Source organism: Hibiscus syriacus, unplaced genomic scaffold, assembly GCF_006381635.1.
Source record: "Hibiscus syriacus cultivar Baekdansim isolate YM2019G1 unplaced genomic scaffold, ASM638163v2 tig00111582_pilon, whole genome shotgun sequence".
NCBI classification, from domain to species: domain Eukaryota; kingdom Viridiplantae; phylum Streptophyta; class Magnoliopsida; order Malvales; family Malvaceae; genus Hibiscus; species Hibiscus syriacus.
In genome coordinates, this window is record NW_024063126.1 from 12,621,497 (window position 1) to 12,759,150 (window position 137,654).

Here is a 137,654-nt window from a genome sequence, read left to right on the forward strand (position 1 = left end):
TAGAAAACTTGCATTTGGACTGCCAAAGATGATGGAATCTACTTGAAGAACAAACCGGAAAACTACGATGAGTTTCAGCACAAATGGGAAGGTGGGAGAGGGCTCCTTGCGAGTTCCACCATTGCTTGAATGTTTCTGGTCATATTTTGGTTTTGGTCCCTCTACTATGTTCAAAACTTGAGATTGAAGTATAATGACTAAATCTTAAATTAAGTATAGAAGAGGGAGCAAAATCAAAATTTGACCAAATGTTTGGGATATGAGCTTTACGTTACCAGAATATATGCATGCTATGTTGTAATAAAATAACATGTAACACCCCAATTTAGGGGCTAAATTTTAGAATTATAAAGGGGTGGATTTAATTGGTATTTTAGGAAGAAAATTGAGGATTAAATTAAAAGTTTTCAAAACTTGTAGCATGTTTTAGAAGTGAAGGAAATTTAGGGATCAAACCTTAAATTTTGCCAAATAGTGTCGGCAGAAACGCATTATATGCGTGAAATTCATTTATGAAATCAGAAATGAAACTCAAAATTCCTCTTCCACAACTTCCAAACTTGATTCCGACGTCGTCCGACATCCGATCGTTGATTTGAAAACACCATCGTGTTCGTCATCAACCGATGAACAAACCCATTAAATCAATTGAAGTGAAATGCGGTCAAACGCCGTGAATTTCGAGACAAAGTTTCAACGTTGTTTTAGCACCACATCCGAGAAAATCTTAAATTCATCGCCTATCGTTGCTCCATTTTTGACACCTCCCGCACCATTGTGTTCCTTGTGTCGTTTTGAGTTCGTCGGTGTCCTCCTTGTCTCCAGCGGCGGAAGCGCGTGAGGAGGTGAAGCGGTCATAGTTTCGGATTTGTTGAAATCGAGCTCTCCACCGTTCAAAATTTTGAAACGAGCTTGGTAAATGTCTTAAAATGCCATAAAATAATTTTTAGAAATTTTTCCGGGATTTTTAGGGGCTCCGAGGATATCGCACGCGCCTCATGCGCCGCCCCTGCGCGTGGAAATTATTCTACACCGGTTAAAAGAAAAAAAAACTCAGGTGCTAGTTTTGTAAATATGTTTAAAAGGGTGCCTAATATGTAATTACTTTCTGTTAAGGTGATATTTGTGTAAAATCGTTAACCGTTGACTTTGATCGAAAAAGTTAAAATTTTGAAAAGTCATCTTTTCTATTTTTCAACGTCCCGAATCCGTTTTTGGAGTCCGTTTTGTCAAATTCGAACTCGGTAAGCTGGTTTTCATTGATTTATCACTCGATTCGATCCGTTTTTCGGAATTAAGCTCTGTTTTTATATAATTTATGTTATTATGTATCTGAGGAATTATTGGGAGATGATTTCAAGATCGAGGGCATTCGAATGGAATTTATGGTCGATCAGTATGGCATGAAAATCGGTAATACATTACTACCTCTTTATGCTTTATAGAACATGTTGAAAATGGAAAACTGCATAGATGTATATGATTAGACTATTATGCATGTTTGTTTATGGATGGAATCGAATCGAATACGGTTTAAGTGATAAATTATGAAAATACTTCGATTAGGTAAAATTACGAAAATACCCTTATATTGTAATAAGGATAAGAATTGACCCTGTAAGTTGGATAAGAAGTTTGTAAAGACATAATGATTTGATGAAACTACTGATGTGTGTATGGAAAATACTAGTTTTGCTTATGAAATCTGGATAACTGATTTCTAAACCCAAGATGGCTTGTACAAGATACTAGAAGTTGACAAGGAATAATTTAAAGTTTAGAGATTATCCCGGAAAGCGATTAACTATAGAATCTCTAAATTATCTTTGTTAAGAGTATAACACCGAAATTATCTCGTTATGAAATTATGAAAATGCCCTTGAGAGGTAAAAATAGTCTAAGTTGACTCTGAATAAGAAAGTAACATGAGAATTAGAACTTAAACCGATAAATTACTGATTTGATTATTGAGATCCTATTATGTATGGAAAATTCCTGATATTCCGTTAGTAACATCTGAGAAAGCATTTAACCTAGAAATATCTGAGTTGAGTAAGTTCATGAAGAATAATTTATCGATGGAGCTCTTTTATCAGAATTGTCGAAAGGCCTGAAGTAGATGATAAGTTTGAATTAAATAATAAGACCGGAGAAGGAAATGATTGAAATACCTAGATCTGTAAAATGACCAAAATACCCCTAATGGAAATGATTAAAGAATATCACCAAGCCTAGGAATGAATGGATATCCTCAAGCTTTGAAATGAATGGAAGAACATTGAGCACAAAATGACCAAAATACCCTTATGTCCTAGACTAAGTAAATGTCTTGAATTATTTAAGAAATTCAAATAAACATGGATGTTGTACTGCTCTTAAAGGTTATGGAACACAACTTAAGCCGGTCATCTAATGCTAGTGCTATAACAGTACTTGAATGGCATAAGAACCACTTGAATGCTTGTTCGTCTCCTCAAGTTTGAATTGATGATAATTCTGTAAGTACTCAGCTCAGCTCAACGCTAGAGCACATTAAATAGTAAGAAATGGATATACGTAAGATAAATCAACCATGAATACCAGAATGACTCTAGGATATGATTAAATTGAACTGAAAGGAAATGCAATATGTATTTGAAATTCAGAAACGTCTGAATTAATCTAGAAAACTCTGAAGTAACCGGGATAAACTTGATTGTTAAACGAACTAAGTAACCTTAATGACTGAGGATTAAATAGGTGATTGGATGAGTATGGAAACATTGTTGAACTTATGATGAATTGTTCTTATGGGTCATGAACCATGAATCAAGTACGTCTATATGTTTTGATATAGTTAAAACATGGAAATGAAATGAAGACCCATTCAACGATGATTCTAAAGGTGATCAATGGACAAGAATTGTTAGTATTAAAGAGTGAATACCCTGGAAGGGTATTGAATGGACTCATCGACATGCATTAGTTCTGAGATTTGTTCAATTCGAATAGTTCGATAAACTGATCGAGCAACATGGATTGTGAATGTCTTGAATCTTCGTTTCTCCTTTATTAGCACAAATCACTCCGGACATTCCTGAACGTTTTTCTAATGCACATGAGAAAGTAACGGAATTCTAAAATATCAACCTTAAATGTCTTATTAGATCGGTTAGTAATCAATTCTCTTCAATTGACCTCGTTCCTAGAATCGGATCAAATTGCATAAGTTCCTGTTATCCATATTGATGACTACAAAATGACTCTGAGAAATACTTGGATCCTCTAGTGTGTTCCATATATATACATGATGGTTTTATATGTTTTGAAATGAGTTTTAACGCAAGTACTGATTTACTGGTTTATGAACCATGGCAACATGGTATATGATTATGATTATGATTATGGTTTTATCGAGAGAAATGAATTGTTTCTGATTTATGGAATCACGGAAACTATTGGTTTATGAATTATGGTTTTATGTGTCACTGGTTATACTCGAACTGTTTTACTGGGATATTATATGGGTAGACTGGAGGTACATCTCTAATCAAGCTGGAAATTTCTTACGGACCTAAGGTGATCCTTGGGTAGACTCTCAAGCCCCAAGGCACTCCCTTGGGTTAATCATTTGACTACTTATGATGTACAGGTGGAAATTGGTTATACGGATTATTTTATTATCTCGGTTATAATATATTACTGGATCAAGATCCATGTATTACGATTTACGGATAATATTGATTTCTACTGGATTTTTATATGGATAGAAACATGGAGTATGGAGCACAACCCTGATCCGACTGTAAGTCCTTACGGACCTAAGGATATCTTGGGTAGGCCCAAGGCATATCCTTAGGTTGGTTCCCTTTGCTGTGTGCATAAGGTAACCCTAAGATCTAAGGATGCCCTTGGGTAGGCCCAAGGTATATCCTTAGGTTGGTTCCTTTTTGTTGTGTGCTTAAGGTAACCCTACGAATCTAAGGATGTCCTTGGGTAGACCCAAGGTATATCCTTAGGTTGGTTCCCTTTTGCTGTGTGCTTAAGGTAACCCTACGGATCTAAGGATATCCTTGGGTAGGCCCATAGACCTAAGATATATCCTTAGGTTGGCTCCCCTTTTGCTGTGTGCTGAGGGCAAGCCCTATGGATGCAGTTCTGTGGAACTGCATAATGGAGTTTGGTTGGGGGTTCAAACTATGGTTTTAAAAGATTTATATCTTTCACTGGTTTTGATTGGAACACACTAGACATCCTATTCGATCTCCTGAAAATGACATACTTTGAATGCTTCCTATGAACTGTGATCTTCATGGCTTCAACTAAATGAACTACTAACCCCAAATTATTCCGCAACTGGTATATGGTTGATTCAATAAGGAAATTATATGGTTTCCATTATCTGCATGTCATATAGCATCATTTGGTAGTTTTGTGTTACTGAGCTTTCCGAAGCTCACTCTATTAATCACCATTGCAGGTTAAAAGAATTGTACCAGTGCAGCTATCGATTTCAGTAAGGGAGTTCTTCCGGCGTTGTTTGCAGAGTATGATACATGTGATTAGGGGGCATGTAATTGTATTTTGTTTTATATATGAGTTTGAAAATCTGTTTTATTTCTGATACTGATAAATTTCATTTTGTATTCATAAATCATTTTACGAGTTTACATGATTAAATAAAAGTTTTAAATTTTCCGCTATTTTTACGGTGGGTCGCTTCGGTGGCTCTAATGTGACAACTCGGATCGGGCTATCCGCATCGGTCTGAGGGGGTTACATTACCAACTTTTATTGTGCATTATATTTTTTTCGTTAGAGAAAGAATTAAGAAATTTGACTGTAAGGAAAGCATTTAACTAAGTTTAGAAAAATCAAAATTGATTTAATCGACTTCTCCAAGATATTAAGAGAAGAATAACCAACTTTTAATAGTATATATTTTTTAGTTCACATATGAGAGTTGACTCGAGATAGGTTGAGTTGACTTAAGATCATATTAGGCTCTTGAGATATGTTGGGTCTCATTGAGAGATAATTAAAAATATGGAGGGATCGATGGTGTAATTATCCACTATTAAATTTGTGGTTGAATTTAACTTGATTTTTCTATGTCAACCACGGGATATTAGGGGATGGAGAAGGTTTTTTCACCCACCCCATTTTCTCTTTATTTTTCATTGTCTTCTTTACTTGTTCTCTCTATAATTTTTTTTGGTATTTTGTTGGAAGTATCATAGTTAAACCAAAATAAGAAACATTTCCATTAAATCATGGGCTTCAAAATGAGATGAATGTCACTTATTCTAAATATAAGCTTAGAAAGGATTTAGAGCTCGAGGTCAGTTCATTCTTGATATTTTTTCACCGGCATAAATGATTAGAACCTCTCTTACTTATGATTCAATTAGCGAGAAATAGAGGAGAGCGTTCTAGTGCTAGAGACAAGGAGAAAGTTGGAGGAAGTTGAACTTGAAGTCTCTATTTGATGATTTTGAGTTTAGTGTATTTCTAATATTATGGTATACCATAGCACTCATAAATGCGATACGTAATGAGTGGTGTATTATTGTTTGGACGTGTCGAGTGATTTCATGTTTGATGATCAAATTGTTGTTAAAACATAATTATAATTGTGTTAAATGAACATATAGTACTCTTTTAGACTTTACAAATAGAGTATGACCTTAAATGTAGTGTATAGATGGGATTAAGAGTAATTTCTGAGCTTAAAATGACATTATATGAGTTTTAGAATTAATATCGTTCTTCATATATCTATGCACATGGTGTAGAAATCTAAACAATTTACTTTCGGAATATTGATACCCTTGCTTGAGGTATCAATGATGTTCATTCATTATCAAATATTGAGCATCGATAGTGACTAGTGACTACAAAATTGGGATTTCAATGTGCTAATTTAGTATCGAAATTATCCAAGAGTATCAATATCATAGTATCAATACTAATAGTTGAGAAAAGGTTGTTTTGCCCCTGGAAACACACGAATATTGTTGAGTTAATCGATTGACGAAATCGACCAAGAGGGGGGTGAATTGGCAATTAAAATTTTTAAAATTTTGGTGGAAGCTTTTACAGAAAATTGAAAGTAATTGCACAACGATTTAGAGTGGTTTGACTTTCTCAACCAAAGTCTACGTCCACTGCCTTAGCTATCCACACTAAGGATTTCCACAAATTCACTAATTTGTTTCTTTTGAGGGCAGAGAGTAACCTTACAAACCCTCAAGAATTATACCCCAAATTCTTGAGAACACTCTCTCCCAAAGAGAACAATACAAATTTGCAAACTTACAAGGAAATCCTCACAAGGTAGATTGTTTGCACAATTCTAGAACAAAGAAAAGAACACTAAAAAATGAATACAATTGAGCACAATAAGTGTTCTTGAAAGCAAACTGAATATTGAATGAAAAATAGGCTTGAAATGCTCAAACTTGAGGTTTGATGCTTTTCTCTTTGATTCTCTCTTGATTCTAGTTGCTTGATGTTTCTTGTTATTGATCAATGGCTTCTAAGCTTGCTTAAATACACCTTGAATCACTTCTGAACGTTGGGGATGATTAGTGAAGATAATATAGCCGTTTTAGTGTGAAATCAATTAATAAAACAGCTTGGAACGTGGGGGGAATCGGTACCCCTTAAGGGGAATCGGTTCCCTAAGTGTAAAATTCAAATATTTCGACCGTTGAACAGGGGGGAATCGATACCCCTGGGGGGGAATCGGTTCCCTCCAAGAATACTGGAATTCTCGGAGCCAAACCATTAAGGGGGAATCGGTACCCCTTGGGGGGGGGAATCGGTTCCCTCTGGACAAACTGTAATTTTTGGCTTTAAAACGGTTCGAAATACTTTGTAAAATTATTTTGAAATTGTTTTAAGATTAAAACTTAATTTTACACTTGAGTAAGGATTAAAAATGACTTTTGAAAGATTTGGAGTAATATTTTGATATTCGAATAATTATATCGAATATACTTAGAAAATCATTTGGAAAATTTTAAAATTCATTTAACTTAATTTGTTATATTGAAATATCAAAATGTTTTCAACAATCTCCCCCTTTTATATAACAAAATTTTAATAATTTTAAGATTTTGAAGTCAAGTTTTGAAATTACTCCCCCTTTAACACTTCTCCCCTTTAAAACATTTAACACTTTAAAACATTTAACACTTCTCCCTTTTTTTTGTTAAATCAAAAAGACTCGTAAAAAATTTTAAACAAGGTTTTGAAATCATTTAGCCAATTGAATATAGTTTAAGCTGCTAAGATCACAATCAAGAGAAACGTTAGCTATTAGTTTCATAATCAATATTCAAAATTAATGTGACATGGAAAAATTGATCATATTGCTAAAATGATGTAAATGATGCAATAAATTAAACTAAACCAAATATATAAATTCAAACAACCAAACAAATTCAAAGTCTAGCAATCCACAAAATCAAACATTCCAAAATATTCAAAATGTTGAAACAATAAGCTTTAAGTTCAAAGTACTAAAGCAAAACGCATAATCAATCTTCCGTAGGAGGATCGGGAGGAGGAAAACGAGCTCGCATAGCGGCCATCTCATGTGAGAGTGCATCAATACGTTCATTCATCGAAGCGTTGTTTGTGTGCATCTGTCGGAGAATTTCCAATTGTTGAGCTCCCATTGTGGATAAATGGGACTCTATAGAAGTAAAGCGTGAATCTATGGTAGCATAACGGAAATCGAATGTCTCCATAAAAGATTGAAAATATAGAGGCATTTAATTCGTTTATTGTGCTTGCTCCTCGTGCTGCTCAGGCTCATCTTCGGCTTCATCGATGTCTCGCATTAATTATTCAAGCTCGGGATCGTCGTCAGCTTTTGGTGGAGCTCGTGAAGAACTAGCTCCCGGAGTATTTTCAGAAGAACGAACCCATTCACCTGTTTCCTTATCCTTTATCCATCCCACTCTCGTTAAGGAAAAAAGATTAATTTGTTTCTTTAGAGGAAATACGACATCTAAACCTACTCTAAGCCCGGCTTTAGAAAAGAGATTACTTAGAATGCAACCATAAACTAAAGAGGAACAAAGTTTTTTATTTGGCACTAAGTTTACGGTTTCAACGATTTCAGTAAAAATAATCTGAGGTAGGTTTATTTTAATATTGTTTTGGAAACAATGTAACCACCATATATCTAAAGCACGAAGAGTAGAGTAACGACCTCCGGATGGTCGAAACCACCAAGAAATCATTAGATGAAGAAAACGATCATGAAGGTCTAAGACACTCGCACTATCCCTTCTTTTATAACGAGAACCTAAAACCTGTTTTTCATTTGATATACCATAATTATCTAATCCTAATGCATTGGCTATGTAAGCCGAGTCAATATGTAAGAATTGTCCTAAGAGGTAGGAACGAACTCCTATGGTTTCGGTTTGAGCTCGGTTTTTGACACAAACGGCATTAGAATAAAAGATGCGAACAAGTTGATGGTAAACTAAAGGTTCAAGGTCACAAAGTTTATCAAATTTCCACTCTTGTAAAAGAGGAAGATATTTAAAATTGATATCTATCATAGCTTGACGAGAAGGGATACGTACTTCTCTAATTTTGTAAGAGTCAAAATATTGATAATACCAAAAACGATGATTTCTAGGACCAGGATGATTGAAGCACGAGTTTTGGATAGTCATATTAGGATCAATGGGATTATGATTAGGAATTGGAATTTTAGGAATAGGAGGAGGATTTGGTTGACGGTTTGAGCGACTAGATGATGACCTAGCACGTTTTGGATTGGACATGGTTTAGGAAATCGGAATAGAATGGATAACCTGCAATTTAGAAAACACGTGTATGCAATTCAATTAATCCCAAAATTCAATTGAGTTCTCAATATTTCAAGGTTCTCTAAACCAATCCTAATGGGCAAAGTTTTCAAAAAACTTATTGAAAAATAAGGTTTTGAAAATCAATATTTGTATAGTTTTTATAACAACAACGTAATTCAATCAAAACACAATAATTAATTTTTTTATTATTTTGAAAATTTCAAAAATTTGGAAAAAACTTGTGTTTTTGATGAAATTAGTTGTTAAAATTTAGTTTCTAAACACTAATAAGCAATGCCCGATCACTATTTCTATTTAGAACTAATTAAAACTAGTCCTATGTTCAAAACCAATGAAATAGAGAGTTTAGAAAAATTTACCTTGAAAGATGAGATTGAGTGGATTTTGATGTTGTTTGCACGATTTTAATGATGCTAGCAGGTTTAGAAGATGATATTTGAAGTGAATTCCGATTAAAAACGTTGATTTGAGGCAAAAATGGAGATAGGGAGAGTAGAGAGGTGAAACGGCGGCAAAGAAGAGAAGAAAAGAGGGTTTGAGCCAAAAAACAAGGTTCTGCCCGATAAAACCAGAACCCCAGGGGGGTATCGATTCCCCTAGGGGGGAATCAGTTCCCCTAGGGGGGAATCAGTTCCCCTTCAAAGGGGGAATCGGTTCCCTCATGAGGGTATCGATTCCCTCTGCACTAAAAATGCTAAAATCCGATTTTAAACACACAAAATGCTAAATTAATTTTCTCTAGTGGTATTGGCAACTCATATTGAAAATTAATCATGTTCAAACAATCAAATTAATCTTTAAACTATATTTGAACATAAAGTTAATTTTCATCAAGAATCATAAACTCCCCCTAACTAATAACAATGAATGCAATCAAAAATTACTATTCTAAGCATTTTTCATTTAGTCTTAAAAGTGCTAAACTTATTTTAAACACTAAGTGAAGATAGTTTGGTCAAACCTAATTCTCTTATAAGTGTCCAAAATTTTTCCTTGTCTAAAGGTTTTGTAAAGATATCCGCTAATTGGTGCAAAGTATCAACAAATTCTAGAACTATATCTTCCTTAGTGACATGGTCTCTAATGAAGTGATGTCTTATTTCAATGTTCTTAGTTCTAGAGTGTTGGATGGGATTTTTAGTGAGACAAATAGCACTAGTATTGTCACACTTGATAGGAATAATACCTAATTCAATTCCATAATCAAAAAAGTTGTTGTTTCATCCATAAAACTTGTGCACAACAACTACCGGCTAAAATGTATTCCGCTTCAGTGGTAGATAATGCAACACAATTTTGTTTCTTTGAAACCAAGAAATCAACATATTTGCAAGGAATTGGCAAGTACCGGAGGTGTTTTTCCTATCTAATTTGCATCCTCCATAATCCGCATCAGAAAAGGCATGCAAGCTAAAGCTAGAGTCTCTAGGATACCAAAGTCCTAAACTAGGAGTGTCCTTAAGGTATCTAAAGATTCCCTTAACAGCTAGTAAATGTGATTCCTTAGGACATGATTGAAATCATGCACATAAACAAACACTAAACATAATGTCTGGTCTACTTGCAATTAGATAGAGCAAAGAACCAATCATTGACCTATATAACTTAACATCTACACATTTACCTCATTCATCTAAGTCAAGCTTTGTTGACGAGCTGGAGTGTCATGAGGCTTGCCATTTTCCAGTCCAAATTTCTTGAGCATATCTTTGACGTACTTAGCTTGATTGATGAAGATGCCATCTTTTCTTTGCTTGATTTGGAGTCCCAAGAAAAATGAGAGCTCCCCCATCATGCTCATTTCGAATTCACTTTGCATTAGCTTAGAAAATTTTTGGCAAAGAACTTTATTAGTAGAACCAAAATTATATCATCAACATAAATTTGAACTACTAATAATCTTTACCTTTATGTTTTAAAACAATGTAGTGTCAACCTTCCCTTTTGAAAAACCCTTTTTAATTAAAAATTTGACAATCTTTCATACCAAGCTCTAGGAGAGCTTATTTTAAACCATAAAGAGCTTTTGTCAATTTAAGAACATGATCCGAAAATTTTGAATCTTCAAAACCTGGAGGTTGTTCCACATACACTTCTTCCTTTATAAAACCATTTAAAAATGCACTTTTAACATCCATTTGATATAATTTAAATTCATGAAAACATGCAAATGCTAATAACATTATAATTGCTTCCATCCTAGCTACGGGAGCATATGTTTCATCATAGTCTATGCCTTCTTCTTGAGTATACCCTTGAGCAACAAGTCTAGCCTTGTTTCTCACTATATTACCACTCTCATCAAGTTTATTCCTAAATACCCATCTAGTACCTACAGTAGATTTATTACTAGGCCTTTCAACTAATGTCCATACTTTACTTCTCTCAAATTGATTTAACTCTTCTTGCATAGCCATAATCCAATGTTCATCATTTAATGTTTCTTCAATATTCTTAGGCTCTATACATGAGATAAATGCAACATAATTACAAATATTTCTAAGAGAAGATCGAGTTGTTACCTCTTTGGAACCTATAATCTCACCATCCTTGACATAGTTGTATTCTCTTGGATAAGATACTTCCCTTTCTTCAATGGTTGGATTCTCAAGAGGATCATGAGTTTCCTTATTTTTCGTCTTCCTTTGATGATGGTTCTCCAAGGTCATGTCTAACGTCATTTGTATTTATAACACCTACATCATCATTCACACAAGAATCCTTCCTCAGAAGGGGATAATCATCGAAAACAACATGTATAGACTCTTCTACAACTAAAGTTCTTTTATTAAATACTCGATAAGCTTTAGAATTTAAGGAATAACCCAAAAAAATTCCTTCATCACTTTTAGCATCAAATTTGCCAATGTTTTCTTTACCGTTGTTTAAAATAAAATATTTACATCCAAAAGGATGAAAATAACTAATGTTAGGCTTTTTATTTTTGAAAATTTCATATGGAGTTTTCTTTAAAATTGGCATAATCATTACTCGATTTACAACATAACAAGCGGTATTTGTGGCTTCCGCCCAAAAATATTTTGGCAAATTATTTTCACAAAGCATGGTTCTAGCCATTTCTTCTAAAGTTCGATTTTTCCTCTCAGCAACTCCATTTTGTTGAGGGGTTCTAGGTGCTGAAAAATTATGGCTAATACCATTAGAATTACAAAACTCAGTAAATCCAAGATTTTTAAATTCAATGCCATGATCACTCCTAACACTAGTTATAGAGTAACCTTTATCGTTTTGGATTATTTTTGAAAATGTGATGAAATATTCTAATGCTTCATCTTTAGTACTTAAAAATAGAACCCAAGTATATCTAGAATAGTCATCTATCAAGACAAATGCATATTATTTTCCACCCAAGCTAGTAGTCCTAGTTGGCCCAAAAAGATCTATATGGATCAATTGTAATACTCTACTAGTTGATATATCATTAATGGATTTAAAAGAAACTCGCTTTTGTTTTCCTTTAGCACAAGCATCACAGATTTTATCATTATCAAATTTAAGCTTAGGCAACCCTCGAACTAAATCACCTTGAATTAGCCATTGCAAAACACTCAATACTAGCATGTCCTAGTCTCCTATGCCATAACCAACTATCATGTTCATCCTTAGCAACTAGGCACAAATTATATCAATTAAATCTAAATGCACCATGTATATTTTCCTATTCTATGACCAACAAGCATAATCCGATTAGATGCAATGTCAATGACTTTACAACCATTAATATCAAACATGACATTGAATCCCTTATCACAAAATTGACTAATACTCAATAGATTATGCTTTAATCCATTCACATATAAATATTCTTAATTTGTATGGAAGAGGTATTACCAATAGTACCATACCTTCAATGTGACCTTTTGAATCATCACCAAAAGTCACTTCTCCTCCATTTTTGGCGTTAAGCTCAATGAACCGGCTTTTGTCTCCGGTCATGTGTCTTGAGCATCCACTATCAAGGTACCATGAGTTTGAATTTGTTTCCCGTGCCTTGTAGCAATGCTCATTTTCCTACAAACATAGATTAATTTCTAATTTTTGGTACCCAAATTCTTTTGGGTCCATATTCATTAGTTTCCAAAATCCTAGTCCCTTAGGTATCCATTTGTGTAGGATATATTATCTTTAGTAGTAATGAGCTCTTTAGGAACCCATATACTTCTAACGATTTTTCCATTAGAGGTTCTTTGGGGACCTCTATGATTGTAGTTTTTAAAACTTTTTCTAACAAAGTTGGATTTTGAATTTTCTCCACTTTCAAAATGTTTTGTTCCAACTTTATCAAAAGAAGCTTTAAGATCATCAATTTTCTTTTGATGATCATCATTGACCTTTGAAAGTAAATTTTACAAATCCAAAATTTTCTTTTCAAACTCTTCTAATTTGGTTTGCAAATCTTTGATTTTACTTTCAGATCGTTGTTGGTTTTGGATATGAGTTTATTTTCATTTTTCAATTTTGAAACATCATTTTTATATTTTAAAAACTATTTCTCATAATCCGAAGCCAACCCATTATATTCCTCTAATAACTCATCATAGGATAAATCATCAAAATCAGATGAGTTAGAGGTTACCTTAGAATCTTCCCCGAATGCCATTAAGCACAAGTTTGCTACTTCTTGTTCTTCTTTATCGGAACCTTCTTCATCGCTCCATGTAGCCACATGAGCCTTGTGTTTATTCTCTTCAATTGTGGGCAATCATATTTGACATGCCCCGACTTTTTGCATTCATAGCAAATGATCGGGTCCTTATCTTTTGGTTCATTTTTGAGGCCTTCATTTCGTTTGAATTTTCTTCCTCGGCAAGGTCTCATCATTTTTCTGAACCGTTTGGCAAACAATGCCATTTCCTCGTCATCGTCATCTTCATGAATCACTCTCATCTTTTGTGGATTTGAGAGCAACTCCAATTTTTTCTTCTTCTCCTTCTCCTTTGGTGTCTCTTCAATCTTATCAAGGTCCACCTCATCTTCAAGCATCATTTCATGAGTGAGGAATGAACCGATTAGCTCTTCAAGAGTTAAGGACGTTAGTCCTAGACTCGATGATTGCCGTCTTCTTTGATTGCCACGATTTTGGGAGGGAGTAGACTAACTTCTCACAATCTTTTCATTTGAAATGATCTCTCCATATGATTTGAGACCATTGACAATCGTTGAAAATCTATCCGTCATAGCTTTGATATCTTCATTTGGTTTCATCCTGAAATTTTCATAGCTATGCGTTAGAATACTAATTTTAGATTTCTTTACCTCATCGGTACCTTCATGAGTGACTTGAAGTTTGTCTCATATTTCTTTAGCGGTTGTACAAGATGAAACTCTTCCGTATTCATCTGGTCCAAGAGCACAAAATATGATATGAATGGCTTTGGAGTTGAGCTGGAACATTTTTATCTCTCATTCACCCACAATCTTGGATGAGTGAGAGGCTTGATGTATCCTTCTACTACGACATTCCATGCTCCCATGTCACTTGCTTGAATGAAGTACATCATCATATTCTTCCCATAGGCATAGTTAGCTCCATTGAAGAAATGAGGCTTGTTGACGGCCATCGAATCGAGGCCGGAGTCGAAATTTGAAGTGGAGGCCATTGATGACTTGATAATCGATGTAACTCTTCCCAAATCGACTCAATAGGCGATTAAACCTTCAAATGAGTTAGGCTCTGATGTCAATTATTGAGTTAATCGATTGACGGAATCGGCCAAGAGGGGGTGAATTGGCATTAAATTTTGGTGGAAGCTTTTACAGAAAATTGAAAGTAATTGCACAGCGATTTAGAGTGGTTCGACTTTCTCAACCAAAGTCTTCGTCCACTACCTTAGCTATCCACACTAAGGATTTTCCACAAATTCACTAATTTGTCTTTCTTTTGAGGACAAAGAGTAACCTTACAAACCCTCAAGAATTATACCCCAAATTCTTGAGAACACTATCTCCCAAAGAGACAATACAATTTGCAAACTTACATGGAAATCCTCACAAGGTAATTGTTTGAAAGTCTTCGTCCACTACCTTAGCTATCACCTAAGGATTTTCCACAAATTCACTAATTTGTCTTTCTTTTGAGGACAAAGAGTAACCTTACAAACCTCAAGAATTATACCCCAAATTCTTGAGAACACTATCTCCCAAAGAGAACAATACAAATTTGCAAACTTACATGGAAATCCTCACAAGGTAGATTGTTTGCACAATTCTAGAACAAAGAAAAGAACACTAAAAAATGAATACAATTGAGCACAATAAGTGTTCTTGAAAGCAAACTGAATATTGAATGAAAAATAGGCTTGAAATGCTCAAACTTGAGGTTTGATGCTTTTCTCTTTGATTCTCTCTTGATTCTAGTTGCTTGATGTTTCTTGTTATTGATCAATGGCTTCTAAGCTTGCTTAAATACACCTTGAATCACTTCTGAATGTTGGGGATGATTAGTGAAGATAATATAGCCGTTTTAGTGTGAAATCAATTAATAAAACAGCTTGGAGCGTGGGGGGAATCGGTACCCCTTAAGGGGAATCGGTTCCCTAAGTGTAAAATTCAAATATTTCGACCGTTGAACAGGGGGGAATCGATACCCCTGGGGGGAATTGGTTCCCTCCAAGAATACTGGAATTCTCGGAGCCAAACCATTAAGGGGGGAATCGGTACCCCTTGGGGGGAAATCGGTTCCCTCTGGACAAACTGTAATTTTTGGCTTTGAAACGGTTCGAAATACTTTGTAAAATTATTTTGAAATTGTTTTAAGATTAAAACTTAATTTTACACTTGAGTAAGGATTAAAAATGACTTTTGAAAGATTTGGAGTAATATTTTGATATTCGAATAATTATATCGAATATACTTAGAAAATCATTTGGAAAATCTTAAAATTCATTTAACTTAATTTGTTATATCGAAATATCAAAATGTTTTTAACAAATATGATGAGAAATGCCTTAATAAGGTTAAATGAGATTAACAAGATGTATTAGTTCATTAAATGATTAAAGTGTCTTGAGGGGTACAAATTAATAAAATACCTTTATAAGTGTAAAATTACTAAAATTCTCTTATGAAACTAATCGACTAAAAATGATGGCTTAAATGCATAAAAAGAGCAACTGTCATAGTGTTCTAATGTTTGGCTTTAGTGGCGTAAGGGTATTTACTTGTTGACCTTAGTGGTGTAAGTGTCTATATTTGTGTGGTTTTATTGGCGAATATATATATATATCTACGCGATCTTAGTGATAAATAAAAAAAATATCTATATAATCCTAGCGACGAATGAATATCTATCTAAACGACTTTAGTGGTGAATAAAATGTAAATATCTAAATGACCGTAGTGGCAAATGCATATCTATCTAAACAACTTTAGTGGTGAATGAAATGTAAATATCTATGACCCTAGTGCCGAATGAGTATATATCTAAGTAACCTTAGTGGTGAGATGATGAATACATACATGTATACTTATATGGCTTTAGCGATGAGATCTATATGAATATTCGCGATTATGTTCCCGGTGCCAGATAAGATCGAGATATATTATTATATTATCATGATGATGTGATTGTATATACACTTGTTGATTATTAATGATGAAAGTTCATGGCCAGACCCTAATATCGAGGACCAGGGAAAACATGAGGTTAATATTGTTAACAATTCAATTTGATTGATCGTAACTTAATGTGTGCCTTGAATTAGAGAATCATGTTATATGCAATGTTCATTGATTATACTACTAGCAGGCTGGTGTTTATGAATTTCATGATGTATATTAGACTAATAATATACTATTGAGCTTGTAACATTCAACGCTCGAATATTTTCGATCGCATGTTAGTAGACTGATTTCATGTTGGAGTATCGTCACTTTAATATTTTCGATATATGTTTTCAGGGTATAGTATCCGAGTACTATTGCAAACGTGTATATCCATATGATCCTTTAAGTGTATTTGGTCTGTAATCTCATTTTTATTTTAGATCCACTTTGATTAATATTTATAAGTAGGGATTTGAGTTTGTAAAAATGTTTTAATGTCGTTATGAAGCTTTATGGTTTGCTTGGTTTGCTTTTATAAATTATTTCATATTATGATTAAGGAAAGAAAAAAAAACTAAAGTAGTGGTTGCTTTGATGCCTCAATATGATACGTTAGACCTATTACGTAACTAGATTTGTAATCACTTAATTATAAGAGAATTTTAATCTGACTATTGATCTTTCAACTTTATCAATCATACCATTTAACTATTTAAATAATACCAATCAAGTCACCTGTTACTAATATTTGATAGAGGAGCTAAAATGCCCGTTAATAAAATTGGAATAATTACATATTTGATCTTCATTACTTACACATTCTATTAATTTAATCTTAATTTTAATTTAATTTCATAAATTTAATCATCTAATCAGATGATAACAATTTTAAAGATAAATAACGATGTTAGTGATCATAAGTTAACTTTTCAAACTTCAATGATAAAAAAGAAACACAAACATTAGTGACCATATGCGTTATTTACCTCTTGGTTTAATACTTTGAAAACTTCATATCATTATGGTACTAAAATGTCATAAATTTTGACTTATTTGTAATAATTGCATTAAAAAAACAATTCACATTAAGTAGTAATAATTATACTCAGCATGTACGAATTGTAACTGTTAAGTCATTTTGGTCATTTCCTTTCCTTATTTACGTTACAAAATCCTGGGGTTTTAATGCTTTTTGGTTATATATAAGTGAAGAGCCCCCTTGAATACAAGATAAAAAAAATACAAAGTAAAAATTAATGGATATATTTTTTTATGTAAATAGAAGCAGTTAATTTTATTAAAAAAATTAAAATTACAATGGCAGTTTACAAACAAAAGTGTAAGTTAAAACACATAATTAGAACATTTCCTATAATTATTAACACAAAACTAGTTACTCAGGATCATATAATAACCATGTAAGGAAAAGGTTAAGAACACATCCTAAAAATCAAAATTCAAACAAAATAAATATGTGAATAGATTTGACTGCATCGGTGAACAAATCACGACAGGAGATCAAGCAACTGAAAGACAACTGAAAATTGTGAATCAGGGTCAAGCGTCGTGAAAAAACTATCTACGAACACAGACCGCATACTCAAATTCATCCAAGGATCCAAAGCAAGACAAATCAACATGATAATAAATACGTGACATGTTGATCAGTCGAGGCGATGTCAAACCCAACCTTAAAAAAAGTAAATAAAAAGAACGGTTAAACGATTGATAGAAAAGATCGAAAACATGCCAAAAAACAGATAAAATCGTGTCATAAAAACAGAAAATCATGTCATGAAGGCATAGTTATTAGAATTTAAAAAAAAGAAAAATAAATATATGACATAAGAAAATATATGAAAAATAAGGAATATCGACAGTCACAACTAACACTAATATCAATGTTGCTGCCAACAAAAGAAAAAAAAGTCAAACGACACTTAAAAGAAAAATTGAAACCCTAGAGAGTATGAAAATTAGTCTTCAAATTCCAAAATTAATGGATATTTGATATTACAATTAAGCAAATTTTAGTATATTTAAAGTAGTTATAATTATACTCAACATATTTCACTATATATGAAACTAAGGACCTTACAATTAAGCAAGTCTTTATTATACGTATATTTTTCAATCATAACTTTCACATAATATATTTTTTTTCGTTTTTCTTCTGTTGTTTATGATTGATTTTTTATCATTATCTTTAATAATTTGTAACAAATATGAATCTTGCTTAAAATGCTACGAAGATCTTGCTGATTCTCACACTCTACGCGACTTTTACTATTAGTAAGATCATGATTTCTACTCATAAGTCGATAGGCTGGATGAATATAATTTTCTAATAATATATTTAATTCTAACAATAATTATATCAAGGTCTTGCCAAAGAAGGATGATTAATCGTAGTACATGATTTCAGAATCGTACAACATGAGATTTCAAAATCTGTAATCAGTAGAGGACACCCTTCGGAGAACTTCTCTTACTACGAAGAATTCAATTTTCGATGAAATTATTAGTAAAAGAGATCTAGCTATAACATAAATATAGATGAGACCCTTGACATAGTAAAAATATAGAGAAGACAAATTAAAATTATTGTTATATTTGAATTTTATTCGAATTAAAAAATAATAATAATCTAATCAAATTTTAAACTAAATTAAATTAAACATTTTAGTTTTAGTTTTTACAAGTTTTTCTTATATTAATAATTTAATTTTTATAAGATTTAAAATTCGAATTTGAGAAAAATGTATCTTAAAGAGATAATATCGATTTAAAGCACAATACCAATAACAAAAAAGTAATAAGATATTATTACTTTTTTTATGTCACAACTTATATTTACTTTCAGACCATATCATTAATGCACAATCCCAAACTTTTTCATTAGTATTAAATGAACCAATGATTAAAGTAATTCAAACATATATAGTATTAAATGGACCATATCATATTTTTCTGATTTAATTAGTTGTATTATCGATTTAATAATAATTAATTAATATTTATAATCTATTTAATTATTATTATTATTATTATTATTATTATTATTATTATTATTATTATTATCTGTTTTCAATGTTATTTTATTTACGGTTATAAATCATGAGTCGAGAAACGAACAATTGATTCTCGATTCAATTAAAATTCGATTTGATTTGGATATAATTCATTTAATTCGATCATTAGACATAAAATAAAGATAAATTATGCATTTAGTACTTAAGCTATCAATTTTGGTTCGCATTAGTACATAAACTTTTATTTATTTAAAATTATATATAACGTTTAGTTTTTGTTTCATTTTAGTACTACACCATTAAAAACTTAACGAACGAGCCCGTCAGCTGTTGCGTCTACAGTCATCGGCCATTGCATCTGTTGATCGATGAAGCCCAAACTTTCCAACCCCCTGAACATAATTCTGGTCTTTGTTTTACCAGGAAATGCCTCAATCTCCTAAAATGAACAATGGACTTTTCGATTTCTTCATCCTCCAATCTACATCGTCTACCGTCTGATGGACTTGAAATTGGACTATGTTGGTCGAATCGCCATTATCTCGTGGTCCATTATTCGGATTGGTCATCTGTCCACCAAAACTATGCCACATCATCTATCCGTTAAGTTTTTAACTGCAGGTACTAAAATGATACAAAAACTAAACATTAGATATGATTTTAAAAAAAATTAAAGTTTAGGTACTAAAACGGATAGTTTAGGTACTAAATGCGTATTTTACCCTAAAATAAATACAAAGCCCAATGAAACTCAACCCAATAGGCCGAATGAGGCCAGTTCAAAGCCCAACATATCTCAACTGTCGGTAACAGTAAACATTCGGTTCAAATTCGAAGTTCAATTATCCTCAAAAGGTCAAGGAGCGCAGTTTTGATCTCCCAGAAGAAATCATCCAAACGAGAATTGAATTCGAAATCAATAGGGAATGCAGACGAATTGCTGCCATGTTTCCCTCGCTTTTTTTCTCAAGTTGTTGAATTCTCTCCAAGCTTTTGTTGGAGTATCGATCGTTCTCTATTCGATATGGATGTTGGATCAGTGGAAGCATCACGTCCCGATTTCTCCGCCTCCTTTAGCGCCTCCACCGGAATCTTCGGTTTCAATACTCTTCAAATCAGGACCGGAGATTGGAGCTCAAGCAGATAGGGTTTTCGATGGTTTAGCTGTCGGATTGGTCTCCGGGCTGGATAATGATGTTGGGTTGAACTTGAGCTCCGTTGAACTACCTGCTCCCTGGTACTTGCTCTATTTAGTCCTTTATCTCTTTTTTATTTAATGATTGATTGTTTTATAAGCGATTGAACTGAACACTGCATTAAATGCTATAAAATTTCTTGAAAGCTATAAAGGACGAAATTTAAATGCTTGTGAAGGGGTTTTGACAGGACAGGATAATAATCTCACTTTAATACTTATACCTTAAAATATTTGATCATGCAATTTAATGCTTTGTACTTGGGTGAAGTTCCTTAAGCTTTCCGATAAACTACGCCATGCATCAAAATTGCTAGCTTTCGTAAATTTGTATCTATTTTTTTCGTTTGTTTTACCTCTTAATACTTGGTTAGTAATTTTAAAACATCAAATTTATTGAATATGTTGTCCCAACTTTCATTTTTCTTGAAACATCGTGTTCAAACAATTGTGGCCAAGACATTTCTAGACATGAGTATGTCCCTTCAAAGATCCTTCAAATACATGAAAAAACTTATAAAAAGATTGAACATACCTGTGTCAGATATATATATATATATCTCTTTGTCTAATCGTCATACCGAAGTCCGAGTAATGTATGATTCGAAAAACTAACTTCAAAGTCTTACCTTTAGGATCAAATATCCTTAATGTATATTGCGGATACTTCTTTTTACTTTTTCTTTTTTGGGGGTAGGGGATTAGGGTTAGGGAAAGGGGTTGTCTAGGTTTGAACCTGGGATCTAGTGTCATCAAAGACTTGAGCAACGAAGTCATTTAAAAGTACATCAATGGCCAGTTGATGCAGAGACTTGAAAAATGGTTTAAAGAATTTGTTACTACTGCATTAGATGTTCTATTCTAGAACCTGGTTGTCTCTTGTTGCTATTTGGAGTGTCTCTTTCAATTCATTATTCCACAGCTATACATCGTTTGCTTCTTGTGGTGCTTTTGGTTGGACGTATTGGATTGCAAACTTTGATGATTTTCTTCTTTGTTTCAGGTTCATATACTCTTTTATGGGAATAGGAATTCTGTTATGTTCCATTACTCTCATTGGTTGCATAGCTGCTGAATCTGTTAATGGCTGCTGCCTTTGTTTTGTATCCTACCAGATCAGTCTTTATATTTCTTTTAAAGTGAAATTGACTTAAAGATTAGTTAAAACTGAAGTGATTGTGAATATCTCTGCAGAAGAGATTAGCGATTTTAAAGAAAATAGAAAATTTCAGACAATATTTTTCTATTTATTGAAGCACAAAATTCAATATTTCATCTTCTATATTTTCACTGTTAAGTGTCTCTAAAACTAAATACCTGTTAAATTTTTTTGCCAAAAAACACTTGGTTATTTTAAGCTCTATATCTGCTGCCAAATATCCTATGGACTGCATTCTAGTATATGTTCTTTAACTTCATCAAACTGCCAGTATACACTTCTCAAAATTGTTCTGATTCTAATAGAAGCTGCTTTGGTCGCATTTATTGCAATTGACCATAGGTGGGAGAAGGTATATTTTTCTTCTTGGTGCATTGGATTTAGCATGAGATGATATGGTTTAAATCATGTGCAGATTATCATTTACAACTAAATACTATATTCTATGACAGGATCTTCCATTTGACCCAACAGGAGAACTTGATAGCTTCCGATCCTTTGTCGAAGAGAACATTGATATATGTAAATGGGTTGGCCTCGGTGTGGTCATTATTCAAGTATATTTTTCTAGCCCTTGTTTTCATTAAGTTTATAACATTAAACATTCTAAATTAATTGATTGCAATTGTTATTCCCTTCAAAAGAAAATACTGCAATTAATACATACTTTTTTATCCGTTGCACTTCATCAGATGTAGGTTCTACTGAAGTTCATTTTATGATGCATGATTCTTCTGACCATGTTTCGCTGTTTTTGTACTGTATTTTATAGTTAATTTATATTATATCTGTGGTAACTAAATTCGAAAGCTAGATGTAAAGAATCTTGTTTTTTATTAGGAAATAAAATATAAGATTCCCCCGCCCCCCTAAATGTCCAGTAAGTCTTCTGGTATCTTGACTCTAATCGATATTCCTCCAATGTTTCAGGCATTAGCTTTGCTAGTGGCAATGATTTTGCGGTCAATGGTTTCTGCTAGAAGAAGAGATATTGAAGAGGAAGATGATTATGAAAGTGTCAAAGGTAGAACTTGGGAGCCACTCCTAAACCCTCAGTCTAGCCACTCATCTACGTCAGCCAAAGGCGATGGCAGGGGAACACAATCTAACATGTGGGGTTCACGGATAAGAGAAAAGGTATCCTGACTTTCATTGCTGGCATGCTAGTTATATGGGATGGTTCACTCTTTGGTTTTTTAGTTTCTTCTATATGTTGTGAATTCCATTATGATACATCTAATTCTAGATTGAATGACAATCACTGCGGTTGAAATGGTTCCTTCAAGTTGTCCTTATATCATAGTAGATCTCATCACTGGCATGCTACGCCCGTGTTCTTAGTAATCTATTGAAGTATTTAGTGATAATGTGGCAAATTATCGTTCCGAATCTCAGCCATTTAACACTTAATGACAGTCTGGAATCTTAGTAGCAAATGATTAATGGTTGAATACGTATGCAGTTCGCAATTATACATGTGATTCCTTGTATCTTTCATGTGATATTGTGGTTGTTTCCTAAATCATACCATTGAATTTGTATTGCAGTTCGGATCGCAGAGTGGCGATAAATATAATTCACTAAAATAGAACCCATCTGCAAGTATGAAGTTGAAATAGAACGACGATCAAGGAGACCACTCCTCTCGCAGACAGCAGTATACGTACCGTTCCACTCCTTTAAACTTTTTGCTTTTCCGGACTAAGTTTGATGTTGAGTATAGGTCTTTGGACTCTGTATATTACTTTGTAATCATGTTTATGAAACGATTCTTGTAATTGAATCTGGTGATACATGTAGTCTGTTTAACTGAGAAGTTTGTTGTTTGGTCGAGTACTGTGTTCTCATTGTCATTTGAAATGATTTGTTTGAGGTAATGTTGTTGTATAAACGCAATTGATTTCATTGTCCTGTTGAAGAATTTTAAAATATTAATATTAAAATGAATTTCAAATGTATTAATATCAATATTTAAATTGAAATAAATATTTTTTTTTATTTTCAGCTCAAATTGAAAAAAGAACATTTATCTAATTCATCAGTTTATTAATTTGTATCAGATGGTGTAGAGATTCACTATGTTAGGAAGTACAATTATTTATTTTAATTCTTAAAATCATCTTTAAAATGTGCAAACGCTATTAAATTCTTTTTTAGTGAAAACCAACAGGTGGTAATCAGTTTGATATCGCTTAAGTAGATCTTAAGTTTGAGGTCTTGTGTATGCAAAAATTTTCCGTTTGAGATTCATTTACCAAAGTCAGATGTGCAACACGAGTCAGTCTGGATTAATTTGGGCGAAACTAAGGAACTTGGGAAAAAATCTTTTAGTGAAAGGATGCGGTAATAATCACCTCTTCATAATTACATGTGGGAAATTCTCATTGATTAGTTTAGGGATAGATTGATAATTTACATGGATTAATTCAATGATAAAAGGTAAAATTTTGGACCAATAGATTATTTTAAAAAATTATGAAAACAACAATTTCAAATATATAAAAATAATTAAAATAAACTACATTTATATGACAGTTAAACTAGTATAACAATATTTATCGTTTTGTTATTTTATATAATCTTTAAATAAAATAATTAAAAACCACTACTTAATATTTAAACAAAAATAGAATGGAAAAATCTAATATTTTTAAAATAAACTACGCCATTGGTCGTCATACTATTATATCTCTCATATTTGGGTCATCATATTATTTTTTTCTGCATAATTGGTCACTAACATTACATATTTTCCCAATTTTGATCAATGGGTCGTTAAATATTTAACGGAGAATGTGACGTGGATGGATATAATAATAGTTTTAATATCAAAATTTATATATTCTATCAGTTTAATCCTAATTCAAAATAAATTTATTGAATTGTTTCGAATCAATATCAAATTTATCCTACTATTTATTATGTTTTAATAAATATAACATGGTCAAAAATGAGAAGGAGTCTTACTGGTACAATAGCTATGGATCAGTTGTTACCGTTGATCAGGTGATTATAGATATTAAGGTTATAATTATAATTTTATTAAATAAATATATATATATATATTCTTTTTTAAAAATTAATAATTATAATTTATGTGTGTTAAAATTCAGGACCCGAAGACCCGTTATCCGGTGGTGGTTCGGTTCAACAAAGTTAATTACGCCAACGTGTCAACCAACAACTATGCATTGGATGAGATTGAAGTCAAATGAATCAATCATATTTGTAATTTAAATCAATTCCATATCTATTTAATTTCATAACTATTAGTCTTTCCATATTACTGTTAAAAACCAATAATGATAAATATATTAATAAATAATTAAAATAAAAATAAGTTTAATAAGTAACTATTACCAATAGTTAAAAAACTTAAAATTTAAAAGATGATCCCCATCTTATACCATCATTTGCTCTTTATAAATGTAAAGCTCACAAAACTCTGTTATGGCAATGTCCAATACTCTGGATTGTCGGGAAAAGTTTCCATATACTTCACCTCTAACGAAGTTGACATTTCGGAACTTGTTACAAGAAGGTCGCCAACCTTGGATCGGTTCGGTGTGGAAGACCGGTTCGGGCTCCTAAAGCCCTACAGCCAGATGCAGCCTGCAATTAAGCCTCAAAAAGTTGGTAGATAAAACATCTCCTTATCTGATACTCCTAGCAATCAGAAAAAGAAAATTTGCACCTAATTAACAAAGGTAGAACTGTTTACCACTTGAGCGGCGAATGGTAACATCTTCTCCGGTGGCATGCCTGCAGAGAGAGCTAAAAGAACAAAAAATGGATCATCGTCAACCTCGTAAATGGCTTAATCAATAGATAGAAAATGAAAGGATCAGTGCACGACACCGCAGAATTTAATAGAAATAAATGTAAGATCATAGTTCAGCTGTGAGGCGGCAAACTTTCCGATAAGGATATATCGTTGTTCAACCATCAGGAGATGAAACCTAACTGATGAAACTGTTGATGGTTCATCTTATATTTGAATACAATGGATCGTTGATCTGATCTGAAGAATCCGATGTTTCTTCCGGGTTTATAGGTAGTTAAAAGTTGGGCATTTACGTAATGGATGGTTGATAATGAGACATATGAGAACCTTAATACACAAATTATTTGCTACCTATTTGTAAACAACTTTCAGGAATATTAATATATATATATATATATATGTTTACCAATGAACAAAGAATCTATCAGAAAACGGAAGTTGCAGAGAAATGAGGTTTCAATGGATAAATGTACCATAAATTACTGCTCCTATAAATGCATCTCCGGCGTCAGTTGTATCGACAAGTTCTGATGATTGAACCTTTTCAGCTGTTCCGATAAATAACCGACCGATCACTGATCCTATCCCATTTGCACTCAATTTGGCAACCTCCTACAAAGTGAGATAGCTAAGAAAAAAAAAATCTGAAGATGTAAGAGAAGTTCACAATTTCAGGTTATAAGAGAATAGGATTTTAAAAGCCGGGGAAGTAGCTCCCTATAACTCATGCAAACAAGCTGCCGAAAGAGAGAACTTTTAACATGGATTCGAGCAAAATTAGATCAAGTCAGAGATTATACTGTTCCACTTGAAACTTTAACTCCTAAAATACCAGAAATATGAACTACCTTTAACAATGATCCAATAAGATGAGCCATGTATGGTAATATGTACTATAATAGAGAACAGATAAAAGCTATGTTACTTAGACTCTGGAGTGATAGTTCGATGAGTATATTCTTGGTATGAATACGTTCAATTTTTTCTAATATTCTAATGTATTTGAAGGACCCTTGATGTGTCATATCCCCATGCTGACGTCTAGATATGTATCAGACTCGAGAGTCAAACACAAGTACTTCAGGAAAAATAAAATTTCACAGTAACATGGTGCAAAATAGAAAGAGGCCAATCAAAGACATGGTCCTAAACTAAGAACACAAATCTAGAGAAAGATTCAAGAAAGTGAAGTTCACATTGTGCAACTGTATTCCCACCTACAGCAGATCACATGTCATAGCTGACCTATACAGATTAAACATAAGCCCTAGAGATATTATATGTATACGGATCGTAGAGGGTAGGATATCTGCAATTTCTGAATTATCTGAATTCAAATCTGTTTTTCATCAGCAAATGATTTGAGCATTACTATCCGCCAGATATTTGAATCAGCAAAAAATACAAATTCAAAATTTTAAATCATATTTTGAATATCTGAATCTGCTAAAAGTTGGATGACCAAGGTTTGAATCCCCTTAGGAGCAAACATATTCTCCATTTTGTAATTTGGGGTCAAAGTCGGATATCTGAATCCACAATCAGCATAAGTAATGTGGATTCAGATAATTGATATTCGAGTGTGTCTATCCGCTCCTTATCCGCAGCGAATGGAAGTTTGAACATCTGAGTCCACAATATCTAAATCCACAAAAAATGAATCGGATATTTGCAAATATCTGATTCCACAATCTGAATTGCCATACCAAAATATGCAAGTCAATATAAAGTCCTTAGCTTTGTATATTACCGATGAGATACATGTTGGGATGGTCTTGCTTTCATCTTTTCTCTGCTTCAATGATTCCAATGAACTGTGAATATCAATTTCTTCAGCATTGGAACCACCTGCAAAAATAGTAGAGAAGACCTGTAAAAAATGTAAAAAAATATCAATTTTGGGTTCCATTTCATATGATATTTACCATTTACACTTCTTTCGAGTATTATGCATCCATCTTCACCCAATGTCACGATCACAAATTTTAACTTTGGCAATTTCAGAAGCATGGAAAGAAGAGCACTTGGAAGTTGGAACAGATGGAGCCTCTGTCCATGCCTTTCTCATCGGAAGTTCATAACATGTGCCAAAAAAAATCAACTCAATTAACAAATATAAGCAGCAATGCACATGTATTATATCTTTTTAACTAAAGATTAAAGAACGAGGCCAAAACTAAATATCCAGAACACCAAAGAAGGATAACTAAAATAGATTTAACTGATATTGACAAAATAAGTTCCCAAAGATATGGGTAGATGACATCACTTATAAAAGATACTGGAAGAATGATCCTCTGGAGGTTGAATAAGAGTTGTAGGGAACTTTCTTTGTTTTTGTCAAATGCTTACAAACTAAGTTACCTGTGGAAAAACTTCAATGTGAAAGAAACATCAAAAGATCAACTTACCTGCGGAAATTTTGCCGAGCATATAGCATAACTAGCAAAATCCAGAAGATCATCTAAACCTTCCCTTTTCCTTTCTTCATCGACTAATATTGGAATATTACTGCGAGCTGCCTGTACTGGAAACATACAAAAAAATGCTATTGACTTGCTATCAGTTGATAGTAATGATGAAGAACGTAGGGGAAAGACTTTACTTGAATACAAATTGGTCACAATCCTGTGAGCCACTTAATAGTTAAGAAAGTTTTCACTTTTTGTAGTTTTTCAGCCAAGGAACCAAGTTGATGAATATTACTAATGAGAGATTAAAAATTTTGGATATTAAAGATACATTATTAAATCAATTCATACTCCTAACAATGTTACTCATACTCCGGTGTGAGTGTTAAATACGGTTATGCATCTAATACAGGTCTGTTCAAATTTTTTTCTAAGTTTTTTCCATGTATTTAGAGAGGGTCCTATCCCCCATACCTCGTTTCTGAATAAGTTCCGAACACAAAAAATTCAAGCAAAATGAAGAGTTGGAGCAATACAGCTTCTAACAATATGATAGCTTTTAATTTCATCAGCCTTGACACCATAAGCAGAACAAGAAAAGAAAAGGTAACTCTTCTGCAACAATTAAAGCTGTTTCATAGTCTTCCATAAAAAAAACCATATTCACTCCATCCAATGCAGATAATAATTGCGATTGAGAGTTCCTCCGGTATCAAGGGTGGATAACCAGGGGTGTGAATACAGGTGCGGGTTTTCCTGAAAATTTAGTGTCAACCAATTGAATGTGAATATTTTGAATGAAATAATCTTCTATTATATTTTTCTGTTAATAGCATACATATATATACATGTATAGGAGTACCTAAACTTAAACAATAATATACCCATAACGGCCCATAATATTCTGTCAATAGCCCATAACTAACCCATAATATCATGTAGGAAATAGGTATTGTATTATTAGACAACATCCTGATTTCTATCTTCATTTTTTTAACATAAGCAATACTTATTTTTGTTCTTGTTATGAGTTTAAGAATGTGGCTTGCTTCAACACCCAAAAGAAAATGTAAATGAATCTCGTTGTACAGAAAGGATTGCAAGAGCCGGCCGAAGGTGACCTTAAGCCATCTAAGCCAACTCAAAGGGAAGACACTTCTCACTCAAAGGATAACTTATTATATGATGCACGGGATAAGGCTTAAGTTCTCACGTTTCACTGTCAACGATGATATAAGTAAATGGTGAATCTCCCTCCTCAGAAACCTGAAATCCAAACATTTAAGTGAGAGTCCAGGTTGTAACGAAACATTTAGAGGCAATAAGATAAAATATGTATTATATAATAGAAGGTTGCCTAGTGCATTAAGCTCATTGATGGTAACATCTGGAAAAAAATGTATCCTTTAATATTTAAGGGGCCAAAAACAAGGGCATATGAATGAGCAAATAACACAGATTTGTTTGGTTCACCAAGAAATAGTACAATAGATAAAGTAATGTATAATAAAGTACATTCCTTTGCAGGTTGGTCTCTGCTATATGGCGACCCAAGTTAGGTTATTTTCTTGTCTTCTAACTTGTGGAGTTCAGGAAAGTCGTGATCAATTCAAACATTTGATAAAATCAATGATAATAGTAGGCTACGGATGTTTCCCAGAAGTATGATCTATAAAACATCTCAAAAAGGCTTACAATAAAGAATGAAGTGTCGACTCCATCAGATTCAAGCTCCTCCAGTATACTCTTTCCTTGAGCGTCATTGGCAACCTTAGAAATTAGTCGCGGACTTAATCCTAAACGAGCAGCACAAGTTAAGGCATTTCCAGCATTCCCACCTCCTTGAACCTGTGAAAACAGATGCTAAATTGATCAATTTAACCTACAGGTTATATAGCTCAAGCTCTTGAATTTTCTTTTAGTACCATTGTCCAACAACAAAGGTGTCTGATGCACATCCGAATATGGATATGAGGATATGGCTGTTCAAGGATTCTCCAAGTACAAGGAGAAACTTAGAGAAAAAAATGAAAATACACATGTCGAGAACATATCCATAGCCAACACTTCAAATACGAGTAAAATAACCTAATAGGAGATTCTACAAAGAAATTGAAGACAAAATCCAAATTGAAGCGTTGATCAAATATGAACTACATTACTCACTTAAAATCCATCCAAAAAAAGGTCCAAGTAACATAACTGTGTTGGACATAAATATTAGTGTTACCAACACTCACAAGTCACAAGTTCGAGTAACATAGCCTACGAAGGAGACAAAAGGGAAAACTGAATAATTGATCAAATGTGAACGACATTACTCACTTAAAATCCAAGTAACCATAATGTAGTCAAACATAAATACTCATGTTAACACACACCCACACTTGAACTAACGAATTCAAGTAACATAAACTATTAGGCGGTTCTACAAAGGAATTGAAGACAAAAGGGAAAACTGAAACATTGATCAAATATGAGATACATTACTCACTGAAAATACATTTTAGAAAAAGATCGACTATGATAACCATATTGGATGGGAATACCAATGTCACAATGTACCCATGCTCATACTCGACACTCAAAAGTCCGAGTAACATGACCTACTCCGGAGGGGGGGGGGGTTCTCTAAAGAAATTGAGAATAGAAGGGAAACTTGAAACATTGATCAAACATTAACCTTAAAATCCATCAGAGAATGATAACCATGCCGGACCGGATTACGCATTTCAAATACATTACCAAAACCCAACACTATTGAATCCAAGTAACATAGCCTACTAGAAAGTTCTCCGAAAAATTGAGGAAAGAAGGTCAAATTGAAACATTGATCAAATATGAGCTGACATCAGTAAATTAAGTAAATTAAAAGCAGGAAGCTTGAAATCTAGAAATTAGAACCTTTAAGCTAGTGCTTCGAGTTTTGTCGTCAGGTTTAGGATAAGAAGCCACGGAGGCCAAGAAATCCACCGAGACCGCTCCAGACCCTAGCTGTTGATGGAAAAAAAACTTCATCAATTGCATGATAATGCCAAACAAAAGAAACGGTGATATGAAAATGGAAGACAACGATGCAAATTAAATAATAAAAAAGTACGACGATGCGTTGTTCAGGAAGCGATTCGGAAAACAATTGGGCCTTAAAATTTGAGGAAGGAGAGGAGGAAGAAACTAGCGAGATGGCATTGGAGAAAGGTGAAAGAAGCGATAACACCGCGCCATTGTTTTTTGTTCTTCTCCCTCAGCAATGCTTTAAGCTAGGTATGCAAGTTTCAGTATCCAAAACCGTTGAAACATGGATAGAGAGGTAACACCTTTGGAGCCAACCAATTCTGAGCTGTGCAAATTCAGTCACTTTTCGGCATTTTTCTATTTTTTTAATTTATTAATGCCTATTAAAAGTCTTTTTATTGCATTTAAAAAATTATTTTATTTTATTATTATCAAATTATATTATAAATTATCATAATTTTATAAATGTAATTGAGTAATGTTTTGTATAATTAAATAATATTTTATGTAATTAGATAACTATATAAAATAGGGTAAATTACAGGTTTCGTACCCTAATTATTAGTTTTATTCTATTTAATCAGTCAATCAATTTTTTTTAAATCATACTTAATATTATATTTTAATTTAATCTTATTTTAATTTCAATTTGATCATCAATATTAATTTTTTAACGATAATACTAACATATTACTATAAAATAATATCAATCATCTTTGAAAAAAAAATACACATTAACAATTATGCTAATTTTCTAACTATAGTTGATTTAAATGAAATCAAAACGAAACATTAGACATAAATTCTTGTACATCATCCGGCCTCCTCAAGCTCTAAAAACAAAGGAAACCATAACTAGGGAATTTAAAGATAGTTGCCAATTTCAAGATTTCAACTCCAGACTATTGGGAGTCATACTTCTAAAGATGATTATATGAACTAAATAAACTCAATTCGATCCGAGGTCCGAGTTCCCCTCAGCAGAATAGCAACCTGTGGATTACTTCTCTTTCAAGGTCTACTGTAGAGCAATGAACAGATTACTTCTTTAGAACATGCACATGCAAATGCTAATCCGCTATGCACGAGTTAGACGATCCCAAGAGCTTTCGATATCAAAGAAAAGCATACCAGTATCGAGAGATATATGATCGGGAGGAGACGGTGCATTAAGTCCTGCAGTAAGATACCCTTCTGAAGGACAATGGCCATCCAAAAGGAAGCTCTCGAGCTCATTGTAGTACGACTTATCTCCCTCTTTTACGTTGAATGGTCCTTCCCCACTTGTGGACCCTGAAGTTTGAAATTGTACATAATCAGCAGAAGGTGGTTGATTGCTTTGACCGATGTCATCCACCTAACTAATGTCAAAATCTGAAAATCCATTATGTGTTGCAGGACGATTTTGATTCTGAACATGATTGATATCTTCGTATACATTTGACTGAGGAACACATCGACTGTTTGCTGAGGATAGGGAGGGTGCTGAGTTCGTAAAAACAGAGTCCATACTCGGCTGTGAGGAGATCTGATGTGTATATGTTACTAAACTTGCGTCGAAACAATCTTTTTGCCGGTTAATGGGATTTGAGTTTCTTCGTTTGATGTTGTAACTGAAGCAGGACTTTGTCGAACCTGTGAGGCATGAGCAGAAATAATGTTTTCAGACGGAACATATGAGGTGCGATTCATTGTTGAGGTAACTTCAGTGTCAACTCTTTCGGACATTATGTTGGAAGGGACAAATTGGGAACCCCAGTTCCTAATCTTAACATACCGATCCCTTCGAATTACAGTATTATGCACACCTAGAACCTCCCGTGAACCCAAACGTGGCTGAATAGTGCTTTTATTTAGAACATGTCGGCTACCCACACTCGGGTTATATGAAATCCCATGTCTGGTAGATGATGAAGAACCACGAATTATGGATGGCATCAAGTCATGATCTTGTGGTATGCAGTTCCCAGAAGCTTGAACTGGAGTTGGTCTAGAAACATGATTTTTTGTATTCAATTGAATATTGTCCCGATGTGGCACTTGATTCCGTTGGGGCACTACTGTACAATGAGAAGTGACAGTAGGAGTTGGTCTAGAAACGTGATTTTGTGTTGTCAACCGAATAATATCACGTCGAGGAGCTTGTTGGGGCACTACTGTAGAACGAGAAGTGACAGGAGGTGCAGAAACATTTCTCCCAAGCCTGATATTCTTCCGCAGAGTCTTCCAAATCTCCTCTTTATCAGTGGCATGACAATGATCGGTGCTAGAGATACCCGAGCCCCAATAACAACATGGTGCTTGCATGTCGCAAACAAAGCAATGACACTGCGGTTTAAAAAAGAACATTCATAGCTTACATCTGAACGGATGCTAAATTCAAGGGCACCAAACTCTGAAAGAGAGCAACAATCAAGAATCTCAAAATTAAAAAGTTTCAAAAATATTACCAGTTCACAGTGCTGTTCATGTGAGGTTGATCTGAAAGGAAATTTAGCACAATCATGCCGTGGATGGGGGAAATCTCTGCATGCAACCTGCAGACAGATGATATGGAAAAATGAGAAAGCCATTCGAAAATCCGTGCCCACAAGAAAACATTTTGGAAAGCGTAAAGCAAAAAAGAAAAAAAAAGAATAGGTTCAACATTAAATGTAAACAAGTAAGAAGGCAACCAGAAATGCCCCTGATACCACACCAGCTCCTAGATATCCCAAATAGAAAACTCTTAACGGTTTCATTTATAGTTTCAAGCCTTACAGATTTCAGTACCAAGCTTGAACCATTTGGTCTACTTCAATGCCAACGGAACATATATATATTATGCCCATGAGATCATCTAAGCACAAAGGTAAATTTTGGTTCTTCGACAAAGTAGCTTAATTCGAAGCAAGTTCAGACCTCAAATATTCTAATGGAAAACTCGTGATCTTTCCTTTCTCCAGAAATTAGTGAACTAGCTCTGACAAGTGGAAAGGACTATGACACATTTTCTCGCTGCAACAGAATAACTTTTCAATGACTCAATTCTTACCTTTTTGCCATCCAAGTTGACACTTACGGCTCAACATACTGACGATCCCATAACAATGGTGCTGCAGCTGGTTGAAAGCAAATATCTAAATGCCGTGAACATTCAAAATCGCACGACCTAGAAGACATGTTACAAAAAAGAAAAGATCTAGAACCACAACAAAACACACAAAAAACAAATATTCAAGAAATGCCAAAAAAATAGCAAAAATAAATTTTAACATCCACGTTTACAAACCCAGATATCTCAATAACCATTCCCTAAAATTCAACACCGAGCAAGGACAACTGTCCCTCTCATTGCAAGGACATATAGATATGACAAAATGATATCAACAAATAATAATAAGAATCAAGTCAATCAACTAATTTCTATTTCTCCATATTCCCTTCTTCAGCATATACTGATCACACATTTCACTAGGAACTACTGGAAACCACATAGAAATGGATTTGTTCTAATTTTCTAAGAAAACAAACATAGAAAAACAAACTCCACCGATGTACTTAGCCACAAAAACCAATCAAAACAAAAGGTTTAAACAAGAAAACAGTGATTAAAATTTTTGATATCTACCTGCCCTTTTTGGCCGACAATAAACAACTCATCGGAATCTTCATGGTTATCGTTAACGTCGGTCACCACCTTTTCTAGGTCACCTTCCAAAACGATACAATCATCGTCTTCTACATTAACATTCTTCCTGACCGACGAGTTCCGTGATTTTGACTTCTTATTAGGGTTGACTTCACAGACGACCACCACCTCATCGGAATCGTCGAATCCCTTGTTAACGGCTTTCAGAACTTCTGAAAACCAGTCGTAGTCGTCCCCTTTAGCTTATATCTGTATGGGAAATGTGAAGATTCTGTAATCTGCAAGTAAAACAAAATAAGTAAACATCAGAATGGAAGCCATGAAGAATTTATTATGATTTGTGAATTTTGTCTTTTGGGTAAAAGAAATGAAGAATTTTAGGGTTTAGGATGGCTTTTTTCAGATTTATATGAAAATTAGGGTTTTTGAGGTTGTTGATCAGATTGGGGATCCCCCCCTTTTTTCTTTCCTTTTTTGACTGAGAAATTTGAGGTGAAAATGGAACCACTGAAATGAACTTGAGAGCCAAAAATAAGGGCCATCTACAACGGACGGAAAATGAGATAAAAGAAGGGTATAATCGGAGTTTTAAAAGAAATTCTACTAACACCCCGTGGTTTATATGTACTTTTTCAGATTTAATCTTTATTTCTCAATTTGATCATTTTTAATCTATACTTTTCGAATTTTAAAATTACAATCCTAATCTAAACGTAATTTTGTAAAACCCTCAATCCAGTTTGGTCAAAAATCAAATCGATAATGCTACATAGACTGATCAAAAATAGAATCTATAACATTTAACTAAATTCAAATGTCTGATATTTAATTAATCAATTATGATTTCGGATACAAAATGATCATTACAATCTTATTCATGAACATCATGGATCAATTAAGCAATTCAACTTACTATAGGAGTCATTATAATCATCATCAACATCTAAGGACTAAATCTAATAATTTTAAACATTCATAATTAATGGTATTGATATAGTTTATACGATATCGATACTATATTAGAATAGTACCAATACTAAATTATTTTTCACATGTTCCATTTGGTACCTATACCTTGATTCAGTATCGATACTATATGTATACAATGTCAATATTGATCCATAGTACTGATAATTTTTTGTATTATGGAATTTAGATCCCTCTAAATGAGTAGGACACTCCATCAATCGGCATCGATACCACATGTATAGTATTAATACTGTGAATCAATATCAATATCAAATAATCGTTTAAAATTTCTCATTAAACATATGACATCGATACCTCTTGTTTTAGTGTCAATACATTTACACCAAATAATCAAAATCATATTTTTAAACATGCTCAAATGATTGTCAAATATGTCCTAAGCTATATACAACGTGTATGACATATAATAGCAAACCAATACATAACACCAATTTCACACATGTTTCATCAAATACATACACTTAGTTTTACCATTTATATTCATTTCTTATCATTTGTATTTCATTTAAGCACATTCATCATCATAATCATACTTACAAACATGTCATCGTATTCAGTGGCAGGACACAAGAGGGACTAGTGGATGCATGCCCCCTAATATTTTAAAAAATTATAATTTAGACCCATATTTTTAAAAAAATTAATTTGGTCCCCTCAAAATTTTTAGAAATTCGTATTAAACTTTAAATTTTATGAGTGTTCTTAATTAAACAACCTCCCGTAATTTTAAAAAATTCTCATTAAGCCTCTCAAAATTTTCAAAAATTTTAGTTTTACCATAATTTTTTGGGGAAAAAATTTAAACTAAACCCTTCAAAAATTTTAATTTAAACTTCTAATTTTTTTTAAAGTTTTTAAGATAGCACCCCACACTCTATCACCAAATTCCACCACATATCATATTTATCAAATTTTCTTACCATTTGCATAATCATATAAATTATTTATCTTATAATCATTGACATAATGTTATATTATTTTGTCATATTCATAACAAACATGAACTTCAGATTTCATGACATTCAAAGTCATACTTATCGTGAACCAAACAACATCGTTATCACACAATACTAATCACATATTATGATAAATGATGTCCTGAAAAAACATTAAACAGATAATGTAAACTATATAGCTTAGTGAGGTAGTAAAACATAAATTATTATTGAATGACATCTCTAAAGATATGATTCATCAATAAGAAATAACAATGGCAATAACTTCAATGATAACATAATGATGTTATAACAACAACAATGAAAATAACAATAATGATAGCAATAACATTATAAAAACAATAACAATGTTCATAAATGTGACAATAGTTTCAATAATGGCCTAATGATACTCTTTTGATATATGAATGCATGAATCCTTGTATCACAGTTAATAATGCAAAAGCACACAATATGATCAATTTTTCCGTCACTGTGTGGACATAAATTCGATCGATCACCAACATCCTTCCGTCACTAATGAGATCAAAACCTAATCAGTACTCATATAAACATTGTGAACTCTATCACATATCAACTGTATCCAACTCGATGAGATAACCATGGTCATTGAATATTTATTACAATTCTATTATGGCTAATCATGTGCTCAAGGTTGCATGGCAGTGGGTAGGGGTGTGCAAATTTGGATATTAGATCCGATCCGATAAATCGTATATCTGAAATTTCGGATAATTAAAATAGTGATTCGTATCTAATCCAAAAAAAAATTCGGATATACGAACTTTCGGATCGGATATATGAATATCCGGATCTAAATGTAAAATTTAATTTGACAAAAAAATTAGTTTTAAATTTTATATTTTTTGAGTTTATACAACTTATTCGATACTTATATTATATTTTATATATATTTAATTATTTCGCACACAATAAATAATTAAATATCCTATTTTTTATTGGATTAAAATTTTAATGGGTTAGTGAATTACTCATTTATTAGGTTAAATGCTATATAAAATTTAAAGGCCCATTTTTCCCGATTTTCGGATAATTCAAAGTTAGAATTTATCCGTTCTGATTATCCAATTTTTTTCCCGGATATCATATCCGAATTACTCGAAAATAAAAAATAGATTGGATATCCAGATTTTTAGATCAGATCAACGATTCAGATTAATCTGATTACATCTTTTGTACACCCGTAGTAGTAGGATTGAAGTCTTAGCACGTGATTAAAACAGCTAGCGGCAATACTGAACATCGCCACCAGCATGATGGCTAAACCTTAAGCAGGAAGAGATGATACGTTTGAATTTCAAGTAAGAAATAGGATTGTTTACCTAACATTATTGCTTTAATTATGACTCAATAACTAGCTGTCCTGTAAGAAAATTTACGAGAGATGATCAAGCGTATGTGCATTGTAAGAAAATTCATTGAAAGCAAAATATTAATGTATATATATTAATATATTTCTTGCCTTTTTATCATTTTTCACGTGCTTTTTTTTTTTTGCATTTTCACTGTCGTTCTTTATGTTTTTCTTTTAGAAGACAACATCTGTCTATGCTTTTGATATTGTAGGACTGAAAGAGAAGGAACCATGAACTCATGACTATATATATTTATAGTACATGATCAAATTATGCAGCGTACATTTTTTTTTAGTTTTACACAAATTTTGAACATTTAGATTAGTGAAAATAGAAGGTTGAGATTAACTCCTTATTTTTTTTTCTAATAAACATATTTTAATTTCCTACTATTAATCTCAGTTGTCTATTTTGACTCATTTAACAGCCATAAATATGTATAAAACTAAAAAATCAATCTATACATATGATGTATTTCTAAATTGTCTCATTTTTATTTTCTTAATTTAAAATTTTATATCGTATTAATATTATTGTTGTAATAAATTAAAAGTCTTCAATTTAAATTCGTTAATACTCATAATTTTCATTTTTCATAATTTATATCTTGTAAACCCTTATATTAAAAGATATTATCGTATTAAATTATTGTTGTAATAAATTAAAAGTCTTCAATATAAATACGTTAATACTCATAATTTTCATTTTTATTATTTAAGTCTTGTAAACTCTTAAATTAAAAGGTATTATAAAAATAGCATAAAAAGATAATTACACACTTAGATTCCTTCAAACTCATAATTTTTGAATTACATTGCTCGTAAATATATAAAAAAACCCATAAATGTTTGAACTTGAAATCTATAAAACTAAATTAATATTTCGATTCACTATTTGGATCGCTTTGATAAAATTTTAAAAAATCCATATAATATTTTATAAGAATCCATACCTCATGTATAAAATCTTTCCCCTCCCTCTCAATATATCCATGTTGGTGTGAGGCAATGAGAGATGAAAGGACGTCGCTGCCTTGAAGCCAAAGCAACCCACGACTTCCCAACTCACAGTTTGGTACAGACAAAACATCCAATTTCATTATTCATATTATATTCACCTTCCGCCATGGCCTCCACCACCACCCCGCCTGGCTTCGGTTCACTTGCCGTCGACGAGGTACAACTACTCTTCTTCTCCTCCTTTAAAAAAAATGTTATCGAAATCTATTTCTTGTTTATGATCTTCTGGTGTGCAGAATCGGGCAGCAACCCAGCAATCTTCGACGAGGACGTGCAAAGTGTCTGGGGATTAGATCGGGCAAAAGGAGAACGGATAAGTGCTCGTGGCTTGTCATGTGTGTGGCTTCCCGGTTTGCCGGGCTTGTTATGAATATGAAAGGAGTGATAGGAACCAGTTCTGCCCTCAGTGCTACACTTGCTATAAGAGTCTCAAAGGTTCAATATTACTACTATTTTGTTTCATATATAAGCACACACACACACACGCTATGTATATAATATTAATTTGTCCTTTGTTGTTCCGCAGGGAGTCCGAGAATTCCAGGAGATGAAGAGGATAACTCAGACCAAGAAGACTTCGATCATGAATTCCAGATAAAGAACCGTAAGGATGACTCGGATAATCAACAATGGCATCGTAACGGTCAAGCTTTCTTGGTTGCCGGAAGCAGTAAGCAAACCGGATGATAAAGATTAGATTTGTTTATTTGGATTGGAGTTTAACTTGATAAAAATTGATTCGGGTTCGAATAATTTATATTAAAGTACGTAACGTATGAATGGTGTGCAGCTGGCGGGAAGATTTAGAAGGCGATAAAGAGACATACGGCAGCGCTGAATGGGAAGAAAGAGTTGAGAAATGGAAAGTGAGGCAAGAAAACGAGGTTTGATTAGCAACGATAATGGTGAGAATGATCTCCCCGAAGAAGATGATTACCTTTAAGTTTTCATCTATCTTATAAAATTTGATACTATATTTTCTCAAATTTTCATATCATTAAAATAAATATTTTACACGAACAATCGACCTCGTTAGTTAAGTAATTATTGTTATTTTTTAAGTTCTGAGTTTGAGCCCTACCGTATGCAAGATATATGAACATTCAATATCAAATTATTAAGATTTTTTTCTTTTTATTTATTCCAAACTAATAGAAAAATAAATAAAATCAAATATTTTATCTTCAAATTAATGAGAATTTTTTTAAAATATTATATGAAAATAATTTTAAATTTTTAATGAGTTGAATTGATTTAAATCTTTATTTTTTATCAATCTAACTAATAATTAAATCATTAAATATTAATTTAAACATGTAAAGAAATATGTTTAAAACTTATAAATTAAATTATAAATAAAAATAAATAACTTAAATCTGTCATTTTTAAAAGATTTTTTCCCTAAACTTTATTTTTACTATATATTTAATAATTAAATATATACATATCCATAATTTGATATATGTATTTTTAAGGATAGAATGTATTAAAGATGATTAGATTATATTTAAATGATTGTTTTATTCGTTGAATTTTTAAAATTATAAAATAATTTTTAAAATTATCAAATTATTATAAAACAATCATTTAACATTATAATACTTAAAATTTTAATAAATTTAATGACTCTTTTATAACATTTTGATAAATTTAAGTATTATATTTTAATATATTGATAAAGTTAGATAAACATTTTATAGCTGTTCGGTAAATTTAATTTTCATTTTCTAATTTTTAGAAATTTTAATGACCAAAACAATTATTTTAATATAGTTTAATGAGTCATTTTAATATAATTTAATGACTCATAATGTACATTATCCTATTGCAAGTATGTATTTTTTGACAAAGTTTAAATCTAATCTTAATCCTACCTAAAGGGAAAGGGTTAGGAGAAAGAAGAGTAGTGCTCGTCGTAGGCTTAGAACACATGACTTAAAAGAATATAAAGGAACAAAGATGAATAACTTGATCAATTGATCAAATATACTCGTTACTCTTATAAATATGTTCAATGTTAAATATGAATCAATATTTAATATCTAAATTAACATAAAGACCTTTTCAATACTGTCGTAACCGTCTTTCCGTTGGGCCCCGAAATTGGGCTTCGACTTAGGAAAATGTGGATTGGAGTCGCCACCGATCATTTATTTAAAAATAAATGGGTTGATCGGATACCCTATTTCTTACCTGATCTGCGTCTTACCAGAGATGTGTCGGATTCGGGAGTCGGTTACAGTCAAGGAAGGGCTAGCACCCTTGAACTGCCCTTTCGGTACTGTGTAATTTCCAGTTGTCTTTAATTAAGAAAATTGAAAGTTAAATTAAAAGGTAACATATAATCCAAAATTATTTACCTTAGATTGATTTGAAAATATCCTTAAAAAGTCAAGAATCATGTTAAAAAGGTATTGAAAATAATGAAAAATGAAATAAAGGAAATAAAAAATGAGATAAGGTAAGGATAAAATAAGAAAATGGAATACCTACAATGGAATAGATGGAAACAAAATAAAACAATGACAAACATAAAGGAAATGAACAACATAAAGAAAATAATAATGATGATGTACGTATAGTAAACAAATAGATGAATACAAGAATGAATTAAAAAAAAGAAATAAAGAAAATAGAAATAAATGTAAAAGAAAATAATAGTACATATATCTATAATAATAATACAATAGTTTTTAATGCAAAACAACATAAAAATGATAGGATACGTACACATATAACGTTAAAGAAAACACTAGAAAATATATGTACATATATATAATTAAAATATTTATAGAAAAAACTAATAAAACTAAGGGATGAAACGTTTATATATATAAATACATATGATAATTTGTAAACAAAAATAAAAAGTCATGAAATAAGGGGAAAAAAATACATGTATATATAAAGTAATAATAATAAAAAATGGCTATATTAAAATTAACAAAAAGGCAAAATAATAATAACGGGACTAAATCGAAAGAAAACCACGATTGAAGGTCGAATTTAAAAAAAAATTGAGTTTAAAAACTGGATTTGGGGGTTAAAATTGAAATTTTCAAAACAGGAGGGTCAAAAACGCGATTTACCCTTTAAAACAACAGAAACACGCGGATCCCCTCATGATGGGTCGGGTTGCACGCGGATCTCCTGATGGGTTCAATATTTAAGCCAACAAAACATTTTAAAATTCATTCTAGCCTCATTTGAAACCAAAGGCTCTCTCCCATTTCCTTCTTCCTCTGCCTTGTTCTTCAGACATGAAGAACAAGGGCCATGCGCCGCCGCCTGAGAATGGTGACCACCGCCTCGCCGCCACTCATCAGCGATGATCCACCACGAAACCCAAATTTTTAAAGAGCATCCTTCTCTCATAGTTCAAAATCCAAGCGGTTTTTCAAAAATCAACTTTAAAAAAAACACAGATCTAGGAAATAGATTTTCGAGAAAAAATGCCTCACTTCGCTCATCGGCCAAAATGCAACTTATGGGTTCAGTTCGCACCAAACAACACAGGAGATACAACATGCAAAGTGAGAAACCGAACAGACAAGGTAAAAGAAAAAAAACTACCTCTTTTTTATTAATTTTTTCGAAAGTCTTTACAAGGGCTTGGACCTTCTTGGCTATCGTGTGTGGGTGGATGTTACACAGTGATTTTGTATGTGAATCCAGCGTCAAAAAATCTCCTCCTCATTGTGTTAATTACAAGCCTATTTATACTAAAATAAAAACCTAATTTTAGACTACATGCTTAAGTCCTAATGGAACTCTAATGCTTTGTTGTTTTCCACATGCACGTTGTTGGTTTGTTGCCGAGAAGCATGGAGACGTGAAGGATAAGAGGCCTTCGGTGTGGAGGAGTCCTTGAGCGAAGCATGCGGCGCTGGATGGGGGAAACTGCTAGGGTTGCGCGTGTTGGGTCTGAGTTGGACCAATGTGTATTCTGCTGGGCCAAATGTAATTTTGGGCCTGACACAGAAATAAAAAAAAATGTGTTAGTTTACAATATATATAATTATATATATAATACATATAAATATATTTTGGTCGTATAAAGTGTGTCTACAGCTGCCCCTCTTTGCCCATAATCGTGCAACGGGGATAGGGCAAAGATTTAAAGACACACTATCCATCTATGTCGAAGGTCCTCTGTTGTAGAGTTGAAATTCGATGCTGGAATTGGTCGCAATGACTCTCTCGTCATGAGGTTGAGTCAAAGCTGGAAAGTTTTGAGCACGAAATCCTTCGTCTTGAAGTTGAAAACAAGCTCAAAGTGGTCTTTGAATTGACTCTGGGCTCAAGGTACTTCGTCATGAGTCAATCTTTTTGTGAAGTTGGAATTTGTATATGGCTCTTTCGTCGCGAAGTTGAGCCTGAGAATTGGATATCCCCCGTCGTGAGGTTGAAATCCACTGCCAGTTGCATTGTCTAGAGTCCAATATTCTTCGTTGTGAAGTTGAAATTGGCTCTGAATTTGAGAAATGTTTGTTGACAACCAGCGGTCCCTTCGTTGTGAAGTTGAACTTGCGTTGTCTGGAGTCCAATGTCCTTCGTTGTGAAGTTGAAATTGGCTCTGAATTTGAGAAATGTTTGTTGACAACCAGCGGTCCCTTCGTTGTGAAGTTGAACTTGCGTTGTCTGGAGTCCAATATCCTTCGTTGTGAAGTTGAAATTGGCTCTAAATTTGAGAAATGTTTGTTGACAACCAGCAGTCCCTTCGTCGTGAAGTTGAACTTGCGTTGTCTGGAGTCCAATATCCTTCGTTGTGAAGTTGAAATTGGCTCTGAATTCGAGAAATGTTTGTTGACAACCAGCGGTCCCTTCGTCGTGAAGTTGAACTTGCGTTGTCTAGAGTCCAATATCCTTCGTTGTGAAGTTGAAATTGGCTCTGAATTTGAGAAATGTTCGTTGACAACCAGCGGTCCCTTCGTCGTGAAGTTGAACTTGTGTTGTCTAGAGTCCAATATCCTTCGCTGTGAAGTTGAAATTGGCTCTGGGTAAAACCTGCAAAGATATGCATATATGCGATGGTATGGATGTCATGCTCTTAGGTATGCCTAAAATGTATGGGCAACATATGTTATTCTGGGCTCTGGAGAGAAATCTTGATTTCCGGTGGCCTGTCGTTGTTGACTCTTTGAGCTTGAAGTTCTGATCTCTGATATTGAATTCTTCAAATGTTTGAATCTGATGTGCACATTCTGTTTTTTTTTTTGGAGATGCTCCTCAACCATCTCAAGCATGTGCATGAGCCTTGGTCGGCTTCTGGGTACCTGTACTTTTCAATGAATCTTTGTACAGTAATATGCGATTATCTTTCATAAAAAATAAATAAACCATTGGGTTTAAGTCTAATTCAAGATGCTCGAAAGGAATTGGAGGAAAAATGGTCTTTATTCATAAGGGAGGAGAAGAACAAATAATACATGGCAAACATTCTAGAAGACGAATACACAATGATGTGTAAATGAATGTCTTAGATCTCGATAACGTGGGCACTTCTGAGCTGAAAAGCCGTTTGGTGACTTTGAATGCAGCCTTTGCCAAAGGATCTTTGAAAACGCGACAACGTTTGGGAGGGTGCAACATTTCTCCGATTTGTTGAGTTCGTAGAAGATTCATGTGTCGGGATATTTCCACTGTTAATATCCAAATCGCCTTTTCCGAGTTTTCAACTTGGACCCATCCTTGGTTGCAAGACGCCCTTTTGCGGGTTTTCATCTTGAACTCACCTTATTTTCTTTTCTTTTTTCCTCTTTTTTCTTTTTTCAATTTAGGGTGCCCTTTCGGGTTTTCACCCTAAACGTTTTTTCTCTTTCTTTTTTCTTTTTTTTTTCAACTTAGGACGCCCTCTCAGGTTTTCATCCTAAGCGAAGTATTTCTTGACTGCGTCCGAGTTAATGGGATGTGGCAGCTCAGGTCCGTCCATTTCAGCCAGGGTAAGGGCTCCTCCGGAGAAAGCCTTTTTCACGACATAAGGTCCTTCCCAATTTGGCGTCCACTTTCCTCGGAAATCTTTCTGGACTGGCCAAATTCTTTTTAGTACTAGATCCCCTTCACGGAATATTCTCGGGCGCACCTTTTTGTCGTGTGCTCGGATCATTCGTTTCTGATAGATTTGACCATGATGAATGGCTTTCAGTCTTTTTTCATCTATCAGATTAAGCTGATCATATCTGGATTGTGCCCACTCTGCATCATCTAGTTTGACTTCTGACAAGACCCTGAGAGACGGAATCTCGACTTCAATGGGTATCACTGCTTCCATTCCATAGGCTAGTGAAAATGGAGTTGCCCCAGTCGATGTACGTACCGAGGTTCGATAAGCGAACAAAGCAAAAGGCAACTTCTCATGCCAGTCTTTGTAGGTTTCAGTTGTTTTCTCCACTATCTTCTTAATATTTTTGTTTGCTGCTTCTACTGCTCCGTTCATCTTTGGTCTGTAAGCAGTGGAATTGTGATGTTTTATGTTGAACTGTTTGCAAGCAGCACTCATCATCTTGTTGTTCAAGTTTGTTGCGTTATCGGTGATAATCCTTTCGGGTAGACCATACCGACATATAATTTCTTTCTTTAGAAACTTGCAAATAGTGGATTGAGTGACACTGGCGTATGACGTAGCCTCTACCCATTTCGTGAAATAGTCAATTGCTACGAGAATGAAACGGTGACCATTCGAAGCCTTCGGATGAATTTGCCCGATAACGTCCATGCCCCACACAGAAAAAGGCCATGGTGACGTTATTACATGAAGCGGATGGGTTGGAACATTTATCTTGTCTCCATAAATCTGACATTTATGACATCTCCTAGCATAGTTGATGCAATCGCTTTCTAGTGTGGACCAAAAATATCCGCATCTCATTATTTGTCTTGACATCATATGCCCATTTGCATGTGCTCCACAAACTCCATCATGTACTTCTTCCACTATCATTTTTGCCTCTTCAGCATCGACGCACCTTAGCAGAACTTGGTTATGGCTTTTCTTGTATAAAACCTCTCTGTCAAGGACGTATCCAGCTGCCAACCTTCTAAGGGTTCTCTTCTCGATTTCAGTGGTTTTTTCTGGATAACTCCGATGCTTGATATACTGCAGAATATCGTAGTACCAAGGCTTAGTGTCTTTCACTCCTTCAATTTGGTAACAATGAGCTGGGTACTCATACGACTGCATGTTAATTGGCATCATTTCAGACTCCCCGCCAGCCTTGAATGTGGCTGCCAAGGTAGCTAAAGCGTCAGCCATTTGATTCTCTTCTCTAGGCACGTAGTGGAAGGTGACTTCGTCGAACTCTTCGAGTAGATCCAGCACTAGTCTCCGGTACTCTAACAGCTTTATATCCTTGGTTTCCCACTCTCCTCGGAGCTGATAGATTACTAAGGCTGAGTCTCCATACACCCGTAAAGTCTTTATATTTTGCCCCAGTGCAGCCCGAATTCCCAAGACACAGGCTTCATATTCTGCCATGTTATTGGTACAATCAAAGTTCAGTCTGCTGGTAAATGGGTAGTGACTCCCTTCTGGGGAGACTAGAATTGCCCCGATGCCATGTCCTAGTGCATTTGATGCCCCATCGAAGTGCATTCTCCAGGAACCGTCCGTTGAAATGCTTGCTTCCTCTAAAGATATGGCCATTAAGTCCTCGTCTGGGAAATCAAAGTCCAGCGGCTCATAGCTCTCATCAGTTCTGCTTGCCAAAAAATCGGATATGGCGCTGCCTTTTACCGCTTTTTGGCTCACGTATTCGATGTCAAATTCAGACAAAAGCATCTGCCATCGGGCTAACCTTCCGGATAGAGCAGGTACACCCATCATGTATTTTAGTGGGTCTAACTTGGAAATCAGCCAAGTGGTGTGATACAACATGTATTGTCGAAGTCTTTTTGTAGCCCAGACCAGGGCACAACAAACCTTCTCAATAGGAGGATATCGGACCTCGCAATCGGTGAACTTCTTGCTTATGTAGTAGATGACTCTTTCCTTCTTTCCAGACTCATCGTGTTGACCCAGGACACACCCCATGGAGTTCTCGAATATGGAGAGATACAGGAACAGAGGTTTGCCTGGGATAGGGGACATCAGGATAGGAGTGCGAGATAAGTACTCTTTTACCTTCTCGAATGCAATCTGACAGTTTTCATCCCATGCCCCAGGGCTATTTTTTCGAAGAAGGTGAAAGATTGGATCACACTTGTCGGTTAACTGAGATATAAACCAAGCTATGTAATTCAATCTTCCTAAAAAACCTCAGACCTCCTTTTGTGTTTGTGGTGGAGGTAGACTCTGGATAGCCTTGACTTTATCAGGATCAACCTCAATGCCTCTCCTGCTGACTATAAAGCCTAGTAGTTTTCCAGATGTTACCCCGAAGGTACACTTGCTAGGGTTTAGTCTCAGCTGGAACTTTCTCAATCTCTGGAAGAGCTTTCTTAGATTCTTGACATGTTCACTCTCGGTCTGTGCCTTGACAATCATGTCGTCGACATAAACCTCGATTTCTTTGTGCATCATGTCGTGGAACAGGGTCACCATAGCTCTCTGATATGTTGCCCCAGCATTCTTTAATCCGAAAGGCATCACTTTGTAACAGAAAGTTCCCCACATTGTGACGAAAGTGGTCTTCTCCATGTCTTCGGGATGCATCTTGATCTGATTGTACCCCGAAAATCCATCCATGAATGAAAAGTAGGCGTTCCCAGCCGTATTGTCCACCAGAGTGTCTATGTGTGGCAGAGGAAAGTTGTCCTTGGGACTGGCTTTATTGAGGTCCCGGTAATCGACACACATGCGTACTTTCCCGTCCTTCTTCGGCACAGGCACTATGTTGGCCACCCACTCAGGGTATTTGGCCACTTGGAGAAAACCGGCATCAAACTGCTTCTTGACTTCTTCATTGATCTTAAGGAGCATTTCTGGTCGCATTCTTCTCAGTTTTTGCTGCACTGGTTTGAATTCTGGTTTGATTGGCAGTTTGTGAACTACCATATCTGTGTCTAGTCCCGGCATGTCTTGATACGACCAAGCAAACACATCTTCGTACTCATGAAGTAAGGCTATCAGGTTTTTTCTTGCTTCAGTCGAAAGAGTTGTGCCGATTTTAACCTCCTTTCGATCTTCCTCAGTGCCCAAATTTAAGATTTCGATCGCCTCCTCATGTGGCAGTATTTGCTTTTCTTCTCTTTCTATCATTCTCAACAATTCGGTAGACAAGTTGTACTCTTCTTCATTATCGCATTCTTCAAATTCCCCAAGACAAATGGTTGATTCAAAATCCACCTCCGGATCAGGATCATTAGTGCCCACATTATTGTTATCTGGGAACCTGAAAGGAGGAAGATGTGTATGTGTGAGAGGATAATATCCCACATGGAATGGTCAAGAACTAACTTTGAGAGTAACTGGAAATGAAGTACTGGAATGAAGGAGATAGATAATGAATAAAAGAAAAATTTGTTTGCCATGAAAAAAGAAAAATGCATCCTTTATTAAACTTAAACAAAATATTTATTCACCCTTACAAAAGATCACCTATTGCCCCGGGTATAGGCAAATAGGGATAGTTCGAATATTACTCTGAAAGATTCTTGTAAACCACAGGTAGTTCTTCCACCGACCAACTACTAGGCACGAACCCATGTGGCAGAAGGCATATCCCGGATCTATCTCTGTTGTCAACATCTTCTGTGGTCACGGCATTAACGTTCAGATCTTCCAGAGCCGTTTCTAACTCGGATGTGGTGGTCTCAAACACATAACCACCTGACTTGAATGTTCTGAAGAGCGGCGGGAATGTCATAGGCTTCCATTGGAGTTCGTTTCCAGCCAATCTGGCCAACCTTCTTTCCCGGTTCTTTTGGATCTCCTTTCTCTTTTCATGATAACTGGGCTGAAAACCGAGCCCAAATTGGTCTAATTTCGAGATAGGAATGACAGGATTGATCATCCCTTGCAAATATTTCCCAAAACCTCTCCCGGTTCTGGCGCCTCGACCTAGGGTTTGTTTGATCTCCATCCTTGTGCATTTGGAGAGTCGAGGTCTTGGGATTCTCTTTCCTTCTGCCACAAATGTGGCATTCACAAACTCCAAGGAGCGGAACGAACAATCTACCGCTTCCTCGTCTACTTCGATGTATGGAGCCTCCGTGGTCACGCTTGCCACGATATCTTCCTCAGCGTTGATAATTACCAAGGCCCCGTCAATGACAAATTTAACTTTCTGGTGCAACGTGGAGGGTACTGCACCTGCTTGATGAATCCACGGCCTTCCCAAAAGACAGCTATAGGACGGCATGATATCCATCACAAGGAACTCGACATTATAGGTGGCTGGTCCGATGGTCAATGGTACCTCAATCTTTCCGATTACCTCTCTTTTGGTCCCATCAAATGCTCGGACCACATTCTGACAAGCTCTCATATGAGAGGTATCTATTGGTAGCCTCTTCAATGTAATCAAAGGCATCACGTTCAAGGATAAACCATTATCGATTAAGACACTTGGTAAAGCGTGCCCCTTACAGTAGGTAGTAATGTGTAACGCCTTCGTTCGGCCTCTTCCTCCTGATGGAATCTCATCATCTGAAAACGAGATGAGATTATCAGCTTGAATATTGTTCACCAGTCGATCCATCTTGCTGACTGGTATGTCTTGTGGCACGAACGTTTGATTAAGGACATTCAACAACGCTTCTCGGTGTGCTTCCGAGCTTAAAAATAGTGCTAGCATTGAAGTACGTGTAGGTAAGTTGTGGAGCTGTTCTACAATGTTGTACTCGCTGTGCTTCAAGATCTTGAGGAACTCTTTAGCTTCTTCCTCCTTTATAGGTTCATTGACGACTAGCACATCTTCTTTGAATGGCTCCAGTGGTCTTTGCCCCACTTTACTATTACCTCCTCCGGAAGTGCTCACCTGACACTCGTACTTCCATGGCACTTGCCGATTGTCCTTATATTGAAAAGGCCGCGGTGCGGAGATTACCACCTTGGCTGGTGTTGTCACTGTCATGCTTGCCTTAGGGGTAATTATCAAAGGACTACCCCTACCAAATTTTCTATCTGATGATTCTCCGGTGGCACAAACATCTACTTCCCAAGAATCTTGAATTTCTTCGTAAAATTCCAACTCCTTTCGATCCATCATGAGCTGGACTAACAATCTGAACTCTGGGCAATCTTGCACTTTATGCCCTTCTTTGTTGTGGTAACAACAATGGTTACCATCTTCATTTTCTATCGTATCTGAATATGGTGCAAGAAATCCTGCCTTTACCATTTGGCTCCATACCCAAGCCAAAGGAGATTTAATTTCTGAAACCCTTGATTTAATTCTCCTTCCCCCTTCAGTAGTAATGGCATTAATTCCTGTCTCCTGATGATTGGGCAAGGGATTCTGGGCGACATTTGGTGCTCCGGAGTTGAAAGTGATCCAATTCTTGTTTCTCATCCGTTGCACAAGTCTCTTGAATGCGAGACAACTTTCAATCGAATGCCCATGCACACCGCCATGATATTCGCAGTGAGCGCTCTCGTCATACCATTTCGGGTAAGGGGGATTTATTGGATTCATAGGATAAGGCGACACTGTATGAGTGTCGAAGAGCTGTTGGTATAGTTCTTTATACGTCATGGGGATGGGATCAAACTGCTCCCTTTCCCTTTCTCTTCTTGGTTCCCTCTGGTTCTGTCTAGAAGTACCGGATGGTACAGCTGCTGTGGAATTTGAGCTTGAGATCGTAACCCCCTTGTTGACGTTGTAGGTGTTCACATTGTTGATCTCTCGCTCCTTGTTTTTCATGGGAGGCTTTTTACTGGAGTCTCCTCCCTCAATCTTTCCTTGTTTAATGGCCAACTCGATCATTTCGCCAGCCATGACTAAATCTGAAAAACTCCCCGACGTGATTGCTACCAAATGCCCGAAGTAAGGTGCCCTCAGGGTCTGTACAAACAGCTTTCTAGTTTCCTTTTCATCCAAAGGTGGATGAACTTGCACAGATAAATCCCTCCATCTCTGTGCGTACTGTCGGAAACTCTCATTGTGTTTCTTCTCTAGGCTTTGTAACATGACCCGGTCTGGTCTCATATCGTTGATATGCTTATACTGCTCCAAGAAAGACTTGGCTAAGTCTTTCCACGTCTTGATATGAGTTCGGCTAAGCTGGTTGTTCCACCGAATAGCTGAACCAGACAGGCTCTCTTGAAAACAATGGATCAGGAGTTGGTCATTCCCGCCATATCCTGTCATCTTTCGACAGAACATGGTAATATGGGCTGAAGGGCAACTGTTCCCATCGAACTTCTCAAACTCAGGAACTTTAAACTTTGGTGGAAGCACCAAGTCTGGAACTAGGCTCAGCTCCATTGCGTCCACTCCATAATAATCATGGTCTCCCTGGACCATCTTTATTTGATCTTCTAATATCTTTATCTTTTCTTCCATCTTTTTAGCTTTATCTTCCTCGTCAAAGTCTGGGACATGATAATCATCCGGATGATCATCAGGGATGATTGTAGAAGTTTGTATTTTCACAGCAGGTGCAACTTTCGCTTTGGTAACGAATGAGTCCCCGGGTAGTGCTGCTTTCCCTTTAGTAGCAGATGCGTCCCCGGGTAATATTCCGGGTGAGAGAACCACTTGCGGGGTTAGTGGTATGGCCACCCCCTCGGAAGAGATGCCCCCTGATGCACTAGCTTGCTGTAGACCCGACAACTTGGCTACGATTTGGTCGACTAAGGACTCCTGATTTTTCTTGATGGACTCAAGAGTACTTTCACTGTTCTGAGCCATCTTATCTTCTAGTTCCTTTTGAAGTCTTGCCATGTGCTCTTCGATTTTCTCTATTCTGGCTTCCATTTGCCTCTTTTTTGCTCGAGTATTGTGCGGGTGATGTGTATCTGATGCTTGCGGTGGTAAGCTCGGTGTCTGAGACATGTTCTGTTAGTTAATATGAATGTAAAAACATGGAAAAAACATGAAATATAAAATGCAAGAGATGCAATGCATGATGTATGCAATTGGAGGCATTGATCCAGAAAAGTGTTCATTATTATAAATAACCCTTGTTCAGACAAAAATGTCTTATCTTTTAAGAGACATAAAAAAAAACAGATTAAAGGTACATTTGGACTAAATCCTCTAGACCCCGAACAGCTTCCAGTAGGTTGACAAGTCTTCTGCCTTCATCTGTCACTGGTTGAATGCCTTGTCGAACCACACCAGCTTCCCTTGCTAGGCCGTGGAGATGACGGGCTGCTTTTTGTACTTGATTCAGGAAATCTCGGATGGTTGCGTCTCGGGCCCTCACCCTTCGCTGTGCTTGTTCCCAACGGAAACGCCATTGTAATCCTCCGTCGAAGGGCACCATCTGAAGCTCGTTTGCTTGCCTGTTGAACCCATCTACAATAGCTTCTAACTCAGCTATCGTCTTGCCATCTTTCTCATGCTGTTTCTCTAAGTCAGCTACCCGAACTCTCAAGCGCTGGTTCTGATATTGACTATCTGCCAAGCGTCTTTGGGCAGTCTTCGTTTGTTCTTTCCAAGCTCTCTCATCAGGCCCCTCGAACTTCCTCTTTAGGTTATGAGCTTCGTCTTTCCAGTATTCAGAGGTTACCTTCAACTTGGAGTTATCTTTGACCTTATCTTGATACCCCTTTCTCAAGTCTTCGAGCTCAAAACGGACTCTTTTTTGTTCTTTTTCCAGTTTTTTCTGCCCGATCTTTCTGAGAGTCAGCATCAAGCTTCCACTGATAAATGTTCAGCTTCAAGTTCCTTTATTCTTTGCTTCAGTTCATTATTCACGGCTTCAAACTCGGTTTTGGCTATCTCGAGTTCAGAAGGGACATGCCTGAGATGTTCTTCCATGGTCCGGGTGTCATCACAGTCTGGCACAAAGATATTGTCATTCTTTCTCAATCTTCGCCACTCCACATAATCCGGAGTGAGCATGCTTCTGGCCGCTACAACATCCATCCGGAATACTTTCCTCCACGAATCGGCTACTTCTTTGATCATCTTTTTATAGCTGTCGCCGTGATACTCAAACTCTGACCTAGCTAACCCTCATGTTGCTGGAACAAACTGGCGTGCTCCATACTATCTAAGTGCTAATAGCGGAGCATACCCGACTGCTCCCCAAAGTCCAAGTAAGGTCACAGTGTCGGAGTCACCACATTGAAAAAGAACATCACTGAGGAATAACCAAGGGGCTCTCCAGACGATATCTCGGTCTTGAAGATGCGTAAAGACCTTCATCCATTTTTCTTTCGAGGCGCCTTCATGCCATTTTAAGGTTATAAATTCACCTAGAGGTGAATAGGTGGTGCTGAAACGGCGGTAGGCAACCCCGTCAGTCTTCCAGAAGTGGCTGTGAATCCAGACTTGAAGGAGCTGAATGCACCCGGTGAATCTTCCTCCGCCAGTTCTTCGGCAATGATTGAGAGATCGAAAGGTCTCAGCCAAGATGGCTGGTGCTGGATTGACTCTTCTCGAGAGTTGTTCGAATAGCTCCACTACGGTGGCATCGATGTATCCCAAGGTCTTTGGGAATAAAATTAGACCATACAGACCTAATGCAAACAGGTCTATTGTCTTCCACTCATCGGGATGGTGCTTCATTAGTTGTTTGATATGAAGCCAAGCGATTCCTTCTCCACTACCCTTACATCGAGCTCGGTCAGTTACCCATTTTTCATCAACTCCGGCAACCTTAGCTAGTGCATTTTTGAAAGGTTGACTTTTAATGTGCTTAAGGTAGGCCCGCTCGAGTTTGATGTTTTCACAATACAGCAGTGTAGTGTATTCTTCTATGGTGGGCACCATGTCTTCCCGGTTAAAGGTGAAGCAACTGTATCCCGGGTTCCAGAATTGAACCAAGGCTCTAATTAAGGGCTCATCAATCTTAACATGAAGCAGAAGTGCAACATCACCGTACCGTTGGCTGAACTTCTGTTTCACCTCATTCTTCCAACTGTCCCAGATGTCCCGGAGCTCTTGTATGTCATTCTGCTTTAGGTTGATTGAGGCGTAGCTAACCAGCTCTGACACATAGCTGTCTTGAAGACTGTCTCCCTTTTCCTTCTGAGTCTTCTCGGACCATAGTCGTACCTCAGGGTTTTTAATCTCTTGTATTACAACACCTTTATCCATTAACTCAGATTATTTTGTGCGTAATGAACGTCTTTTTAGGGATCAATGGCCTCTTGTTATGATGCAAATGCTAAAAACAAACACAAAGGCAAACAGTTAGTAAAATAAAAATAAATGGAAATAAATAAAAACAACAAGAAATAAATGGCAATAAAAACATAAGGAAAAACAAATGGTTAGGAAAGAATTGCCCTAGGTTTTGGAATGTGGTTTTGGGGTAGGCTCTATTTCTTCGAAGTCTCCTGGTTTAGGTTCTAAAAATGGTACCCGAGTTCTCCTTGCTGGTGCCCCCTTGGGCTTACCAGACCCTTAGTCCTAAACCCATCACAGGCTTGTGTGGACTAAGTTAAACTCGAGGGGACACATTCCCTTATGTCTATGCGGAGAATAAATTCACACGAAGACATAAGGTATATGAATCCCGAAGGCTACTTGCTAGGCATATGCGGTGAATAAATTCACACGAATGCGTCGCTTTCACCCTCACTTAAAGGGTTCGGAGCTCGGGTATAGAGCCTTTGAATGAAAAAGTTTGGAAGACTGAAATCATTAGAAAACGGTCAGTCCAACTATTTACTCGAAAAAATATAACCAAAAGTAAGTAATAAGGATCAAAATATTACCTTAAAGTTCAAACTTACCCTTTTCATTAAAAAGACAACTGGAAATTACCTTAGCCTGACTCACTTACCTGTGTCCCCAGCGGAGTCGCCAAGCTGTCGTAACCGTCTTTCCGTTGGGCCCCGGAATTGGGCTTCGACTTAGGAAAATGTGGATTGGAGTCGCCACCGATCATTTATTTAAAAATAAATGGGTTGATCGGATACCCTATTTCTTACCTGATCTGCGTCTTACCAGAGATGTGTCGGATTCGGGAGTCGGTTACAGTCAAGGAAGGGCTAGCACCCTTGAACTGCCCTTTCGGTACTGTGTAATTTCCAGTTGTCTTTAATTAAGAAAATTGAAAGTTAAATTAAAAGGTAACATATAATCCAAAATTATTTACCTTAGATTGATTTGAAAATATCCTTAAAAAGTCAAGAATCATGTTAAAAAGGTATTGAAAATAATGAAAAATGAAATAAAGGAAATAAAAAATGAGATAAGGTAAGGATAAAATAAGAAAATGGAATACCTACAATGGAATAGATGGAAACAAAATAAAACAATGACAAACATAAAGGAAATGAACAACATAAAGAAAATAATAATGATGATGTCGTATAGTAAACAAATAGATGAATACAAGAATGAATTAAAAAAAGAAATAAAGAAAATAGAAATAAATGTAAAAGAAAATAATAGTACATATATCTATAATAATACAATAGTTTTTAATGCAAAACAACATAAAAATGATAGGATACGTACACATATAACGTTAAAGAAAACACTAGAAAATATATGTACATATATATAATTAAAATATTTATAGAAAAAACTAATAAAACTAAGGGATGAAACGTTTATATATATAAATACATATGATAATTTGTAAACAAAAATAAAAAGTCATGAAATAAGGGGAAAAAAATACATGTATATATAAAGTAATAATAATAAAAAATGGCTATATTAAAATTAACAAAAAGGCAAAATAATAGTAACGGGACTAAATCGAAAGAAAACCACGATTGAAGGTCGAATTTAAAAAAAATTGAGTTTAAAAACTGGATTTGGGGGTTAAAATTGAAATTTTCAAAACAGGAGGGTCAAAAACGCGATTTACCCTTTAAAACAACAGAAACACGCGGATCCCTCATGATGGGTCGGGTTGCACGCGGATCTCCTGATGGGTTCAATATTTAAGCCAACAAAACATTTTAAAATTCATTCTAGCCTCATTTGAAACCAAAGGCTCTCTCCCATTTCCTTCTTCCTCTGCCTTGTTCTTCAGACATGAAGAACAAGGGCCATGCGCCGCCGCCTGAGAATGGTGACCACCGCCTCGCCGCCGCTCATCAGCGATGATCCACCACGAAACCCAAATTTTTAAAGAGCATCCTTCTCTCATGGTTCAAAATCCAAGCGGTTTTTCAAAAATCAACTTTAAAAAAAAACACAGATCTAGGAAATAGATTTTCGAGAAAAAATGCCTCACTTCGCTCGTCGGCCAAAATGCAACTTATGGGTTCAGTTCGCACCAAACAACACAGGAGATACAACATGCAAAGTGAGAAACCGAACAGACAAGGTAAAAGAAAAAAAACTACCTCTTTTTTATTAATTTTTTCGAAAGTCTTTACAAGGGCTTGGACCTTCTTGACTATCGTGTGTGGGTGGATGTTACACAGTGATTTTGTATGTGAATCCAGCGTCAAAAAATCTCCTCCTCATTGTGTTAATTACAAGCCTATTTATACTAAAATAAAAACCTAATTTTAGACTACATGCTTAAGTCCTAATGGAACTCTAATGCTTTGTTGTTTTCCACATGCACGTTGTTGGTTTGTTGCCGAGAAGCATGGAGACGTGAAGGATAAGAGGCTTTCGGTGTGGAGGAGTCCTTGAGCGAAGCATGCGGCACTGGATGGGGGAAACTGCTAGGGTTGCGCGTGTTGGGTCTGAGTTGGACCAATGTGTATTCTGCTGGGCCAAATGTAATTTTGGGCCTGACACAGAAATAAAAAAAAATAAAAATAAAATGTGTTAGTTTACAATATATATAATTATATATATAATACATATAAATATATTTTGGTCGTATAAAGTGTGTCTACAAATACAATATTAATATTTTGAGAATTCAATAAAACGAAATGTAATTTAGGGATTAATGTAGAATCTAAGATAGTATGGGGAATCTTAGAGAATTAACCCATTTTGTTTCTCAAAAATTGAATGTGGCGGTTATGATTCATTTGCAGCTTGGCTGAAGCTCGACTACCTCTATGGCGAAAAGTCCCAATTTCATCAAGCTTGACAAGCCCTTACCGGATTGTCATCGTCCTCCGCTTCATCGTCCTCGTGTTTTTCCTCCGTTTCCGTATTCTAACGCCGGCCGAAGACGCTTTCCCCTTATGGCTAATCTCCGTTGTCTGCGAAGTCTGGTTCGCTTTCTCTTGGATCCTCGATCAGTTCCCTAAATGGTTCCCCATTAGGCGCGAAACTTACCTCGATCGCCTCTCATTGTGGTTCGAACGCGAAGGAGAGCCAAATCAACTGGGCGCCGTCGATGTGTTCGTCAGTACGTCGATCCTCTCAAGGAACCGCCGATCATAACGGCCAACACGGTTCTATCGATCTTGGCCGCCGATTATCCGGTCGATAAAGTGTGTTGTTACTTGTCCGATGATGGCGCTTCAATGCTCACGTTCGATTCGTTGTCTGAAACGGCTGAGTTCGCGAGGAGATGGGTTCCGTTTTGTAAGAAACATAACGTTGAGCCGAGGGCATAGGAGTTCTATTTCAATGAGAAGATCGATTATTTGAAAGACAAGGTTCATCCTAGCTTTTAAAGAACGGAGAGCCATGAAAGTAAGTTTCGAATCAACATTCAATTTGAGCTCGATGCTTGTTTGATTAGGCTCATTTGTTAAAGCTTTAGTTCTTGATAAAGATCGAACTGTTAAAATTCCTTGATTAGACTCGTTTTCCTAGTGAGATTTGAGATTGTTTCTCATGCACAACTTTAAGATCAAATATTCTGTGTTTGAGCTTGAGCTTATTTCTAATATTGATTAAAAACTTGCAAGCTACCAGATTCAAGCATTAGAATATTAAATTTTGGCTTACTCGACATGCTCAAGCAAAAGCTAGAATGTTCGACCGGTTAATAACCGAGTTGAATTCGAATGATTTGGAGTAACTTGCGAATGCAGATGTCTCGTTCACAAGTTAACAAGGGTAATGTATATTTCTTATGTTATTTCCAGAGGAAATACTAAGAATTTAAAGTAAGGATCAATGCGTTGGTAGCAAATACTCAGAAGAAACCAGAAGAAGGATGGGTGATGCAAGATGGCACCCCGAGGCCTGGAAATAACACACGTGATCATCCTGGAATGATTCAGGTAATTTAAAGATTGCGATATGCCGATACAGATACTTTAATGATATACTAATGAATTAGAGATTATGATACCATCTTTTTGCTTAATTCTTTTCTAAATCGTGAGAGTATTCTATGTGACTTATTTTTTTATCTTTTCCTGAAGATGTCTAAACCATGTGTATTTCTTTGTTTTTGCAGGTCTACCTGGGAAGTGCCGGTGCACTCGATGTTGATGGAAAAGAGATACCTCGGCTTGTCTATGTTTCTCGTGAGAAATGGCCTGGTTATCAGCATCACAAGAAAGCTGGTGCTGAGAATGCTCTGGTGATTACTCATCTTATAGTCTAATTTTCTTGTTATGTTGATTCAGTTATTTGTGTCATTCATTTTGATTTTCGTTCAGTTTTTGAAGAAGCAAACTACTGCATATGAATTGTATTTTATTTTCAATTCGAATCGACCATTATTGTTTTATCATGTTCATTGATGATCTTTGTTTGGGTTATGGATGCAATTACCAGGATCGAGTTTCTGCTGTTCTAACTAATGCACCCTTCATATTGAATCTGGATTGTGATCATTACATCAACAACAGCAAGGCCATAAGGGAAGCTATGTGTTTTTAATGGATCCTCAGTTTGGAAAGAAGCTTTGCTACTTTCAATTTCCACAAAGATTTGATGGTATTGATCTCCACGATCGATATGCTAATCGGAATGTTGTCTTCTTTGATGTAAGCCTTACATTCCATTAGCAATTCTTTTATTTTGATTTTGAAAATTCCATCTCTAAAACTCCATTTTCGGTTTATAGATCAACATGTTGGGATTAGATGGACTTCAAGGCCCGGTATATGTAGGCACAGGGTGTGTTTTCAACGGGCAGGCATTGTACGGCTACGATCCTTCAGTCTCCGAGAAGCCCAAAGAAGACCTGCGACTGCTGGCCCTCATGGTTTGCTGTTTTTGCGAGGTTCGAGGAAGAAATCAAAGAAGAAAGGAGAGAAAAAGGGCTTACTCGGAGGTCTTTTATTCTCCAAGAAGAAGAAGAAAATGATGGGGAAAAACTACGTGAAAAAAGGGTCTGCGCCGGTCTTTGATCTCGAAGAAATTGAAGAAGGACTTGAATGATACGTAGAATTGGAGAAATCGTCATTAATGTCGCAGAAGAATTTCGAGAAATGGTTTGGGCAGTCACCGGTTTTCATTGCTTCAACTTTGATGGAAAATGGTGGCCTTCCTGAAGGAACTAGTAGCACATCACTTATTAAATAAGCCATTCATGTAATTAGCTGTGGTTATGAAGAAAAAACTGAATGGGGCAAAGAGGTGAGTAATATTACACATTTTAAAGATTCAGTATCGAAAAGGTTGAATTTATATTATGCTTTTTACTAGCTTGGGAGTCAAGTTACGTATTAACGAGCCCGTATTGTTGGCGTTGCAGATCGGATGGATTTATGGGTCAGTGACAGAAGATATTTTGACCGGTTTCAAGATGCACTGTAGAGGGTGGAAATCGGTTTACTGTGTACCGAAAAGACCGGCATTCAAAGGATCGGCTCCAATCAATCTCTCAGACCGGTTGCACCAAGTTCTGAGGTGGGCACTTGGTTCGGTAGAAATTTTCCTCAGTTGTCATTGCCCGCTTTGGTATGGTTACGGTGGAAAACTGAAATGGCTTGAGAGGCTTGCTTATATCAACACCATTGTTTACCCTTTCACTTCGATCCCTTTACTCGCCTATTGTACCATCCCAGCTGTTTGTCTCCTCACTGGCAAATTCATCATCTCAACTGTAAGTATTTATGCTCGTTATTTTACGATGGCAATGGGACAGGATGGGTTTTCGCTCATCCCGATTGATCCGTTTTTTATGTTTATATAATCGAACATGTATTGCCTGAGTTTTGTTTTTGATTCTGACTGAATGTATTTACCTGATCCTGTCCTGAAAATTTACATAATATTCCCTTTTCCGAAAACTATATTCTATAAGGTTGACAATTTTGTTTTCTTGGCAGCTAAGCAACCTTACAGGTATATGGTTCTTGGCACTTTTCCTTTCCATCATAGTGACTGGAGTGCTTGAACTTCGATGGAGCGGAGTTAGCATAGAGGACTGGTGGCGAAAAAAACAATTCTGGGTCATCGGCGGCATCTCCGCCCATCTTTTCGCCGTGTTCCAAGGACTCCTCAAAGTCCTTGCTGGTGTCGACACTAACTTCACTGTAACAGCCAAGGCAGCAGAGGATACAGAATTAGGTGAGCTTTATCTCTTCAAATGGACCACTCTGTTAATCCCTCCCTCAACTCTGATAGTAGTGAACATGATAGGCGTAGTTGCCGGGGTCTCGGATGCAATCAACAACGGCTACGGTTCATGGGGTCCGTTGTTCAGCAAACTGTTCTTCGCTTTCTGGGTCATTCTCCATCTCTACCCTTTCCTCAGAGGTTTGATTGGGAGACAAAACAGGACGCCCACCATTGTTGTGCTTTGGTCTGTACTGTTGGTATCCATTTTCTCACTGGTTTGGGTACGGATTGATCCGTTCTTGCCTAAACAAACCGGTCCGATCGTCAAACAATGTGGCGTGGAGTGCTTAAGGGTGTTTATATCTATATATTTTTTCTTATTATTAGTTTTTTCTATTTTGCCTGTATGCCACATATGATGTGATGTGATTCTGCAAATCTTCAAAGATGTTTTCTGAAGGGATTTATCTTGTTTATGTAAGTTTATTATGCATGATTTTGTGGGTAATACAATAAAATGTTGTCTTTAAAAATACACACACAGTTTATCAAAATCTAGAGATCAAACTCAGATGAAGAGAGAAAGTCTAACGAGAGACAGTACTCTCTTGACAATTTATTGATTAAAATCAGCCGTAATATCTCCGAAAGGAGACCAGCACTTATACACACGAGAACTTGACTCAATGGTTAGGAAACGGTCTAACAACCTTAACCAGTTCCGATACCAGCTTCAGTTAAGAAATCCCAAGTGGCACAGCACATAAACCCCTACCTGCACTCACTTGACTATTCTATACAAGATTATGACACCTACTGCTAATACAACTGTGTTTAAACTCAGAATTAAAGAAAATAACTCTCTTTTTAATCACCGAGCCCATTTACATAATGCTTACTTTTTTTAATTTGTGGTGAATCAAGATTTTCATATAATTCTATTAACATTATAGGTTGACCATTATAAGATTTTCATACTTTTGGTTATCTATTAATATATTTGTGCCATGCGACACTAAGAAGGAACTCTCTTTTTTGAGAGGGGGCAACTAGTCTATGGGTCTTTTTCTACATATTTTCTCCCCTTTCTTGTGAGAGAAGAAAAACGTTTATTCTCTATTATCATTATTATCTATTAATTTTTTCGTTCAAATTAAAAAGGATAAATCGTCACTTATTGATATTCTTAAAATGGTCTTTAATTATCTTTTTGTTCAAACTAAAAAGGATGAACTGCAGTCGAATACTAACTTTCATCGCATTAATTGACAATCAACCATAAACTCGGTTTCGAAGCTGTCTCTATACCTGCAACCGGCAAGGGCCAATTGTTTACAATGAACCACCTTGCAGCGTGGTTTGGCCGGTGTAGATATGAAAAGAGTGCTTTTTTTAGAATTATTTTGATGTTGAGTCTGAGAATGAGTTTTTAGACGAATTATTAGAGATTCGAATCATATCATATTTTTGTTGTTTGAAGTTAATGTCGTTTTGAGTTTCGATTATTGATTTTTTTATGGTTAAATTCATATCAAATTGTGAAGAAAAAAATTAATAATGAGGCAAAAAGAAAGCTTAAGAGACCATAACATAATATGCGAAGAAAAATTTGCAGGCTGCAACATCCGCCTGTTATGAAAAAAAATATTTTCCAACTTTATGTTAATGCTAAATTTGTGAAATGATTTAGTTTATGCCATTAGCTAGTATAAAAAGTAGAAATTTTAGACAATTCTCAATTTGTTCAGTTCTTTCATCATCATATAAAATATTTATCGTCACATCTGTTCATTAAGATACCAGATGATAATAGTTGTTGCTTTACGATCCTTAGTATTATACATGTCAATTTGAGCTTAGATTCTAGATCAAAGAAAGGTGTCGGTGACCTTTGGCCATCATTGTTCCTGAATTGTAGGGGTTTCTTCCATCACCATCTCCATCTCCCTAGCCACTTGTTAATGGTTAAGACCTCATTTAGGGCCTCAATCTTCGTTTATCATACTAATATTGGTAAATAATATATGAAGTAGAGAGACATTTACATGTTCTATGCTCAAGAGACTTCTAAGGATAAAAACCATCCATTAAAAGAAATATTATTGGAAATATAAACATTTTATTTAATTAACTTCGATATATGTTTAAAATATACTTTTTTATGAAAAAAATTCAAAAAACATTAAATAAATATTTGAATCTAAGATTCTTCTTAAAATCTAAATAATTGTATTTCAAAGCATGCATTTGTCTAAAATACTATAGGAAAGACCGGATGCTAATTAGCATTTTATAAAATATTATATCTAATATATCTTTTAAGTAATTTTTTTTTAAATTCATTGATTATATTTGTCTATAAACATCATTTTAATAGGTGTTTTTGACATCCAACTGAAAGATTATATAGTCAGTAGGGACAATATTATCATAAAATAGTATACTAACATGAACATTAAATATATTAATTTACGAGCAAAGCGTTCGTGTGGCCTAATGGATAAGGCGCTCGCCTCCGGAGCGGGAGATTGTGGGTTTGAGTCCCACCGTGAACGGTCATTGATTGTTATTTTGATTGATTTTGAAAAAAATATTGTGGAAAAGGAAGTGTTATGTTCTATAATCTTTTTAGAATTTGAATTAAATTGTTATTATAGTATGAAATGTGATTAATTTTAAAAATAAAGATAAAATTAGAAATTGTAATTTGAGTTAAATTGTTATAATATAATAGTATGAAATATTGTTGTTAATTTCTAAAATTAAAATAAAATTAATAAAAAGTGTAAGTATTAAATTTATTATTACGTGTACCAACAACCAGTTGGTCTAATATGATAAGGTCTTATATTCCCTAAACAATGTTAGGAATTCAAATATTGACATTTGTAAACAAAGCAAAATGAGTTGGAAAGGTCGTCCTTGCCTTCGTAATACTTTATCTGGAGATTAGTCGGTTAAAAGATCATATATCATTAATTAATTCAAAAATTATTATTATATCAATTTTAAAAATTATTATTATATCAATTTTAAAAATTATTATATCATCTATTTATTAGCCATTAAGGCGGGGTGACTAAAATGTAAGTAACCAATAAATTAATTAACTAATAAAACCATACATTTTTATAATTGAGCGATTAGATTTAAATATACTAATAATAAATTTACCACAATTATAAAAATTGAAAATAGTTATTTATGTAGTATACAAAATAAAAAAAATGTAAGCAAGGTACATGGAAATCAATATTTGGACAAAATAAACTTATTCTCATCAATAAAAATAATAATGAGTATCAACATTTCTTCCAACTTAATTAAATATACTCAAATCAAATTTCATTTGGTTATAAATTAAAGGGTAAATTATATCATATACCACCAAACTTTAGGTATTGTATCGTTTATACCACTAAACTTTCAATTTTGTCAATTATAGTATTGAATTTTAATTTTCGTTTCAATTATACCACTAGATCGTTAAATCGATAATGACACAATGATGTAGCTGACGGTCGTCGATGTAGACAACTTACTAAAATGATATCTTTTTGGTTCAGTTGTTAATGATCCAGTTGTATAATTGAAATCAAAATCACAATTTAATACTGTAATGAACAAAATTAAATTCGATGATATAAACGATATAACGCCTAAAATCTTGTGGTATCTCGTGTAGTTTAACCTAAATTAAATTCAAATAAGTGTACGAGTAAGTAAGATGTAGTACGACATGTACATGTGGGTAAAGCTAAGAACAGATGGCAAGGCGAGTAACATGCTGCGGCCCACTTGTCGCAAATCTAAGCCATCAGCTTCCACAACACAACAACGACATCGACAACAAAGCATTTCACTGTGTTGGTTCTTCGCGTCCACAACACTTTTTTTTTTATCTCTCAATTTTAAGGTTTCGTCTTAATTAGTTCGGATTGATTTTTAGCATACATATGACTTTAATAGGTGAGCCTCTTAATAATTTTTTTTACATACACAAAAACTCAAATTTAAAATATTCTTTAAATGATATCAATCTATTTATAATTTGAACCAATCTATAAACACTTTCACGTGACCATCACCTGAACTTTCAGATCCCTTTGGATTTTACAAACTGTACTTATATATGCCAATATAATCTATATGTAATATATAATCTTATGTCAATTCAACGTAAATAAGTTTTTATAGATAATATTAAAATATTCTAAGTATTCTATTATTTACTTTTTAAATTTAATTAAGAAAATAGATAATAATTTGTACTTACCTCATATTAATAAAAAAAATTATTAAAAGAATAAATGATATAATCCTATTTTTCCAGTGTTGGTGAAATACTATTTCTTTTCACATTAACATATATATCTAAACATTCCTATCAGATTTATAAATATAGGGTTGTAAATGAATTAAATTTGAATAAATAAGGTTGTATACGTATTTGTTTGTTTATTTTTAAAGGTATTTATACTCGTATATTTATTTCTGAATACGTTCGTGTTTGTTCATTTTTAAAGATATTCATATTCATATATTTATTTCTGAATACGTTCGTGTCTGTTCATTTAATGTTAGCGAATATGTTTGTTTAACGTTTGTGAATATGTTCGTTCGTATATTCAGAAATTAAACAAAACCAACTAAATAAATCTTATATAACATCCACAACAACAACAAAAATACAATCTTTAAACTTCAAATTCCACCATGTGTTCAATATAGTCCTTACATTCAACAATGTTTAAAATTAAAAAAAAGGAGCTTATAAACAAGTTTGTTCATGAACATAAATAAACAAGTCGATAAAATAGCTTATAAACGAACCGAACACACCTTTGTTTTTATTCGTTTGTTTGTCAAATAAACATAAAAATTTTGTTCATACTCGTTTATTGAGCTTAACAAATGAACATAAACGAACATTATACTAATAGTTCACAAATTATTCATCGAACACTTTATTCATTTTCACCCCTATTCATATAGCAATTTATATATATTGTGTCGACATTGTAATTATTTTTATTAATTTGATTTGATTAATATTTTTATTAGTAGAAAATTTATGATTGAATGTATTTGAATATTTAATATTTTTCAATTTTTGGATAGAGAAGAATTATAAGTTTAAATTACATATTCAAAACATACTCATACGGTTGTTTTGGATGGTTGCTCTTTCAGGTATATGGTTTTGTAGGTTTTGAGAGATACTTTGAGCCACCTGCCCTACCTGATGTAGTGATGTGTAAGCCATTAGCATCAATTAGCCATGCAAATTGAAGAATGTCGAAACAACCCTGACCTCTTTCTTCTATAAATACCCCATCTCCATCTACTCTTCTCATCACAAAATACTTACAAATCAATAGATATGGCGAATAATCCTTCTTTGCTCTCTCTTTCACTTTCTCTCCTTCTGCTCTTCAATGGCTGCCTGGCTCACCCCTCGTCGGAGCAGCAGTTCCAGTCCCAAAATGAGTGCCAAATCAATAGGCTCAACTCCATCGAACCGACGTCTCGAATTCGATCCGAAGCTGGCACCACCGAGTGGTGGAACCCCAACAGCCAACAGCTCAGTTGTGCTGGTGTCTCTGTACTAAGGCAAAATGTTGAACCTAATGGCCTCATCTTGCCTTCCTTCACCAATGCTCCTCAGCTTGTTTACATTGTCCAAGGTACTGTATTACATTCAAATTGAAACCCTAAAAACCGTCGCTAAAATTAAAACAATCCGTCACTAATCTTATTATCGTCGGTATAAATAATGTTTTTACAGGAAGGGGTATTCAAGGCACTGTAATTCCTGGATGTGCTGAAACATTCCAGGAATCACAGCAAGGACAAGGGCAGAAAAGTCCTAGAAGGCTTCAGGACCAGCACCAGAAGATCCGGCGGTTCCGCCGGGGCGACGTCATCGCATTACCGGCCGGCGTCGTGCATTGGTTCTACAATGATGGCAATGAGCGCCTTGTTACTGTCAACCTCCTTCACACTGCCAACAGCGCTAATCAGCTCGACGACAATCCTAGAGTATATATATATATATTCATATTCTCTCTTTCATTCATTCATGGTAGCAAAAACGAAAATTTTTCAAGTTTCTGACGTTTTTGATGATCGATTTGTATAATGTTGCAGAGATTCCATCTTGCTGGTAACCCAGAAGAGGAACAGAGGAGACTAAGGAGATTTGCACAGCAGAAGATGCAGGGAAGTAGAAGTGAGAGGGAGGAGATGGAAGAGGATGAGGATGAAGAACAAGACAACCCCAGCCGAAGCCGGAGGGAGAGTCCCCACAGCCGCGAGCAGCAAAGCTCGTCATGCAACAACCTTCTGTGCGCCTTCGACAGCGAGTTCTTGGCTCAAGCTTTCAACGTCGACACCAGCCTCATTAGGAGACTCCAAGAGGTCCGAGGAAACAAAGGCAGCATCATTAGAGTCAAGGACAGACTCGACGTGGTTTCACCACCGAGAATGGAGGAGGAAGAGCGTGAAGAGCGCCAGGAAGAGGAAAGACGCCGTGAACGCCAACGCGGCGGAAGAGACAACGGCCTTGAGGAAACATTCTGCGCCATGAGAATGAAGGAGAACATTGCCGACCCTGAACGTGCCGACATTTTCAACCCTCAAGCCGGTCGTATTTCAACTCTCAACGGATATAACCTCCCCATCCTCCAAGCACTCGGCCTCAGCGCCGAAAGGGGCGTTCTCTACAATGTAAGCTCCAATAAAAATTTTCACATTCAATCAAATATCGAATCACATAAACATTTAACATTGTATTTACTGTAATCAGAGAGCTGGTACCGTTCCACAATGGTGCATCAACGCCCACAAGATACTCTACATGTTGAGAGGCCGCGCCAGAATCCAAGTGGTTAACCAAAACGGCGACACCGTCTTCGACGATAACGTGGAGCAAGGGCAGCTACTAACGGTGCCGCAAAACTTCGCCTTCATGAAACGAGCAGGCAGCGAAGGAGCCGAATGGGTTTCCTTCTTCACCAACTCCCAGGCCACCAACACCCCGATGGCTGGACGAGTCTCCGCCATTCGAGCACTCCCGGAGGAAGTCGTTGCGGCGTCATATCAGATCTCGAAAGAAGATGCAAGGAAGGTCAAGTTTAACAACCAAGACACCTATTTCTTCACTTCTTCAAGGTCCGAGAGAAGGGACGAAGCTTAAAACCAAAGCCAATGTAATGCATGCCACAATCTTGTAGGTAACCTAAGTAGTAAGTAATAAAAGAGTGGTAGAGCTTTGTCCGCCATGGGTTTTGTCGTGGATCCTTGAGCTTGGTACTGAGAAATTAGGTTTAGGGGATGAATAAAAGGGAAGGGTCTTGTAAGATTGCCTTCCGTTTCATGTTACCTTGCATAACAAGTTACTACTTCAATATATGTAACTTTCCATGACCACTAATTCCTCTCTTTTTTTCACAAAAAAAAAAATTAATATAACTATTAGATGAGTAAGATTAATTCAGATTAATTTAAATAAAGATTATAAATAATTATTCCCAATATTTTTTAATATCATCCTACTAAACTAACTAATAATTAATTTAAATTGTAGTATTTTAATCCAGTCTTTATTTTTATTCGGTCATTCGCATTAAAATAAATTAAAGCAATTTTTTAAATTAATTACTGTAAAAAATCATTATGGAAATATTTAATCTTAAGCGGCGACAGATCGAGTTGTTTTTTTTAGTTGCCCTACGTGTGCATTGAAATAAAAAATGATTTTGAATTTTTTATATTGCAAGGACCAACATATCACCCTTAGAATCCGAATTAATTTTGAATTTTACTGTTGGTGTACCTAAAATTTTATTATTTTATTTTATTTGTATTTATTCTCTACGAAAAATTTCTGTTATATATGTGTCATCCTAAAAAAATATTTTTAGATCCATAGTATTTATCCAATACGAAAAATTTATGTTATATATATGTCCTCTTAAAAAATATTTATGGATCCACACTGTTCAAAAGCGGTACAAACAAGAACAGAGATCACCTTCGTGGAAACCGATATCATCATCATCGAAGCTTCTTGTAAGAAATGCCATGGAGAACTTCAAGCATCACCACTTGATAAAGCATCAATGAACCAATTGAAACCCCCTGAGCCGGCTACCATCTTCGCACACTCAGTTCTCTAACTTATGCATCCCACAACCGACATTGATCGGATTCATTATTCGGGACATAAACATTAACCATCACCGTGCACCCATCCACGCTCGTCAGCTTACCCCGAATCGTCACAATATCAGGGAGAACTTGATAAGAGGAAACTTGGAAGGTATTCTTATTCCGTACAATGAGCACCCCTCCCGAACGCCCTACTGATATCGAGAACCTAAACTCTAAATTGCTCGCAGAGAAAAAAAACTAAACGCTCGACAAAATTTACTTGATAACTTTGGAACTAACCCTCCATGATTGATCGTGGATCTAGTTTCAAGATCAGCCATGCTCACCTATAGTTATCTTCTAAGTTACTTAAACTCGAGTGTCAATGTTCTAAGCTTTTTCATACGTATTTAGAGAGTCATGTCCATGTCTGAATATAATCAAACATGAATATGATGAATACAACAAAGAAAATTAAGAATCAAAAGAAAAATAAGACTAAAAATAATAAACTATGTATATTTAGATGTTCTGAATTTTCAATTGAAGTAGGATTGGCTTTACTATGAAGTGTGAACAAACCTAAAAAACAAAACAAAAATAATTAATTAATTAATTAATTTAAAAAAAGGCTAAAAAAATCACCCACTTTAAAACCTAGTCACACAATGCTTAGAAAAATACCACAAATGCAACCCTTTGCCAAAGCAATAAAAAGAATATATTACTTTTACAGTTTTACTCCCACCTGGCAATATTAATTGGACTGAGAGTAGCTGACAAATACAAGTGTATTCTTTTTTCCCCACACCCATACTCGAATATGTGTGTCACACGTGTATCGAATATGGATACTTTAAAAGAAATAAAGAGAAGGGATAAACATAGGTGGCTAGGGCGTAAAACCTGATCCGGGTAAATTCACGATTCCGTGGTAAGCTGAGATCCTGCAAGGCTGCAACTTTTTGAATCAAACTTCATGCTGGCCACTTTACCCTCAATCGGATGCATCTGAAATGTAAAGGTCACATACAGTCAATCATGAGTCTAGGACAAGAGCTTTAGGATTTCATAGAAAGAAAATTTGATAAACTAAATAGAGCAAGGCATCAAGTCTGTGTTACTCAGATTTGAGTGTGTCGGTGTTATGATTTAGGATGAGAAATAGAAGAAATTTAGGGATTTCAGAAATAGAGAGACTTAGATACAGAAAATGTGCTTTCATTCATAAGATAATCCTTTAAAAGATCGGTACAAATTATATATATATAGTACTAGCTGTCAAAACAACATCTCTAACAAAATAACCGCCCCAAAGCTGACTCACCATTCCCACTTCTCTCCTAATATTGTTCTAACAGACTCAAGCCCAACTTATAAGCCCAACAATAATTAAAAATGGGTTATCACAATAAACCCACTAACACCCCTCGCATATACCTTCAGCCGCATCCCTAATCTTCACTTCGATTCCCAATTCTTTAGATAAACATCAATCCCTAGCCCCCTGTGCAATCCCTAAATTCATTCAATTCTTCCCCCAATTTCTGTTGTTGCCTCCCAATCTTCTCTTCGAAATTTCCCCCAAATCACCATGATCAAACCCTAACTTCCCTGCCATCATAACAATACCCCCTCCTCCAGAAGATTCTTGTCCCCAAGGATCGAATTGAGGAAATTATTGTCGCAATACTGTATAATACTCCCAAGTTGCTTCTGTTGGTCCCATATTCGTCCACTGAATGAGTAATTGAATGATTGCTCGATTCTGTCTTGTAATCACTCGTTGATCCAAAACAAGGGCTGGGTAAATCTTCATTTGTCCATCCGACGCTACCTCTGGAGGATCGATCGAGATAAGTCCATTTTTCCCTACTTTCGTCTTAAGTAAACTCACGTGGAAGACTGGATGTATTTTCGAATTTGCAGGCAGTTCTGATTTATAAGCAAACTGACCAATTCTGTTTTGAATTTTGTAGGGTCTAAAATATCGGGCAACAAACTTTAAATTTCTTCTCATTGCCAGTGATGTTTGTCTGTATGGTTGGAGCTTCAAGTAAACTTCATCACCAATTTGAAATTCCCTGTCTGTTCTATGTTTGTCTCTCATCTGCTTCATTCTATTGGTACCTTTAAGTAGTTGCTCTCTTAATAATGAATTTAACTGTTCCATGTGTTGCATGACATTCTGCACTGCCTCCACTCTAGAGTTTGTTGTCCATGTCACATTAGGAGCTTTATACCCATATAAAGTTTCAAATGGTGTCATTCGTAGAACAAAGTGGTAGTTAGTATTGTACCACCACTCAGCCTGAGGTAACCATTTAGACCAAGTCTTAGGTTTCAAGAAACACATACACCTCAAATATTGTTCTAAACATTGATTCAATCTCTCTGTCTGGCCATCTATCTCAGGATGATAGGCAGTACTAAATAATGTAGTGGAACCTAATTGCTTCATTAATTCCTGCCAAAACAGACTAGTGAAAGACTTATCCCTATCAGAAATAACCACTTTAGGATGACCATGTAACTTATAAACCTGATCAAGATAAACTCTAGCAACTTCTAGTACTTATAGGGATAATATAGTGGCATAAAATGAGCATACTTGGTGAATTTATCAATCACCACCAAAATGCAATTATACTTTGTTGAAGATGGAAAACCTTCAATGAAGTCCATTATAATCACTTCCCAAGCATTGTTTGGGACTGGAATAGGCTGTAACAAACCTGGCTTAGAAATATGTTATGTTTTAGTCCTCTGACACACATCACACTGTTGTATATGCTCCTGAATTAAAATTTTCATTCTTGGCCAGAAAAAATAAGACTTAATTTTCTGATAAGTAGCTTGAATACCTGAGTGACCTTCTTACGGTGAATCATACAAAGCCACAATTATATTTTGTCTAAGGTCCCATTTTCTGCCCACATAAATCTTATTTTTGAAATACAATACTCCTTTCAGTAATTTCCAGTCATGTAGTTGATTTGGTTTAATAACCAGAATAGGGATTTTTTTCTTGAGCTATAACATCTTCTTCATAACTCTTTTCAATATCATGTACCCATGTATGAGTTATAACAATAACTCCCATTTGAACAAATTCACCAGACTCTATTTATTGTCTAGAGAGTGCATCTGCATCTTTATTAGACTTACCCTTCCTGTACTGAAAAAATATAATCCAACCCCAATAACTTTGTAAGTCCCTTCTTCTGGATAGTTGTAGTTAACTTCTATTCAAGTAAATATTTTAAGGGCTCATGATATGTTTTAATGAAAAAAGAACCACTCTCGAGATAATGACTCCAATGAGAAACTTCCATCAAAATAGACAAATACTCCTCCTCATAGATTGAAATATCTGCATGTTTAGGACCCAAAGATTTACTCAAATAGGCTATAGGTTTTCCTGCTTGAGAAAGAACAGCTCCAATCCCTTTAGAACTAGCATCAGTTTCCAAAAAAAAATTCTGCTCAAAATTAGGCAAAGCCAAAACTGGAGCATTACACATAACTTCCTTTAGCTTTTCAAAAGATGTTATAGCTTCTTGAGACCAATAAAACCCATCCTTTTTCAACATATTGGTTAATGGCTTACTCAGTTCCCATATCCTCTTATGAATTTATGTAGTATCCAGTTAGACCCAAAAATCCTCTTATAGCTTTCAGATTTTTAGGCAAAGGCCACTGTTGCATGGCTTTAATTTTGGTAGGATCTGTTGCCACTTCATCAGCTCATATTAAGTGCCCTAGATATTCCACTTGCTGCTGTCCAAAGAAGTACTTACTCCTTTTAGCATATAACATGTTTTTCAACAGCACCTCAAACACAGTTCTTAGATGATGTTTATGCTCTGCCAAGCTAGGACTGTAAACCAATATATCATCAAAAAATACAAGAACAAACTTCCTTAAGTATGCTCCAAACAAATCATTAATCAAAGCTTGAAAAGTAGCTGGAGCATTAGTAAGGACAAAAAGGCATTACTTTAAATTCATAGTGTCCTTGATTAGTCCTAAAAGCAGTTTTGTAAATATATTCCTCCTTGATTCTAATTTGTCAATATCCATACCTCAAATCAATTTTTGAAAAGAAAACAACCCCATTCAATTCATCTAACAAATCCTCCACTATAGGAATAGGAAACTTATTTTTAACTGTAGCATAATTAAATTTCCTATAATCCACACAAAATCTTCAAGTTCCATATTTCTTTTTAATAAGTAAACATGGAGAAGCAAAAGGACTTTTCCTCACCTGAATAATAGAAGAGGACAACATTTCATCAATATGTTTCTCCACTTTAGCCTTATGATGATGAGCAAATCTATAAGGTCCAAGGTTTACTGGTTGTGTTCCCTGCTTAAGGACAATTGCATGATCATGTTTCCTACTAGGAGGCATTCCCCTTGGTTCTTCAAAAACTTCTTTAAACTCTTCTAGTAGGTCTTGTAATGGTAAAGGAATTACACTGTCTTCTACTTCAGCACTTAGCAAATAAATCTCTCCACTCAATTCAGTGTTTTTTTCTGCTAACTTCTGTAATTTCTCACCTGTGATGGATCTGATTAATGGCAGCTTTTGATACCCTTTTATAACTATAGTTTCTCCATCCTTCTCAAAACTGATAGTTTTAGTTTTAAAATCCATCATTATAAGGCTGAATTCTTCTATCCAATCTACCCCCAATACCATGTCACTACCTCCCAGAGATAATACTCTGAAATCATGCTGGAAATCATAGCTCTGCATCTTTCAACTCACTTTATTACTTCTAGCAGTACTGAACAACTTCTTCCCATTAGCTACTGTAATAACTAATGGTTGGGTATGAACTAATTCAACCCCTTCCTTGGCCCATTTAGGAGTTACAAAATTATGGGTGTTGCCACTATCAATTAGCACATTAATAGGTTTTCCTCTGATAAAACCTTGAATCCTTAAGGTAGTATGTCCCACATTCCCTGTAATAGCATTGATAAAAATTTCCAAGGCCTCCTTAGCTTGATCTTCCACCTCTCCAGTTTCTCATTCTGTTAAATCCTGTTCAGCAGATTCATTAGGTTCCTCTTCCTCCATACAATTTAGCTGTCTGACTTTGCACTGATGTGTAACATCCTCAATACCGGGTTAGTGACTAAATTGTAAGGTTTCAAAATTTGGTGATTTAATTAGAATAATGGAATGGTTTAAAGACTTATATGAGAAATGTAGTGTAGGACCAAATTGAAAAGGAGGAGGAATGAAAGGATAATATGGTCATTTGAAAAGAAAAATATTTATTAATGGTATATATAGATACACGTGGAAAGAATGAAACAAAGTTTAGAGGTTTCCAGAGTTCTCTTCCTTTCTCTTAGTTTTCACGTGTGAAACCAAGAGCAAAGGTGAGTTTCTGGTAAATTGATTTCTTATTGAATTTTTAAGCTTGGTTTTGATTATTAAGTGACTCTTAAGCTTAAGGGAAGCTTAATTTGTCATAAAATAATAAGAGGAAAGGTATAGAAAGGATTAAAGGAAGGAAGTGAATAAATGAAATCTTGGTAGAAAGACATTTATGGGATTTCCAGACCAAATTTGACTTATCAAATGTCTAATTAAGAAGTTAGAAACAATAGAATTGAATTTGGAACATGTTGGAAATTTAGTGTAATTCTTGAATTACATATGGAGAATAGGATTTTGATGTTAAAGAGGTGATGAATGAATAGAAATGAGTTTGAATATGTGTGTGTGAGTTAAGAATATAAAAGGGGATGAAATATAAAGAGTTGAGCTAAAAAGAAAGTGAATTTCGTGCTCTAACTGGAATTTATGGGTTGTGTGCATCGATGCACATTCATTATGTACCGATGCACTCTCAAATAATTAAACATCGAATGCAATGAGTGCATCGATGCACAAGTAGTGCATCGATACACCCCATTAAGAAGAAAGCATCGAATGTAATTTGTGCACCGACGCATAGGTAGTGCATCGATGCATACGTTAAGGAATGCATCGATACACTGTATAGTGCATCGATATTCTGTAGAGTGCATCGATACATACCTTCATTAAGAGATAAAATTAGCCTTTCTTTTGGTCTAAGGAATGAACGATTAACATATATCAAGTGGAATACTGATATGCATCAATGTATAATTATGTAGATATTGAACGTGACTTTGCTTCAAAGTAATCGAAGGGTTAGAATTAATTGAATTCAAACAAGGCGAGTGCATATGCATAACATGATTATGTTAGTCTATTCAGTTCTAGACTTGCGATAAGTCTAGATTTAATATCTTGATACATGCTTCATTCAATATTATGAAACATGATATGAATTCATACCAAATGCATAATGTGATATATTTGAAATGAGCATGCATGAAAAGTTATCTATCTATGGGATATGCTATGTGAATTATGGTAAGTCTATTTTCCATATTAGAGCTTATATATACATGAGTGTATGTGATATATATATATTATTGCATACATTACATGAATTGTGTGAATACATGTTAGTGAAATAAGCTATATATGTAAACTAGTATAAATAGTATATGTGATTACATAGGCTATATGATATAAACCTGTGATATAAGATATAAGCTAAAGAATTATATGATTTGAGATAAGACAAACATATGTGGTTATAAGAGATATGATATGAAAAATAGGAGAAAATGAAAATGTGATATGTGAAAGTGAACTATATACATATATGAATATGAGAAATGATATAAGCTATGTGACATTATCTATATGATTACATGAATATGCAATATGTGATACATGTGATATAATATGAAATATATGGTTACACATACATGTGGTATGTGACAGAAGAGAAAGAACAAGTGATATGAAATGTTATAAATGATAATGTCCATGTTATGTGATATGAGAGCTAGGGGTATAGTTGGCATGCCAAGAGTCGAGGGCTTACCTATGTTCTACGGAACATATGGATAGTTTTACATATGTCTTTCGAGATATATGAACAATATAACTATGTTCTAAGGAATATATGGACAGTTTACCTAGGTTCTTCGGGACATATGGACAGTTGTCGAGGTTCTTTATGACCTCTGGATAGGTCCTTCGGGACATTCATTGAGTTATGGTGACATCATACGTGTGCACAACCTCATAATACTCGTATACATTAAGTTCTCAATAGTGTATATGGGCTTAAACATGACATAAAGAGTATGTATATGATTGTATTTTAATATGGTATTATTATGATTTACATTGTTCAATATGTGGTATGATAAATGATGATATGATATTATAATTGCATTGGGATAGTAGACTGCATGTTTATATTTTTAGTAATTCTTTATTACGTAATTATGCCTCACTAGGTCTACAACTTAGCGTGTAAGTGTTTTTCACGTAGGTTCTGAAGAGCAAAAGGATCAAGGATAGGAATTTGCAGAGCATCATATCTCCACTCAGCGATCAGATCAGAAGTAAAGTCACAGTATGTATTTTGTTGTGTTTAATGTGTTGGCATGTAAGAAATATGTTCGTTACAAATTCTCTGATCAATTATGTCTTGTTTTGGTCAACTTAGGTAAAGTAACAATGTTATTTTAAGGAAAGTTTAAAATTTCTTTGGTTTTCTTTAAAAGTCAAAGTTTGTAAAGTAATGAGACGCCTCAAACTCGTATCTGAGTCAGATAACGAGTTAGGGTGTTACATTTAATGGTATCAGAGCTACGATTTAGTCGATTCTCGGTATAAACCGGAGTCCATAATGTCTTAAAAAGTGTTCATGCCAACATAATAGTAAGAACTTCTGATCTAATAAGAGTAATGAGTATGTTGTTTAGCGAATAGAAGCATTTGGTTATCTCTTATTAGATGTCCAGACAAGATAGCTCCCGGGGTGAAACGGAAGATGATAGATTAGCTGAAAGTAGTAATTCACCTGCCCTGGCCAGGCAAGGTGAAGGAAAAACACCCTCTAGAGTGCCTGTGCAAGATCAAGATGTATTCTTCAGGATGTTGGACACTATTTTGACACGTTTCCAACCTCCTACATCCTCAACGCAGAGGATTAATATAGCCAAAGAGTTAAAGGGATTAGGAGCTCCAGAGTTCAAAGGTGAAGTCGAAGAAGGTCCCGTTGCTGCGAACCTTTGGCTTAATGATGTAAAAATCATGTTAGAAGGACTCCACTGCTCTGATATGGAAAAACTAGATGGGATGGTCTGCTTGCTCCGTAGGTAAGCGAGAATCTAATGGACGAATGTTACTCATAGGATGTCAAATGATCAGAAAACCTGGTATTTGTTTTTAGAAGAGTTTAAGCACAAGTATATAGGAGATCAGTTCATGAGGAAAATGAACCTAGAATTCTTGAATTTAAAACAGATGAATCGCATTGTGTATGAATATGAGTGCGAGTTCAACAAGTTAAGTGGGTTTGCGGCCGAATTAATTCGGACAGAGAAAGAAGCATGTGAGTGGTTTGTGGAAGGACTACGACCAAGGCTAAAAGAGATGTTGATTGTATTGAACCTGTCCTCGTTTCAAGAGGTAGTAAATCGTGCTAAAGCTCTAGAAAGAGCTTAAAATGAGCGGTTTAGGGATCAAAAAGTTCAATCTTCCAAAAGAATGGGGGATTCGTCAAGCTCTGTGTCACCCAAGAGAGGTAGAGATTCTGGGTTCCAATACCAAGTAACGTCTGAATTAGTGGTATCCTCTGCTAAAGGATCAAATCAGATGAGAGCTAGACATATTCAATTAGGAAAGTTTGGTGATGGAAGAGCACAATAGAGACACTGTCAGATTTGTGGGAGATATCATGGTGGGGCATGTAGAGTTGAATCTGGAGCCTGTTTTCGATGTGGGGAAATAGGACATTTCATGAGAGATTGTCTATTGGGGACAGGAGAGCCTATACAGTCAGAGTGATATGCTTCGACGTCCCAGAGAGAACGGGGTAGAGGTAGAGTAAGAAATCAGATAAAGTCTTCTACACAATAGGAAATACGCTCTACGGCTAGAGTATATAATCTCAATATTAGTGAAGATAGTGAGGATCCAGAGATAATAAAATGTATCTTTCTATTGTACATTATGTGCATTATGATATTAGTTGATTTGAGCTTGCATACCCATATATGAGTAGAGAATGAGTAAGAGAATTGAGAATTTAGTAGAAGTCATTTGTAGTAATAGTGTAGTAACAAATCCATTAAGGTATATGGCTAAAGTAAACAAGATATGTTGGAAGTGTTCCATTTGGATTCAGGGAATTGAATTCTCTGTTAATCTAATGGAGCTATTCTTCAAGGGATTGGAAGTAATATTGGAATTGGACTAGTTATATAGTTAACATGTAACACCCCCAACCCGTATCCGACCAGGATACGAGTCCGAAGTGTCACATTGACTTTTCAAAAACTTATTCGTATAAAATAATGAGTAATTTAAAAACTTTTATAACATTTAAATTATTCAAAAACATTTACAAAATTATTCAGAGCTTATACAATATATTCTTTTGATTACATGCCAACTAGAACTTTATATACAAAAATACATATTATTCACCTCTCTTCTGATCTGACATTCGGTAAGGAGAACTGACATGTCTTGTTCCTCTTTACTTTTCTTTTCGCTTTTCCAAACCTACGTGTGAAACAATCACACGCTAAGTCGATGACTTAGTGAGGCATATCAAACATATAATATTTCATATAACATAAAGCATACATAAACATATACCATCATTATCATAATCTCTATCATTATCATTAAGAAACACACATAACATCATATGGTTCATGTAACACATTTCAAACCACTTACCTTTGATAACCATTTATAAACTCATCGTATACATATCACATTCAGTATGCTTGTTTAATCACTTTATTAGCCCATGTACACTAGTGAGAACTTAAGGTATATGAGTACATTGAGGTTGTGCACACATATGCTGTCACCACAGCTCGATCAATGTCCCGAAGTACCAGTCCATAGATTCTGAAGAACCTAGGTAATCAGTCCATCTGTCCCAAAGAATATAGGTAAACAATCCATATGTCCCGAAGAACATAGGTAAACATTCCATATGTCTCGAAGAACATAGGTAAACAGTCCATATGTCCCGAAGAACATAGGTAAACCCTCGACCCTTGGCATGCCAACTATACCCTAGCTCTCATATCACATAACATAGGCATTATCATTTAACAGTTCACATTACTTGTCATTTCTCTTCTGTCACATACCACAGTATGTGTAACCATGTATTCCATATCATATCACATGTTCATATAAGTCATTCTTTCAGTTCTTTCACATATACATGTAATCATGTAATTCTTTTCACTTCTCATATGATTTTATATTCATATCTCACATAGCTCATATCACCTTGCATTGTTTCATATAAACATAGATGTCATATCTTGTTCGTATATATTTTCTATATAACTCATATATCTCATAGTTCTTTCACATAGCTCACTATCATATTTCATATCATATATCTTATAATAGATTCTTATATCATCATTTGTTTCCTTTCTACCTATTCATAATCACATAACATATACATAGCATATCATTATCTTTAGTCATGCATACATACAATCAATGTAATACAGATAATCACATATAATTATAACAACACATAATCATGTCCATGACTTCATGCATATTACTCTAGGAAATAGACTCATCGCAAGTCTTATTTCCATTAAACACTACATATCACTAGTATGCACTCACCTTTTCCTCACTAGTCAATTCCAATATCTTATCTTTCCCTTGATCGATCTTACTTGCCAAATGTTCCGGAATTGCTTTACGCACAGAATCTACATAAATGTACATTTTGAGGCAATCATTAGATACCTACACCTTGTAATTGGATACTAGCAACTTAAACGAACTTATTAAACCAATATTCACATTTTTCCTTTAGGGGGAATCGATTCCCTCCTGTGGGGGAATCGGTTCCCCTATGAGATTCTGGAATTTCTGGTTCGCTTGAGGGGTATCGATTCCCCATTGAATGGGTACCGATTCCCTTGAATGGGTACCGATTCCCCTTGCCCAGAAATCATATTTTCAGCATGAAATTTACTTCATTTCATCTTAAACACTTCATATTTAAACCTCTCCTATATACTAAACTCAAACACACATATTTAAGCCCATTTGTACTCATTTAATCCATCTTAATTCTCAAAATCCTCTCCTCTTAATGAAATTTAAGAATTATACTCAATTTTCAACATGATCTAAATTCCTTTCTATCACTCCAAATCTCTTAATTCAACTATTGACAAGTCAAATTCAACTTAAAATTCTACTTATCAACTTTATTTTAAGATTTCATTCAAAAACTCAAAATCTTTAATCTCTCCTATACCTTTCATGATATGAATTCATACCAAATGCATAATGTGATATATTTGAAATGAGCATGCATGAAAAGTTATCTATCTATGGGATATGCTATGTGAATTGTGGTAAGTCTATTTTCCATATTAGAGCTTATATACATGAGTGTATGTGATATATATATTATTGCATACATTACATGAATTGTGTGAATACATGTTAGTGAAATAAGCTATATATGTAAACTAGTATAAATAGTATATGTGATTACATAGGCTATATGATATAAACCTGTGATATAAGATATAAGCTAAAGAATTATATGATTTGAGATAAGACAAACATATGTGGTTATAAGAGATATGATATGAAAAATAGGAGAAAATGAAAATGTGATATGTGAAAGTGAACTATATACATATATGAATATGAGAAATGATATAAGCTATGTGACATTATCTATATGATTACATGAATATGCAATATGTGATACATGTGATATAATATGAAATATATGGTTACACATACATGTGGTATGTGACAGAAGAGAAAGAACAAGTGATATGAAATGTTATAAATGATAATGTCCATGTTATGTGATATGAGAGCTAGGGGTATAGTTGGCATGCCAAGAGTCGAGGGCTTACCTATGTTCTACGGAACATATGGATAGTTTTACCTATGTCTTTCGAGATATATGAACAATATAACTATATTCTAAGGAATATATATGGACAGTTTACCTAGGTTCTTCGGGACCTATGGACAGTTGTCGAGGTTCTTTATGACCTCTGGATAGGTCATTCGGGACATTCATTGAGTTGTGGGGACATCATACGTGTGCACAACCTCATAATACTCGTATACATTAAGTTCTCAATAGTGTATATGGGCTTAAACATGACATAAAGAGTATGTATATGATTAAATTTTAATATGGTATTATTATGATTTACATTGTTCAATATGTGGTATGATAAATGATGATATGATATTATAATTGCATTGGGATAGTAGACTGCATGTTTATATTTTTTAGTAATTCTTTATTACGTAATTATGCCTCACTAGGTCTACAACTTAGCGTGTAAGTGTTTTTCACGTAGGTTCTGAAGAGCAAGAGGATCAAGGATAGGAATTTGCAGAGCATCATATCTCCACTCAGCGATCAGATCAGAAGTAAAGTCACAGTATGTATTTTGTTGTGTTTAATGTGTTGGCATGTAAGAAATATGTTCGTTACAAATTCTCTGATCAATTGTGTCTTGTTTTGGTCAACTTAGGTAAAGTAACAATGTTATTTTAAGGAAAGTTTAAAATTTCTTTGGTTTTCTTTAAAAGTCAAAGTTTGTAAAGTAATGAGACGCCTCAAACTCGTATCCGAGTCAGATAACGAGTTAGGGTGTTACATTTAATGGTATCAGAGCTACGATTTAGTCGATTCTCGGTATAAACCGAAGTCCATAATGTCTTAAAAAGTGTTCATGCCAACATAATAGTAAGAACTTCTGATCTAATAAGAGTAATGAGTATGTTGTTTAGCGAATAGAAGCATTTGGTTATCTCTTATTAGATGTCCAGACAAGATAGCTCCCGGGGTGAAACGGGAGATGATAGATTAGCTGAAAGTAGTAATTCACCTGCCCTGGCCAGGCAAGGTGAAGACAAACACCCTCTAGAGTGCCTGTGCAAGATCAAGATGTATTCTTCAGGATGTTGGACACTATTTTGACACGTTTCCAACCTCCTACATCCTCAACGCAGAGGATTAATATAGCCAAAGAGTTAAAGGGATTAGGAGCTCCAGAGTTCAAAGGTGAAGTCGAAGAAGGTCCCGTTGCTACGAACCTTTGGCTTAATGATGTAAAAATCATGTTAGAAGGACTCCACTGCTCTGATATGGAAAAACTAGATGGGATGGTCTGCTTGCTCCGTGGGTAAGCGAGAATCTAATGGACGAATGTTACTCATAGGATGTCAAATGATCAGAAAACCTGGTATTTGTTTTTAGAAGAGTTTAAGCACAAGTATATAGGAGATCAGTTCATGAGGAAAATGAACCTAGAATTCTTGAATTTAAAACAGATGAATCGCATTGTGTATGAATATGAGTGCGAGTTCAACAAGTTAAGTGGGTTTGCGGCCGAATTAATTCGGACAGAGAAAGAAGCATGTGAGTGGTTTGTGGAAGGACTACGACCAAGGCTAAAAGAGATGTTGATTGTATTGAACCTGTCCTCGTTTCAAGAGGTAGTAAATCGTGCTAAAGCTCTAGAAAGAGCTTAAAATGAGCGGTTTAGGGATCAAAAAGTTTAATCTTCCAAAAGAACGGGGGCTTCGTCAAGCTCTGTGTCACCCAAGAGAGGTAGAGATTCTGGGTTCCAATACCAAGTAACGTCTGAATTAGTGGTATCCTCTGCTAAAGGATCAAATCAGATGAGAGCTAGACATATTCAATTAGGAAAGTTTGGTGATGGAAGAGCACAATAGAGACACTGTCAGATTTGTGGGAGATATCATGGTGGGGCATGTAGAGTTGAATCTGGAGCCTGTTTTCGATGTGGGGAAATAGGACATTTCATGAGAGATTGTCCATTGGGGACAGGAGAGCCTATACAGTCAGAGTGATATGCTTCGACGTCCCAGAGAGAACGGGGTAGAGGTAGAGTAAGAAATCAGATAAAGTCTTCTACTCAATAGGAAATACGCTCTACGGCTAGAGTATATAATCTCAATATTAGTGAAGATAGTGAGGATCCAGAGATAATAGAATGTATCTTTCTATTGTACAGTATGTGCATTATGATATTTGTTGATTTGAGCTTGCATACCCATATATGAGTAGAGAATGAGTAAGAGAATTGAGAATTTAGTAGAAGTCATTTGTAGTAATAGTGTAGTAACAAATCCATTAAGGTATATGGCTAAAGTAAACAAGATATGTTGGAAGTGTTCCATTTGGATTCAGGGAATTGAATTCTCTGTTAATCTAATGGAGCTATTCTTCAAGGGATTGGAAGTAATATTGGAATTGGACTAGTTATATAGTTAGCATGTAACACCCCCAACCCGTATCCGACCAGGATACGAGTCCGAAGTGTCACATTGACTTTTCAAAAACTTATTCGTATAAAATAATGAGTAATTTAAAAACTTTTATAACATTTAAATTATTCAAAACATTTACAAAATTATTCAGAGCTTATACAATATATTCTTTTGATTACATGCCAACTAGAACTTTATATACAAAAATACATATTATTCACCTCTCTTCTGATCTGACATTCGGTAAGGAGAACTGACATGTCTTGTTCCTCTTTACTTTTCTTTTCGCTTTTCCAAACCTACGTGTGAAACAATCACATGCTAAATCGATGACTTAGTGAGGCATATCAAACATATAATATTTCATATAACATAAATATACATAAACATATACCATCATTATCATAATCTCTATCATTATCATTAAGAAACACACATAACATCATATGGTTCATGTAACACATTTCAAACCACTTACCTTTGATAACCATTTATAAACTCATCGTATACATATCACATTCAGTATGCTTGTTTAATCACTTTATTAGCCCATGTACACTAGTGAGAACTTAAAGTATATGAGTACATTGAGGTTGTGCACACATATGCTGTCACCACAGCTCGATCAATGTCCCGAAGTACCAGTCCATAGATTCCGAAGAACCTAGGTAATCAGTCCATCTGTCCCGAAGAATATAGGTAAACAATCCATATGTCCCGAAGAACATAGGTAAACAGTCCATATGTCTCGAAGAACATAGGTAAACAGTCCATATGTCCCGAAGAACATAGGTAAACCCTCGACCCTTGGCATGCCAACTATACCCTAGCTCTCATATCACATAACATAGGCATTATCATTTAACAGTTCACATTACTTGTCATTTCTCTTCTGTCACATACCACATGTATGTGTAACCATGTATTCCATATCATATCACATGTTCATATAAGCTCATAGCTTCTTTCACATATACATGTAATCACTTAGTCTATTTTCATGTAATTCTTTTCACTTCTCATATGATTTTATATTCATATCTCACATAGCTCATATCACCTTGCATTATTTCATATAAACATAGATGTCATATCTTGTTCGTATATATTTTCTATATAACTCATATATCTCATAGTTCTTTCACATAGCTCACTATCATATTTCATATCATATATCTTATAATAGATTCTTATATCATCATTTGTTTCCTTTCTACCTATTCATAATCACATAACATATACAAAGCATATCATTATCTTTAGTCATGCATACATACAATCAATGTAATATAGATAATCACATATAATTATAACAACACATAATCATGTCCATGACTTCATGCATATTACTCTAGGAAATAGACTCATCGCAAGTCTTATTTCCATTAAACACTACATATCACTAGTATGCACTCACCTTGGCCTCACTAGTCAATTCCAATATCTTATCTTTCCCTTGATCGATCTTACTTGCCAAATGTTCCGGAATTGCTTTACGCGCAGAATCTACATAAATGTACATTTTGAGGCAATCATTAGATACCTACACCTTGTAATTGGATACTAGCAACTTAAACGAACTTATTAAACCAATATTCACATTTTTCCTTTAGGGGGAATCGATTCCCTCCTGTGGGGGAATCGGTTCCCCTATGAGATTCTGGAATTTCTGGTTCGCTTGAGGGGTATCGATTCCCCATTGAATGTGTACCGATTCCCTTGAATGGGTACCGATTCCCCTTGCCCAAAAATCATATTTTCAGCATGAAATTTACTTCATTTCATCTTAAACACTTCATATTTAAACCTCTCCTATATACTAAACTCAAACACACATACTTAAGCCCATTTGTACTCATTTAATCCATCTTAATTCTCAAAATCCTCTCCTCTTAATGAAATTCAAGAATTATACTCAATTTTCAACATGTTCTAAATTCCTTTCTATCACTCCAAATCTCTTAATTCAACTATTGACAAGTCAAATTCAACTTAAAATTCTACTTATCAACTTTATTTTAAGATTTCATTCAAAAACTCAAAATCTTTAATCTCTCCTATACCTTTCATCTTGATGTTTTATAACCAATTAAGCTTTCCTTAAGCTTAATTACTATCCAATGAACAACACCCAACCTTTAGTTGAACAAATAATCAACTAATGAAGAAACTTACCTTTGCCCTTGAGCTCTTACGGGAGGAGAAAAAAGAAAGGAAGAAGAGATGAAATGTTTTCATCTTCCACGTTTCAATCTCCTATTAAAGGGGATAAAAATATCTTTATTGTCAAATGACCATTTTACCCTTTACTACTTTGGATAATTACTAAAAACTTCCAGGGATTATCTCCACATAAATCATTGAACTTTTCAACTTTTCCACTTTAATCACCAAATTCTGAAATTTTACAATTTAGTCACTAACCTATAATTTGGGATGTTACAAATCTCCCCTCCTTTAAAGAAAATTCGTCCTCGAATTTTCACTGCACACCTTGATAAGAACATGTCTGTTAATGTTCTCATGTTGTTTCCTTTATTTAATCTTTCTTTCCCTTAGTTCTTCAACTACCCTCTTTTTTTTCTTTTTTTTTACATCCTTATCATGTCACTTATCATATAACCAATAGCATCAGTTCTTATCACTCAAAATCATTAATCAATCAAATTCCTTATCAATCTTTAATTACCTTGCAGTAATAACCAACCTTTATTCCATCATCGCTTAATTACTTCTTACACTTTCTTAATACATATAAATTATTCTTTATTCCTCTGACTAAATCTGCTTGACCAAGAAACATAACCTTTATTTATTCAAAATCAAAATCTCCTTATACATAAATCATATATTTTCTTTCATGCTCACATACTCTTTTCCTCTCACTTGTACTCATCTCTGATTACTAATCTTTATCATCTCTTCATCACTTTGATAATCAACACTCCTTGCACATACCTTATTCTTCGTAAAGTCCTTATTCAAATCATAATACACATATACTTGACTTCCTTCAAACATATTAATCCTTTACTCTTTCCGGTCGAAACTAACTCAGCATTAATTTATTTGACTCATTCAACTCACATTCTTACTCATTCACAATGCAATTTCCTGGGTTCAAACTCAGGCATTACAATTTCCTTTATCTTATAAATCAATCATCAATGCACCTATTCTTAAACCCTTACAAAACAGTACCTATATCACTTGATCCTTTTAAAATAATTTTGCTTTACCTATTTTCTAGCAGAACTTTTAATCCAATCCATTACTTTCCCTTCTAACTTAACTTCATATTCATTCTTAACTCCTTATTTAATCTTCCAGTACCAGACTCTACTATTCAAGCGTATCTGTCTTTCATCAAGTTTTGATCCTTTTCTATGGAATACAACTAATTCAAATCGAGTCTGTAATTGACAATCATAATCTATGTCTCTCTTCGATAATATTGATTTTTATGAGATACGAATTCTCTTAATTCTTCTGAGATCTCTCTAGATCTTTAATACAATTCATCACTTCTTGAAAAGAACAATTTTTTTTAACATCAATAATATTCTTTTCGTCTAGGCACAAACCCTCCATACCTCACTTACATACATCATTTTTCCTTCAAATAACTTAACAACAATTTCTTCAACTTATCAAACTATATTCATATCCCTACACATTACGATTCCTCTGTTTTCAAAATCAAACATTCTAACTTTCTCTATCTTATAAACTGATTGTTGATATATTGATTCTTAAACTTTTCTATTACTTTATAACTTTCCTTAACCATATGAATCCTTATCTCCTTCACTACATCACATTTACATGGTCGAGATACACAACTATATCCATATCCGTTTCATATTCGGTTAACTTATCCTAATAATATCTTCAAATCCTTTAATTTCAATACACTTTTCGTCACATAAACTGGTTAGCCAACGCTAACTCTTTTCATCTAGAATGCAAACCCTTATAATATCCACATTTTGCTTATACCCAGTATTATCTCTTTGTTTCAAATTCATCACACTAATTGCATTTCTTAAACTGGTCACTGATTCACTTATTCTTGAACTCTTCTACAATTCTAGCCACATCCTTAGATCTTTTAACTTTCTTATGGTGACACTTTCACTCACCATATTTTATCTTATCTACGTAGTAACGAAACTTCTCAATTTAATTTCTCATCTTTGGAGAAATGAACACCTTCTAGCATTATCTTCATATCATTTATCCAAAGGTCTGTAACAACAGAACCTTTCTCAAATTCACCCTTGAACTCGGGTGCACTTAACTCTATTCGATGCATTCATTCTATGAGTTAACAAAGTATACAATTTAAAACACAGCGGAATATCATTCAACATCATGAATCATTCTCTAATCTTATACAGGCATTCCATGAGGTTTTCGCTCTTCTCCCTGCCTGGCCAGGGCAGGTGAATGCTATTACCTTCAGGTCTATCGCCTTGTGCTTCACTTTGGAAGATATCATATATTCATGTGCTCATATCCTTACTTCTATCACATATCACGTGTGCATATGATCATCCAATTCATATCATATAACGTATGTCATTTGTATATGTTCACATATCATCTATCATATTATATAAACATATATATATATATATATATATATATATATATATATCATAACTCATTCTCAGTATTCACTTATCTTATATAACATAACAATTTAACTCTATTAACAAGACATCACACTCCTTACCCTATCAGATCAGAATTTTTTTTTTCACTTTGTGTTGGCATGTACACTTTTTAAAACACTTTCGACTTCGTTTTTAGCCTAGAATCGGCTAAACCGTAGCTCTGATACCATTAAATATAACACCCCAACCCGTATCCGACCAAGATACGAGTCCGAAGTGTCACATTGACTTTTCAAAAACTTATTCGTATAAATAATGAGTAATTTAAAAACTTTTATAACATTTAAATTATTCAAAACATTTACAAAATTATTCAGAGCTTATACAATATATTCTTTTGATTACATGCCAACTAGAACTTTATATACAAAAATACATATTATTCACCTCTCTTCTGATCTGACATTCGGTAAGGAGAACTGACATGTCTTGTTCCTCTTTACTTTTCTTTTCGCTTTTCCAAACCTACGTGTGAAACAATCACACGCTAAGTCGATGACTTAGTGAGGCATATCAAACATATAATATTTCATATAACATAAAGCATACATAAACATATATCATCATTATCATAATCTCTATCATTATCATTAAGAAACACACATAACATCATATGGTTCATGTAACACATTTCAAACCACTTACCTTTGATAACCATTTATAAACCCATCGTATACATATCACATTCAGTATGCTTGTTTAATCACTTTATTGGCCCATGTACACTAGTGAGAACTTAAGGTATGTGAGTACATTGAGGTTGTGCACACATATGCTGTCACCATAGCTCGATCAATGTCCCGAAGGACCAGTCCATAGATTCCGAAGAACCTAGGTAATCAGTCCATATGTCCCGAAGAACATAGGTAAACAGTCTATATGTCCCGAAGAACATAGGTAAACAGTCCATATGTCCCGAAGAACATAGGTAAACCCTCGACCCTTGGCATGCCAACTATACCCTAGCTCTCATATCACATAACATGGGCATTATCATTTAACAGTTCACATTACTTGTCATTTCTCTTCTGTCACATACCACATGTATGTGTAACCATGTATTCCATATCATATCACATGTTCATATAATCTCATAGCTTCTTTCACATATACATGTAATCACTTAGTCTATTTTCATGTAATTCTTTTCGCTTCTCATATGATTTTATATTCATATCTCACATAGCTCATATCACATTGCTTTGTTTCATATAAACATAGATGTCATATATTGTTCGTATATATTTTCTATATAACTCAAATATCTTTTAGTCCTTTCACATAGCTCACTATCATATTTTCATATCATATATCTTGTAATAGATTCTTATATCATCATTTGTTTCCTTTCTACCTATTCCTAATCACATAACATATACAAAGCATATCATTATCTTTAGTCATGCATACATACAATCAATGTAATACAGATAATCACATATAATTATAACAACACATAATCATGTCCATGACTTCATGCATATTACTCTAGGAAATAGACTCATCGCAAGTCTTATTTCCATTAAACACTACATATCACTAGTATGCACTCACCTTGGCCTCACTAGTCAATTCCAATATCTTATCTTTCCCTTGATCGATCTTACTTGCCAAATGTTCCGGAATTGCTTTACGCGCAGAATATACATAAATGTACATTTTGAGGCAATCATTAGATACATACACCTTGTAATTGGATACTAGCAACTTAAACGAACTTATTAAACCAATATTCACATTTTTCCTTTAGGGGGAATCGATTCTCTCCTGTGGGGGAATCGGTTCCCCCTATGAGATTCTGGAATTTATGGTTTGCTTGAGGGGTATCGATTCCCCATTGAATGTGTACCGATTCCCTTGAATGGGTACCGATTCCCCTTGCCCAGAAATCATATTTTCAGCATGAAATTTACTTCATTTCATCTTAAACACTTCATATTTCAACCTCTCCTATATACTAAACTCAAACACACATACTTAAGCCCATTTATACTCATTTAATCCATCTTAATTCTCAAAATCCTCTCCTCTTAATGAAATTCAAGAATTATACTCAATTTTCAACATGTTCTAAATTCCTTTCTATCACTCCAAATCTCTTAATTCAACTATTGACAAGTCAAATTCAACTTAAAATTCAACTTATCAACTTTATTTCAAGATTTCATTCAAAAACTCTAAATCTTTAATCTCTCCTATACCTTTCATCTTGTTGTTTTATAACCAATTAAGCTTTCCTTATGCTTAATTACTATCCAATGAACAACACCCATCCTTTAGTTGAACAAATAATCAACTAATGAAGAAACTTACCTTTGTCCTTGAGCTCTTACGGGAGGAGAAAGAAGAAAGGAAGAAGAGATGAAATGTTTTCATCTTCCACGTTTCAATCTCCTATTAAAGGGGATAAAAATATCTTTATTGTCAAATGACCATTTTGCCCTTTACTACTTTGGATAATTACTAAAAACTTCCAGGGATTATCTCCACATATAAATCATTGAACTTTTCAACTTTTCCACTTTAATCACCAAATTCTGAAATTTTACAATTTAGTCACAAACCTATAATTTGGGATGTTACATAGCATGCAAATAATGATTGTAAATTAAAAAGGGGTTCAACTAATCAACTTAGACGGATTGAAAATGTCAGTATTAAAGGATAGATGTTATAAAAAAAAGTGAAGGGAATAGGGTTTGGAGGAATTTAAGAATGTGTATAGTCGTGCGTAGTTTTAAAGATGAAAGTAGACGGAATGTTTGAATTTGAGTTAAGGGAATTATATTAGAGATGAGTAAAGAGGAAGGCTTAATAAGTTAAGGAAATGAAGGATAAGTTATGTTAACTGAAAAGTTTAAGGTAATAATAAAAAAAAGATATGATCTATGAGACAAGGAGATAATGATTTATAAAGGAGTAAATAGATAGGGAAGTTAAATGGAAAAAGATGTAAAGTGTGAATTATAAGTTGATATGGAAGTAAGGAAATGGTAGCTAGTGTTACGAAAAAAATTGTTTGATTTCGTAAAGTATACGTTTAATAACATTTGAAGAGATTTAAGGTTGTGTTCTGAGTTAAAGGATGATGGAATAAGAGATTGGTTATGGTTATAAGGTAATTAGAAATGGATTGGGTTCTTTGGGAAGTGAAAGCAAATCATTGATTATAAATTGGAATGAGATAAAGTAGAGAAATAAGCAAAAGAACATTAAAAGATATGTTCTTATCGGTATTCGTAATGAAAATTCGAGGACGATTTTTCTTAAAAGAAGGGGAGATTTGTAACATCCTCAATATTGGGTTAGTGACTAAATTATAAGGTTTCAAAATTTGGTGATTTAATTAGAATAATTGAATGGTTTAAAGACTTATATGAGAAATGTAGTGTAGGACCAAATTGAAAATGATGAGAAATGAAAGGATAGTATGGTCATTTGCAAAGAAAAATATTTATGAATGATATATATAAATACACGTGGAAGGAAGGAAATAAAGTTTAGAGGTTTCCAGAGTTCTCTTCCTTTCTCTTCTTCTTCACGTGTGAAGCCAAGAGCAAAGGTGAGTTTATGGTTAATTGATTTCTTATTGAATTTTTAAGTTTGGTTTTGATTATCAAGTGACTCTTAAGCTTAAGGGAAGCTTAATTTGTCATAAAATAATAAGAGGAAAGGTATAGAAAGGATTAAAGAAAGGAAGTGAATAAATGAAATCTTGGTAGAAAGACATTTATGGGATTTCTAGACCAAATTTGACTTGTCAAAGGTCTAATTAAGAAGTTAGAAACAATAGAATTGAATTTGGAACATGTTGGAAATTTAGTGTAATTCTTGAATTACATATGGAGAATAGGATTTTGATGTTAAAGATGTGATGAATGAATAGAAATGAGTTTGAATATGTGTGTGTGAGTTAAGAATATAAAAGGGGATGAAATATAAAGAGTTGAGCTAAAAAGAAAGTGAATTTTGTGCTCTAACTGGAATTTATGGGTTGTGTGCATCGATGCACATTCATTGTGTACCGATGCACTCTCAAATAATTAAACATCGAATGCAATGAGTGCATCGATGCACAAGTAGTGCATCGATACACCCCATTAAGAAGAAATCATCGAATGTAATTTGTGCACCGATGAATAGGTAGTGCATAGATGTATACGTTAAGGAATGCATCGATACACTGTATAGTGCATCGATATTCTGTAGAGTGCATCGATACATACCTTCATTAAGAGATGAAATTAACCTTTCTTTTGGTCTAAGGAATGAACGATTAACATATATCAAGTGGAATACTGATATGCATCAATGTATAATTATGTAGATATTGAACGTGACTTTGCTTCAAAGTAATCGAAGGGTTAGAATTGATTCAATTCAAACAAGGCTAAAGTGAGTGCATATGCATAACATAATTATGTTAGTCTATTCCATTCTAGACTTGCGATAAGTCTAGATTTAATATCTTGATACATGATTCATTCAATATTATGAAACATGATATGAATTCATACCAAATGCATAATGTGATATTTGAATGAGCATGCATGAAAAGTTATCTATCTATGGGATATGCTATGTGAATGTGGTAAGTCTATTTTCCATATTAGAGCTTATACATGAGTGTATGTGATATATATTATTGCATATGTTACATGAATTGTGTGAATACATGTTAGTGAAATAAGCTATATATGTAAACTAGTATAAATAGTATATGTGATTACATAGGCTATATGATATAAACCTTTGATATAAGATATAAGCTAAAGAATTATATGATTTGAGATAAGACAGACATATGTGGTTATAAGAGATATGATATGAAAAATAGGAGAAAAGGAAAATGTGATATGTGAAAGTGAACTATATACATATGTGAATATGAGAAATGATATAAGCTATGTGACATTATCTATATGATTACATGAATATGCAATATGTGATACATGTGATATAATATGAAATATATGGTTACACATACATGTGGTATGTGACAGAAGAGAAAGAACAAGTGATATGAAATGTTATAAATGATAATGTCCATGTTATGTGATATGAGAGCTAGGGGTATAGTTGGCATGCCAAGAGTCGAGGGTTTACCTATGTTCTACGGGACATATGGACAGTTTTACCTATGTCTTTCGAGACATATAGACAGTATACCTATGTTCTAAGGAACATATGGACAGTTTAACTAGGTTCTTCGGGACCTATGGACAATTACCGAGGTTCTTTATGACCTCTGGATAGGTCCTTTGGGACATTCATTTAGCTGTGGTGACAGTATACGTGTGCACAACCTCATAGTACTCGTATACCTTGAGTTCTCAATAGTGTATATGATTTAAACAAGACATAAAGAGTATGTATATGATTGTATTTTAATATGGTATTATTATGATTTATATTGTTCCATATGTGGTATGATAAATGATGATATAATAGTATAATTGCATTGGGATAGTAGACTGTATGTTTATATTTTTAGTAATTCTTTATTACGTAATTATGTCTCAATAAGTCTACGACTTAGCGTGTAAGTGTTTTTACACGTAGGTTCTGAAGAGCAAGAAGATCAAGGATAGGAATTTGCAGAGCAACATATCTCCACTCAGCGATCATATCAGAAGTAAAGTCACAGTATGCATTTTGTTGTGTTTAATGCGTTGGCATGTAAGAAATATGTTCGTTACAAATGCTCTGATCAGTTGTGTCTTGTTTTGGTAAAATTAGGTAAAGTAACAATGTTATTTTAAGGAAAGTTTAAAATTTCTTCGGTTTTCTTTAAAAGTTAAAGTTTGTAAAGTAATGAGACGCCTCAAACTTGTATCCGGGTCGGATAACGGGTTGGGGTGTTACATGATGCCGAGGAACGAATATTTCTCCACATTTAAAACATAAATTGTTGGCTCTTCTATATTCCAGCAGACTCTGTTTTGTATTGTTATTAGGAGGAACTAACTTAGGCAAGAAATTATTATTGCCATTGTTATGTTGACTATTTGAAGGAGTGTAAGAAAAAAAATTTACTAGGAAATTTGTACTTCTTCCCTTTAATCTCATTAGCCAACTCATATAGTTTAGCTTGCATGTAAGCTTCAGATAAGTTCTTAGGCTCCAACACTTTAACTTTATGTTTTAATTCCTCTTTAAGGCCACTAATAAAACTGGACACAAAATAATTCTCCCCCAAATGCATATTCTGTTGCAACAAATAAGGCCTTAATTCCTCAAACTTTTCTTGATACTCCTTCACACTCCCATTCTGCATCAACTTATTTAATTCTTCAATAATATCGGAATAATTTCTATCACAAAATCTGTGACACAAGTCAGCCTCAAATTCATGCCATGTCACTCTATACTTCTACAGAATGTAACCATCAAACCAGGTTTCAGCCTTCCCCACTAAATACATAGCAGCTATTTCCAGTTTCTGCTCCTCTGATATTCCAAACAAATTAAAAAATTTCTGACATTTCCTAATCCAACCCCTAGGATTGTTACCATCAAACATTGGTAGCTCTAATTTTGGTCTAGGTAGCACAAAACTTGTGTTCCCAAAAGGATTTTTAAAATAGTTTCTAGTGTCCATATGTTCATCTCCTCCCCCTTTAATCTCACTAGAACTACCCATCCTATTTTCTTCTTGCAACTTTGGATTAATAATTTGATGACCAGTAAACCCCACAGGTTTAGAAGCTAATATCTCTGGTTTATTAGGTTGAAAAGTATACTTCTCATGCTCACTAAGAACCGTAATCAAGCATGGTTGTTTACCTCTATTTTTGTCCTGTTTCTCAGTTGCTGTTGTTTGATTCTTCATTGAGTGAGGTAAATCTTTCTCCTCAGCTGCTTGATTGACCAACTGTAGGATCCTCTGCAAATACCCTCTATTCTCAATCATTCCTTCTTCTAATGTTTGAATCCTTCCTTCCAACTCAGCTTTTTGCTCAGTCCACCATGATGGTAAAGACTCTTCTTTCACCTCCATGGTTTGTTCTGGTACCTCACTGGTTCCAGTTTTCTGCATCTTCCTTGTCTTTCCCAGCGTGAAATCTTTGATTTTGGATCACAAAACTCAGCTTTGATTACCAATTTGTTATGATTTAGGATGAAAATATATAAGAAATTTAGGGATTTTAGAAATAGAGAGACTTAGATACAGAAAATGTGCTTTCATTCATAAGATAATCCTTTAAAGGATCGGTACAAATTATATATATACAGTACCAACTGTCAAAACAACATCTCTAACAAAATAACCGCCCCAAAGCTGACTCACCATTCCCACTTCTCTTCTAATATTGTTCTAACAGACTCAAGCCCAACTTATAAGCCCAACAGTAATTAAAAATGGGTTATCATAATAAACCCACTAACACCCCCCGTGTATACCTTCAGCCGCATCCCTAATCTTCACTTCGATTCCCAATTCTTCAAATAGACATTAATCCCTAGCCTCCTGTGTAATCCCTAAATTCATTCGATTCTTCCCCCAATTTCTGTTGTTGCCTCCCAATCCTCTATTCGAAATTTTCCCCAAATCACCACGATCAAACCCTAATTTCCCTGCCATCATAACAATCGGATACAAGTATGTTTGATTTTTCTGAGCTTTTCCAAGTATTTGAAGGATACTAGAAGCCTCATATCCACATATCAACGTGGATATCAGTCATGGGTATTGCAAGAAAAATTAAGAGTTGGAACAACATAGCACTAAATTGAGATTAAGGAGTTCAACAACATGGTAATAGAGTTACGTTGGTCCATGCTCGAAATTCATTTATGTTACATGATCTCTTGCATAATATGTAACAAATATGGAAAATATTATGAACATGTTAAGCACATTCGGACATGATAATGCAAAACTCAACTTTCGTACGAATGTTAAAACGGATGCAGGTACAGTCACAGTTGTATCTCAAATGCCTATTTTCACTAGTTCCTATTTTCTATTATTAGTCCTTCAAAACTCACATTCCACATATGTGGCACTATTAATGATCAGCTTGAGGTGGTAGAAAATGGCAATTTACATAAAATTATAAACAAACACGAGGCATTGTTAATCATTGAGAGGCATAATAGCAATTTCCACCGGGAGAGTCAGTCAAGGCATGCAACTAATTTATAACAGATGTGCAGGATCTCCAACAAGAAGAGATTATTTTCTTCGGAGAGACATTAAATGTTAATATGTCAAGTAAAAAAGAATCAATTTAAATCGCGCCTATATCTTTAGCATGCTTACCATGTAATGATACAGATAAAGCTCATGAAACATACATGCTCCTACTCTTTAACCCAAGTATCCTCAGCTCTCTCAACTCTTGAAATATTGCTTGAATAAAAAGCAGCCCCTCATCTCCATTTTGAAGAGATTTTAGACAATCTTCAAGAAATTTAGAGTCAGCCGCTAGTGCTTCCAACCTACCATTAAGGTCGGAAATTTCATTTTCAAGACTGGCCAAACCAGTTTCATTGGAATCCTCGGAACCCTTCTGTCCATTGGAAACCGAATCACTGTTTCCTTTACTAACAACTTGATCTTTGCTTATTGAAGTACTTGACCAATCTTCGGAAGGAACACTTCCATTCAACGCTGATGAAGCTTTCTGCACTGGTATATCATTACCTTCCACTTCATGATTTGCATTTTTATCCTTTTCATCAACGAACTCTTGCTGATGTTGGTCTCTGTTTTCTTCTTTATCAAAGTATTCCCCATCAGAAATGTGTGGGTAAGTACCGTGATGAGCAAACGTGGTAACTTTCCTCCCCAAATCTCGCAGACACTCAGAAATGTACAACTTCTCATTTTCAAATTGTGACCATGCAGATTTGGCTATAGGATTCTCCGTCGAAGAATGTCCATCGTTTATGTTGATGCTTGCCTCGGGTAAAGTCCCCTTCAGTACTTCTTCTGACAAGTTTAATCTGTAAAATTCAAGCTCTGCTTCCAGATCTTGTAGTTCTTTCTCCTTTTCTGCCAGAAGATCATTAGCTTTATCCAGAGCATCTCCATCGTGATCCGCTTGCTCATCCATCATCCTTAGGTAATGCAAGGTCTCCATCTGGAGTGCTGACTTTTCTTCCTGCAACCTTGTAATCATAGCCATGGCCTGATTGGCGGCTATCGCAGAGGCATTTCTTTCTTCCTCCAATTCCTTTAATAAGTCTTTCACGAACTTCCGATAATGCTCATTTTGCCGCTTCAGCTTGTCAACTGGATCTTCACCTTCAATTTCATTGAAAGTGCTTTCACCCAAAGATTCAAGGCTTCCAAAGTCACTTCGTTGTGTAAAGTGGTTATCAAAACTCTGAACCCCATAAGGATTGGATTCATCAGTTGTATCAAAGTCATCGCTGTCACAATTACCTTGTGAATGAATTCCTTCTCCAGAAGAATTCTGAGTCGGCAATGACTGTTCTTCATTAACTCCAAGGCTACCAAATTCACTTCTTTCCGAAAAGTAATTATGAAAACTCTGAACCCCATAAGGATTTGATTCGTTAGGTGTCTCATCAAAGTCATCACCCTCACCTTGCAACCCAGGACTTACATTGCTAAATGATAATTGATTCCCTTCTCCAGAAGAATTCTGACCTTGCAACGACTGATCTTGATAACTCCATTATAAACTCGAACCCCATAAGGATTTGATTCGTTAGGTGTCTCATCAAAGTCATCACCCTCACCTTGCAACCCAGGACTTACATTGCTAAATGATAATTGATTCCCTTCTCCAGAAGAATTCTGACCTTGCAACGACTGATCTTTGATAACTCCATTATTATATGTCAGCATAGGTTCTTCCATACCAAGTGCACATTTTTCTTCACCAAAGACGGGTGGCGTATGCACAGCACTTGGATCCTCATCCGTTAGATGTGCCACAGCAATATCATCTACAACTCGATCAGTTTCAAAACCAGCTCGAGATGATGTGCTTATCGACTTCAAGGTTTTGTCATTCTTGTTGATAGAAATACTTTCATTTTTATTTGCTTCAGTAACATCTGTCCCTACAAAATTTCAGATATTAAGCCATATAAGATAGGCCAACACATACAAACACATATACACGTAGAGGAAGGGAGATAACTTACACTTGCCCAATGATGTTTCGTGAGGATTTTCTGTAACATCAACTGAAATGGGGTTATCAACTAGAGAAATAAGATTAGACAGAAACGAAGCACTGCAACTTGGAACTTTCTCAAGGCAGGATGATGCAGGAATACCATCTAGAGAAATAAGCCCCGGCAAAACCGAACGATTGGATTTCTGTTCAGCCAGCTGAACTTTACCGTCACAATCAGGCTGTTTTAATTTAGCCAAATTGTTGTACATTCTTTTAGATGGAGTTTCCGGAGCAGAGTGAACTAGAGATATTTTTTTACTCTCGTTCATATCAGGAACCATACAATTGCAAACCTCATCATCGGAAGATGGAATCTCATGCTCCGATTCAGAAGTGATCTTCAGCTCAGTGAATCCAACATGAGAGGAAGGATCAAATCCAGTTTTTCCGATATGAGTCTCTGCTGGTGTACAAGACTTATCAGTTATCTTCTTTGCACCACTTTGACACTTTATGTGACATGGAAAATTAATGTTTGGATTTGCAACCGCAACATCACGTGATTTTACGGGGAGTAATCTTTGGGCATTTGGTCTTGGAGTCCAACGTTCGTAATATCCAAAACTTGTAGGATCAAACCCCAAGTTTCCTAAAGAAACCCTCTGCATATCTGAGGTGGATTTGTTTTCCTCAATGTGTGACGAGAGACAATTCTCGCACACACTATGACCATCAACCAGCTTCCCATGAATGTTGCAGGAAATCAACGATGTAATCTCTGATATATGCCTGCTGCAAAATAGATTCCAATAATATCCGGGTTCTTCATTTCTGAAAACATGATCAAGCCGAGAGCATACAATGCAAGGCGATTGCAATCCACAATAATGCGCAAATCTTGTCAGCAGGTATGCTAAGGCAGCATCAACAAACAACAGAAGAATCAGAAAACATTCACAAGCAGCGGACTTGAGGACGGTTGCAAACCCCTTCAAAATCCTTTGTACGTGTGAAGTATTGTCTACAGCCATTTCCCCAACAATTTCTCTAGGATACCACAAGGTTCATAACTCGATGAATACCAAAAAGGCTAAAATCGATGCATAAAGTAGTTCTTAACCTTGCAATACAAAGCTGACAATCCCATCCCCAATTCAATGCGGCAAGCTTTGGTTACAAGATAAAGATACAATCAATCAAGTCAGCAATAGCCCCACTTGACAAAAAAGAAAAAGAAAATTTTCAGTGCTAAGAAAACGTTCTAAGCAATCAAAAATTTATAAGAAAACTAAAATTGAAAACACACCACAAATGCATATACTCGAACACACGAGACGTCATCAAGACGATGTATTTCGCTTCAATTCATTGAAACAAATATAGATAACAAACAAAAACCACTCTAACAATGCAAGAATTTGCAACAATATCAAATTCAAACCTTCATTGGCAATAACAATTAAGTGAAATAAATACTTCAAAGGGTCAAAATATTGATAACCAATAATTAAAAAGGACAATGGAGACAGTTTAGAATTGAATCAAATAGTAAACTGCAATCAATTCACATGTGCAGTATAATGCTTAGGGATCATCAACCAACCATGACAGCACTTCAATCAAATTAAAACCAAATACCTAAAACCTACCCCATTAATGTAAATAAAAAAAAGAAAACCACATGGAATTTGAAAGAAAACCCAATAATCAGATCCATTGAAACAGTCAAAACAACACCTTTTCAGCCTTTATAATCCAAAACCCAATATTAAAATGAACTTTCAAGTACAATTCAACATATTGTTCATGATGAAAAAACAAGAAAAAAATTATTATAAGAAAAAAAATAGAAAGCGTATACCTTAGGGGGAATTGAGATGGATTATGATGGTGAGGAAGAGGGGGAAGGGGGAAGAGGGATGGAGAAAAAGAAAGGAAAAAAGGAGGAAATGGAAAGTTCTCTCTTTTTTCCCGAGAAAAGGACTGACCGTTGAATCCAACTGTTGTGATTTTGTTTGGGTGTGCCAAATTAAGGAAAAAGCTTTAAAAGATTTACATTTTGATTTCTTCTATAACTATAATAAGCTTCTGCCCAAATTCATCATTCAAAAACAATAATTCTTTGCTTTCTGTTCTGCTCTTTTCTTCATCTTTTCTTTCTTATAGGTAATCTAAATAAATGCCAATCATATCCATTCATGGATGGAATCAAATCGAATTTTTCTTGATATAAAAAACAAATCGGATTCTAACTCGATTTTTATTCTTTAATTTAAATATGAGTCAAATAAAATTGAGTTAAAATTAAATATTGATCCAAATTTTATTCAGTAATTAAATTAAATCTTATTATAATTTTAATGGTTGAAGATTACATGATAATTAAAAAAAATTAATAGTAAATACTTATTTTAGATTCACAATTTTTATTAAATAAAAAAATTTAGTTGTTAAGTATTTTATTCTATAAATATGGTATAGGTCTTAACATTTATATTTATAAGAAAATTATTTTGGAGAGATGTAATTATTTTTTTAGTTTTGTAATTTTTAGGGTTTATTTTGTTATAGGATGTTTGAAAAGTATTTTGGGATAGACTGAATTTTGGTATATATAGAATTTCAGGATACATAAGATATCAAATATTTACACTTTCTTCCGCAAAGAATGTTAGGAGGAGTCGGAGTTATTTGAGCACATTCTTCCGCAAAGCAGGTGTGGGAAGAATTACAAACGCTACTGTAGAGACCAGCGAAGGGAGAGGTACTTTACGTTACTCGACCAACGAGAGAGGAATGCGAAATTGAAATCGAATGTCGGCTAAGGGATTGTGGTCGTGCTATAATATGAGAAACCGCTAGGCTCTAGATCTACGTAAACGATGGGAAGAATACGAATCGAGCTTTTTCATGCCTAGTCCCCGTTTCAGGTGTATCCACACCAATTAACCCCAGATGCTTCTATCAAAATGTTACAAAGTAGTGTTTTCTCAGTGATAAGGCGGTATTATATATAACGAACACTTTGAGTTACCTTCAGACGTTGCGTCTTTATCTCTTAGTGAGCTAACTGCTACTATAAAGGCGTAGTATGGAGTGCCTAGCAGTTGGATTCTGAACACCGATGGGGCAGTTAAAGCAAACACAGCACTAGCATCAACGAGAGGCCTAATCCGCAACAACGAATGCGCTTGGATAGGTGGTTTCATGATCAAGATTGGAATAATGAGCAGTGCCCTAGCAGAAATATGAGGAGTAAGATAGGGATGGGTCCGTGCCAAATCATTAGGTGGAAGAAGGCTAATCGTAGAAATGGACGTGAAATGGGTAGTCGATATACTTAACGGTGAAATGGAAGAGGATCACACGGGAAATGTATTGTTAAAGGATTGTAAAATGATGCTAAATGAAGGATGAGTCCGTGAGATTAGACATATCTGACGCGAATGGAACACATGCACGGATAGATTGGCGAACATGGCTGTTGTGATGTCGGACAACAACACTTTCTTACGTGAACCTCCTAATGAGCTAGTTTCCCCTATTAGAGGCGAATGCTAAGGATAAAAGGAAAGCTGAGATTGTAAAAATATGTGTTTCTATCCTGCATACCAAAAAAAAAATTATATACAAACTGAACGAGTTGACTTATCAACTAGAATATTTTTACATATCTGACTCATATCAAACGAATTACTTAGAGTTAGTTTAGCATTGCTTTTGAAAAATGCTGTGTAACAGTACTTTTGAAAACGTTGTATAAGATTTAAGTGTTTAATATTATTATTAAAAAGTGTTTTTAAAAAGATAAAATATTTATTTTATACATTACATTATAAAATTCAATATATATTAATTTAAATTATATTTAATTCCATTAATATAAAGATATATGGAAGATTTTAACTTATAATATGAACACATTAATTTTTTTACAAGGTAATATCTGTTTTATAATAATTCTCATCCTTTTGATATTAAATGTTCGTACCCTGATATTCTTAGTGTTTAAACTTGAGACTTTAAAGAATAATAACAATTCTTTTACCCTCGAGGTTATTGGGTTCATACAAAATTTTTATGTTTAAATGCATTTAAATATAATCGTTTTTGAATTAGGATTTGAGATTAAAAAATTAGGAGTAATATAAATATTATAATTTATAGGAAAAGAAATTAAAAAAGATCGGAATCATTTTAAATCTTCAACTTTAATGTGTACTTTGATAAAATTACAACTTTGACTAAATTTTACTTATGGCCTTTTCTGTTAAATGACGGTTAAGATTATGGATAGAATTTAATCTGAAATTAATGGATTTTCACTTAATCTAGTTTATTAGGATTGATTTTTTTAAAATAAAAATAAAAATTGGATTTGAGTCAAGTTCGGATCTGATTATATATAAGAAGATATCGGGTCAGGTGGAGGGTTAAAAATCTCTTACCCGACCCGAAGGTAATATTATAATTTTTTTCATATAAATTTATAGATAATTATTGAAATACCCTTCTCTTTATAGTTTTTTCTAATTAGGTCCTTAGTTTATGTCGGGCCGAGTTGAGTGGAGTCGGATTTATACTTCAAAATTTTGGGTCGAATTGGGTTCGGATAGAGAAAATGTACCCTTTGAATCGGGTCAGGTCGGCCGGGTGAAGGGTATATATTTTTCAGATCGGATCAAATTTGAGTGGAAGATATATTATTTTCAGGTTGGATCGTGTTAGCCAAAAATTCATCCTAACTCGACCTGTTATCATCCATAATTAAGATTTATCAACATGTAATCTGAACTTAAAAAAAAAAGAATGGTGAAATTTAAAATTTCTTGAGATTTTTTTCTTTTATATTTTTAGGGTAAATTACATGCTAGTATTTCAACTATTACTTTTATTTTATTTTGATCATCGTACTATTATTTGTTTAAATAATACATAATATTACATTTTGATTTTATTTTCATCACTCTAGTATTATTTTTAAGCTTTGATAGACTTAATCCATGGATTCAAGTTATTATGCTTCGCCGAGTTAAAAGACATAAGGCCTTACATCCACATTGAAATCTTTCCAACCTTCCCTATAAGGGTTGTAGATGTCGAAAGACATCTCCTCCTTAGTAACCTCCCAACAACATTAGAGATTCCACTTCTTCATATTTATAAGGCCACGAGCCACTTGAAATGCACAAACGAAGTTACCATTGCACCTATGCCTATAATCTTCAAAGATTCAAAGCTTCTCAAAAGCCTCAATCGTTAACTTTTCAGTCCCGACTTTTGCTGAGAGCAGTTGTAAAATGTCTGCATTCAAAGCTTCTTAATGACGTTGTTGTTGTGCAATATTGACTTGTAGAGTCCCTTTCTTTTTGAAGCCTCATTCTTAATTGTTTTGATCTTGCCTCGAGCCTTCACTGCCTCCTATCGGGTCTCTTTTTGCCTTCATTTGAGACTTCACAAATTACTTGAAGGCTTCTAAGCTTTCGTCGCTTGTCTCTAGGCTGCGGTAACTTACTCTCGAGCCTTATTGATCTTTTGAATCTCACTTTGAACTATGTTTTGTTCTAGTATTGATTCTTTAAATTTTTTTTAACGACATGATAAAAGCATTGATAGCATGCAATTCAACCTCTTTAGAGGCAACCCTTTGTCTATGCTCGTTACATTTCGTAGTGGTCCAATTAAATACAATCAAATTTTATTAGTTATTAGATAGAATCAACAACTAATAAATTTATTTAAAAAATAAGGTAATAATCGATGATGATAATATAGGCCCATTTAATGTGGTTGACTCATAGGCCCAAAGCGTTAATGTTACCAATACAAAGCTTCTAATTTCTTCTTCTTCCCCAAATCTCTCTCCCCTTTGTTCACTTCAGTATTTGCTCGAGTTTGGGTCTCGAAATCTCATCTCGAAAATGCTTGCTCGGCTCGCGTCTCGGCGTTTTCTCGAGATTCGCCAGCTTTCCGTCAATCTCCTCAGGTATTCTTTACCCTTTATTTCTTTCTCGTCATTTCCGTCATTTTCTGCCCATCCAAACACCTCCTCGATCTCATTTCGCTGTTCCGCAGGCATACCGATCCTTCTCCACTGCCTTGAACTATGTAAGTTCCAATCTTTCCACGTTATAATGCCAAATTTTAGGGGATTACCCCATACTGGAAGAAATAGTTGATTGAATGAATTTGGGGTTTTCCCCCTGCAGCATCTTGATACCCCAGATAACAATCCCGACATTCCATGGGAATTTTCCGAGGCGAACAAAGCAAAGGTTAGCTCAAATAAAATGTTTGCAATTGGAGTTATCTGTTATATTTTCTCCATCATTGTAGATTGCAAAAACTTTTGATTTTGAAGGTACTAGTAGATTGTGGATTTTGGGATTGGGTAAAAATTTGAGGAGCTCTTACGATATCCAGTGTGTAAGATATTGAGATAAATGCCATTCCTTTTGCTTCCATTAATTATATGGACTTAAAGAATCGCTTGTTACGTATGGCTGCTTAAAGGTTGTTTGTCTAAGCTATGCTACTCCTACTCTTCATTTTTGTTGAAGCATACTTTCCCTATACGCGTGTCCAATATATAATAAGGATATTGCCTTTCAAGGATCTTTTTAATACTTAGAAAAATATTAGAAAAAAGTTGAACTTTACCATATCCAATGTTCGCACTGAGTCCAAGTATCATGGATTCGAAGATTTTACGAGAGTAGAATACATATTTTTTTTCTGTTATTGTTATACCAATCTCTTCTCTTTTGAATTGTGTGGAAGTTGAATTAGATTTAAATTCACTTTAGGTATTTAAGTGGCTTAGTAATTTATTATAACATTTTTAAAATCCAAATTTGATTATGGTCTTAATCCAAACTTACTATGTAGGTCAAGGAGATATTGTCTCATTATCCATCCAACTACAAGCAATCTGCAGTTATTCCTTTGCTAGATCTTGCTCAGCAGCAGCATGGAGGATGGCTTCCCGTTTCAGCAATGAACGCTGTATGTGGCATGAATAATGTCAAATAAATTTGATTGCATGTGTTAATACTCTCTGGTTTGTACGTTTAAATTTTTATGATGTCTGTGATATTTAGCAGGGATAGACACTCGGTTTTATGCTGGGGGAACTATAAAATTTCAGGGGGAAAAACCAGATTATGAATAGAAAATACAAAGAAAACACTTGAATTATATGAGAATTTAAAATTTTCATGGGAGGCGGTCGCCCCCGCCAGTCCCCTCCTTTGGTCCATCCATGATATTTAATTAATATGTAGAATTAGACCTACGATTCTTTTAGACTTGAAAACTAACCACTTTTGGAGGTGAAGTCGAGTATTTTTTTGGCGTAATATTAAATGTTTGCCCTTCCATTTGGTTTCTGATTTGCAATAAATATGCTGTTTTAAGCCAAAATGCATTACAAACTTGTACTTCATGAAATATTTATGGTTTTTAACCTATAATGTTAATAATAATATAAAAGGATTGCTTTTAGATGAATTTTCTGTTCAAGTGAAAGCTGTTTTTGATTACTTGAATAAAAATTTCCCAAATCATATTTATTATATTTTCAACAATTTCCAGGGTCTGTTGTCTGATCTATTACTAACGCCTTTTTAAGTACTCCGTTTTCTTTTTCATATTTTGTGGCATTTATGGATGTCCTATATTGCTGGTGAACTTTGAGCAAGTGGATCGCAAATTTGATACAGCTGCCTGCTGACCTAATACTAATATCCATAAAAAGGATTACTGGTGTTAGCCAGGCCAGCAAGTTGCTTAAGCTTGTCCTACAACTTTACCCTATGCTCTCTACTTTTACTGCACCACTCAAAGCAAAAGGGGAATTCTTAAGCATGTTAGTACTGGACTAGTAATGCCTGATCATGTGTTAATAAACAATGTGATGTGACTGAAGATTCAAGTTGGATGTATAGAGCCTGTAAAGAAAGGAGAAGTTGATACAACATTAGGGGGTTCAAAGCAGGATAATTACATCTAGAACTATTTGAGCTGAGGTTCAATTTGATTGTTAGACTGAATACATAATTGTGTCATTGCTATATTTTTCTTTTCAATAGCTAGTTTTCTCTATCTGAAATTGTGAAAGAATGATATTTGGCTAGATCTTTTAACTACTAAAACAGTGCCTGTGTAAGCACATTTTTGGATCACCTAGTATTACATAGGCATTACTTAATTATGCATCTCTCAGTAAATTTCTGCTTGAAATGGAAAACTGGTAGTGGCAAGTCCGTATAGAGAATGCAGGTTTTTTCCTGCGGCTAAGCAAATTAGTTCAACTAATTTGAATGGATGCAGTCCTTTTCTTAATGCAAAAGCTAGATGAGTTATATTCTGAATCAAGCATATAATTGGTTGCGCAGGTTGCGAAGGTAATAGAAGTTGCACCTATTCGTATATATGAGGTTGCGACATTTTATTCAATGTTCAATCGGTCAAAGGTCAGAATTATATCTTTATTTGGCACCTTGAAGCCTCTTTATGGTACTATCAATGAACAAAGTTACAGAACCTAGAGCTTATTCAATTGTTCTCAGGTCGGGAAATATCATCTATTGGTTTGTGGCACAACCCCTTGTATGATTCATGGTTCACGAGAAATTGAAGAAGCCTTATTGAATCACTTGGGGGTTAAGCGCAATGGTAAGTGCGGTAATTTTTCGTACTTATAATTTGACATCTCTCAAAGCTCATGTCAGAGTTTGGCATTTTAGATAGCGTTGAATATTGAGTATCTATTTTTACAATTGTTCAGAGGTAACAAGCGATGGTTTATTCTCAGTTGGTGAAATGGAATGCATGGTAAGTCTTTTCCTTTGCTCATTACTGGTCTGGATCTGTATTTTCTTAATTAGTTTTTTAGCTTCAAATTTTATGGTAAATAGAAGTATAAATGACAGTAATCATATTTATCAATTTATGGAGTGTTCCTAGAAGATCTCTAGAGAGTAGAGAACAAATGATTGAAAAAGATTTCTTCCTACGATACCGGAAATTTTGTTGTGTAGCTCAGAAGTCAGAATGCATGGAAACCTGTTCGCCTTAACCTGTAGGATAATTTTTGACTTGACTTACCTTATCATCCATGGATTGCTACTTGTCCATACTGTTATGTATTTTGTCGAGACATTGCAATTAGGAGTTCAAAGTCTATGCTATACTGACCTTTTTCCATCATTAGACCGGCAAGTTTGACATTTTACTAATTCATTTCCTGTAGGGATGTTGCGTAAATGCTCCTATGATCACTGTTGCTGATTACTCCAATGGATCTGAGGGATATACGTATAATTACTTTGTGAGAACTTTCAACTTTCTTTATTTACCATAATTCCGTCTGGTCAGTTGACAAAAACCTACTTCAAATTATTGTTATTGTTATTATGGTACATAGAAAGGGGCTCAAATGTTGGGGTGTTGGACCCTAGACCTATTGGATTCCACCTTTTTAAAGTTGGTTGCAATATAGATTAACAGAATTAAACGTTGTTTAAGCCTGAACTTTCATGTTTAAAAATGCAGGAAGATGTTACTCCAAAAGGAGTTGTTGAGATAGTTGAGAAGCTAAGAAGGGGAGAGAAGCCACCGGTAAAGTGCTACTAGTTTTCCTAAGAGGAATTTATTGGCTTTTGCTTCCATAGTGATGCCACTAATGTATGTTTCGATTTCTCTCCCATATTTCAGCATGGCACTCAAAATCCTAAACGTATCAAGTGCGGACCAGAAGGCGGAAATACCACTTTGCTAACCGATCCGAAACCTCCCCCATGCCGTGACCTCGATGCCTGCTAATGTTAACATGTCAGTGCTATCTCAAATAAGGCAAAGCTTGGATTCTTTTTTTTTTTTTGAATAAGCAAAGCTTGGATTCTTCCAGGCTTCTTTGGGTGTATTTTCTTGTTGAGTTTGTCAAGATCAACCAATCATATATTTCAATTTTCCATGCAATTTCAACTTGGTTTAAGTTACGAGATTACTCAAATTGGTTCGTACGACATGATTGATGTCGATGTTTTTGCTGCTATAATCTACGATGAAAGCAGTGGGCATTCAAGTACCTTAACCATGGGATTTTCTCAGTTATCACTGCCTAGTACCATATGTTATTCGAATTTGATAAAGGTGTAGTTCAACACTATGTCATCTGTGTTCAGGACTCGGATTTGGTAATCATGTTATCCGTGTTCATGATTTGGATTTTGTAATCACGTTATCCGTGTTCAGGTTTCAGATTTGTTGAAGTTGATGTAGCTCAACATTATGCTATCTGTTTTCAGGACTCAGATTCGATTCGGTAATGATGGTTGTGTCATCTGTGTTCAGGACTTGGATTTGCTATCGGTGTTTCGGATTCGGTGAAGTTGATGTATGTTGACAGTATGTTATCTGTGTCCGGGTAATTCTCGGATGCGGATTACAGGGAAACTAAGCCCTCCCTTGAACATAATAGGATGAACTTATATTAGATTATATAACTCAACATTATGCTAACTGTGTTCAGGACTCGGATTTGGTAAAGGTGATACAGTTAAACATTATAATAATATACAAACGCTAATATAAAAGGATGAACTTCTTAGTTCTTGAGAGATAATGTGATATAATTTTAAAGTGGCGTTATCAAAAATATTTTTACTTTAAATTCTAAGATCAAACTAGGAGAAATTATTAGGTAAAAATTAAAGGACCGGATTAAAAGTAGTTAAGTTTTAGGGTAAATTAAATATTTAGTCTGCAGTTTTATTTTGATTATTTAATTATTATTTTTAAATCATATATAACGTTATACTTTAATTTCATTATGATCACATGTTAAAAATTTAACGGTAATATTGACAAATAAATGTAACCGCCATAAGTAGATTTAATGCTAGATTTTTTGATTTGTTAATTGTCTTGTCAAAAGGGTGATTGTGGGCCAAAGGATGTTAGAGGGTTCGAATGATTGTGGAAATATAGCATTTGTTCTCCTTCATCGAGGAAATGCCTCGACGCATTTTGAGGTGTGACTTGTTTACTTCAAGCAGAGTTAATTTCCGATCTTGTATATTTTATCTGCGGAAGATTTTTAACGCTTTATTAAAATCTCTCTATCCCTATCCCTATCCCATAGGTAAACATTTGAATCACTAGAGAATCTTTTCCTCTGTATATATATGAATTAATATTATTACATTCCAATTCATTACAGATACCCCCAAGGAAAATCCCGAATTAGATCCTAAATTGACGGGTTAGTGTGAGCTTTATCAATGCGGTTATGCACTCTTCGAATAGGAATCCAGAAATCGTGATTGCAGTTGCAGCTCCAACTTATAAGTAGTTACCAAATGAATCTCGTTTAACATAAACCAACCCACTTCTTGAAACTCAATGCAGCTTCCCTCTTCTTTAGCTGGGATTCTGTCTGGAATTTAGGAGCCTTTCCCTTATAAAGTGTTTTATGGTACTTCAAGAACAGGGTTCGATACTTGTACTTGTCGATGAACATGTCTCCTTTTTCCATCATGTCGACAACTTCGTTAGCTCGAACGAAAAAGCCTCCCCTTACAAAGGTATATAGATAAGAATCCAGAAGTTCCTGATCAAACTTCATTGGGGTGGAAGAAGCAAGTGATTTCATTTCACCCCAGAGTTCGGTTACCTCAATGTATTTTCCTCCAATAGCGGCGTATCCAGTGACCATAGAATGGAAGGTTTGAGCATTCGGTGTATGCCCCAGGCTCCTCATTTTCGCCAGAGCTTTTTCGGCATCTACCATTAACCTTTTCTTACAGAAGAAATGGATTACATTATTCCAGTCGTGTACTCCGCTGTCCAGTTTCTGGCCTTCCCTGATTTCTCGCAAAAGCTTTGCCATTAACCCTGCTTCACCATTGCCGGCACATCCCTCAACCAACCGCTCAAATTCGGCGTTGCCATCTCTGGGTATCTTAGCCTCTTTCATCTCCTTGAATAGACCGAGAGCACCTTCTGTATCCTGTTGAAGCACCCGGGATTGTATCAATGCGTTGTAGCAGTTAGAATCTAGTTGGACCCCAGCCTTCTGAGCGTCTCGTAAAAGTGATGTCACTTCGCATGGGCGGTTTACTTTACAATATGCTTTTAAGAGGGAGGCATATACAGAAGAACCGGTTCTAACCCCAGCAAAACGCATCTCATCCAAGAGGTCATGTGCTTGATCTAACCACCCAAGTGAAATACACGACTTGATAACATGAACCAACGCCGAGTCATCATTGGAAACCGGAGAATCTTCTCTCTCTGCCTTGATAAGAAACCGAGCCAAATCTCGCAGCTTCCCTGCTTCAAGAAAAGCCTTAACCAATTTCACATAAATTTTTTCTGTTGGTTGTAGAATGCCATATGCAGTAGTAATCAATTCAACTTGTGTCTGCAACTTGGATAGTAAATTGAGAAGTACTTCCTTGGCCTCATTTCCGAGTTTAACAAAATTTCTATCTCTAGAGAACTCCTCATATGATATAATCTGATGCTCCATCAAACTGTTATTACGCGAGTCATCAGGTCCGTTTTGGCTTGGATTTGGCCCGGAATTATGTGCAGTAAAGGCTATGTTATCATTTCCAGCAGCTTCAAGCACAAGCGTAGCAGCAGCAAGAGAATTCCGCGCTTCCTTTGCTTTCTGTAGCATTTCCAACACCATATTGGTGGCAGAATCAAGATCACCAAATTTTAAATGGCATGTAAGCAAACAATTATAAAACTGTCGGAACTGAATATCAGTTAAGTTGCAAGCTTCATCGATGTGCCTCTGAAGTTTCCTCAACTCTTCTCTTAGCCCATTTCTTTCATATATGTGTGCCATCATAATCAGCAAGTTTGCATCAGTTTTTACACCAATTCGAGGCATCATACCGAGGAGTTGCTCTGCTTTTCTTGTTGTCCTGAACAAGAGGCACCCGGCCAAAGCAATGTTGAAAGCAGTAGTATTAGGCTTCATAGCAATCAAAGGCGCATTACTCTTTTTACGAGGGTCCACCCTTCCATCCTGGAACAAATAACCCATCTCAAGAATCAATTCAGCAGCTAGGTAAGCACCGGGAGCCGTTTGTGACATGTGTGCCAAGATGGCTGACCATGCAGTTACAGGCGGAAATTGTTCTGTTTCTACCAATTTCCTCAGAATGGTTGACGCAGGAACCGGCAAACTGCATTTAGCAAGAGCAAGAGAAAGATAAATCAGAGATTCCTTCTCCAACAGGTTCTGCTTACTCTCCCGAAAGGCTTGTTCTACCGTCCCAAATGCTTTCTCAAGCCATATAACATCAAGGCTTTCTGCAAAACCCGTCAGAAGTCTGTTCACAACGGATTTTCGGGGAAACCCTTCTATGTGCATATGCTGTTCAAAAAGCTTCCACGTATCGTTATATCTTCGCTCTTCAATTGCATCGAGTATTTCCATATTTAGTTTGGCAGGGTCTCGAGCCTGGACCAAGATTGTACCAGCCATCGTTGAAAATAGCATCAACCTATTTGGAAGACTCGAAGATGCATTTAGCGTAGATAAGTTGTTCGAAAAGGAGCCAGAGACGCAGCAAGCCGGCCTATGATTCCCATAAATTGGATACAGGCATCTGCAAATCCTAGCAACACTAAAATGCCTATGAGAAAGTATGGCATATAAGAAAGAAGAGGAGACGGCAATGAGTGAACCTCTCATTTTCCTCATGGAAAGCAATTTCCCAGAAATAATATGCTAACATGGATCAGAACCTGCAACATTAATATCTTTTTTTCCTCAGAACCCCATTTCAAATGCACATAAAGCCAACTTAAAAACTACAGGTTTAGAAAAGCACCAAACCATGAAAATAAAGGTAAAACATGGCAGAATCAATCGGCATTGTTATGCAAAGAAATGGTTAGTCATATTCAATCGAAGTTATAGTAAATAACAACTTAAACTTTCGAGCAAGCAGAAGTCTAATCCTCGGTGAGGCATTTTATCGAATAAATCAAAGGCATAAACGAATTGACTGAAATTAGCCCTGAATGAATATGAACTAAGCATCATTTTCCATCAAATAGAAAACCTACAAACTTACAGTCAAGTTGGCAACCATGATTCAGGTGGAGCAGAGAAATCATGCTAGTGAAGTCGAAACTGCAAGTTGTTAATGAAGGAAGCCGCCAGAAAAAAATAGAAGAAAAAGGAACAGCATCGTTCTACTCCAATTTCCCAAACTCTTAAGCGCCCATTAGGTTTGGTGTGGGCTTAAGAGAAAAGGCTTAATTCACGATTAAGGTCCTTATCTATACCTATTTTTCCTCTATGGTACCTAGTGTTCCCCCACTTTTGTTTTCCCTATGGTACCTATTTATATAAGGTATTAATACATCTTCTGTTGTTCAACTCGACTTAACTTAAAATATAAGTATAAAATTTTATTCAAATTTACTCATATTCTTCATGATTAATCCAAGTTTTTTTTAAACCTAATGATTAATCTAATTTTATTTTAAGCTTGCTATACTATTTTTAATTTAATATTTAATAATTTTAGATGATTTTATCGAAACTTTAATCATAGATCACTTAATATATTTAAGAAAAAAATCAAAATTATTTAAAATAACAAATTTTATTATAAGTGTATGTTAAGCCTTACAATAATTTTTTATGTTTTTAAAACTATATAGTTTAAACTACCAATTTTAAAAGATAAAATAAACTCTACCATATTTAAAATATAAATTAAATTTACGTAACGCAGACTATATTTTGTATACAACTTTATACTTTGAATATAATTATAAACTATTCTCAATTTTCAAATAAATAATATTTCATATTTCGAATTTGATTTTCTGACTCCGAAACGTCTTTTTTTGTCAAACAATACTGAACTTGGTAGCGGCCTCCTTGGTGCCGCAATCAGCGTCGCACTTCAGCTCACAATAGGCTTCACCGTGGCCATCATCCTCGCATTTCTGATGACAGTCTTCGAAGCATGCGTTGAAACGATCGGCGTCCGTCACCACCGGCCGCATGCTTACCGCCGCCAGAACAATGCACACCAGCACAAACTTGTTGGCCATTGGGGGTTTCGTTTTCAAAAAAGAAAAGAGATTGGTAAAGTTGAATTGAAAATCCGTTGATGGGTCAAGGCATTTGAAGAGGTAAAGAAATGCTTATTTTAGGTACTCGTCCTCAATATGGGGGATTCCCGTGATTGATATTTAGAGGCAAATAAATGTCTATTCTAGGATCACATGTTTTTTTTAAAGTTTTCAGAATATTTTTTTGAAAATGAATTTACTAATTTCAGGCAATATTTTCGGGTAGTTTTGTTGCACGACAATTTAATTCAAGACGATTTTCAATCTAAAATATTATTATGTTCAACCTAAAAAGTTATACAAATTTACAACATTTTCGGTTGCACCCGAAAAGTTACATTACATGGGGTTTAAGGTTTATAATCGAAAAGTTATACAAATTTATAACATATTTTAGTTACAACAAAAAATATTATGAAGAACGTAACATTTTCAGTTTTCAGTAATTAACGATCAATATATATTGTTGACATAATATTTTTATATATATTCAATTGTTGACGTATTATTTATATCATATTCTTTTCGAGTCAATTTAAAATAATATATACTATAAATTTTTGACCATATCATTATATAAAATGTCCCATATTCTTTTCGTGTCATGTTGGAATAATATATACTATAAAATTCTGAACATATCTGATTTACATAATATAAAATAATTAAAACAAAAAAAAAAGGTTCAACATCATATTTGAAATTGGGGGCGGTCTAAAACCAGAAACAGATTAAAAAAGAGTTAATTGTGTCATAGGTGGTTGAATTATGATCCTTATTTTAAATTGATTTTTGAACTTTTGAATATTTTAAGTTCATTCCTAAATTATGACTCTTATTCTAAATTAGTTCTTAAACTTTTAAATTGTAACATCCTCAATACCGGGTTAGTGACTAACTTGTAAAACTTCAAAATTTTGTGACTAAATTATAATAATTGATTAGTTCAAGGACTTATATGAGAAATGTTGTGCAAGATGAAATTACAAAGAAGAAGGAATAGAAGGACAAAATGGTCATTTAGTAAAGGAAAATAATTAAATTTGGTTATGGTATTATATTAACCTACGTGGAAGTGAAGGAAAACAAAAACAAATTTCCAGAGTTCTCTTCTTCTTCCTCTTCCTTCATACGTGAGAGCCAAGCAAAGGTGAGTTTTCTTGTTAGTTAATTTCTTGCTAAATTTAAGGTTGATTTATGATCATTTGATGATAATTAAGCTTAAGGAAAGCTTAAGTTATCTTAAAAATCAAAGGATGAAGGAGTTAGGAGAGATTAAAGATTAGAAGTTTTTGAATGAAAACTTGGAATAAAGTTAATAAGTAGAATTGGAAGTTAAGTTTGACTTGTCAATAGTTGAATTAAGGGATATGAAGTGTTAGAATTGAATTTAGAACAAGTACAAAATTTGGTATGATTCTTGAATTTCATGTAGATGATAGGATTTTGAGGTTAAAGATGTGATGAATGAGTATAAATGGGTTTAAGCATGTGTATGTGAGTTAAGTATATGAAAGGGCATAAAGCATGAAGTGTTTGAACTGAAATGAAGTAATTTTTGGGCTTAAAAAGTGATTTCTGGGCAAGGGGTATCGGTACTCATTCCATCAGGTACCGATACCTCAAGAGTAAAATTTAGGAAGACATTCAAAGGGTATCGATACCTGGGAAGAACAATATCGATACCCAGGGTACCAATACCTTAAGGAAGGTATCGATACCATCTTTGAACAAAAAATTACATAATGCAATATGGGTATTGATACCTAGGCATGATATCGATACCTCAGTTAAAGGAGGTATCGATACCCTGTAGGTGGTACTGATACCCACTTTAAATAGAAAATGAATTTTGCCTTTCCTTTAGTCTAAGAAATGAAAGATTAGAGTATGCCAAGTGGAATACTGATATGTATCAATGCATGATTATATAGATATAGAACATAATTCCGTTCCAGAGCAATCGAAGAATTAGAAACAGTTGAGAGAGAGATAAAGTGCTAGAATCGATTCAAATCAAGCAAGGCTAAGGTGAGTGCATACCCTAGATAGAGTGGTATGGAAATAAGACTTGTGATAAGTCTATTTTCTATAGATGAATCCATGATTTCATATTCATGTACATGCATATGTAGATATTATGGTTATAGTGATTACACGCATAACCCATCCATACTTTAATATGATACTATATGTGATGAATGACATTATCAAAGGATAATTCCAAGTTATATATGAAAGTATAAATGATTATATATATGCATGTGATGTGTTTATATAAGAAAGATAGAAGTGATTTGGAAATATGACAGATACTCATAATTAAGCCCATGTTATACAATATGAGAGCTGTAGGTATAATTGGCATGTCAAGAGTTGAGGGATTAACAGTGGTCCTTCGGGATATAGTGGTCATTCGAGACAAATCTTCAGTGCCCCTAGTGGGAATGTATTTGAGCTGTGGTGACAACATTTTTGCACAACCTCAGTGTACTCACGTACCTCCTGTTCTCAATGATGTACATGGGTATCCAAAGATAAATTGAATGAAAACTCTTATAAGAAGTTAAGGTTCATATATGCATATCATAATCACATATGCTATAGTTTAGTAGATACATGTAAATGGTAAGGTCATGATTGATTGATAGTAGTGCATGTTCATGAATTTATCATTATATGTTCTTTTATGCCTCACTAAGTCTGTGACTTAGCGTGTAAGTGGTTTACACGTAGGTATCAAAAAGCAAGAAGACCAGAGTTATGTCTAAGAAGCAACATCTCTTTTGGAAGCGATCAGATCAGAAGTGCTTTAAACAATATGTTAACTTTTGTTGTAAGAATTATGTTGGCATGTAATTACGGTTTAAATCATAAATGCTCTGATCAATTTTGTTGTAATTATTTTGATAGTATTTATGTAAATTATAGTACTGTTATGTTATTAAAAGTTTTAAATTTTATGAGATTTTGTCCAAGTAAACGTTTTGAAAAGTCAATGTGACACCTCAGATTCATATTCGGGTCGGATACGGGTTGGGGGTGTTATATTTAATGATATCAGAGCTATGATTTAGCCGGTCCTAGGCATAAATAGAAGTTTATAATGGTTTTAAATGAATACATGCCAACAAAAATAGTGAGAACTTCTGATCTGATAAAATAATGAGTATGTTGTTTTGCTAATAGAACGATATGATTATGTTTTAATAGATGTCTGGCTGGACATGATAGTTATTGGAGTGAAGCGGGAGACGATAGGCCCACTGAGAGCTGTAATTCACATGTCCTGGCCAGGCATGGTGAAGAACAGACACCTTCTGGAGTGCCTGTAAGTGATCAAGATATGTTCTTCAGGACGTTGGACGCAGTATTAGCGTGTTTCAACCTCCTGCCTCTTCAATCGAGAGAGTAAATATTGTGAATGAGTTGAAGGGTTTAGGAGCTCCAGAGTTTAGTGGTGAAGCTGAAGAAGGTCTTGTTGTTGCAGACCTTTAGCTCAAAACAAGTAACTTGGTCCTTGTTTTTAGAGGAATTCAAGCACAAGTACATAAGAGATCAGTTCATTCGACAGATGAAGCAATAGTTTATGAATTTGAAGCAATGAAATCACACAGTATATGAATATGAGTATGAATTCAACAAGTTGAGCCACTTTGTTGCTGAACTTATTCCAACAAAAAAGGATGCTTGTGAATGGTTCGTGGAAGGTTTGCGTCCTCGATTGAAGGAGATGCTGATTGTGTTGAATCTGTATTCATTCCAAGAAGTAGTTAATCATGTCAAAGCTTTGGAAAGAGCTCAGAATGAAAGGTTCAAAGATCAAAGAGCTCAAGCATTTAAAAGAACGGGTGTTTCTCCGAGTACTGCACCATCAAAAAAGGGCAGAGATGCTGATTCTCGACCCCAAGCTAGATTGGAGTCAGTGGCATCCTTCGCTAGAGGATCAAATCTGATGAAAGGCAGACAAACTCAGTCAGTGGGATCTGTAGATGGGAAATCTAACCATAGCCAAGTCAGACAATGTCCACATTGTGGAAAGAATCACTCGGGGATATGCAGAATAATTTCTGGAGCCTACTCTAAATGTGGGGACACCGGGTATTTTATCTGAGATTGTCCCATGATAGCTAGTGAGTCTGCACAGCCAGAGAGATCTACTTCTACTACTCATAGGGGAAGAGGTAGAGGTAGAGGAAGAAGTCAGCCAGAGTCCTATGCTCAACAGGAGATACGCTCAATTGCTCGAGTATATAATTTTGAGATCAATGAGGATTGAGATGACCCGAAGATAATAGTAGGTATTTTTCAATTATATGACAAGAGTGTTTTTGTACTAATTGATTCGGGTTCTACCTATTCTTACATTAGTAGTAAGCTAGTGAGGGAATTGAACATTCAGTTAAAAGTTACTAGCAATGATGTTATAGTGACGAATCTATTAGGGCACAATGCTTGGGTAAATATGGTATGTCGAGGGTGTCCCATACAGGTTCAGATAATTGAATTCACTGCTAATCTGATAAAATTACCCTTTGATGAATTCAAAGTGATATTGGGAATGGATTAGTTATATCGTTACCACGCTAATGTTGATTGTAGACTAAAAATGGTAACGTTGAGAAGTTAATGAGTGGAAGTTATTGTATTTAGTGAAGGATAAAATCCATTGGAAAATGTGATATAAGTGATAACTGTAAAGAAGTTACTGCTACAGGGATGTCAAGGGTTCATTGCTAATGTGCTGGATGTTAGAACCAAAGAGAAAGGGATTAAAGAAATTCCATAGTTAGATAGTTCCCCGATGTATTTCCTGCAGAGTTGTCAGGGTTACCTCCGGATAGAGAAGTCGAATTTCAGATTGAGATAATGTCGGGAACAACACCCATCGCAACCCCAAAAGAATTACAGGAATTAAAGATTCAATTATAGGAACTGCTGGACAAAGGATTTATTAGACCAAGCATATCACCTTGAGGAGCTCCAGTTTTGTTTGTTAAGAAGAATGATGGTTCAATGCGTCTCTGCATTGATTATAGGCAGCTCAATAAGGTAACCATCAAGAACAAGTAGCATCTTCCTCGAATTAACGATTTATTTGATCAGTTAAAGGGAGCTTCAGTGTTCTCGAAGATTGATTTACGTTCTGGTTATCATCAATTGAAGATTCAAGAGAAAGATATTTCGAAGACAATCTTTCGAACGAGATATGGACATTATGAATTCATTATGATGCCATTCAGAGTAACCAATGCACCTACTACTTTTATGGATCTCATGAATAGAATATTACAACCCTATTTGGATCAGTTCATAGTGGTGTTCATTGACGATATTTTGGTGTATTCGAAGTCAGAAGAGGAACATAGTATGCATTTGAATATGGTTTTGTAGATTTTGCGAGATAAGAAGCTATATGCTAAACTATCTAAATGTGAATTTTGGTCTAACGAAGTGACATTCCTTGGACATGTAATTTCTATAGAAGAAATTATTGTGGATCCCCAAAAGATTAAATCCATTTTGAAGTTGGAAGTTCCAAATAATATGTCAGAAGTTCGAAGTTTTATGGGGTTAGCCGGTTATTATCGAATGTTCGTTAAAAAAATTTCAATGATAGCTTTACCCCTAACTAAGTTATTGAGGAAAGAGTTAAAATTTGTCTGGACTCCTGAGTGTCATGAAAGCTTTGAAATGTTAAAGAAGATTTTGACAGAAGCTCCGGTATTGGTCTAACCTGAACCTGGTAAAAATTTTGTGGTGTATAATTATGTATCCCATAATGGGTTGGGATGCATATTAATGCAAGAAGGGAAAGTGGTAGCGTATGCATCGAGGCAGTTAAAACCTCATAAAAAGAATTATCTGACGCATGATTTGGAGATGGCTGCAATAGTGTTCGCTCTTAAGATTTGGCGCCACTACTTATATTGTGAACATTTCTATTTATGCACCGATCATAAGAGTTTGAAGTATTTGATGACTCAGAAAGAGTTGAATTTAAGACAGAGGAAATGGGTAGAATTTCTTAAGGATTACGATGTAGTGATTGATTTCCATCCGGGAAAAGCTAATGTAGTAGCGGATACCTTAAGTCGAAAGACATTTGTAGCCTTGCGAGCTTTAGATGCCAGATTATCATTAAGTGGAGATGGTTCTATATGTGCGGAATTGACTCTCAAGCCATCATGGTTAGGTCGAATTAAGGATTTGCAAGCAAAAGATGAAAAGTGCCTGAAGAAGTTACAACAATTAAAAAATGAAGAGATAAAAGATTATGAGATCAAGTCTGATGGGAACTTGTATTATCGAGGGAGATTAGTGATTCCGAATGATGATGAGTTAAAGAAGGAATTGTTAACAGAATCACATTGTAGTTCATTGACGATGCATCCTGGAGGAAACAAAATGTATATGGACCTCAAGAGTCGATATTGATGGCTGAGAATGAAGATGAACATTATGGAATTCGTATCCAAGTGTTTGACTTGCCAGCAAGCCAAAGTTGAGCATCAGGTTTCGTCAGGACTATTGCAACCAATGTCTATTCCTCAATGGAAATGGTAGAATGTGACGATGGATTTTGTGACGGGGTTGCCTTTAACTCCGAACAAAAGAGATTCAATCTGGGTCATCATAGAGAGATTGACTAAGTCAGCCCATTTTATTCTGATACGAGCTGTTTTTTCTATGGATAAATATGTCGAATTGTTTATCAGGGAGATTATACGATTACATGATGTACCTGTTTCCATTGTTTCTGATCGAGATCCTAGATTTACATCACGATTTTGAAAGACTTTACATGGAGCGTTGGGAACTCGATTGAACTTTAGCATAATATTTCATCCTCAGAAAGATGGATAGTTTGAGCGGACTATTCAAATCTTGGAGGATATGTTGAGAGCTTGTGTTATTGAGTTCAGAGAGTCGTGGGAAAGATATTTGCCACTTGCTGAGTTAGCTTACAACAATAATTACCAATCAAGCATCAAAATGGCCCCTACGAAGCTCTTTATGGAAGGAGATATCGTACGCCCTTGAATTGGTTCGAGCTTAAAGATAGAAAAGTTCTTGGTCTTGAGTTGATTCAGGAAGTAGAAAAAAAGATCCAAGTAATTCAGAGTAATCTCAAAGCAGCAGCTGATAGACAGAAATCATATGTGGATCTAAAGAGGAATGAGATAGAATATCAAATTGGAGACAAAGTGTTTCTAAAAAGTATCTCCTTGGAAGAAGGTTTTGAGATTTGGTCGTAAGAGAAAGATTAGTCCCAGGTTCATTGGACCCTATGAAATTATTAAGAGAGTAGGACCAGCGGCATATCAATTAGCTTTGCCACCTTAAATGGAAAAGATACACGATGTCTTTCATGTCTCAATGATTCAGAAGTATAGATCCGATCCCTCCCATATCATGTTGCCAGAAGATATTGAGGTTCAACCATATTTGACTTATGAGGAAGATCTGATCCAAATTTTAGCTCACGAGGTTAAGCAACTAAGGAACAAGACTATTCCATTGGTCAAAGTCTTGAGGAGAAATCACAAGGTAGAGGAAGCAACATGGGAGCGTGAAGAGGACATAAAGAATCAATACCCCCATCTCTTTGTGTAATAAAACTTTTGAGAACAAATTTTCTTAAGGGGGAGATTTGTAACATCTTCAATACTGGGTTACTGACTAAATTGTAAAACTTCAGAATTTTGTGACTAAATTAGAATAATTGAATAGTTCAAAGACTTATATGAGAAATGTTGTGCATGATGAAATTACAAAGAAGAAGGAATAGAAGGACAAAATGGTCATTTAGTAAAGGAAAATAATTAAATTTGGTTATGGTATTATATTAACCCACGTGGAAGTGAAGGAAAATAAAAACAAGTTTGTAGAGTTCTCTTCTTCTTCTTCTTCCTTCATACGTGAGAGCCAAGGAAAGGTGAGTTTACTTGTTAGTTAATTTCTTGCTAAATTTAAGGTTGGTTTATGATCATTAGATGATAATTAAGCTTAAGGAAAGCTTAAGTTATCTTAAAATCAAAGGATGGAGGAGTTAGGAGAGATTAAAGATTAGAAGTTTTTGAATGAAAACTTGGAATAGAGTTAATAAGTAAAATTAGAAGTTAAATTTGACTTGTAAATAGTTGAATTAAGGGATATGAAATGTTAGAATTGAATTTAGAACAAGTAGAAAATTTGGTATGATTCTTGAATTTCATGTAGAGGATAGGATTTTGAGGTTAAATATGTGATGAATGAGTATAAATGGGTTTAAGATGTGTATGTGAGTTAAGTATATGAAAGAGGATGAAACATGAAGTGTTTGAACTAAAATGAAGTAATTTTTGGGTTTAAAAAGTGATTTCTGGGCAAGGGTATTGGTACCCATTCATCAGGTACCGATACCTCAAGAGTAAAATTTAGGAAGACATTCAAAGGGTATTGATACCTAAGAAGAACAGTATCGATACCCAAGGTACCAATACCTTAAAGAAGGTATCGATACCATCTTTGAACGAAAAATTACAGAATGCAATATGGGTATCGATACCTAGGCATGGTATCGATACGTCAGTTAGAGGAGGTATCGATAACCTATAGGGGGCACCGAACCCACTTTAAATAGAAAATGAATTTCACCTTTCCTTTAGTCTAAGAAATGAAAGATTAGAGTATGCCAAGTAGAATACTGATATGTATCAATTCATGATTATGTAGATATATAACATAATTCCGTTTTGGAGCAATCGAAGAATTAAAAATAGTTGAGAGAGAGATAAAGTGCTAGAATCGATTCAAATCAAGCAAGACTAAGGTGAGTGCATACCCTAGATAGAGTGGTATGGAAATAAGACTTGTGATAAGTCTATTTCCTATAGATGAATTGATTTCATATTCATGTACATGCATATATAGTTATTATGGTTATAGTGATTACATGCATAACCCATCCATACTTGAATATGATACTATATGTGATGAATGACATTATCAAAGGATAATTCCAAGTTATATATGAAAAGATAAAGGATTATATATATGCATGTGATGTGTTTATATGAGAAAGATAGAAGTGATTTGAAAATATGACATATACTCATAATTAAGCCCATGTTATACGATATAAGAGTTGTAGGTATAATTGAGATGCCAAGAGTCGAGGGATTAACAGTGGTCCTTCGGGATAAATTGTAACACCCCCAACCTGTACCCGACCCGAATACGAGTCTGAGGTGTCACATTGACTTTTCAAACTTTGACTCTTGACAAAATTCAAAGAAAATTTAAAACTTTCATTAAAATAAAAGCTGTTTATTTACATAAATTGACCAAAATAATCAAAATCGATCAGAGCATATTCAACTCAATTAATTAGTACATGCCAACTATATTCAAATTAACCAAACACATTTAAATCATCTATTTTCTGATATGAAATTTTGTAAGGGAGATAATGGCATGTCTTGCTCTTCTTCGCTTCTCTTCTCTTCTCTTCTCGCTTCTCTTCTCGCTCCTTTAACCTACGTGTGAAACAATCACACGCTAAGTCTATGACTTAGTGAGGCATTAAATTTATAAAGGAAACTCTAAATGCTTAAACATATATGAACATATTACTTCATGATGTCACACAATCATTATATATAATATAATGTACACATATACACATCACACATTATTTCCATCATTAATCTTATTCTATTATCCACATTATTATCATTTATATCCTTTAATCATACTTTTTCATCAACATATGACTCATTCAAACCATACGCAAATCATCATAACAATCATATAATACAGTTCATATCACAAAATATATACTTCACCAGTACCATCTTCATTGTTATCTCTTTGTTTAGCCCATGTACACTTTTGAGAACTATAGATATGTGATTCTATTGAGGTTGTGCACTAATGTTGTCACCACAGCTCGTATAAATGCACCGAAGTGCCACGTAGAATTGCACCGAAGTGCCACGTAGAATTACATCGAAGTGCTATATAAAAATGTACCTAAGGACCACGTAGAAAATTCCTTAAGAATCATATACATATACAAAGGATCAAGTATGTGTCTCAAAAGACATCACACATGTTCCAAGGAATACATATATGTCCCGAAGGACCGCGTAGACCCTCGACTCTTGGCATGCCAACTATACCCCTAGCTCTCATGACACATAACATGGGCATTATCATTTATATCATTTCACATGTTCATCTATACACATAGTTCACTTACGCGTAGAACATTTTCATATAATTCACATTTACGTGTCACATAACTTATATTCTTTCTCACGTAGTCACATAGATCCATGGCATATAACATATATCCAAAGTACATAGAATCACGTAGATCATATCATATAGCTTAGATAATTTCTTAGATGTTCATGTAAACCTACATATCATATCTTGTTCACATATAATCATATATACTTCATATAGCACATAGAAACGCCTAGAACACTTCCACATAGCTTATATCAATTTTTCGAGTCCTTTCATATTATTTGATAGCATATATCATATATGTATGTAATAACTTATGTCATATTATCTACCTTATGCTTCATTTCTTTGTATTCCCTTAGATTACATAAACTATGTCATATTTCTAAACATATATCGTTTAATACTATTTTATTTATGTATTAATTTAATCTATTTACTTAATTCAATTTCATATATTCCTTATAACCTTTTCATATAGCTACATAAGTCTTTAGCATATAACTTATCTTATATATTCGTATCATCCTTTTTATATTCAAGTTTCCTAATTGATATACTATTCCCATTTCATTCTATAATTCAATCTTATTTAGTTCCATTAACTCTCATTAAATCAAAAAGCTCTATTATACTAATTCTCATAATGGATCATACCACTATGTACTTGTCCAACTCATGTTTCTATTAAGCATATACTGTTACACATGTTTACCTTGTTCCTATCACTTCTCATGAACTCACTTTCATCATATTTTCCTATTATTACATATTTTATCTCATAACCATGTATTCACATAGTCTTATATTTCATTATCATATGACTTATATTTGTTCTCCTATAACTCTTCATATATATCTATTTCCATTTCTATATATCACTTGACTGATCTTCTATATTCCTATAATTTCATAACTTATTTTATATTCTCTCATTAACACTTAATAGTGTTTTTACGTAAACCACATAGCACATAAAAACATATCAATTCATATAATCAAACATACATACACTTAATGTTGTTAACATACTTATGATCAAGACTTAATGAGCTATTACTATAGGAAATAGACTTATCACAAGTCCAATTTCCATATAATCTTATAAAAATAAACTGCACTCACCTTGGCCTCACTACGTTCCAATCCACTTATGATTTCCTCTCTTTTGATCGAATCTTAACTTGATAATCATTCCAGAACTTGTTCATGTTCGATATCTACATAATCACACATTGATACATATCAATATCCAATTGATATACTCTAATCTATCATTTCTTAGACCAAAAGAAAGGTATATTTCTATTTCCCCTTTGAAGTGCATCGATATATTCTACAGTGCATCGATGCATTCTTTAACATGTGCATCGATGCACTACCCATGCATCGATACACCAATCACCTTCGATGTTTTCATTTTAAAGGGGGTACATCGATGCACTAATTGCATTCGATGTTTCTTATTTAAAGAGTGCATCGATACACATTGAATGTGCATCGATACACCTTGCACAGAATTTTCATTTTAAGCCCGAAAACCATCAACCTTTCACTCAATTCTTCTATTTTAAGCCCCTATCATGTCATTAAACTCAACTACCATTACTTAAACTAACTTATATCCATATAAACCATATTTATCTTCCATATCTCATCATGATTCTTAAAATTTAAGAATCTTACTAAACTTTCAACTTTGTTATTAATCCTTTCTAACTTCATAAATCTCTTATTCTTATTGATGGCAAGTCAAATTTAACTTTCAATTCTTATTATAAACTCTACTTCAATATTTCACTCAAGAAATCCAAATCTTTAATATTCCTTAACTCCTTTATCTTTTGATATTAAGATAACTTAAGCTTTCCTTAAGCTTAATTATCATCTAATGATCATAACCCAACCTTAAATTTAACCAAAAATTGTCTAAATAGAAGACTCAACTTTTGTTCAAGCCTTCACGTATGAAGAAGGAAGAAGAGAAGAGAACTCTGGAACCTGTTGATTTCTTCTCCCTTCCACCCACGTGTATATATAACCATATTTAATTATTTTCCTTGCAAATGACCCTTTTGCCCTTCAATTCATCTAATAATTACTAACAACTTTTATGATTTATTTCCAAATAAATCATTGAACTAATCCATTGTTCTACTCTAGTCACCAAATTCTGAAACTTTACAATTTGATCACTAACCCGGTATTGAGGATGTTACACAAATTTTTAGTGCCTCTAGTGGGAATACATTCGAGCTGTGGTGACAACATTTGTGCACAACCTCAGTGTACTCACGTACCTCCTATTCTCAATGATGTACATGGGCATCCAAAGATAAATTGAATGAAAACTCTTATAAGAAGTTAAGGTTCAAATATGCATATCATATTCACATATGCTATAGTTTAGTAGATACATGTAAATGGTAAGGTCATGATTGATTGATAGTAGTGTCTATTCATGATTTTGTCATTATATGTTCTTTTATGCCTCACTAAGTCTATGACTTAGCGTGTAAGTGGTTTACACGTAGATATCAAAAAACAAGAAGACCAGAGTTAAGTCTAAGAAACATCATCTCTTTTGGAAGAGATCAGATCAGAAGTGCTTTAAACAATATGTTAATTTTTGTTGTAAGAATTATGTTGGCATGAAATTACGGTTTAAATCACAAATGCTCTGATCGATTTTGTTGTAATCATTTTGATAGTATTTATGTAAATTATGGTACTTTTTTGTTAATAAAAGTTTTAAATTTTATGAGATTTTGTCCAAGTAAACGTTTTGAAAAGTCAATGTGACACCTCAGATTTATATTCCGGTTGGATACAAGTTGGGGGTGTTACATAAATATTCTAATTTCACCCCCAAACTATGATCCTCATTTTAAATTGGTCTCTAAACTTTTGAATCTTCCAATTTCATCTCCAATTTCATCCAAATATATAATTAGTTTCAACATTAGTTTGACCTAAATTTTATTTTTAAAAAACATATAATAATATAACTTAGTCTAACGATTTTATTAACGAGGATCGTGATTAGTATATATGTATAATTTAGGATGAAATTAAAATGTTCAAAAAGTTTAGGGATTAATTTAGAATAAAGATCATATTTTATGGATATAATTAAAATTTTTAAAAGTTTGAAGACTAATATAAAATGAAATGTTATAATGCTTAAAAGTTTAGATATTAATTTAGATTGAATATCATAATCCAATGTTATCAAAACCGGACCGGACCGGCCGGTTTGACCGGTTGAACCGGGAATCGGTTGCCTGTCCGGTCCGGTCAGCCTCCAAAACCAGTTTTACAATGAATCGCTAAAGAACCGATCGAGAACCGGCAAAATCGGTGTGAACCGGCGGATCACATGGTTCTTTTTTTTAAAAAAATTAAACCAAACGACGTCGTTTGTTATGATTTTTTTCAGCCCCAAATTTATTTTCTGAGTTTGCATCTGGGTTAAGCCATTTTCACGAACGGTAGCAAGCGGTGAACCCTATCCCTTTTCCACTTTGATTTCCTTCATCACCGTTCCGTCTCGGGCATCATACTCCCTCACTGGCGTCATACTCCGTTATCAGCAGCCTACTCCATCACCGGCGCGCTCTACTCATCTTCCGCACAACATTACGACATCATCTTCGTTTCGGTTCCTACCATGTCTCAGCCACAAGTATTTTCTTTAATCACAAGTATTATCTTTAATCAAAGTGATGCTATGGAGTTTCAATTTCAAAGTAGTGATGGCGGTGGTAATTCAACTAATGAAGAAGTTTTTTCCTATATTTTGAAATTTGAGGGAATCAATTTCAATGAATATTATGATGATTGATACTTGTATCAATTATGTACTTTTTTATTTAGTTGTTGATGAATTTCATTAGGTATTGACCTTAAATATTATGTTGTAGTTGATTTAAATCATTTTGTTTCACTTAATATTATGATATTTAACTTATATATGTAATGACTTGTGATATTTTTATACATTTTAATATTGTGATTTGTGAACTTAAAAAGAGTTATATATATATATATATATATATTTTAATATTGCTTTGAATATTAAGTAAAATTTTAAAAAAATATTATTTTATATAAACAGGTTCAACCGCGATTTAATCACGGTTAAACAAGTGAACCAATAAATTAGTAACTTCACCTATATAAATTCCGGTATGATTTTAAAAACATTGTCATAATCTGATGACATGTGATACGGTTACTTTATTGACAAGAAAGGGACAAGAGGAAATGGAAATAAACGCGGAAAACTACATATATAGAATTTTATTGTGGCAGTGAAACAGTGACGATGGAGATTGTTGAGTTGGGCAGCTTCACTTTCTGTTGTTCGCAAATGTCAAGCGTTGTCCCTTTTTCTCCCACATAACCAATCCCACCAAACCAACCCACCAATCTCAAAGGTCAAATAAACTTGTCGAGACGAAACAGGACAATGATGTTTCGTAACGCCCTCGCCTTAGCTCCGACAATCATGATGCTGTCGTTGTCGTCGCCGAAAGGCTTCGTGTTTGGGCCCGACGATCTCCCTTTCGGCTCCGTCGAGTGGTTCTTCTACGCCGGATTGTCCTGCTTGCTGGTGCTCTTCGCCGGTATAATGTCTGGACTCACTTTGGGCTTGATGTCTCTCAGCCTCGTTGACCTCGAAATTCTACAGAGAAGCGGCACCGTCATCGAAAAGCAGCAAGCTTGTAAGTGTTTTCCCTTTTGCTTCTTTGAACTGAGTCGGACGGTGACGATTCACATACGAGTTATTTGAGTGTTCATAGCTTCTTGAGCAAGATAAATTTGAGTATCTAATACTTGCTCAAAGCTTCTATAGTTCGAGTTTGAACACAAATTATGAAGCTTTAAGTGAGAGTAAGAATTGACTTTATTGATTCATATTAGGTAAACGTGTTTAATGAAGCGAGTTTTACTAGCTCAATCTTTATCTTGAATCAAGCTCGAATTTCAAAAGTGAAGCTTAAACAAGCTTGGACTGGATTCGAAATTAGGTTTCCGAGCTTCGGGTTGGCTCAATTACTCCCGTAGTTTCGAGTTTTTCGTTCTCAATATTTATCTATTTCATGTCTCTGCAGCTGCTATCTTACCAGTTGTTGTAAAACAGCATCAACTTCTTGTAACTTTGCTTCTCTGTAATGCTGCTGCAATGGAGGTGAACAATTTATCTGTTTTTCTTAACTAAAACTATTGATTGATTGATTGAAGCATTTTTTTAATATCCTTATTCTTTTGATTTTGTGTTTTTGCAGGCCCTTCCTATATCCCTTGATAAAATCTTTCACCCCTTTGTTGCAGTGTTGCTGTCTGTTACTTTTGTTCTGGCCTTTGGAGAGGTATTACTTTTTTTTCTATTGCTTCATTTTTCGCGTGCTTTTGTTCTACGTTGGCCATACTCGTATGTGAGTGTCCGATACATGCTGTATCTTTGAAGGGTCATGTCTGCAGTCATATTAGACACGGATACTTTTAGGAAAATGAAGAGTTAGACCCATTGTAAAACATAGAAAACTTGAACATGCTTGTTTCTGATACATACTCGTATTTTATTTTCGCGCACGAGTCCAAGTAAAATAACTTAGGCATGCAGATCAAGATTTATCAATTTTATACCCATTTTGAATCAGATTATTCCACAAGCACTATGCTCAAGATATGGACTCTCTGTTGGTGCAAATTTGGTGTGGCTTGTGCGGATTCTGATGATCATCTGTTATCCAATTGCTTACCCTACTGGAAAGGTAATATATATGATATTTCTTGAAAGCTGTAGTTTTCTCAGATATTAAATAATGTTTTAGATTTTAACTCAGCAATAGTAGACACAACATGGAAAAAAAAAGTACGACATGAATGGTGAAACATGAACACGATTATAACGCAAGAAAAATATACAAATATGACATGAATACATGAATTGTTATGGTTAATAAGCAAACACCATGTACCATTGGGTAGTGCTTTGTTTCTTTCCTGAGGTTGCTTGAATTATGTATTGCTTCCATGGACATGATTTTAGGTTCTGGATGCTGTGCTTGGCCATAGTGATGTTTTGTTTAGACGAGCACAGATAAAAGCACTTGTTTCAATCCACAGCCAAGAGGTAATGAGTTGAACTAGACATGATAGTTTTGCTTAAAACAAGTTTAATATTATGTTACTTGGGCTCGGGTGCGAGTGTTGGATATGGATAAATGTCCAACTTGAGTATGTTCAATTTTTTCTAAGCTTTTCTATGTATTTAGAAGGTCTTTGGAGGATCGTATCTTGTGCCTTTATCCAAATATGTGTTGGACATGAGTAAAAAAAATGAAGATTTGGAGCAACACGGATTTAGTGTTTGTTTCATTTGAATTTTCACTAATTTGTCATTGTTTTTGTACTTAATAGGCTGGCAAGGGTGGTGAACTAACACAAGATGAGACGACCATCATTAGTGGTGCACTAGATTTAACTGAAAAGGTAAATGCATTTGTCAATTAGGCCACTTGGACTTAAGTATGACTATGGGATACAAGTATGTGTTTAATACGTTTATATTTACACAAATCTCGAACATGAATACTTAAAAGAAAAATGAAAAGCGGAATCGAAATGACATTACTGTGCTTGTTATAACTTGCAGACTGCAGAAGAGGCTATGACACCAATTGAATCAACATTTTCCTTGGATGTCAACTCGAAATTGGATTGGTGAGTTTCAGCTAGATGGTGTTCCTTTTTGTTGCCACACATTTTTTGTGTTTCTCAGATTCTTCATTTTGCTCGAAGTAATGTGTCCACAATTGCACCTGATACATTTTCAGACATGGATATTTGGGTGTGATGCACCAAGAGCTCTGTGGATACATAGAAAGACTTAGAAAAAAATAATCACATTTGAATCTGAGTGACATTAATCATTATTCTTTTTTGAAGTACTTGAGTTTGATACTCTTGTCCAGCACAGTGAGTTTAAGGAGATGACCTTTTTTTTGATACAGGGAAGCAGTTGGAAAAATTCTTGCACATGGTCATAGTCGTATCCCGGTCTACGTCGGGAATCCGAAAAACATCATTGGATTGTTACTGGTGTGTTTGATAACACATTGAATTTCTTATGGTTTTCTTTATGTTGAATATTTCTTGTTGAAGGTTGCTCATTCAATGAGGAATTATTTTCCTCTTCTTCAAATCTTTCAAATATTCTCCTTTGTTTTCGAGATTTAGGTTAAAAGTCTTCTCATTGTACGAGCTGAGACGGAGACTCCGGTCAGTGCCGTTTCAATCCGGAGGATTCCTAGGTATACACCTATTCTCCGTAGTGTTTTTTACTTCTCTTTCTTCGGTAAAATTAATAGAAAAAGACACTGATTTTGTAATCAGGGTTCCGGCAGACATGCCATTGTATGATATCCTCAATGAGTTTCAAAAGGGAAGCAGTCATATGGCAGCTGTAGTTAAGGTTAAAGGAAAGACCAAAGACCGTCAATTCGTTGATGACGGGGAGAGATTCGATAAGCATAGAGTTGCCAATGGGGATTCTCAACTGACCGATCATTTGTTGACCAAATATGACACCTTATCAGATAGTGTTATAGTCGATGTTGAGAAATCTTCGATCGTCACGAAAACTACTCAACCAAAGAGTACTTTGCAAGGCTTTTCGGAGGATACTGAAGATGGGGAAGTCATTGGTATCATTACCTTAGAAGATGTATTTGAAGAACTTCTCCAAGTATATGATGTGTTTTGTCATGGAATTTCCATATTGTTTATCTTCAATATGTTGTGCATTTGATGATTTCTTTCTGTATTGTAGGAGGAAATCGTAGACGAGACTGATGTATACGTTGATGTGCATAAAAGGTACGATGCTATTTGAGTTTCATATCTTTTTTCATCTGCTGTCACTCTTTCAGTTTGGGTAATCATATCATCCATCATGAAACAATCTTTTCAAGGATACGAGTAGCTGCTGCTGCTGCTGCTGTTGCCCGGGCTCCATCAGATCGTAGATTGATTGGTCAAAAGCCTTCAGTAAGTATACAATGTTTGTTTCTTCATTCCATGTTTCCCTTGCACACACCATCTGATCATTAGAAGTGTTACAAACTAAAACCAGCATATTGTGGTGACATCCTCGTACCTATGTCCAAATATGGGTCAAACATGAATACTTCAAGAAAAAAAAAGAGTTGGATCAACAAAAAATTTATCTTTTGATACGCTTTCAGGGTGTTCAAAGTAAGCAAAGCAAATGACAAAGAAGCCTATGGATCATAATATTCACAAACCGGGAGATCTTTGGTTAACCCAGGGGAACTTTATCCTTGTATTATCTAATGATCTTTGCTGGTCAAAATAGAATCAAAATCAGTTGTTTTTCGATCTTGTTGTCGTCTGTCGTAAATTCTTTAATTAGTTTGTGTATATTGCAGCTTATATACATTTAGTTCTGAATGAGAAAGTAGGGGGGAATTTTGTGCATGGCAGTGCTATTAATTCCACTAGGAAAACCAGCTATCTATGTATGAATATGAACCTGGAATGGCTATTGACTGGTAAAGTTGGTGTTTTGGTAGCCTCCTTGGGTAAAAAGGGTTTTGTTTCTTTCTCGATCTCGAACTCGTAAAATTAGTGAAATAATGTTGTTGAAAAAAAATAGAGAAACGAAAGATGTTCCGAATTTATTTAGAGATATGGGATTGATGCTACAATGAAGAGCATAAGGATTTGAGTAAGGTAAGCAAAATTGTACCTCACTTTAATACTCCAACTTCGGGAGCACGTGGAATTTATTTATTTATTTTTTAGCCATTGTTGGACGCTTGGAAAGAAGCATGTGGTTCAACAACGCCATCAACAATTATTATTCCAAAGGGGGCATATTTATTAAGCCGAGCAAGCTTGGAAGGTCCTTGCAAGTCTCCTATTGAGCTTAAAGTTGAAGGCGTTATAAGGCTCCAGCTGATCCTAAAGCATTCAAGGAGCCTGAATGGGTTACCTTCAATAAAGTTGAAAATTTTAAAATGTCCGGTGGAGGGGTTTTCGATGGCCAAGGAACCATTGCTTATCGCAGAGAAGGTTGTGCAAAAAATGACAATTGTAGTCACCTCCCCGTTGTAAGGTTTCTTCCTTTTTGCATGAATTTAATTTTTTTTTAATTATAACTAATATATTTATTTATGACTCTACTAACTCTAAAATTTAACATAATATAAAGTTTGATTTTTTGACCAACGCAATGATATAACTACCAAAGAGAGCAAACAGTTCCATGTTAATGTTTTGGGATGTAAAAAATTACTTTCGAACATTTCACTGTATCTACACCTGACGAGAGCCCAAACACAGATGGAATTCACATCGAGAGATCAGACGGGGTTAATGTTATTAACTCAGAGATCAAAACTGGTGATAATTGTGTTTTAATTGGGGACGGTTCCAAAAATGTTGTCATCAAGGGAATAACTTGTGGACCAGGACATGGAATCAGTATCGGTAGTCTTGGGCTGTATATAAATGAAGAACCAATTGATGGAATAAAAGTCGCAATAAAAATTCAACACTTTTGGAAATGAAGCAACCAAATTGTTTACATTTCATGGAAACAAAAACAATATGCACTCCATCACTATCCTAAAGTAAAAATTAAATTCCTCACGGCCTTTTTACATCAATTATGGTCACACACTAACTTTAACACTCAATAAAATTAATAAAAGAATCAAACTCAAGAATCACTTTTAAACTCGAATTAAAAACTTTCAAACATTATAATGGTCGTGACCGTCATTCGGGTGGGCTTGGAATCGGGTTCCGACTTGAATTAATGTGTTAGAGTCGCCACCGATCATTTTAAATTAGGTTGATCGGACACCTTAACTTACCATTTATCTGATCTACGTTTTACCAAAAATTAATCGGATTCGGGAGACGATTGCAGTCAAGGAAGGATTAGCACCCTTGTGCTGCCCTTTCGGTACCAATTTAATTTCCCGGTTGTCTTAATTGCAAAAATTAAAAGTTAAATTAAAATTTAAAAGTTCGATCCAAATTACTTACCTTTGAAAAAAAAATTAAAATTGACATAAAAAATAAATCAAATTAATGTTAATAAAATAAAATAAGTAAAAAATAAATAAAAGAATTAAAAGAAAATTTAAATTAAAAGTACCAAATTGAAAAGAATTAAAAACAAAGGATCAAATTGAAATCAAATAAAAGCTTTTTTGGCGAAGACTTCTCGTTTTTCGACGTCCTTTGGCTTTCCGCGACCGTGCTTTCCTCTGTGCCACCCTAAAACCGAATACTTGATATTTTTGTGATTTTTCTCTTGCTATTTCAAATGCTTTACTTTGTTTGCTGCTCGATGCTTCTTTTATTCTTGTTGTCTTTGATGATGCTTTGCAGGGGCTTTTATAGCCATGCTCGGAGAGATTTTCCAGGGTCGTTTCCCATATCCCGATTTACTCGGGTTATTGTAATGCCATTTTTGATGGGATTGAGTGTCTGTTGTGTCATTGCTGGACAATAGGGGGTGTTCCCCTTTGGTTTTTTCCCGGATCTGTCGTGATTTCGTTGTTTGGCACCGAAATGGCCACTTAACACCGGTGCATAGTCCTCACGCGCCATTCAAGCCCCCTCCCCCGAGCGGTGCCAAAGTTTAGGGTAAAACCCTATTTGATTTGGGCTGAGTCAGGCCTTCTCTTCCTAATCGGAATTGCTTTGCTGGGTCCGACAGGCTAGCTTGGTTGGGCTGCACTCTGGACTGAATTGGACCCAAATTTGGACTTGGACCTATTTAAGAAAATAAAAATAAATAAAAATAATAAATAATAATATAAAATAAAAACTATATAATATTATATTTTCAAAAATAATATGTTTTCAAAAATTATATATTATATATGTTTCCAAAAAATTGTTCTAAAAAACTATATATATGTTTTCAAAATATATTTTCAAAACTATATTATATACGTTTTCAAAAATCGTTTTTGAAACTATATATATTATATGTTTTCAAAAATGTGTTTCCAAAACTATATAATATATGTTTTCAAAAACGTATTTTCAAAACCACATTATATATTTTCAAAAATCGATTTTAAAAACTATATATTATATGTTTTCAAAAAAACACTTTCTAAAAACTATATATTATATGTTTTCAAAAAATATTTTAAAAACTACAAATGCCCCTGTTTACCCATTATCGTGTAACGAAAATAAGGTAAAGACAAAAAGACACAAATTTTCGTTTGGTGCACATGAACTTGAAAACAAGCATGTTCCTGTGAGGGTTGTCAATCTTTGAGTTTAAAATCCGACTCAATGTTGCAGTCGAATCTTTTATCGACTATCATATGTTGCGGAGTTGAGATTCAACTTAAAAAATAGAGGACGACTCCCTGTTGTTGAGTCGTATTGCGAGTGACTCATTCGTCGTAAAGTTGAGTCGATCTTGAGATGTCTTTGAACATGATATCATTTGTCATGAAGTTGAAATCGTGTTTGACCCCTTCGTCATGAAGTTGAGTCAGTCGAGCGTGATATCGTTCATCGTGAAGTTGAAATCTAGCTCGATGCCCGGAGTAAGCGGTAAATCATCACCATCTTTTTCTAGCCTCGTACATTTCGCCGTGAAGTTGGAATTTGACTAGGTGACTTTAGTTAATATAGTTCCTCGTTGTTGTAGATGACCCATTCGTTGTGAAGTTAAGTCGATCTATTAGGCACAATATCCTCTTTGTGAAGTTGAAATCGTGGGTGACTCATTCGTCGTGAAGTTGAATCTAAATTGAATATATTTTCTGAGCCGGATATCCTTCGCTGTGAAGTTGAAATCCAACTTGGATGGACTATATTGTCCTTAATCTTGATTGTTTTTTGAGTTCTATATCCTCTATTGCGAAGTTGAAATTGACTCTGATAAAAATCTGAAAAAATTATGCATGTGCGATGCTATGAATGCAGTATGCCTAAAATGTATATATATGAAGTATGTTATTTTAGGATCTCTTACTGCAGTCTTGATTTTCCCGACGTCACTTGATCTCTTCGATCTTGAATTTTCGATTCTTGATTTTGGACTCTCTGATCCTTAACAAGCTTTGATCTAACATCCTCCAGGAATTTTCAGAAAGAAGCTTTGCTTCTAATCATGATCAGTGTCTAGTATCCGTGCCATTCCTTTGAGTATGGTGCAAGAACCTTTACCGACTTCTAACAACTTATACCTTTCAAGAAATATTTTTCTTAGTTGAGAAAACGACTGAGACATACAAAGATTGACATGAGAAGTTATCTTTTTCCTTGTTTTCTTACTGAACTTCGATGCGAACTTCGACTGGGGCAACTCCATTTTCATTAGCATATGGGATGGAGGCGGTATTGCCCATTGAGGTGGAGATCCTATCACTCCAGGTTTTTTCAGAAGTTAAACTGGATGATGCATAATGGGTGCAAACTTGATATGATCAGATGAACCTAATAGAAGAAAAAAGGTTGAAAGCCATTCACCATGCCCCACATGGAAAAGGGTCACAGTGCCATCATTACATGAAGTGAATAGGGTGTAACATTTATTTTATCCCCGTAGACTTGGTATTTATGACATCGTCTGAAATAATTGATGCATCACTCTCCAATGTGAACCAAAAGTATCCGCACCTCATAACTTGTCTTGTCATCATATGCCCGTTTGCATGTTTTCCACACACTCCGTCATGTACCTCTTCTAATATCATTTTTACCTCTTCTGTATCTACACACCTTAACAAGACTTGATCATGACTTTTCTTGTAGAAGACCTCTCCATCAAGAGCATATATGGATGCCATTCTTCTGATTTTCCTTTTGTCAGTCTCAGTGGCTTCCTTCAGATAGCTTTGATTTTTGATATATTATAGAATGTCATGGTACCATGATGTTTCATCTTTTACCTCTTCGATTTGATAACAATGAGCAAGGTACTCATATGATTGCATCTCAATTGGCATCATGTCAGATTCTCTACCAACTTTGAATGCTGCTGCCAAGGTAGCTAAAGCAACTGCCATTTGGTTCTCTTCTCTTGGTACGTAATGGAAAGTGACCTCATCAAATTCTTTAAGTAGATCCAGAATGAGCTTTTTGTATTCCACCAGCTTGGTATCTTTTGTTTCCCATTCTCCTCGGAGCTGATAAATCACTAAGACAAAATCTCTAAGATATAATCTCCATATACCATCAGAGTCTTTATGTTATGTCCAATAGCGGCTTAAATCCCTAAAACACAAGCTTCATATTCCGCCATGTTGTTAGTGCAGTCAAAGTTCAATTTGCTAGTGAATGGATAGTGATTTCCTTCGGGTCAGACCAAAATAGCCCCAATACCGTGCCCCAACACATTTGACGCACCATCAAAATGTATTTTCTAGGAGTTACATGTGGAAATACTTGCTTCTTCTAAAGATATGACCATCAAGTCTTCATCTGGGAAATCGAAGTCTAATGGTTCATCGTTTTCTGACGTTCTACTTGCTAGAAAGTCAGATATGGTACTTCCCTTAATATCCTTTTGGCTCACGTACTCAATATCAAATTTAGATAATAACATTTGCCATCGGGCTAATCTTCCAGAGAGAACAGGCATGCCCATCATGAATTTAAGCGGATCCAACTTAGAGATTAACCAAGTGGTATGATATAGCATATATTGTCTGAGTCTTTGTGTAGCCCTGACTAGAGAACATCAAACCTTTTCGATGGGTGGATATTCAACTTTGCAGTCGGTGAACTTCTTACTTATGTATTAAATGGCTCTTTCTTTCCTCCCTGATTCTTCATGTTGTCCCATGATGCATCCCATCGAATTTTAAAATATGGAGAGATAAATTAACAAAGGCATTCCTGGGATGAGAGACATTAGAATAGGAGTGCGAGACAAATAATCTTTTATTTTCTCGAAAGCGATCTGGAAATCCTCATCCCATGTTCCAAAATTATTCTTTCGAAGTAGACGGAAAATTGGATCACATTTTTCTGTCAACTGGGATATGAACCGAGCAATATAATTTAATCTACCCAGAAAACCTCGAAATTCTTTCTGCGTTCGTGGGGGAGGCAGATTCTAGATAGATTTAATTTTATCTGGATCAAATTCAATGACTTTTCCGGTAACAATGAAGCCCAACAGCTTTCCAGATGTTACTCCGAAGGTGCACTTGTTTGGATTCAGCTTTAATTGGAGTTTTCTTAGTATTTTGAAGAGTTTCCTCAGATTCTTGATGTGTTCATCTTTAGTTTGTGCCTTGACAATCATGTCATCAACATAAACTTTGATTTCTTTATGCATCATGTCGTGAAACAAGGTCACCATGGCTCTTTGGTATGTTGCTTATGCATTCTTTAATTCGAAGGCCATTACCTTGCAACAAAATGTCCCCCACATCGTGACGAACGTGGTTTTCTCCATGTCCTCTAGATGCATCTTAATCTGGTTGTATCTTGATAACCCATTCATGAATGAGAATAAATAATTTCCAGCTATATTATCCACCAAAGTGT

At 34.8% G+C, this 137,654-nt stretch overlaps 6 protein-coding genes, 1 non-coding gene and 3 pseudogenes across 9 annotated transcripts; 6 read left to right on the top strand and 4 right to left on the bottom strand.

The window, feature by feature from the left end:
- Window positions 1–14,616: 14,616 nt before the first annotated feature.
- LOC120165387 (tetraspanin-18-like) lies at window positions 14,617–23,692 on the top strand. 2 transcript variants are annotated; one of them, XM_039174920.1, is made up of 7 exons: window positions 14,617–14,628; window positions 20,338–20,672; window positions 21,634–21,733; window positions 22,061–22,141; window positions 22,242–22,346; window positions 22,720–22,926; window positions 23,337–23,692. In XM_039174920.1, exons 2-7 carry the CDS (start codon window positions 20,362–20,364, stop codon window positions 23,376–23,378), a joined length of 846 nt encoding a protein of 281 aa, XP_039030851.1. In that variant the 5' UTR covers window positions 14,617–14,628; window positions 20,338–20,361; the 3' UTR covers window positions 23,379–23,692. The 2 variants fall into 2 exon arrangements, with proteins under 2 accessions (XP_039030851.1, XP_039030852.1); XM_039174921.1 differs by lacking the exon at window positions 14,617–14,628 and having other exon boundaries at window positions 20,328–20,672.
- A 1,501-nt stretch (window positions 23,693–25,193) lies between these two features.
- On the bottom strand, window positions 25,194–32,509 carry LOC120165470 (annotated as a pseudogene).
- On the bottom strand, window positions 31,805–39,079 carry LOC120165471. The gene is made up of 4 exons (XM_039174979.1): window positions 39,070–39,079; window positions 34,610–34,872; window positions 33,450–33,536; window positions 31,805–33,327 (listed from the first exon to the last, which is right to left on the bottom strand). Exons 1-4 carry the CDS (start codon window positions 39,077–39,079, stop codon window positions 32,545–32,547), a joined length of 1,143 nt encoding a protein of 380 aa, XP_039030910.1. The 3' UTR covers window positions 31,805–32,544.
- Window positions 39,078–60,788, top strand: LOC120165472 (annotated as a pseudogene).
- A 2,063-nt stretch (window positions 60,789–62,851) lies between these two features.
- TRNAR-CCG lies at window positions 62,852–62,924 on the top strand. Its single transcript has one exon. It is a non-coding gene; the product is annotated as a tRNA-Arg (tRNA).
- Window positions 62,925–65,748: 2,824 nt separating this feature from the next.
- On the top strand, window positions 65,749–67,567 carry LOC120165183 (legumin A-like). The gene is made up of 4 exons (XM_039174763.1): window positions 65,749–66,056; window positions 66,158–66,411; window positions 66,520–67,098; window positions 67,178–67,567. Exons 1-4 carry the CDS (start codon window positions 65,753–65,755, stop codon window positions 67,565–67,567), a joined length of 1,527 nt encoding a protein of 508 aa, XP_039030694.1. The 5' UTR covers window positions 65,749–65,752.
- Window positions 67,568–69,332: 1,765 nt separating this feature from the next.
- LOC120165173 (myosin-binding protein 3-like) lies at window positions 69,333–99,829 on the bottom strand. The gene is made up of 5 exons (XM_039174753.1): window positions 99,586–99,829; window positions 97,750–98,940; window positions 97,333–97,665; window positions 95,891–97,033; window positions 69,333–69,534 (listed from the first exon to the last, which is right to left on the bottom strand). Exons 2-4 carry the CDS (start codon window positions 98,753–98,755, stop codon window positions 95,913–95,915), a joined length of 2,460 nt encoding a protein of 819 aa, XP_039030684.1. The 5' UTR covers window positions 98,756–98,940; window positions 99,586–99,829; the 3' UTR covers window positions 69,333–69,534; window positions 95,891–95,912.
- Window positions 99,830–103,630: 3,801 nt separating this feature from the next.
- Window positions 103,631–107,820, top strand: LOC120165184 (annotated as a pseudogene).
- Window positions 107,821–108,845: 1,025 nt separating this feature from the next.
- Window positions 108,846–111,888, bottom strand: LOC120165512 (pentatricopeptide repeat-containing protein At1g03100, mitochondrial). Of its 2 annotated transcripts, none has more exons than XM_039175013.1 (2): window positions 111,827–111,888; window positions 108,846–111,494 (listed from the first exon to the last, which is right to left on the bottom strand). In XM_039175013.1, exon 2 carries the CDS (start codon window positions 111,448–111,450, stop codon window positions 109,099–109,101), a length of 2,352 nt encoding a protein of 783 aa, XP_039030944.1. In that variant the 5' UTR covers window positions 111,451–111,494; window positions 111,827–111,888; the 3' UTR covers window positions 108,846–109,098. The 2 variants fall into 2 exon arrangements, with proteins under 2 accessions (XP_039030944.1, XP_039030945.1); XM_039175014.1 differs by lacking the exon at window positions 111,827–111,888 and adding an exon at window positions 111,581–111,600.
- Window positions 111,889–127,427: 15,539 nt separating this feature from the next.
- LOC120165270 (DUF21 domain-containing protein At4g14240-like) lies at window positions 127,428–132,268 on the top strand. The gene is made up of 13 exons (XM_039174824.1): window positions 127,428–127,807; window positions 128,198–128,274; window positions 128,372–128,455; window positions 128,747–128,860; window positions 129,139–129,222; window positions 129,510–129,581; window positions 129,745–129,812; window positions 130,103–130,190; window positions 130,329–130,402; window positions 130,485–130,836; window positions 130,921–130,967; window positions 131,063–131,138; window positions 131,336–132,268. Exons 1-13 carry the CDS (start codon window positions 127,552–127,554, stop codon window positions 131,360–131,362), a joined length of 1,419 nt encoding a protein of 472 aa, XP_039030755.1. The 5' UTR covers window positions 127,428–127,551; the 3' UTR covers window positions 131,363–132,268.
- The last annotated feature ends 5,386 nt before the right edge of the window (window positions 132,269–137,654 follow it).

Coding starts and splice junctions, on each gene's coding strand:
- LOC120165387 (XM_039174920.1), top strand. CDS start 20,362: ATGCAGACGAATTGCTGCCATGTTTCCCTCGCTTTTTTTCTCAAGTTG. Junction 22,142..22,241: donor TTGACCATAGGTGGGAGAAG/GTATATTTTTCT, acceptor ATTCTATGACAG/GATCTTCCATTTGACCCAAC. Junction 22,927..23,336: donor GTTCACGGATAAGAGAAAAG/GTATCCTGACTT, acceptor TTTGTATTGCAG/TTCGGATCGCAGAGTGGCGA.
- LOC120165471 (XM_039174979.1), bottom strand. Junction 33,537..34,609: donor TTGTCGGCCAAAAAGGGCAG/GTAGATATCAAA, acceptor ATCTGTCTGCAG/GTTGCATGCAGAGATTTCCC. Junction 33,328..33,449: donor ATGAACAGCACTGTGAACTG/GTAATATTTTTG, acceptor TTTAAACCGCAG/TGTCATTGCTTTGTTTGCGA.
- LOC120165183 (XM_039174763.1), top strand. CDS start 65,753: ATGGCGAATAATCCTTCTTTGCTCTCTCTTTCACTTTCTCTCCTTCTG. Junction 66,057..66,157: donor GCTTGTTTACATTGTCCAAG/GTACTGTATTAC, acceptor ATGTTTTTACAG/GAAGGGGTATTCAAGGCACT. Junction 67,099..67,177: donor AAAGGGGCGTTCTCTACAAT/GTAAGCTCCAAT, acceptor TACTGTAATCAG/AGAGCTGGTACCGTTCCACA.
- LOC120165173 (XM_039174753.1), bottom strand. CDS start 98,755: ATGGCTGTAGACAATACTTCACACGTACAAAGGATTTTGAAGGGGTTT. Junction 97,666..97,749: donor CGAAACATCATTGGGCAAGT/GTAAGTTATCTC, acceptor GAAATTTTGTAG/GGACAGATGTTACTGAAGCA. Junction 97,034..97,332: donor TCCTGGGTTGCAAGGTGAGG/GTGATGACTTTG, acceptor CTTCTGGAGAAG/GAATTCATTCACAAGGTAAT.
- LOC120165512 (XM_039175013.1), bottom strand. CDS start 111,450: ATGAGGAAAATGAGAGGTTCACTCATTGCCGTCTCCTCTTCTTTCTTA.
- LOC120165270 (XM_039174824.1), top strand. CDS start 127,552: ATGATGTTTCGTAACGCCCTCGCCTTAGCTCCGACAATCATGATGCTG. Junction 128,275..128,371: donor GTAATGCTGCTGCAATGGAG/GTGAACAATTTA, acceptor GTGTTTTTGCAG/GCCCTTCCTATATCCCTTGA. Junction 129,223..129,509: donor TTTCAATCCACAGCCAAGAG/GTAATGAGTTGA, acceptor TGTACTTAATAG/GCTGGCAAGGGTGGTGAACT.